At 50.2% G+C, this 124063-nt stretch overlaps 6 protein-coding genes across 17 annotated transcripts in view; 4 read left to right on the forward strand and 2 right to left on the reverse strand.

Moving 5' to 3' along the window:
* The first annotated feature begins 2477 nt into the window (after window positions 1–2477).
* Window positions 2478–4907, forward strand: PHETA1 (PH domain containing endocytic trafficking adaptor 1). 2 transcript variants are annotated; one of them, XM_079323080.1, is made up of 2 exons: window positions 2478–2681; window positions 3172–4907. In XM_079323080.1, exon 2 carries the CDS (start codon window positions 3183–3185, stop codon window positions 3936–3938), a length of 756 nt encoding a protein of 251 aa, XP_079179206.1. In that variant the 5' UTR covers window positions 2478–2681; window positions 3172–3182; the 3' UTR covers window positions 3939–4907. The 2 variants fall into 2 exon arrangements, with proteins under 2 accessions (XP_079179206.1, XP_079179205.1); XM_079323079.1 differs by lacking the exon at window positions 2478–2681 and adding an exon at window positions 2702–2881.
* A 1222-nt stretch (window positions 4908–6129) lies between these two features.
* CUX2 (cut like homeobox 2) lies at window positions 6130–65152 on the reverse strand. 9 transcript variants are annotated; one of them, XM_079323073.1, is made up of 20 exons: window positions 65107–65152; window positions 22922–23000; window positions 22560–22653; window positions 18283–18423; window positions 18035–18143; window positions 17228–17304; window positions 17079–17145; window positions 16310–16358; window positions 15504–15608; window positions 14783–14977; window positions 14638–14696; window positions 14307–14554; window positions 13491–14126; window positions 12525–12626; window positions 11110–11882; window positions 10557–10716; window positions 9840–10109; window positions 9422–9610; window positions 9045–9318; window positions 6130–8645 (listed from the first exon to the last, which is right to left on the reverse strand). In XM_079323073.1, exons 3-20 carry the CDS (start codon window positions 22639–22641, stop codon window positions 7979–7981), a joined length of 4203 nt encoding a protein of 1400 aa, XP_079179199.1. In that variant the 5' UTR covers window positions 22642–22653; window positions 22922–23000; window positions 65107–65152; the 3' UTR covers window positions 6130–7978. The 9 variants fall into 9 exon arrangements, with proteins under 9 accessions (XP_079179199.1, XP_079179198.1, XP_079179201.1 ...); XM_079323072.1 differs by lacking the exon at window positions 65107–65152 and adding an exon at window positions 64610–64868; XM_079323075.1 differs by lacking the exon at window positions 65107–65152 and adding an exon at window positions 64610–64868 and having other exon boundaries at window positions 14307–14406; window positions 14506–14554; window positions 14783–14974; window positions 22560–23000.
* A 9038-nt stretch (window positions 65153–74190) lies between these two features.
* On the forward strand, window positions 74191–77969 carry MYL2 (myosin light chain 2). The gene is made up of 7 exons (XM_079322157.1): window positions 74191–74264; window positions 75081–75170; window positions 75749–75824; window positions 76618–76722; window positions 77397–77472; window positions 77560–77608; window positions 77718–77969. Exons 1-7 carry the CDS (start codon window positions 74262–74264, stop codon window positions 77814–77816), a joined length of 498 nt encoding a protein of 165 aa, XP_079178283.1. The 5' UTR covers window positions 74191–74261; the 3' UTR covers window positions 77817–77969.
* A 551-nt stretch (window positions 77970–78520) lies between these two features.
* Window positions 78521–84947, reverse strand: CCDC63 (coiled-coil domain containing 63; the record flags this gene model as incomplete). The annotated part of the gene is made up of 11 exons (XM_079322744.1): window positions 78521–78680; window positions 78839–79030; window positions 79577–79748; window positions 80025–80099; window positions 80429–80637; window positions 81316–81497; window positions 82100–82281; window positions 82740–82859; window positions 83926–84115; window positions 84507–84661; window positions 84942–84947. The coding sequence occupies 11 exons, from the start codon at window positions 84945–84947 to the stop codon at window positions 78541–78543; spliced, it is 1623 nt and encodes a 540-aa protein (XP_079178870.1). The 3' UTR covers window positions 78521–78540.
* A 17174-nt stretch (window positions 84948–102121) lies between these two features.
* On the forward strand, window positions 102122–117198 carry PPP1CC (protein phosphatase 1 catalytic subunit gamma). The gene is made up of 7 exons (XM_079322452.1): window positions 102122–102520; window positions 111259–111390; window positions 112417–112647; window positions 113757–113861; window positions 114744–114967; window positions 115378–115512; window positions 115950–117198. The coding sequence occupies exons 1-7, from the start codon at window positions 102466–102468 to the stop codon at window positions 116037–116039; spliced, it is 972 nt and encodes a 323-aa protein (XP_079178578.1). The 5' UTR covers window positions 102122–102465; the 3' UTR covers window positions 116040–117198.
* A 2774-nt stretch (window positions 117199–119972) lies between these two features.
* Window positions 119973–124063, forward strand: part of HVCN1 (hydrogen voltage gated channel 1) — a 5303-nt gene continuing 1212 nt past the window's right edge. Inside the window, exons 1-4 of one of the 3 annotated variants that reach the window (XM_079322724.1) lie at window positions 119973–120055; window positions 121442–121671; window positions 122120–122224; window positions 122457–122688. In XM_079322724.1, the coding sequence (XP_079178850.1) occupies window positions 121477–121671; window positions 122120–122224; window positions 122457–122688 (532 nt within the window). In that variant the 5' untranslated portion in view covers window positions 119973–120055; window positions 121442–121476. Of the gene's footprint in view, window positions 120121–121441; window positions 121672–122119; window positions 122225–122456; window positions 122689–124063 lie in introns of all 3 variants that reach the window. The other 2 variants (XM_079322723.1, XM_079322725.1) reach the window with 2 other exon arrangements.

Consider the following 124063-nt stretch of genomic DNA (forward strand, 5'->3'; position numbering starts at 1 on the left):
TATCTACGGGTCGATTTGGAGACCCGCAGTCCTTCTCCTCCCTGTAATATATGTTATGATGTAATTCGTGCTAGTTTGTAAATTAATGTGAAATAAATAATGTTTGTATGAGTAAAATAATAAAGAAACTTGAAAACCCAAAGCTTCTGAGGGAGGAAAAGGAATTGCTTCTGCCAACAAAAGCTGAAGAGCTTGGATTAGCAAATTAATAGTCTACAGAGGAGAAAGCCCTTTCAGAAACTGTCCAGGAAACACCCGAGCGATGAACACCCGACAAGTATCGATGATTAAGATAACCAAAGCCATCAGGAAAGTTACATCTGAATACCAGCTTCCCATAAACCAAGATCTGCGTTCATCAAAATTCATCGTTTCCCGGATATGGTTTATTCCAGCACAACGCAGAGAAAGAAAACTACATGAATATGCGAAACAACGAAAAGAAAGAAAGACCTCTGCTCCAGGCTAAGAAAAACTGTACAAAACCGGGACTGACCAGGACGGCATTTGTGAACACAGGGGGATCAGAAGAGATAGAGGTCAGATCAGAGCGTGTTCACCCGATACCGATCCCGGCCTCGACTCTGTCTCTTTTTGATTGTGGCTATCATATCGTATTTCGGTCGCAAAATAAATATGGCTTATTTCCATCATATTTAATTCGGCCTGATCTCTTTGTTATCTATAACACCCCTGTGCCTGCCAGGGTCCCGCACAGCGCCGGGTATCCGAGATCCCCCCGGTACCCAGCACCCGAAATTGCCGGCACCGGGGTGACTCAGAGCTCCCGCTCACCTCGCTGAGCCGGCCAGCACCCGCTGCTGTGTAATCGCACCAAGTCACCGGTCATGGGAGCAGCAGGAAGTGGAGGCCAAGGGCATCCCACGTCCAGAAATGTTCCTGACACCCCCTCGCCTCCTTTCAGACCCTTTTTCTCTCCTTTTCCCCTGCTGTCCGGCAAGTTCAACATGGGAGTTCATTTTCCCATCTTTCCCATCCAAGCTTGTCAGGGGAAACTGAGGTCCTTGCTGGGGGGATGCTGGGGGACTACAGGGAAAATCTGGAGCTGCTCAGAAGGGGAAGTCCTGGACCTTGTGCAGCAACACACGACTGGACTGTCCCAAGAGAGACCGAATGGGAAGCAAAAATCCACAGGGGAATTTTTTTTTAGGAATTGGAATGGTTTTTTTAGGAATTGGAATGATTTTCCAGAGCAGCTGTGGAGGAGGAACAACTTCTGCAAGATGGAAACGTGGCTTTGGAATCCCAGGAAATGAAAACAGAGCTGGGACTGCTGCTGCCTTTTTCCAATTACCCTAGCTGCTCTAATAAAGATATTGCTTATCCCCATAGTCCTTCCTGTTCTAATCTTGCCTTGTAAAAAGGCATCTCTCAGCAAGGCAGGGAGATAAGTGGTGCAGAGACCTGAGACTTCCCAGCAGCGACCTTGAACAAGCTGCTCTGCTCAGGAGGGAAGATAAAGCCCAGATGGTTTTATTGCTGGTTTGAATCCCTTTTTATAGCCTGAAAGTGAAAGTCTGCAGGTGACAAGGAAAACCCTCAGTGAACTGAAAATCCCTGACGCAAGCAGAAAATTGCAAAGTCCTGAGCATCTGTGCAGGGAAATGGGGTCATCTATGGGTGGGGAGTGGACTACAACCTGTGATAGAGGTCAGGGACAGCAGGATTTCTGGGATGGGGAACTGTGAAGTTGTTGCCAATGCCTTGATTGCTAAAACGCACACATGGCTGTGGAAGAGAGCAGAAGGATGAAGAAACTGGAGGAAAGGGGCAGTGATAAGGAGCACAAATCCTTGACACTGGTATTTACTGGGACATGGTGGGGACAGCAACACTGCCAAGGTGGTTCTGTGAGCCTGGAAGGCCAACCAAGAGCAGAAGTCAGACTGGAGACTTGTCCCCACTGAGCTTCTTCTGTCTCTCTGCACTGAGACCACCCCACACTTGGCTGTGGCCCAAGGATTTGGCTGGAAGGTCAGAAGAGCAGCCAGGACTTGCAGCCCGGTCCCCTGCAGCATCCCTCACCCACAAAGGACCCCAGTCCATGTCCTGCCATGAACCCTCCTTTTGGGCCTTCTGTCATCCACCTCATGCACCAACCTCTGCCGTTCCCTGCCAGATGCTACCAGACTCCCGATTCTTTGCCTCCAAAATGTGATCAAAAATGCAACGTTGTGTAGAAACTCCTGAGTTTCCCCCACACGTGCACATCCCTGTGTACATCCATACACTCATCCCGGGACGTTCATATCCTCTGCATCCTCCAATGAGTGCTCCCCACTCTCTCCCCCACTCCCCCCTCGCTCTCCACGCTGCTGCCTGGTGTTCATTCCCGGTGTCCGGATCCGTGACCTGCAGCAGGTTTCGGGCCAAGCCAGGAGCTCCCAGCCCCGGGGCCGAGCTCCGGAGCGCTTTTCCAGCTCCTCCCTCCCGGCTGCGGCCGTGGGGATGGGCGGTGGCGGAGGCGGGCGGGAGCAGCGCTCCGCCCGCGGGGCCGGCCGGGCCGGGGCGGTGGGAGCCGAGGACAAAGGTGACCGTGCGGGAGCGGTGTCTCCAAGCCCCCTCGCACCATCCGACCCCGCATCCGGCTCACACGGCCACCGCGGCCACGCCCGCGTCCTTGATGCTGGTGACCGCCGCAGACGGGAGGTAGAGTCCAGGTGGGTGGAAAGCCTGGCACGGCGAGGCCACCAGCGATTAAGGGACAAGAGGAGAGGTGGCCTTGTGACAGGGTTCATGCCCACGGCTCTCTGGAGCGGCAGCCAGATCCACGGTGCCGGCCAAAACCCTGCCTGCGTGTCGCGGGGAGGAGCGGCGCGACACGGAAAACGCGGCGCCGGGGAAAGGTCACCTGTACCAGGTGACGTGAGGCACCGGGACAATCCCTGCCTGGGGCGGCTCCTTGGGAAAACCCTCTGCTGGGGGGGAGGGGGAACCTCGTCCCCAGTGAACCCTGGGGAGCCTTATCCCACCCGGCATCCACCGGGCTCATCACCTTATCTGGGAGCGGGCTTATCCCAACTATCCCGGAGCTGTTTATTCACCAGCTCCATTTCCTGGGCGCCAGCGTTGCTGCCAGCAAGAACAAAAAGGCGATGGTTCGTTTCCATGCAATTAAGGCGCAGCGCTGAGCACCCTCTGTCCCCGCAGGGCGCGGAGCCATGAAGCTGAACGAGCGGAGCTTGGCCTTCTACGCCACCTGCGACTCGCCGGCCGACAACGCCGGGTTCCTGTACAAGCGCGGCGAGCGGCACACGGCCTATCACCGCCGCTGGTTCGTGCTCAAGGGCAACATGCTCTTCTACTTCGAGGAAAGGGACAGCCGGGAGCCCGTGGGCGTCATCGTGCTGGAGGGATGCAATGTGGAGCTGTGCGACGCGGCCGAGAATTACACCTTCGCCATCCGCTTTGGCGGCACCAAGTCCCGCACCTACGTGCTGGCGGCGGAGAACCAGGCGGCCATGGAGTCCTGGGTGAAGTCGCTGTCCCGAGCCAGCTTTGACTACATGCGGCTGGTGGTGCGGGAGCTGGAGAAGCAGCTGCAGGAGATGAGCCGGGGGCTGGCCGGAGGATGTGCGGGCTCCCGGGAGCATCCCGCCCTTTGGAAGCCGGAATCTCGACTGCCGGCTCTGCCCGCCGTCCCGCCGAAGGAGAACGGCTGTGCGGTGTGGAACAACGTGCTGGGGGCGGACCGGCTGCCCGACACCTCTGGATGTGCCGGGGACGATGGGGAGGGGAGCCCGCGGCCGCCGCCGCTGCCGCCGCGCAGGCGGGCGTCGAGCGGCGAGGCAGCGAGCGCCGGGCCGGCCGTGGCACAGAGCCCGTCCACCTTCTACCGGCTCCACGAGCAGTACAGGCTCGAGGTGACCCGGCTGCGGCAGGACTGGGAGCAGAAGCGGCGTGGCCCCCGGCCCTAAGCGGTGGCTGAGCCCTGGGAACCTGCCAGGAGCTGGGGCAGGGTGGAGGTGGTCATGCTTGGTGCTGGCCCTCTCCCCTCCTCACCCCGGGGGGTGCAGAGCTGGCTGTGGTGGTGATGGACACCACTAAGGGACACCAGTGCTGCTCTGTGATGCTGAAATGGGCAGCACAGGGGTGCCCTCCAGCCATGTGGGTGTGGGGTGCTCCACAAACTACAAACAAGTCACTAACTGGAAATCGACCACAGCTCGGCCTCTGCTGAGGCATCTTGATGCTCTTGCAGTGGGATCACACCTTGACAACTTTGGGAGGAGGATTTTGGTGGGGTCTCACCCGCCTGAGTGCCCGTGTGGGTGTTCCAAAGTGGAGAGCCTGCTACCGACTTCCCCTCCTGGCCCAGCACAAGGCTGAGGTCGGCTGAGCTCTGCCAGATCCCTCTGCTCCAGCAGGATGTGGTTTGAAATGAAAATATCAGTGAGTGCAGCCCTTCCTTAACAACAGCAGCAGCTCCGCACGCTCCGGGGAGCTGGTGACACCCAGCCCCGGGCATTACACAGGAGCAATTGCTGCCTGCAGCCTGGGTGGGGGATATGGGGGGGGCAGACCCTGGGGGAATTCAGCAGCTGCAGGCACTGGTGGATATTTTGGGACAGCACATCATCCCCATGCCAGCTCACTAAGGGGAAGCATTGCTCGTGGTGGCAAGTGGGAACGAGTGTGTCAGCAGCAGAGCGTGAGGAATGATTCATGTGCCAAACCAGAGCAAAGCTGGAGTCCCATGCCTGTATTTCTCTTATTTCTACAACAGACACTCAAGTTGCTGGCCCAGAGGTGGGGTAACCACTGCTAGAGCAGATGGGAGCAGTCAGGGTGCCCTGGCTTAGGGCTGGGTGGCTCCAGCTCCCTTTGCTCTCTTGGGACAGGCACAAAATTTTTCTACAATAAAAGTTGTTTTAGAACTTCCCTCCTATCCATAGTTCTCATTTGTGCCTCTAAGCCCCTCGGGAGCAAGGTCCAAGTGGGAATTGATTTTAGTCCTCCTCCTGTCCTATGTCTGTGGGGCTGGTCAGGGACTGTGTCACCTGAAGGGGACATGGCCAATGCCAGGGAGCCCTGGAGCCCCATATCTGCCTGCAGGGATGGGGTGAGATGAGATGGGAACATCAGGACACCCAGTGCCAGGGTGGTCCTGTGGCAGAGATGGATCTTAATCAGGACAAAATATCTGTCCCTGACAAGGGTGTTGGTGCTTCACAGGGACCAGGGACTCTGCCCTTGGGAAAGTGGCCAGCACATCCCCATGTCCCTGCCCACACATCCCACCTTCATGAACATCTCCAGCTTCTCTTTAGCACAGGGCTGGCAGAGGTTGGGCAATCGCTTCTTGGGGAAACCGAGGCACAAAGCCAGCCAGGATCACCTGCTCACTGAGAGCCCTGCAGAGCGTGGAGCCTGCTCCTGGCCAGACACAGCATCCCCCTGTGGGATTTGGCATTTGGAGCAGTGCCAAGGGCAGCCAGGGTGCAGCTGCACCCGGAGCACCCAGATGGTTCCGTCCTTCGCCGCAGGGGAAGGTCCTGGTTTCCATGGCAGCTGGCCCAGCTTCTCCAGACTTATATTTGATATCCATCAAATATAAGTCCTTCTTAACATGTTAGCTGACAAACAAGCTGAAACAGATATGCAACATATGGATTTATTAATTCATCAGACACAAACAGCCCTGCCTTGTGTCAGGAGCTGCAGACTCGCTCTGAACAAGAGCCGTGCTGGGGCGTGGTGTCATTGGCACTGCCAGGTTGGACAGGGCTTTGGGCAACCTGGTCTAGTGGAAGGTGTCTCTGCCCATGGCAGTTGGAATAAGATGATCCTTAAGGTCTCTTCTAACCCAAACCATTCCAGGAAAAGGCAGTTTTATGATAAACCAAGCTGAAACTCATGCTGGAGGATGCTGAGCTACTCCAGGTGCAGGAGCAAACCTGGAATTTAATGGGGCAGATCACACCCTGAGCTGGATAACCCCATTTACCACCCTCTTTTTTAATCCCCAGTCACTGGGATAATGAGAGCTCTTGCCACAATCCCAAAGCAAAGCTGTGACTTCCAAAAGTGCCAACACCAGGCACCAGGCAAGTGTGAGAGGAGTTCCCATTCCATCACCTCCAAACAAAACACACCCCAAGGCCAAAGTCGTATCCAACTTCTGTATTTAGTGGCTCTTTACAGAACTTGTTCCTTTCAAAATTGTTAAACAAAGTTCATCGATCTCATAGAAACTTTTGAAGTACAGAACATGAGCCTAACAAAAACATGACCGGTGTGTCCCGCTGGCTTTCATACAACAGGATTGCCGTGCTCAGGGCTAAGTGCTTCCTCAAATCCCATTCCACTAAAGCTCCCTCTAGCACACAATGGAGCAGGCAGGCAGTGGTCACACCTCCACCTTCCACAGCACGGTGGCAGAGCAGCCAAGGGCAGGGGAGGCAGGCAAGGAGAGCCGTGCCCTCGCTCAGCATTGCTCATCCACTACCACCCGAGTATAAAAATACCTTCTATTCTGATAAAAACGTCTACAGTGGAAAATCAGTCAATGCATTGCCTGGGAGCCTGGCAGGGCCTTGGTGGGTGATGGCTGGTGCCCTGTGGGCAGGGGACAGGGCCTGTGTGGGGCACTCCACAGCGTTTAAAGGCATTTTGTTAGCAAAGGCCAGCTGGAGGTGCTGAGGTCAGGGAGGTGACAGGGACAACACTGGGATGGTGCCACCACTGAGCTCCTGCATCTGCACAGGATCAGCCCTGGAAAGCCAAAGCTCAGTGGTGCTTTGCTCAACTCAGAGCTGAGCTTGCCCAATTCAGGCAGGAGCCTGATGTGACATCCCAGAGCTCATCCTGGCATCACTGGCATCCACCACCTGGGGACATGGCTGTGGGAAGGGGATGCTCCTCCTGCCCAGGTGCTCTCCCTAAAAAAGTGCTTCAGCCCCAAGAGCTGGCTGTGATGCTGGAGCAGCCCTGAGCAGGCTCAGCCTGTGAGTGTCTTCCTCACAATTTTTGGGTGCTCACCTCAAGCACTGTTGCCCCAGAGCTAAATCTTGGGGGCTTCATCTTCTTCTTCCCCAAATGGAACCTGGTTGCCATGGATGTTTGCAATAGCATCCTCAAGCATCACACCCAGGCACATTTTCCCATCCTACTCCCAAAATCCCAAGCTCAGGTCGCTTTCTTTGCTTTTGCCTCATTTTCTCTCCCCCTTTGGGAGCTGGCACGAGGCGCAGGAAGCGCGAGGGACGGTGTTGGGACCATGCTACATCTTGTTCCAGAAGGCTATTGCAGACATTTCTACAACATATACAACCACACGGGACATTCTGTGTTACAAAGGCTTCCAAAAACATAAACCACCAGAACTAAATACATACTCGATGGCATCAGGGGCTTTAGAGTCTTCAGGGACTAGGATGCAGTCTCTGGCTGGGGCAGAAGCGATGCAGTGTCTTACAGACAGGGGTGGAAACTGCAAAAGTTTCTTAAATTTGGTCAGTCTCATAGTGCTTCTTGATGGCTTTGCTCAAAAAGTCTTTTCTGTGGGTTGGTTTGTTTTTGTTTGGTTATTGTTTTTTTGTTCTTTATTTGTTTTTAATCTCATCCAGTGGCAAACTACAAGACTTCAGTGTACATTTAATGACACGACTGCTACATCATCTTGATTTTATAGCTATCTTTAATATCAAAGCAGCTTAAGCTGTTAATAAATTCCAAAGTATCCTTTTATTAAAATATCTAAAAGAGGTCTATAAATATTTTTTTGCTTTTTTTTTTTTTGTTTTGTTTTGTTTTGCTTTTCTTTTCTAAAATTGTTCCCAGTTTTACACATTTAAAACAAAGCCAGAGGGGTGGGGCAGCTCCATAGAGGGGCGGTTCCCTCTTTTCCACGGGCGTTCCTCTTCCGTGGCGCCGGCCACTCATCACCTCTCGGTGCACACTGCATTTATCAAAATATATATATATGTAGGGGGTGTATATATAGATATGGGGGGGCTCAGAACTCCCACTCCAGGGCCTCCTCGCGGTTGGCAGCCCGCTCCAGGCGGTGGATGATGTTGTTGAGGTTGGCCATCTTCTCGTGGCGCCGCTGGACGCTGGTGCTGAGCCGGGGGCCGGGAGCCGGTGGAAGAGCCGGCGAGACCGGCCCGGCAGAGGATGGTCCCGGTGAGGCAGAGCCGGTGAGGCCGGGCGAGGAAGCTGCCGAGGGTGATGTTGGGGACACCACTAAGCTGCAGCGGGATGAGCCCGCGGAGGACTGGGAGCTGTCGGGGTGCGGCGGCGGTGGCGGTGGCGGAGGTCCCCCGGCGGTGGCACCGGCGCGGCCTCCCCGCCGCGGGATGCTGCCGGCGCTGGGGGCGGCGGCGTGGGGGGCTGCCCCCCGCTCCTCCTGGGGAGGGCCGGTCCCTTGGGCCACTCCCACCGGGCTGCGCGAGTCCCGCCGGCGGCTCCAGCCGCCAGCATCCCCCTGCTCCTCCTTCACCTTCAGGGGCGCGGCGGCGCAGGGGGGAGAGCCCCCCAGCAGCACGGGTTTGTGATCCTCGCTGTCCGAGTCGGGGCTGGGGAGGGGCCGGCGCCCGGGCAGGGCTGTGCCACCGCTCTGCTCGGGGTCTGTGTCGTTGTCCTGCGCCCCCTCCACCAGCATCTCTCGGCGCATCCGTGACCTGCAGACACAACCGCATGCCATGGCCACTGCACATCTAGTGGATAAACTATCCACTGCAATACCATCTAGGGATGAAACCTGTGCTGCTCCCCAGGGCTGGGCTGCTTTGGGATGGATCCTGTGCTCCAGCAGCCTCCATAAAGCATTCATCCCCCCCTCTGCAGAGCTCCCACCCTGGGTCAGCAGGTGAATGAGAGCATGGAAACATCTTTAGATGCTCAACATGACTTGGTCAAGGTCGCCAACACCACCCACCAGTCTGGGCTGCACCTGGGGACCTCCTGTGGGTCTGCACCTTCCATCTAAGGAAGAGTGATGGGGGAGGCTGGAATGGGAGCAGTGACACCCCCTCTGTGGCACAGCACCATCAGCCCCCAAAACCCAGGAGCGCCCATACCTGTAGTTGTGGAACCAATTGATGACAGTGTTGGTCTTGAGGTTGAGCTGGAAGGAGAGCAGCTCGATGGTCTGCTGGGAGGGGTATGGCTCCAGCTGGTAGGCTTTTTTTAGGGCTTCCTTCTCCTCTGGCGCCAGCACCACCCGTGGCTTCTTGATCTGGAGCAGGCTGAGCTCCTGCGGCGGCGCGCTGGGACTGGCGCACTCAGAGCGGGTGCTGGGGGACTCGCTGTCCGAGCCGGTGCTCATCAGCCCGTACCGGCGCTTCAGGTAGGCTGCAGGACAGGACACCCAGCTGGCACCACTCACCCCCCAGCCCAGGACCCCCCCTTGGCCAGCATCCCGCACCCAGCAGGGCCGTGTCACCCCGTCCCTCACCCTTCTTCTCCAGCTTCTTCATGTCGCGCAGCTTCTCCACGTTGTGGGGGTCGTTGAGCCAGAGCTGCATCCGGACGAAGGGCTCCCTCCCCTTCAGGCTCAGCTTGTGCCACGGCTTGGGCCTGGAGAGGAGATCGGACACCGAGCCCTGCGTCAGGCCCAGGATGCTCTCCCCAAACAGCCGCTGGCCTGGCGGAGGAGAAGCAGAGGTGTTAGAGGGGTTAGAGCAGAGGGACAGGCACTGCAGTCCCCCTGCAGAGCAGCTGCACCCCATTTCCCAGCCAGCATCCTCCTGGAATTCCCATGAGCACCCACAGAAGAACATCCAGGAGGGAGGTGCATCTACAGAATTGGGGTGCTAGATCCGTGCAGTTTTACCAGCAGTTCCCAAAAACCTGGGCAGAGAGAGGGTCCACACCTAAATTGTTGTCCGTCAAGACCTCCTTGACCTTCTTGGTGATGGAGTAGGTGTCCAGCTCGGGGGACATGGCCACAATCTCCTGGATGCCCACAGGCCCTTGGCTGTTGGGATACATCTTCCCGCCCAGGGCAGGTGTCGAGCGGCTCTCGGGCTGCTGGTTCTCCTTGCTGCTCTCCAAGGCCAGGGTGAGGGGCTCCTGGCAGCCCTTCTCGTGCTCTGCAGGGCTGGGGGGCGGCGAGGGGGACGGCTGGGGTTCCACTGGGCTGGCTGTGTGACACACAGAGGGATCAGTGGGGACAGTGCAGGGACACGGCAGGAGCAGCAGAGGCATTTGGGGGATGCCTGTGGCTTTGCCCTCTGGAGAAGAGGGATGCCAGCCAAGCTTCTGCAGTAGCTACAGCAAATCAGGAGATGGGAGTGGTGGAATAATAAAGATACAAAATGCCACTAATATAACACAACAAATCCAGTTACTGGCTTATGTCAGGCACAAAGCACAAGATTTTTGATGTGGCTTTCCTTTTATTTTTGTTTTAAATGAAGGGGGTTGGGGATAAAAGGGGCTTCCCAGGGTCTGGGTGTTGGTGTTGGAGTTGGCAGGGACAGTTCTTCCCAGTGCTGGGGTGGAAGGAGGACAAACCCACTGGGATGCAGGGGATGGACGCAGAAGTGGTGGGGACACTGATGGCAGATGGGGACAGTGGTGTCACTTACCCTGGGAGGGTGTGGGCTGCTGGCTGATCCCTTGGCCCAGCTGGTCTGTCAGCCAGAGCTGCATGCGGATGAAAGGCTCCCGACCCTTCTGTGTCAGCTTGCTCCACGGTTTGGGCCGCGACAGCATGTCACTCACACTGCCCTGGGACAGTCCCAGCACCTGGGCACCATGCAGGTGTCACCCACCAAAGGTGGGGTGCACTCCCCTGGTGCTGGGAAGCTGCCTGTCCTCCACCCCTGTGTCAGGGGAGGGGGAGCAGGATGCCCCCCACTGCCACCCACTGCCCCACAGACTGTCTGGGTCCTCTGTCCCCTGCTGATTGTGGGTCCTCCTGGATACCCAGTGGTATGGGAGGCTGGTCCCCAAAGGGCTCTGCTCAGGGGACTGGGCATTCTGGTGGGAAGTGCCACTGTCCAATTAGTGGCCACTGGGAGACTGGGGATGGGTGAGACCTCCAAGGGGAAACAGACCAGGGAAAAGGACATCAATGAGTCCCAGACTCTGGGTCATGGAGCGGAGGAGATACCAGACCCCCCTTCTCCAGGCTGGTACCTTCTCTCCGAAAATCCTCTGGCAGATGCCGTTCTTGGCCAGCTTCTCCTTGACCTGCCGGGTCAGCTCCAGCGTGTCCACCTCCCTGTACATGTACATCTCGTACTGCTCGGGCGTCAGCGGCGGCACCGTCGGCTTCAGGGTCCGTGGCACGTAGGTGGGGTAGTAGGACAGACGGCCACCAGCGGGCTCGGCGCCCGCTCCCTCCGCCTTCATCTCCGACAGCCGCTGCGGCTCCTCCTCCGCCGGCTGCAGCTCGTCCTCGTTGGTGCCGCCCTCGCCGGGCTCGCCCCGCGGCCAGCCCCGGCCATTGGCCATGCTGGAGTAGCTCGAGGAGGAGGAGGAGAGCGACGGCGACACGGAGGTGTAGGGCCGGCTGAGCAGGCTCCGCTCGGACGCCCAGTGCTGGTCGAAGTAGGAGCCGGCATCGCCGATCTCCGACTTCACCTTGCGGATGATACTCTGCACGAAGGCGGCGGGGGACAGCACGGCCAGGGGCGGCTGCGGCGGGCCGGGGCTGGCCCCGCTGCCCTCCTCCTGCTTCACGTAGGCAGGGGCGATGTTCTGGCTGACGGTGGCCAGCGTGGAGCGCTCGGCAGGTGCCGCGTCCCCGCCGCGCCCGCCGGCCCCCGACTCCATGTCCAGCAGCGCCTGCTGCTGCGCCTGCATCTCCCGCCGCGCCTGCTCCAGGATGCTCTTGATGGCATCCTCCGAGCTGCCGCCGCCCGCCCCGTTGGACACTGCCTGCGATGCCGACGGCGTTTTGGGCTCCCCTGCACAGAAACAGGGTGAGGGCAGCCCCGAGGAGCGGCACGCGGCGTTTATTGTGCGGCCGCAATTCAAAGTGTGGGAGAAAAGTGGTTTATCCCGGTCTGGAGCAAAAGCTTCAACAGCTCAACTCAAAGCCAACTTCTTTTTTGATGATTGCAAAATAAATCCCATTACCAACAATGCGATAGACAAACATGTTTGTTTTCCCTGCCTGTTTTTCCACTGTTCCCGTCTAATTTAATTCTCTGGGATTCTGCTTTCTCAGCAGACTACCTGTTTTAATGTATTTCATTTCTTGTAATTGACTGCGAGAGCAGCTGCTTTAATGATTCCTCGTGCCAGATGGATCCTGAATACTCATTTAATCATCTGGTTTGGGCCAGGGGGGAGGATAAGAGTGCATCCAAAGTTTCTGAAAGCCCAGATCTGAACTCTGCTGCACAGGGACACTTCCATCCCATTCTTTCCAACATGCCCTGAAATTCTCCATGGATTTCAATGGGTGAAACACCCCCCAAAAAAGCCCATTTTTGGGATGGGATCCACAACCACAGAGCACCCAGCCACTGGTACTTGGGTGCTGCTGCCATGGGGCAGAGCAGGGACTCAGCCACCCCTGGATCGACCCCCATGGCAGCACCTACCTCCCTTCTGAGACTCAATCTCCTTTTTTGCCTGCTCCAGGATGCTTTTGATGGCGTCGTCAGAGCCGGTCTCCGGTGTCCTGATCCGCGGCGTGATGCTACCTGATCAAAGAGGCAGGATAACAGCTTTGTCACCAGCCCTGGTTTTACAAGCTCCACTTGTATGTCAGGAAGTGTTTACTGCTCCTCATGTTCGGTTATTTTTAGGGATGCTGGTTTGAAGACAAATGTCACTCCTGATTAGTTACTACCAGAGCACAGGGAGCCCTGGTAGCCCTGGCTGCCAGCTCCAGCCTCGGGCACAGCATCTCCCACCACCCTGCTCATCCCAACCAAGGGCATCAGCAGCAGAAATACGGGCACAGGGAGCATGTCCCCATCCCTGGCACTGTGCCCTCCTGGCTGTGCACAAGTGTTAATGATGAATCAGACCCAGGAGATAAATCAGAGCCCTCCAGGCTGAAACCAGCAGGTGCATGGACTGTGGGTGTGTATTGTCCACTCCTGGTGCCACCAAAGGGACTTGAGTGACCAGATGCCACTGCTGAGATGTCAGCAGCAGCCACTGTCCCCAGAGATGGGAGTCACCATCCCATGGCAGTGCCAACACCACACTAAGGTTCTGCAGCACTAAAACTTCATTATTTTAATGAAATATTCCCGAGAACATTGATTCATACGGCAGAGAACAGTCTAATGAATAATTAAATGGCACTTGTCAGAATAAATGAGTAAAGCACGTCCTGGGATGCAGCTTCCACAGCCATGGGTTGTGTTAATTGCTGCTGTTTGCCAGGGCTCATCCCAACTGGCAGCCAGAGAAAATCCCGGGGTGCCACTGATGGGAATAGTGCCACAGTCTGGTGAGCCCCCCTGCCATGGCAGGGTGAACTGGGGTGCACTGAGAGGAGATGCTGCAGCACCCCAGGACAGGACTGGCTGGCCAGGGCCACCCCAACCACTCACCTCTCTGGCGCACCTGGATTGTCCTCAGGGCCAGCACGTTCTGCTCGTCGGAGAGGAACTGCTTCATCTTGATGAACGGCTCCTTGCCCTTCACCGTCAGCTTGTGCCAGGGCTTGGGCCGCGCCAGGATCTCGCTGACAGAGCCCTGTGACAGCCCCAGCACGTAGTGCCCGAACACCCTCTGCCCGATGTTGTGCTTCAGCAGCTGCTCCTTCACCTGGAAGGCGATTTCGGCCGTGTCCAGCTGCTCCTCCTCGGCGGCGCTGCCGGCGCTGCCCTCGGCGGGCTCGCCGGGCGGGCTGGTGGCACTGGTGGCTGGCGCGGGGACGGGGTGCACGGTGCTGCTTTTGGCCCCGAAGAAGGAGGAGGGGAAGGGAGGTCCCCCGCTGCTGCTCTCGCTCTTGTAGCTGGGCAGCGAGAGGTGGGAGGGCTTGGGGTCCCCTGAAAGCCGCTCGCCCCCCGGGAAGGGGGACAGAGAGAATGTCCGGGGACCATCGGGGGCCAGGACGGGGCCAGGCAGTGCAGGGAGGGGAGTGGGGGAGGCGGGGTCGTCAGCAGGGGCGTGGTGAGGGGATGGGTACGGCTGCTCCATGCTCAGTGAATCCTTCCCCGACTCGTCTTCGGAGTGATCCTCCTCTAGAGATGAAGGAGAGAGAGGGAGACACACACTAGAGTCCTCCTGGCCACGGCTCTGGCACAGCCCTGCAACCAAACAGCTCCTGCCTCAGTTTCCCCAGGTGACATCCCACCCTACCACAGCCAGGACACGATCTATCCCTGCCACCCACATCCCCATGGATATTCCAGGATCCCTACCAGTGCTGGCCAGCAGGCTGGGCTTCTCCAGCAGGTACTTCTGGGAGGGGTAGAAAGCCTCCTTCCCCAGCAGCAGGGCCTCCTCCGCCTTGGAGATGCTCTGCAAGGAGCCAAGGCGAGATGGGGACAGGCGGCGGCGGCACCGGCGGCAGGGCTGGCACAGCCCGGCCAGCGCCTCGGGACGTGCCACAGCACTTGCCTGGGGGAGGCTGCAGCCAGCAGAGGCCACCTTCATCGCCTTCAGGATGCTGGGAGGGAGACAAGGGGGTGACACGGTGGCCGTGGCCACGTCACGGCTGTGGGAGCGCCGTGGGTGCCGCTCAAGCCCTACCTCAGCTCTGTTTTGATCTCCTCATAGTCTGCCTGTGCCTGCAGCTTCTCCTCCAGCTTCTGTGGAGCAGAGGAGGGGGGTCCTTGCAGCCAGACCCTGGTGGGGTCGCACACGAGTCCCCCACCCCGCACGCCCCCCGTCGCACCTCGATGGCCTCGTTCTTGGCAGCCAGCTGCCCCTCCAGCTCGGCGATCTGGTTGGCAGAGGATTCCTCCAGCTCCTGCAGGGAGCTCTGGAGGTGCTGGACGTCCTTCAGGAGCCGCAGGATCTCCCGGTCCTTGGCAGCCAGAGCTGCCTCCAACCTCGACCCTGAGCACATGGAATAGTTCACTTTGTCCTGCTGGGAGAGGGGACACTGTCAGCTCCCGGCCGCCCAACTGGGGGACAAGGGCCACCCTCCCCCACTAAACTGTCCCCACAGCAAGCAGATGAGCCAGAGCTCAGCCTGGTGCACTGGGGATTGTGGTGACAGAGCCCTGGGGAGGGACAGACCTTCCTTCTGCCCTTAAAAGTCTCCCAGCTGCATTTTAGTGCTCTGGGGGTCCATGTCCCTTTCTCCATGAAGGACACAGCCAGTGCCACCACCTCAGGGTGGAAACACTGCTTGGGAATTTTGAGCTTGGAGTTTTTGGGGCAACCTGCATCAATGTGGTGCTCCCAAGTGCAATGGGATGCTGTGGCTGTGACAGATGTGATGCTCCTGGCCCAGGGCTGCTCCTGGCCCCAAAGGATGCTCCTGGCCCCAAAGGATGCTCCTGGCCCAGGGCTGTTTCTGGCCCCAGGGATGCTCCTGGTCCAGGGCTGTTGTGTCCCCAAAGGATGCTCCTTGCTCTGAGAGGTGCTCCTGGCCCTGGGGATGCCCTCACCCCTGTGCTGCCTGTTGGGGAGCAGCATGCCAGGCGCAGGGAGCTGTTGACAGCCGCCAGCTGCTCCCGCAAACTCTCCACTTCCCTCTGCGCCGCCTCCGCCCGCTGCAAGAGAACAGCAGCAATCAGACCAGGCACTGCAGCTCATCCCACCCCACACAGGCTCCAGCACCTGCCCCAGCCTGTGCCTCTCCTGGGCATCCCATTCCCACCTCCAGCATCACAAGCCCAGCCCAGGTATTTAAGCTCCCCCCATGTATTTAATGTCCTTGTGTCCTAAAACAGTTCCTGATCCAAATCCTTGGGCACTGGCTGCAGACCATCTCCAAGACATTGGGGTTTTTTTCCACCCAAAATGATGGTTTTGTTTATACAGATTGTTCTTTAGCCCTCTTTTATTATCCACATGCATTTATTCGTATCTACATTTTCAGAATTAAATAAAACTAATTAAGGGGAATAGACAGGACCAAGAAGGATTACACTGGAATCTAATACAGGAACAGTGTGGGTTGTTCCCTAAAACACCCCTGAGAGGCTGGAGGTGACAGGTGCCAGCTCCAGCAGCCAAATGGAGCCTGGCAGAATCCCAAACACACCCTTGACCCCACGCATGGGCATGGGGTCCCAGCAGGGGGAGGAAACTCGAACTCTCCTTTGTAGGAATTCCCAATCCTGGTGCCTGTCAACCCCTTATCAGTTTTGGGAGAGACATCCAGGTCACACAGATACTCAGGGTGCATGCAGCATCCCAGGCTCTGCAGGGCCAACCCCACCAGCTCCTTCAAAGTCAGCTCCTGGCTCACCTGGTTGGCTTTTTCAAGGTTGGTCATGATCATGGCGACTTCATCTGCCCTGTGACAGAAAACAAGAGGTGTGGAGGCACAGACACAGCCCAGAACACGGGCAGGAGGCTTAGGGATAAGGATCCTGCTGTTGGAAATGGTGTAACTTTCAAAATATTTTTGTAACTTTAGTCAGAGTCTTGTTTGTCTTTGCCCAGGGGGAGGGGATTTGAAGTTTCCCTTCAAAAGATTCTGTTCACCGGGGAAGAATTGGGAGTAGCCAGGAGATAAACAGAAGATAAGCAAACATTAACAAACATTTCCCTCCTGGTGGGTGGAGACAACTGGTCTGGGAAAAGGTCGGTAAGAGAACCAAAGGATGATGACCTAATTAGTATCAAAGTTAAAGGGATTAATAGATCGAGTAATAGGAATTGTGTCATTTGGATGTGAATTTCTGTGGGGTTTTTATGTAAAAATATGTGAAAGGTCTGGTAAAGAACCATGTGTGATTGAATTTTTCACTGCACAACCCAGGCATGCATGAACGACATAATTTCTATAGGCACATCCTGGCCAGAAAAAAGTAATCCCTTGGTTCTCCAGCACTTAAAAGATGTTGGAGAATTTCTGTTTTTCCCACAGTTTTGGTGATAGCAGGACTCAGGATGTTCCTGCACTGACTTGAAGGATCTCAGCTCCTCAAGGAGCACCACAGAGATGTCCCAGTGCTGCCAAAAGTGGCTCCAAGCTCAGTTTTGAGCACAACCCAGCCCTGCTGGGAGCTTACTTGGACGCTGCCTCCTCATCGTATTTGCAGCGCAGCTCCAGCAGCTCCGTCTGGGTGGCCTTCAGCGCTGGCAAGATGAAGAGGAGGGTGAGCTGTGGGGTGGGGGCTTGGCCCTCCAGGGTCAGCAGCCCCTGTCCCAGCCCCACTACCTGCGTGGAGCACTTTGATCTTCTCCTCTGCCTCCCCCAGCCGAGCGGCCAAGGTGACCTGAGCTTCCTGCAGGCCCCTGTGAGAGATGGGGATGTACCCAAAATCACACAGAGACCCCTCACAGCATCCCCTCCTCCACTCCATCACTCACTGAAGCCAGGAAAGACCCACCAGTGGATACCAGTGTGTGTTCAGGCCATGTTGCCCCCCAGTGTTAAGAGGTTTATTACCTCAAGTGTAAAAAAATTCACTTTGGGTAGAAAATGGTCCCTGATCCCAGAGGCTGAAACCCTAATGAGGAGGGGGATGGCAGCCCACCCCCACCTGTAATTAAATGGAGGAGGGGGAAGCAATCAGGGAAAAGTTATTCTGCATTATTTATAGCCCGCACTTGCCAGGAACTTACTCGCAGAGATCTGCAATTTAGGGTTTAAAGATTCTTCATTTGTTTCCCGGCGCAGCGTGTTAAGGAATAACAATGAAGGCAACGAGAAGGCCGGGAGCCTCCAAATTAAAAGGTCATCTAATGAGGTTCATCAGCACCCTGGATTCAATCATTAGTCTGAGCAAAGCCAGGGATACTGCACAAGGGGACAAGAGGAGGGACCTGGTCTGGCTGTGCCCCAAAACCACCTGGGACTGGGGATGGACAGACAGACGGACACTGGGAGAGTCTGAGACGGTGTCAGGTTTCTGAACAGGATGTGACAGCTCCTAACTGGACAGCAAAGGGAATGAGAACGGGGATGGACAGCCAGGAGTGGGGACAGACCCCTAAAACACCCCAAATCCCGGCACTCACGTACTTCTGCTTGTCTGCCTCATTTCTGAGCAGCGAGCTCTCTGCGCCCGGCGCTTTGCCGTCGGTGCCGGGGAGCGGGGGCTCTGCTGCCGGCGATTTCCCCTCCCTGCGCTCTGCGGGGGGACACAGTCACACGGCTGCGGAGGGGACAGCAGCGGTGTGGCCAGGGGGCAGCTCCTGGGACACACCCTGCATCCCAGGGATGCTCAGCGGCGGCACGGCTGCTGCCACCCTTGGCCAGCGGGTCGGTACCTTTGGCGCTGGCGAGCTCCGGGTGCTTCTTCCAGGGCCGGCTGAGATCCTTCAGCGGCGGCGGCGGCTCGGGCTCCAGGCGCTGGAGCTGCTGCAGCCGATCCTCCAGGCTCCGGGCAGCCTCCAGCACAGGAGCGGGGTCTGCGGGAGGCGGGGTGGGCGGTGAGCAGCGGGGATGGCGCTGTACGGACCCCCTGCCACCTCCACGAGCCGTGGGGACACTCCGGGACACGCCTTTCCAAAGCCATGGGGACACGCCAGATCCTGCCCTGGGGACATCCTGAGTCCTGCTTTTCTAGGAGCCATGAGGACATTCCCACATCCTGCCTTTCTAGGAATTGTGAAGATATCCTGAATCCTGCCATTCCAGGAGCCATGGGGACATCCTGAATCCTACTTTTCTAGGAACCATGGGAATATCTTGCCTTTCTAGGAGCCATAAGGATATCCTGAATCTTGCCATTCCAGGAGCCATGGGGACATCCTGAGTCCTGCTTTTCTAGGAACCATGGGGACATCCTCAAGCCCTGCCTTTCTAGGAGCCACGGGGATATCCTGAACCCTGCCATTCCAGGTACCACGGGAACACCCCCGGCATCCTGCCTTTCCCTGCCAGCCCCCAGGCACGGAGGGACGGGCAGGGAGCACGGGGGTATCACCCCCGGGGGCACCCACGGCAGCGGTGGCTCGGGCAGGGCTCGGGCACAGACAATGGAGGTTTGTGCCGAGGTAAGCAGGTGCAAACGGAGCCGTCCGTCTTCCCTCTGTCAGCATTACACCATCATTAGCTAGTGTCTGCTCAGCGGGGTGTGCCATTATGTCTCCCAGGGCTGATGTAATTATACATTGACATAATTAACCCAGCAAGCCCATTAAGCAGGCCAGCTAAAAATTCATCTATAATTATTTGTTGTGTGCATGCTAATGAGTCCATCTGCACTGCCATTGTACAACATGAACAAATTAATTTACAAGTCTGGATTTTTTAATAAGTTCAAGAAAATGCCTCCTATTGAGCCAGGTTAATATAGGTTTGGGGTTTTTTTGGGTTTTTTTTTATTTTGGTTGGGGTTTTTTTTTTGTTGTTTTTTTTTTTTTTTTTTGTGGAAAAGAAGAGGAAAGGAAATAGATTTGAATTCTCCAGGGTCAAAAAGTTAGACAAACAGGGAAGTGGGATGGAGTTGGGCATGCTACTATACAGCACAGACACGTGGCAGGCATCCAAGGGTAAAAGATAATAATAGTGATAGAAGAAAATTCCAACAACTGCCTGCCTCCACCCAGAACGGGACACAGAGCTCTGCTGATAAGTCCCTGGCTGAGATGGAAGTGGTGTGGGATAAAGGAGGCCATGCCATGGGATTTGAGGGCAAACACAGCATTAGATGATTTTGGGGTGAACCTGCCCAAAAGATGTAAGATTTGGTCCATGCCCACATGGATGCTCCTTGCAAACAAGAAATGCCAAGGCATATGCTCCTCCAAATTGGATTTGCAGTGTCCTACTGGTGCCCACAGTATCACACCCTACTGCATCCCCCAGGATTAGTGAGTGCCAGGCCAAAAGCCCCTGGAGCATCCTGCTCCACAGGGAACCTTATCCCTTTTTTCTGCTGGACATCACAAAGACCCCATGAATGGATGGAACAAGAGCTTTGTGCTGGGATTCTGGCCATGAGGATCTGAATGCTGCTGGCTTTGGCACTGAAACAGGAACTTGGCTCCAGCTGGGACCCCCCTGGGATGCTCAAGGCATCCTTCAGCTCCTGGAATGCCTCAGCTCAGCATCCCACATCCCACAGGATGGTTCCCCACCCAAAGGTGGGGATTGCAGCCATGCAGCACAGCCACAATTAATAACCCCTGTGAGTACATGAGTGGAGATAAGGATATGGATAATTAAACCCTGCACTCCAGGGGCTGCTGGGGGCCCCCCTGTGCTACCCAGCCCTGGGGGTGTTGGCAGGAGGCTCTGTGCCAGCCTGTGAGCTGCCTCCATGCAGATAAACGCTGGGACAGCCCTGTTCCATCCACACCAGCAACTCCTCCTGCCTCCAAGATGAGAAATAATATGGGAAAAATGGGTCTGAGTGATAAAGTACCAGGGATTTTCCTCAGATCAGCATTTTTCTTCCCATGAGCTGCAGCCCTGCTGGTGAGATACAGTTGGGGTGCTGTTCCCTGTTGGGAGCTGCCAGCCTGGGATGAAATGGTGGGAGCAGAGATTTGGGAAGGGGACAGCAAACCTTTGCAACAGCCAGGACAGCACAGATGCCAAGTTCCCAGCTGGAATAACTACACTTAGTTAATGCCACACTGCCCATCCACTGGGAAACGCCACCCCAGGCTCTGGGGCTGGCTCTGTCACCACAGGTGATATATTGGGGTGTAATCCCTGGCTCCATGATCACTGGGACAGGTTAGACCTGACAGTGGCCAGCAGCACAGGTGAGTGACAGGTGACACGAGGGACACGTGTGCCTGAACAGGACCTGAGGGTATCACAGGCTCTGGTGCAGCATCACCCATCAGTGGCACAGTGAGCCCTGCCCTGGCACGCTGATCTATCCCTCCGTACTCACTCTATGCAGTTTATTCATGTTAATTAATTAAATAAGTGTATGTGTAAGTGCCACCACTAGCCGGCGTCATTGGCCATCCTTTGGTGGCGCCGGCAGCGCTGCAGCAGGAACAGAGCCACGAAATGTCCTGAGCTGGAAGGCAGCACAAGGATCCAGGAGTCCAACCCCTGCACAGACACCCCAACAATCCCACCCTGTGCATCTCTGGGAGCAGTGTCCAAATGTTTCTGGAGCTCTGGCAGCCTTGACCATTCCCTGGGGAGCCTGGGCAATGCCCAGCACCCTGTGGAGAGGAATCTTCCCCTGATATCCAACCTAAACCTCTCTGACACAACTCCAGCTATTCCCTGGGTCCTATCCCTGCCCACATTGGAGCTGCACCTGCCCTGCCCCGTGTGAGGATGCTCTGGATTGAGATGAAGGCTCCTCTCAGTCTCCTCCAGGTTGAATAAACCAAGTGCTCCCAGCTGCTCCTCACATGGCACCTCCTCCTCCAGATCCTTCACCATCTCCATGCCCTCCTTTGGATGCCCACTAACAGGGACAGTTTGAGTGCTCCTCACCTTCTCCTGAGCACAAGCACAGACACAGCTCCAGGGAGCACCTGTATCCCTGGGGATCACCAGCTAATCCTGGTGCCAGGGCCATTTTACCCATCCCACATTCCATGCTGCTGCTGCCTGGCTCCAGGAGGAGCACAGGGCACCCTGGTGCACCCATGGGACACCCACAGCATCTCCATAGTGTTGTCACCTCTCCACCACGATGGTCTCTCCTCTGCCATCCCAACCTGCTCTAACACACCCACCAGCACCCTAAGAATCCCTCTACGAGTCAAAGTCAGCCTTAAATCAAATCATCCCCAACAACAATGACATTAATTATGCTTTTAACACATTTTACTGCTTCCCCCCCTTCCCTTCACGCCACATCTGTGTGAACAATATCCAAAAGATTTACGGTTTTCTCCCGTAATTACAGACACACAGCCAGCTCACTTATCAAAATACTTGCTGAGCAATCAGGCTCTGTTACAGTCTCTGCCAGAGATTTGTGTTGACAGCAGCCATTCAAAGCAAAAAATGTCGAATCAGGACTTATGTGGAGCTTGGAAAGTATTCCACAAAGAGTTCGCCTGTCGAGAGACATGTGGACATGGAACAGACGGGGATGAACCATGAGAGGGAGGATTTGGGGAGCAGGAGAGGAGCAAGGGATGATGCTGAGAAAAGCAGAGAGAGGAGGAGTGCAGAGAGAACAGGGAAGCAGTTTTGGGGTGTGCATCCACGTGCAGACGGGAGGAGCTGGTGGGGAGGTGGGGAGGGAAGATAACTGAGTTCTGGAAACCAAGCTGACATTTGGTTCTCGTAGCACAGGAGAAAATTTAATGAGGACAAAAATATGTCTCTCTAATTCCCCTAAGAAATCATTAAAACATTTTGTTATTCCTAAATGTCTGGAAAATGAATTAGTGGCCCTGCAGGAGCCTTTCCGTGCATCTTCAGCCACTTGCAGCTCTCTGTCCCCGACGTGCCTGGTGCACATGAACCCCCCCAAAGTGGGGAGCAGCAGGAGGGGGATCCCAGCCCCTCACCTCTCCAACACAAACCTCAGGGCTCAGTTTCCCCCTCCCAGTATGGCACGGGGTGACAGAGGAAGGATGTGCCCGTGGCTCAGCCGTTTCGGTCAACTTACCGTCAAACAGACAAGTGGGAATAGCCGCGGTGTTACTACACGGGCTGAGCAAATGTATTCCTTTCCTAATGTCAAGATGCATTTGGCTCAGGGGCTGAAACACAGCGATGGCAAAAGCTGCTTCCTCTCCTCTCTTCGGCTGGGATCTCCAGAGCACCATGCGCCGGCCGCGCTCGGCGACGCCAGCCGTGCCGGGGACGGTGCCAGCTGTGCCAGGGGTGGTGCCAGCAGTGCCAGGGGTGGTGCCAGCTGTGCCAGGGACGGTGCCAGCAGTGCCAGGGGTGGTGCTGCAGTCCTCGCTGGCTCCTCTGGGCACTGGCACACCACTCGTTAGGCAGCCAGGTCGCCACCGCGCTGCTCACCTGGAGCTTGGAGCAATCGCCTGTAAACGCTCAGGAAAACCTTCTCAGCCCCCTTGCTTCTCTTGCTAAGTGCAGTCACCTGCAGGGAGAGGGATAAAGGGGTCAGGGGTGGGCTGGGAGGGAGGAAATGGGCAGTGGGATTGGTGTCCCCTCGCTGCCCGTGGCGAAACTCCTCGTGCCGCTGCCGTGTCACGTCGCTCTGAATCATTGATGTGCTCTGAGTAAATGAAAATTATAATTTAATGTCGTGCTTAAATAAGAAATAAAGAAGCCTGCCCGTTGTTTTGCCTGCTGGGCTTTCCCCAGCCATCAGTGCTGAGGGTGGAGGTGATGCCACACCAGGACTGGGACATGTCCTCCTGTCCCTGTCCCCCTTGGCCATTGGGGTACCGGGGTGCTGGTGACACTCACACCAGCCACATCCCAATAACCCAACAACATTAATCTGCTGCGTGTTCCCATCCAACATTTATGAGCATGAATCATTTATTCTGTTTAATTTTTCAAGGCAATGACACCTCGGGGCAGGGGCTGCTGGCCATCAGGTCCCCTTGGTTACCTCTCTCAGATCCAGCCCCACCCAGAGTGGATGGGATGAGGCACCAGAGGGACACGAGGGCACAGGCATCAGGGATGGAAGTGACCCATTCCCAGCTGGAAAACATCCAGCTGCAGCCAAATTAGGCACTCACACCAGCAGGCAATGGAGGAAGAGGTGCCCACCCAGCAGACACACTGTTGTGACAGGGAAACAATCAATTAAATTGCTCTTAAGCCACGGATGGGCTAATTATGAAACAAAACCTGAACTTTGGGCCTCAGTCCAGTGGCAGCTCCCACACCAGAGCATTTTTCCCTGCTCTGTGCCAGCAGAGCTCCTGGCTCACCCCACCAGCCTGGATTGCCATTGCTTGTCATTCCAACCTGAAGCAAAGGGCTCATTTGTAATCCAGCAGCCACCTGAGCAAGCTGCCTTCTCCTCCAGAGCTCGCAGGCACTGGAGCACAAAGATCATTTTTCTATTGTTAAAATTGTATAAGCTGGGCTTTTTATAGCAGCTCGTACACAAACCTACTTTCTCAGCACCACGGTTCCAGCAGAGGAGGAATTTGGGGGCTTTTCTTCAGCGTTCTGCAAAAATGCTTGGCTTCAGGGTGCTTTAAAATAATAATAGTGAAGAGGGGAAAGGAGGGAGGAGGCAGCCAGGAGCCAGCAGTGCCCGTGTGATGGAGCAGGACAGGCTGTGCCTGCTGGATCTAGCAGTGGGGTGAGTCCTGGTGGGAGATTTATGGGGATGTGGGGTCACAGTGGTGCTGGGCTGCTCGTGGCATCAGCCCTGTGTGACCTCCCCATTCCCAAACCCTTTGGAATGCACAGGAAGGGGGCAGGAGCAGACATGGGGCTGTGGGGATGCCTGGACCTGCCCCAGCTGCTCTGAAGAGCTTCACCAGTGTGGGCAACTGGCAGGATGGTGAGCCAGGCACCCCTTGGCTCTTCCAGAGTCCCACTAAACTTCTAGGAAATGTCAGTAGAAAAAAAGATATTTAATATTTTCAGTGATCTCTTCTGGATGGGGGATAATTTACTCAAATGTCAGGGGAGATTCCTGCTGGAGCAACTCTGAGTCCCACACAGGGATGGCTCACCCAGTATTGAAACTGCTGTAATTCCACACACTGAGGAAAATTCCACGCACAGAGGGAAAAACCCACAACAGCCTTAAAACCAAGATCTTATAACTAAAACACCTAAATTCTCACTTTCTTGAAACAGACCCAAACCCTTCATCCACGTCCAAGAAGGATGTTAAAAAGAGGAGAAAATGGCTAAAAATGGGGGAGCTGAGTGTCCCTGGCTCAGGATGGCACCACTCTCATTCTCCCCATCACCACGATGCCCAACCAGCAACACAAAACCTGAGCGAGCTCTGCCTCTGCATTAAACACCCAGGTACTCCTAAATCCCATTTTTTCCCCCTCCCATCTCCCTCAGCAGCATCCGTGGGCTCAAGGTGGGACGGGATCGCCGCCGTCTGATAAATTACATTTACGCGCCGGGTCCTTTTCATGGCTGGTGACTTTCCAGCAAAGCAATTATCACTGCAGAATGCGTAATAGCCTAATTAATTACTATTGTCAGGCTGGCCTCTGTGCCGTGATTATACCTTCGGAAGCCAACTTTTTAAACATTTGGAAGCAGAAATATTATTATAATTGACTGACAAAATGGTAAAAACTCCCCCGGCGCAGCCGGTGCTCCTCCCGGAGCGTCGGAGCGTCCCCGCTGCAGAGGAGCGGGATTTGCATCACACCGGCGCGGAGTTTATTCTTACATCCACCAGATCAAGTGCAGGATAAGTACTGGGTTATTTCCATCTAAATACTGGTGGCTGTAAACCACAAATGAGCTCTTTTTCAGCGTCGAGGAACAGCTGTTGGGGGGTGGGGTGGGGTGGGGAAGAAGCAGCAGAGACCCCAAATGTTGGAGGAAAGTGATGGAAAAAAATTAATTCAAGCCTTCGCTGTTTTCCTTGGGTGGGTTTTTTTTTTTGCTGATGTGTAAAGAAATTGGGGAGAGAGAGAGGGTGGCAAGGAGGGGGAGATTGAGAAGGAGTTACTGTCCTGGGAGAGCTCTGGGTGATGGGGCAGGACCACCAGGAGGAACCAGACCTGTTGGGGTCCAACCAACTCCTTAAATCCACCACAGAGCCATTGTGCACCCACAGCTCCATCCCACATCCCCACAGATCCATCACAAACCCCTCACACACATCCACAGACCCATCAAACACACACAGACCCATCACACCCCCCCTTAAACCCACTGCACCCCCACCCAAACCCATCACACCCACCCAGAACCCACAGCCCACCCCCATTCCTCCAAAGGCAGGAGCAGCTCCCAAGATTTTCACAAGGCCAAAAAGCAATTCGTGTCAAAAAGATCAATAATATAAAAATAAAGCCTGAGAATTCTAGTTAAAGGGAACATCACAGAAATATGTTGTTCACGTCCATGATTTAGAGATTAAAAAAAAAAAGGGGTGGGGGGGAGAAGAATCAATATAAGTTCTTTAGATGATGTTATTTCTAATGAGAAATACACCAAGACTGCTGCAAATAACTGCTTAACAGAGAAAAAAAGAGCATTAATAATTTACTTTATAAAGCACGGGATCCCGAATGAGAGAAAATTGCTGCTGGTTCTTAATTTTGTTGTAATATTGCCTGACAAGTTCAACGATGTTTTGGCAAAGTTCTTGAGAGCAGAGACAGAGAACACTCAGTTCATTGGGTTATTTTTCCCCCCTCCTTTTTTTTCCACATCATCCCAAACCTGCTGGCTCAGGAGAAGGTGCCCAAGCTCTTTCCTTCCTGTGCCCCTCAGCATTTCTTGGGCTGAGCCCCCACATCAGCCACAGGGAAAATATTTCAAGCTTATCCACCCTCCCCACCATAATTTAATCCATGTTTTTTCACTGACTGCTTGAGCTGGTTCTTTCCTTCTTTTTTTTTTTCCTCCATTCTTTTTCCCCGAATTTATTTTTTTAGTGCATTTGCTGACAGTTGGCAGCTCCAAACCATCTGCCACCAGCACAAATCCCAAAATCAAAGTTTTCAGCATCCAACCCAATGAGGAACAGGCTGATTTCTGACCATCACCAGGAGAAGGTGCCACCTGGGCAGGTTAATTCCCAGAAAGACTGGATAATTATTTTCCACAAAAAAAAAAATATTTTCATGGAAAGTTATGTTTGTGGGAAAATATTTTCCTGCAAAAATAGGAAAAATTCCCTGTGTGGATGACAGCAGTGGTCCAGCTTGGTGTGGGATACAGGCAGGGATGTTCAGGCTCTACATCCCTGACAGGGATTTTGGGGGGGTTCCCACTGGTCCCCAGATTTGGGATGGAGCTGGGATGGAGCCAGGCTGGCCCTGCACCCCGAGCATCACAAAGTTTCACCTCCCACTTAGCAGAACAAAACTTTTAATTTAGATGTTTTCATCTATCTATCAGAGTAAAGAAAAAAAAAGTTTAAAATAATGACTGTAATAAATGAAGGTAATTAATTGTAGTTTGTTCCTTTACTGTCTAGTCAGCTTAATTTTACCTTTTCATCTAATAATGAGAAAATAATTTTTGTGCTCTGAGGGTTAATGATATGTAACTGCAAGAGCTGCTAATTGCATGTTGCAAACTATTCATCAAAATCCCCATCTGCGCTACTTGATTATGTTTGCTAAATTATTGCTTTGAATTATCTTTCATAAAGCAACTTTTGTAATTAGCAGGGCTTTCGCTCTGCTCTTTTCTCCAGCACAAGGATATTCAAACTTTGTCCCTCTCAAGCTGTTGCCATTAAACTGCTTTTGGGGAGAGAAAGGAGTTGCCCTTTAGTTGAAGAGGGGGAAAAATAAAAGCTGGGTTTATCCTCTGTGTTTGTAATTTCTTCTTCTGGTCCTGCTACTCCTTCCTCGAGGAAAAAAATTATGAAAGAGCCAAAATATTGCAGAAGGAATAGGAGAGAGAAAGGGCTCAACAAGCCCATCCACACCTCTCCAGGGTAATATTTGTAAATTATCTTTTTTTTTTTCCTTTTTTTCCTTCCCATTTAGGGGAAGGAGCAGAGGGGGAATGTTTGCCATCCATCACCCCGAGTTTATGGGTTCCCTTCCTGTGGTGCAGGTGATGGAGCTCTCCCTGGTTAATATTCATGGGGAGAGAGAAAATGTGGGATTGGAGGGGGAAATATATAGGATGGGAGTAGTGCAGGTTTTGAAAAAATTGAAAAATAGGAAAAAAGAGGGAAAAGGAAAGGAAAAATGAGAGGGAAAAGAGAAAAATTAGGGGGAAAGAAGGGGGAAAAGAAAAAGAGTGAAGGAACAGAAAAGAAAAAGCAGAGAGACAAAAGAGAGAAGATAGGAAAATTATGAAAAGGAGGAAAATAGAGAAGGATTGAAGGGAAGGGGGAAAGGAAAGGGAAAAAGGAAAGGAAAAGGAAAAAGGGAAGGAATAGGAAAAAGGGAAGGGAAAAAAGGGAGAAAAGGGGAAGAACAGCCCTTAAGCCTGACTCCAGCAGCAGCAGCACCTCAGTAGTGTCCACCCTACATCACCTGGCACCAAAGCAGCCCAGAAACCTAATTTCAAAGGAGCAGAATCCACCTTTTAGGATAAAATCCCCCAAAACCTCTTGTGGAAAAACTGCCAGGAGGGAGGAAGGTGGCAGAGCTGGGGCAGCAGCTGCTGCTGCTGTGCTGGGAATCACATCCTGTTCTCCCTGACACCCCCATAAATCCAGAGCCACTTGGGCTGAGGGGCTGCCCAGGCTTCCCAAAGGACATTGCTCATGTTCCTGGAGCGGATCTAATGAAGGCTATTGGAAAAAATGCAGTATTTAAAAGACTGAAAATGTATTCCTATTGTTATCACTCTCTTTTATGTGTTTATGCACAGTGCATCGGAATGAATCAATACTGGATTGCCCTATAAATAAATGAGCATATCCGTAAACCTGGTAATAAAATGAAGTGATGAAAAATATGGAAATCAGTCACATTTGTGTAAATCCACTTATTGTTTACTTTAATATTTTCCTATGCAGTTCTGTAGCTCCAAAGAGACAGATTTAAACCCAGGTAATGCTCAGCAGATGACAGATCCTAATGTGTCGCTGCTGGCGAGCTCAGAACACCAGCAGCTCTCCAGGGGTTTCCATCCAAGCACATTAGAGGAGCAGGGGAAGCAGCCCCTGAAGAAAACACCAAATTTTCAGGGAGAAAAGAGGTGTTCTGAAGTGCCATGAGACTTTCACCAGCATCAGGCACCAAAGCCAAGGCTCACGTGGGTGTGGAGCACCTGGGGCAGGATGGAGAAATCTTCCCTGAGACCATGATGGGCTGGGACCATGTTGTCCCACTCCAGGTTCTTGGCTTCTCCTCAATTTCCCCACTGCAACCTCATCCAGGGGATCTGGGTGTCCATGGCATCTCCTGGATGTGCCACAGCCCCTCCTGGTCACCCCACTGCACTTCCCAATGACATTGAGGCATTTCCTGGCCATGGCACCTCCTGGCTGTGTCCCTGTGCCTCCTGGTCATGCTATGGCAACTCCTGAAAACGTTCTGGCCCCTTCTGGCACCCATTTCAACCCCCCAAGAGCCAACAGGGTGGGAAAGGCCTGGGATCATCCCCAGGACTGTGGGTGGCCAGGGCAGGTCCTGTCCCTGTCACCCAGCTCTCCTTTGAACATTCCCTCTAACGCTGCCAGTTTTCCCTCCCACCCAGCCAGCCTGGTAGAAACACCCCTCCCCACACAGCCTCCAAGAAAAGCTATTTTCGAGTTGCTCTTTTTTTCCTTTTCTCCCCCCCTTTTCTCGTCTTTTTTTAATTCATTTTTTTCTAACAAACAAGCCATCTCCCCCCATCTGGGCTGCGAGCTGGGTGCCAGCAGCTCCGAGCCCAACGCTCAACGTTTGCTTTTTATAAACCCAAAATTCCCTCCCACCCTGCTGGGATGCATCCAGGTGGAGACTGCATCCAGCAGGATGCTGCACCCCACAAAAAGCCCCTTTCCCCCAGCTCTGCTCACCCAAAAAGAGATGGTGAGAGCCAGAATCTCCAAACCTCAAATTTAGAGGCTAAAATTTGCCTTTGTGGCCAATTAACTTCCCTTTTGTTAGTCACTCATATCTACAGCTCCCAAAAATTCCTGTTGCTGGGGAGGGAAATCCACCATCCTGCCGAGTTAATTCCCTAACAGCAAATCTCCTGAACCTCAGGTACATTTTTTCCTAAATTCCCAACTGAGTTCAATTAAATGTTTATGAGACTCTGCTCTTTCCCCCCACCACCCTGCCAGCACCAAAGCCAAGAAGCTCCTTCTGGAACAAAACAAAAGCAAAAGGTGGACAAAAACAACAAGAAAAATAAGGGGGGGAATAAAATAAAGGGGGCTAAGGAGGGGTGGAATTTTAATTTGAAGAATACAATTCCCCTGGACCAGTTTTGCTCGGTGTCACACTGGCGGTATGGACAAGGGGGTTCACATGAATAATTGAAAGAATTCTGCATTCCCCACAAAAGAAAAGGCAGAGAGGGTTGTTGAGATAATCAGGAGCTGGCTGATCAATATTCTCAGCCCCAGCCTCCTCCTCGCTTCTCCAAAAGGAGCAGTGCCATAAGCTCATCAGTAACTGTAAAAAAAACATCGCACTCCGAGTGTCAAAATAGTCAAGCACAGCATATTGTATTGCCAGATTTCCCTCCCGGTCCACCCCAGTGCCAGATTCCATCCATCAGCAGGGAGGGAAGCCATCCAAGGATGACTTACTTACGCTTAAGTGTTCATAAATAAGGTTTTTAAGATATAGATGGCTTTTTAATTTCGGTGGAATGCAGGAAAAAAAAAATAAAATCGAATCGAAATGACGGGGTGGATGCGGTGGGAAGAGACCTCTTGGGTGCTGCCTGGTAAATTCCACAGCCCAGGGGATGTCCTGGTCCTTATCCAGTTTGTACCACGGTGAAAATAGCTGGGAAAAAATTAAGGTTGGCACCAGGAATTGTGGCAAAGGTTTTGTCTGGTGGGGAGATATGGTGAGAGGATATATTCCCGCTATGGAAACCTCATTAGACAGACTCTAATTACTGCCCTGCCGCCGGTGGGAAGAGACAGACACGGTAAAACCTGGGCAGGGGGTGGTCATTAATTGCTTTTTGATAAATTGGGGGCTGAGGTGCTGCTGGCTGAGGTCAGGAGGTGTCTGCCAGGGCTCAGCTGTGCCCCAAGCTCCAGCGGCTGGCGATTCAATCCCGTCCCCAACCCAGCCAAAATGGGCATTTTTGGGGCAAATTTTGTTTGCAATGGAAGGAGCCGCCTCCCCCAGTATCAGCAGCCAGTCCTGGCCTGCAAGACCTGCAGTTTGCTCCATTTTCATGTCCCAGAAAACCTCAAGACTCCCATGAAACCAGCCTTGCACCCCACACCATGAGGATTTAAGCTGTGGCTGCCTGAATCATGAGGGATTTGGCTCTTTCCTGCCTGGCATCACCAAAACCCACCTGGCTGTGCCACGATAGGATGTGGGGCAGGAGATGCAGCACAGGGAGGCAGCAGCCAAGGCCACAGGGCAGGGGGTGACCCTGGCCATCCATCACCCCCTTCCCTGTATGTAAATCCCTGATGCCAAAGATGTATGGAGCCAATTACCAGGGGTCACCGCCGGGTGGAAAATTCAGACAACGAAGCTCCCGGTCTCCGATGAATTTGTGCGAGATTGCAAGTTACTGCCTTTTATTGGACAATATAAATATTTCACTGTTATATAAAAAAATATTGGCGAGAAAGCAGATAAAGCTGGGCCCTGTGTGTATACAGAGAAGCAGGGAGTGAAAAATGGCCGTCAGCATCTTTTTAACAGCCTCTGGTGCGGCGCAGGAACGGCTGCGGAGGGGATGGATGACCACGGTGGCACCACAGGACTGGGGGATCTCAGGGACCCCCAAAGCTACAGTGGGAATGGGAATGGTGCTGGAATGACCCCAGACACACAGACAGGGGTTGTGTCCTGAGCAAGCCATGACAGAGAGCACAGGGGATGCAGAAGCTGACACAGAAATCTTGGAGGCTCAGAGCCATTCCCAAGAAATGGATGTTGTCCCCAAACCACAGAGGATGCCCAACCAGCCTCACCATAAGGATCAGTCCTAAATGCATTTCCCTAAGTCTTTCCCAATTTCATATCTGTCCCCATCTGCAGACCCCCTGTGCCAGCACAGGACACCCTGATTTCATTCTCACCAACACATCAACACATTCCCTGTGACAATGAAGCCAGAGGAAAGAAAAAATAAAAAGCCTGTAGGAATCGATACCTCTTTCTCTCTTTCCCTATATTTTATTAAAAACTTTAGCATCAATATTAATGTTTAAATCCTCACCAAGCTGAGTTTAATTACCTGTAAACTGCATCCACAGCTACGTGGACTTTGCTCCTGCCACAGTAAATACAGCTGAGGAGGAGCAGTGCCAACACCTCCGAGCATCCCCTTCCCATTCCCACAGGAGGAGATGCATCCAGCACCCCCCACCCTCAGCAGCACGTGGGGAGGGGATGGTGGGTGATGGAGCCAGAGCCACGACCCCATCAGAGCATAGATGGAGCTGAAAGAAGAAAGGGGGAGATGAGAGAAGGGGAAAATTGAGATCCTGGGAAGAAAACGATGCATAAATATAAAATATCTGGGGCTCTCGCTGCCAAAAGGAATCTGCTTCCAGCCACTACATGAATCACGCGGGGGGGGGGGGATGAGGGAGAAGCAGTTGAATGGAGTCCATTAGTGGCTGAGGAGGATGAATAACTCGCAGGCAGCAGGAGCCTCTCCAGAACACAGCGAGGTCATGGGCAGCTGGCATGGAGGGCTGGGAGCTGCCAGGGAAACCAAGAGGGACTGGGACCACATCCCACTGAGCCCCCACCAGCAGCCACCTCCTGCCTTTGCCTGCTGTACCAGAAAAAAGGAATACAAGCTTGTTGTGCTTTCCCAACTGCTCCAGCCACATCTTTAACCCCTGGCACCCGTGGGCACACAGCAGATGTCACAGCAGCAGAGGGAGCAGGGATGGTCACCCCAGGACCCATCCCAGGGCTACCAATGGTCCAGGGCACAGATGCTGAGAGTGAGGTTTCAGCATCTAAAATGGAATCGGGGTTTACAGAGCATTATCAGAGGAGCTGTAATGGGATCTCGCTGAGGGCAGAGATTTGAGACCTGCATCAGATTCCCATTCCCAGGGAGGCAGGAACAGGCTGTGTGTTTAAAAAACCCATCTATCAAAGGATGCTATCACATGCTGTGGTGTTCTGCTGGTGCTCACAGGCAGCTCCAGAGTTTTGCCATCCTGCTCCTTCCAGAGGCCAAAGAGAGGTCCTGGTCCTGTCCCTCCAGACCCCACATCCTGCCAAATCCCTCACCAGGCTTCTCCTGCATCCCACAGCCTCAGCTCCTCCCAGCCAGCTTCTTTAAGGCTCCTTCCCTGTTAGATCCATCCCAGGCAGCTTCCCAAGGCCAGGGCTGGGACAGCAGCAGCAGCAGCGTTCGAGGGCTACGCTCCCACAATAATATTCATTTCCATATTCATTCCGTGTTTATCTCGCAGATGTACGGATCCGTTACAATGGAGAAAAAAGAGAACTCAGAATTTGTTCTCAAAAGATATTCAAATTAGTTAATCAAGAGTCCTTTTATCACGTGTCTGCCGTACCAGCAGCAACTATCCATCGAGATAAATGATCAGCTGCTAATAACTGATTACACTGCAGCAAGTGTTTTCTTATCCCCATTACCACCATGTTTAAAGACATTTTATAAATTTCTAATTATCGTAAATTGTTTCTCCTTTGGAAAACATCTTCCCATAGTCATCAGCTGTCAATTTGCCCTGAAAATCTCTCTTTGAAATGAGCTCCTTGCAAGATGCTGGGGAAGCAGAGAAAACCTTTCCAGGCTCCTGGATGGGGGGATGCAGCCTGGACACCTCCACCGTGGGGCAGTGGGGGACCAGGATGTTCCTCCATCCCTTCACAAGTGAATTAGACTTTAATATAAAATAAAAGCATCCATAAGTGGGATCAATCCTGGATGAAGGTGCTGCCTTTACCAGGCACATGATGCCAAGGAATTGTGGGGTGGAACGGGCCGTGGCTGCAGAAGGATTCGCTCTCCAGCGAACCATGGAACAATAAATAAACCAACAGTCTATAAAACAGCTCTTGGCAAGCACCAACTCCTTCCAGCACTGCATCCCAAGGCAGACCTGAGCTTGGGAGGGTCCTAAATAAGATCCTGCTGGTTTTCTGTGTATTTTACCAATGAAAGCTAAAATATTGGAGAGGGTTTAAAACCAGCGGTGGCCCTGAGCCGCCGCTCTGGCTGATTTCTGGGCCCCATTCATTATTGCAATCAATCAGCTTAAAGAAAAACAACCGCAAAAAACAACAATAAACCAACCTCTAAACTCTCTCAGGCACTTTAATGGGTCCTTCCATCTTCCCCAGCCATGACCACAGGGCTGGAGCCACCATCCATGGGCCAGGATACAGATGGGAAGAGCACCACGATAATAATGACCAGTGAGCTGCCCTGACACCCAATATTCCCCAAAACCAGCAGTCACACAACCCCCCTCGGGTGATGGTGGCTCCAGTGATTACATTCACTGCCTGGGAACGACCAGGACAGGCACACCCCAACCATCCCCCATGGTCTACCCAGACCCTGGAGTTATTTGCCAGGGTTTGGCAAGTGCCTCCATGCTGGAGCTGATTGAGCCAAAGCTGCCGGAGGCAGAGGCAACACAGAGACACAGGATGGAAGGAGGTGGAGGTGGAGGAAGGCTGCTCCCTGCAGAGGATCAGGGGGTCCAGCCAAGCACATTCTCCAGGCAGAGCAGGGCCCGTGGATGCCAGGAAAGGGAGGAGCAGCCGCCAGGACGCGGAGCCTGGCACGGAGCAGCCAAGGTCCCTCCCGGCTCCAGGGGGGCTCAGACCAGGGGAGGAGACGCCGCAGGCACCAGCCATGCCATTATACACTTTATTGATGCTGTTCTGAAGAAAGCTAATCAATATATTAGATTTCCCAAAGAAAGAAAACACCAGCTGCCAGCAGCACATAACTCCTCCGCCTGCAGCCGCGCTGCGTTTTTCCATCAAGCCCCGGAGCCGCGCGTGGCTGCCCGAGATGAGGTCACGTTCAAGAGGAGACCTTCTGCTCCTCTGGCCACCAGGTCAGAGCCAGGGCCACGGCCACTGAGCAGCCACCTGGCAAAGCCCACTGCTCCTGCATGGGGTTGAAGTCAAAATGTGAAATTGTCCAAATATCTTGCACCAGCATTGAGTGGGATGCAGGGAGAGAGCACGGCACCCAGCAGGACAAACCCAGCCTGGTCCAACAGGGAACTCCCAATCCTGATGCCTGTATGGACTCACAGCCCCCCATTTGCTGTTCACAAGGGTTCCCCAAAAGCTTTCCCCATCAGGAAGAGCTGTTTGGAAACCTTCCTTTCCCAGCCACACTTCTCTGTAGAGACATTCCCACAAAATTGATCAGTCCCAAATGTGGCCACTCAGCCACACACCAGGACTGGAGGGGAACTGGAAAGCACCAAACCAATGGATGTTCCTGGGATCCTGGCACACAGAACCCTGGAACACCAAACTGTGACACGTGATGTGCCCTGCTGCCATTGCCCACTCCCATCACCCCTGCTGGCAGTGACCATTCCTCAAACCATTAAAGCCAGTGCTGTGGAAGCTCCAAAAACCATTTTAAAAGGACAGGATAAATCCACGTTGGACCAGCAGGAAAGCAGATTGACGTCACAGGGAATTGATTAGTGCTTTAATAGAATTGGATCATTGGGAGGGCTGCAGACCCTATTTCAGAAACCCAAATGTTATGCAGATTCACACTGAAAACCCTAAACCAGGGCACATTTATTTAACCAAGGCAGAGTAAATGTCCCACATTTCCCCAGGATTATCTGAACCATATCAGATATAATCCAATGATCTGTAAAGTGATTATACCCAACTGAATATACGAGATCTCTTCTGGTAATGCAATATTTCATCCAGCTGCAGACATTAGGAGGAGGCAAACAAAGGAGGAGATTTAATAAGTGGAAATAAAACTATAGGCAGAGATAGTTTTAAATTTTTCTCTTTTTTTTTGTATCGCATCTAATTGCAATCAACAACAGACATCTGACACAGTGACAGCATCAGCAAAATTGCTGCTGAGAGCACAGAATCTTTGTCTAAAAATAATCAGACATTCAGCGCACCACTGTTTGTTATAATGGTAATCGATGCTGGAGGCTTTGAATTCCATCAATTTATAGATCTGCTCTGTTCTGCCTGGTGATTGTGTTCTGCACACATCCCCTCCCGCTCGGCGCAGGCAGCGCCGGGGCACTGTGTGATTAAGATAAGCTCAGATTCCTTTCATACATTCCTTATCAGCTCTAATTCTCCAGCAGGCAGAGATGTTCACAGCAGTTAAAGATTAGTTCAGCTTCTCAGACGCCAAATTTGAGGGTATTGATCAATAAATCAAATCACGGCAATCAATCGCCCGATCCAAGTCTAGCCGATGCATTATTACTGGCGCCTTCCAAGCCCAGGCTTTTTCATGGGTTTCATCAAAACGCTGCTTCCCTGGCTCCCCGCCAGCTCCTGGGCTGCCTAATAGACTCCACAGCAGAGGAGCTCCAGCCCAGCAGAAGAGCAATAAATCTCTCATCAAACAGCCGATAGAGAAACAAGATGAACATCTGTTTTGCTGCAATGAAACTCCTGTGTTCTTCAGAAGCTGCAAACCAGGTCTGACAGACCACCCCAAAGGCAGCTTTGCCTTCAACAAAGCAGCAGAGCAGAATATTTGCCGGTTATTTCAATCAGGTAATTTAAGAAGACTTTGCATTCTCCTCTCTGCAGCTGCCGGAGCTTTACAGACAGGATTCCTGCTCAGTCGATAATAAAAGCCATCCTGGGACCCTGTGCTATGAAGGCAATTTTATGATACCCATTATGTGGCAATGTAACTTCATTAAAAGCTGTTTATTCCCTCTAAGCATTTTAAGCACTTTCCCTCACCCATAAAGAAGAGCCTCTCGGTGCACTGGGAAGGTTATTTGTGCTGGGAGCTGCTTTTTGGGGATTTCTGAGGGGGGTGAGGGTCGTGCCAGCAGCAGGATCCTGGCAAAGGGGCTTCTCCTCCCATCCAGCAGCAAGAAGAGGCAGCTGAATATTATTTTTATGATACACTCCAGATGAACTATGTTTACTGGAGCTCCATTCAGGTGACATTTATTATTTATTTCTTTTATAAACTAATATGGACAAGTGCCCCAAAAATCTGCCTTCACTGCAAGGAATTGGACTGAGAGGTCTGTTTAGACAGGATCATCACACACTGCTCCCACAGTCACAGCTGCCTCTTCACCAATTAATAATTAGAACAACCATTGGCATGAATATCCATGCTTCAAGGAAAATTCCCTCCTTACTGCCTTTGAAAAACCTGCACCTTTCCACAAATAAATTGATTCAGAGACCTTGCCTGGCTTGTGGGAACAGCACAGGACAGGACAGGATCCTGAGCTCATCACTGAGCACCAAACTCAACAGCAACAGCTCAATATTCTCCCATAAACACATAAACAAGCGTGGAAAAATACTGTTAATGGCTCAGTATTTCTTTAAACAGGGTCGCCAAGGAAAAATAGAATTACTAGAATACATTTTAATTGATTTACAACAGCACTTAGTAACAGTGATAAAAGAAAAACTTGTTTTATTGGACCTCCTGCTAATTAGCTGGACTAACTCTGGGTTGGAAAAGTGTATTCCTGAAACCTGGCACGACCCAGCACCTAACACCAAACACTTTGAGCACAGAAATTCCTTTAGGAGAATCAGAGCAAATACAGAGCCAAGTGGTTACTGCCAAGAGACAGTGGAGAAAAAAGGGGCTGCTCCAAGGATGGAGCCACTGAACAGGATACACCAGCAGATTCCAGCATCCTCTTCCCATCCATAAATATGCCTTTATAATGACTTTGATATATCCTTCCCTTAACGACTTTTAAGGGCACCAGATAAAGTCGAAAGAAGTGCACAGGCAACAGGCAAATGTTTAATATTCAATAAATGTGTCAATTTTACATACGGACGCAAATGGGGCTTTATTGAAGAATTGGTAAACTTCCTTGGAGGAAAGTAAGTGCGTTTTAGCCTTCAAGGGGTCCCCAAAGAATAGAAATGGAATGTGATTTGTGATAAAACTCAGCTGCTCTATAAAAGACGTTAAATAAATGTTGCTGTTTCACTGGGGATATACGGAATTGATTGCATTATAGACCGATCAGAAGGCGCGCGCTCCCCGTCAGCCACCCGCTCGCTCCACGCAGCCCCTTTCCATCCTCTCACCTTGGCTTCTCTACTTCCAACACAGAATTTTCTGGAAATGCTTTAAAACAGCCTTTCCCTGTGGTTTTGCCTGTTGTGGCACCCCCAAGCATCAGCTGGGCTGGATTTGGCATGATTTCAGGAAAACGGGGAGAGCCACCACGGGTTGGGAATGGTTTGGCTTGGAAGGGACCCTAAAGATCATTTTGTTCCAACCCCACTGCCATGGGCAGGGACACCTTCCACTAGAGCTGCTGTTCTGGATCCATCCCAGGCCATTCAATTCCTACAAAACCCCAACATTCCCCTATTTTCACGTCACCGCGGTCAACAGAGCGCAGAAACGGGAATTACCGTTAAACACAGAAACAATGAAAACCATTTTCACCACCGAGACAACACCAAATCCCTGAGCTCCCTGAGCCTCCTCCACCTTCACCAGGGGACCCATCAGAGCGAGGAGCAACACCAGGAAGGGCAAGATGAACAAACCAATCTCCGACAGACAAATGAGAGGCCGACGGTACCACCGCGGCGAGCACAAACTGTGATATAATTGTGCTGCTGCTACATCATCTTTAATCAATAACATGATTGTGCACAGCCCAAACCCCAGCCTCAGCCAAGAAACAGCATGTTGTTAAAAAGCCCAATAGCTTTTTTTTCCCTGCTAATAGGTGGCTCGTTCCCTCAACCCCGCTGATTTTTTAAATAAAGCTAAATTCCAATAATTGTTTAATGTTTATTTTTATTTAGCTCTGGTTCACCTACCCTGGGCTCTCTGTGTCAGAAATTGATGTTTTGCTCCGGTGACTGGGGAAAAAATAAAATAAAATTAGGAAACTGGTGATTATGTTTTGTCAGAGTTACACTGTAGTGGAAATGCAGCTTGGGGTGTCCTCCTGGGTTGTCAGAGGCTCTGTGCTCCCTAAATTCGAATTTGCTGTGTTTCCCAGGGATCAGCTTAACCAGCAGACCCATAAACACATGGCTATTTTTTTTTTCTGCCTAATGAAAGCCTGGATTTAAGCCCAAAGGAGGTTCTCCTGCTTTCCAGGTGGATTCACCCCTTTAAAACCCACCAGTGCCACACAGCAGTGCTGCTGCCTCCCCGTCCCCCATCCTGAGCAGGGTTGAAGGTGATCCTGGAAAAGTACAGGAAAGCTACAACCAATTCCTTTAGGAGATCCATCACGTCAGATTAGCAACTTAGTTTCTTATTAGCTATTTTCCATCCTATCATATTAATATTTGTTTTCACTATACAATGCAGGAGTCTTATCATATTAGCAACTTTCACATCACATTAGCGAAAACAAATACTAATACAATACAATACTAATATGACATGATCTGATGGGAAATTGCTAATACAATAAGACTCTCCTACCATATTAGTACAGAGACATTGTGTGTCCCACTTACAGCTCTCTCTGAACTGGGTAAATACCTGGAATTTCCAGAATCAGCCACGCTCGTGTCCAGAAGTGCCTGTGCAGGATGGGAGGATGTAAAGGGTTGGGCACTGAGGACCCTGCTCTGTCCCCATGGTGCACAGGACACACATGAGATGCATTAAATTGCAATGAAATTCCTGATTTAGAAGTAAATCAGAGACATTTGGGTGCCCTCCCCATAGCACTGAGTGTCCTGGCCAGGGGTGGAGATCCAAGGCAGATGCTACAACCTGGGAATGCTACAGGGCTCTGGGAAACATGGTGGCCTGAAAACTTGTACAAGCACTAATAATCTGGTGGAAAAGCCAATTAAACCAAGAGCCTGATATGTAATTCCTGCAGAAATGTCATGAGGTGGAGGTGGGAATACAAAGCTGACACTGGGGGAAAAGCTGGACCGTGGGAAGCCCCAGTCAGTGTCCCCAAGACAGGGGTGTTCCCCTGGAGCCTGGGGAGCTCATGCTCAGCACCAGGCCAGGAATAAGACATGATCCATGCATTAGGAAAAGCAAACAACATAAAACACCAGCTCCATCAGGAATTCACCCTTCCACACCAGTTTTACACCACCAGCACCTGGAGCCATTTTCCTGCTCTCCTGCTTCACTTCTCACACAGGTCTCAGCTAACACCTCCCAGTCCCTGCCACAAGTTCCAGATTGAAAGCAAAGTTTCTCTCCACAGCTCCATGGCAAAGCCACCTCCAGAGCCACTCCCCAGCTCAGCTTTGGCACTGACACATCCTGGGATGCTCTGTGTCACCCTGGCCAACTGTGTCACAGCCACTGCAGAAGAGCTCTCCAGCACAGTGAGCTCCTCTCCTCCCAGCCATGCCCAGCTTCAGCATGATCAGCAGTTTTCTATTCTCTCAGCAATTTTCTGTTCTACTGAATTAGTAGTTTGTATTGAATTAGTATTCATTTTCCCTAATATGATATATAAGCATAATCATGTTAGTGACTTTGATATCACATTAGGCTGCAAAGCAGGAACACATCCCAGTCCCTGCAGCACTGTGGGGAGCACCATGGCCAAGGAGGGGCTTTCTGTGGGAATACTCCAAATGTGGGGCTGGATCCTGCTCTCACCAACCTCCCCCAGCCCCCTGGGGCCAAGCTGAGCTGTCTGCTGAGGGCAGGGATTCCCTGCTCCTGATGGCAAACCAAACTAAAGGATGCTGCACCCCTAACGAGTAACTCCATCTAAAATACAAGATTGCCAAAGGGAAAAGCAGCAGGACAGCCCCAGGGACACTTCCCTGGTAGCACTGGGTGTTCCTTGAATCACAGAGCCATGGAAATTTGGGAATTAAAACTGAGCAGGATGCAGGTAGGTAGATCAGGGTTATGGCAGGGATGGGGGATGCTCACCCTGCTGGAGCCCAGAGCTGGCATTGTCCCATGGGAAAATTGTCAAATTGTCTTCACATCAACATTAAATTGTGGATTATTTTAATCCACTGCCCACAAGGCTCTGACAGCACCACACCTGTGCCTCTGACAGGGATTCCACCTCCCTGGAAAAACCAAAACAGTGCCAGGGCTGGAGCTGAGCTGCCCAAGGAGCACCAGCCAACATCAGAGCAGCCAGGCTGCAAGAGCTGAACTTTCAACATGCATCTTCTACATTTCTAGATTTATTTTTAGATGAGGTCAATATATTTAAATCTGGAAATCCCTACCTGCTGATGGCCACACAGCTGGCAGCTCTCAGCACTGAGCACCCAACCAAGAGCCCTGAGGTTTCCAAGGCACGCACAGATGTGCACACACGCGTGCAAACACACACTGAGGCATCTTCTAAAACCCCTAAGAAAACCCTGAGTCTTCACTGTCAGTGCTGTATATCACTTTGAGATATATACCATATTAGCAAAAAGAACTGAATTATATTGCATTCATGATGCAATTAAACACTTCACTAGGAATCAATGTAAAACTGATGAGGCCTGAAAGTAGTGCATATGGCTTAGAACATTATAAAACATTACCTTCACTCAAATCCTTTTCAGTAGCAATTTAAATCTTCTTACAGTTACTGCTGCCAATGGTAAACCATCTACTGATTCATAACAGTGCATGGGAACGAATGAATTTTTTTAAAAATTTATTCAACTACTAAATTACCCATGAAACCGGAATAGCTGACAGAAGTAATCTGAATTATTATTAGCTCTGCAAGTATTCTGCATTAGCCAATTTAAAACCACGGCTCACAGGCAGAAACCAGTTAGTACAGGCAGGGTGTTAAATGACTGCCATAGTTCTTCATTTTACTGCTGCTTACGTTTAAAGGTCAAGAGATAAAAATTACATATGACTGCAAACACAGAAAGGGTGTTTATCTTTTTTTTTTTTTTTTTTTTCCTATAAATCAGGTCAACCAGAAACTTCCAAAACATTTGGAGAGATGAGTGTGTAAAGCACAATGCTTCTGAACTACCTCAGGATTTAGAAGAGGGTTGTGGAGCTGCAACAAAGGGGGTTATTCTTCCTCCTCATTGCTTTTCATGGCAGAAAAATGGAAGAAGATGGGGGAGATGGTCCTGAACTCCAAAACATGGGCACAGAGTCATGACCTGAGTGCCAGCAGAGCTGTGAGTGCAGGGATGATGATGCTCACACTGATGAGGGTCCTGGGTGAGGAGCAGAGGTGGCTGGAGGGGCTTTCCAGCCCCTCTCCATCGGCTCCAGCACCAGGAACTGCTCACAGGAGGATGAGAAATTCATCTCCAGCTGATAGCCCTGCTGGGCTCCTAATCCAGGGGCTGATTAATCAGAAAGCAAAATTACCTGGGGTTTTGGGCTCTGGCTGCTCCTGGCAGTGTCAGTGTCAGTGCCCCCGGTGCTCCTGCAAGGGCAGGGGGTGGCATTTGGGGACAGGTGCCCACTGTGCCATAAACTCTCCATTTATAAATCCCCTCAAGGTGAAAGCAGCCCCTCAGATACCAAAACTGAGCTCCACTTACCTCTCACCTGGGGAGGGATGAGCTCAGCACCCTTCAGCATCTGGGGGTGAAGAACATATCTGACCCCCAAAACAAAGCAGTGATGGGAAAAACAATACCAAACCCCCATCCCACGAGGATCTCCCAGTCACTTTGCCCATTTTCCATGGATGGAGAGGCCAGGCTGGGGCAGGTGTCCAGCAGAAGCCCCCAGTGCTGGCAAGGAGCAGAAGCAGTGTCTCTTTGCCTGCCCATAACACTGCATCATCCTTTCTCTTCCTATTTTCAGTTTTATTAGCAAAGCAGCACAATGTTTATACGAGTGGGTATTACATTTGCCAGAACAATTACGCTATGACAAATGGCACATCAATGCAATCCATCAACTCGGCCCAGACAGGAATCCTTTATCCCAGGCTGCCATTAATTCCCAGCCAGGTCCCTGGGGTCCCATGTGTCAGTAACCATGACAACCCTGGGGACGCCTGGTGCTGATGGCATCTCGCTGGGAGGGACTGGGAGAGACTGGGAGAGACTGGGAGGGACTGGGAGAGACTGGGAGGGACTGGCAGCTCAGCAGGGCACTGGGATTTCACCTTTGGGACTGGCACAGCAGCTTTGGCATGGGACATGGGGGAGGTGTTCCTCTCTGTGGAGGGAGCCAGGACCAGGCAGGAGCCCAAAATCAGTGTGGGGACACTGGGAGAAGCTGATGGTGGCACAGCCCAGGGTGTGGCAAACAGCTCCATTGGGATTCTCCAGTGTCTCATCTAATGATTGTGCTCACATCCCCTCTCTCCCCATCAAGGATAATCATTTAAGGTGCTTTTCTCCCACCCATTTCCATTAAAATTTTTGAAGAGTCTCTTAAAACACATCACCAGCTACTGAGTTAAAATTAACCAAAGGAATCCAATGTTGGATCCATCCAATGGATATGGAGCACAAGCTTCAGCCCTGCAGGGCTCCCCCCCATCTGTGAACACACAGCTCGGCCCCTTCACCACCAAAAAATGAAGACAAATTCCACCAGGCAAAAATTTCCAACTGCTGCCACACAGGAGCCAAAACCAAGAGGGAAAATCAAACCCTCCCCATGGCCCTGAAGCACCAAAGGGTTTCTCCTCCTCTGCCAAATCCACCTGGCCCTGACCCAAAGGTGCATGCAGACATCCTCACCCATCTCCCCTGCTTCATTAAGCCGTTCCCAGAATCATCTCATCCCCATTTATAATGTTCAATACATGGTCTGAAGACTTCTCTAATCCAGTAATTAAATGCAACGCTCCGAGGAATGAAATTGGGAGGGAATTTCACTCAATTATGCTGCATTTTCCAAGGGTCTGCCCTGATTTCAACCTCCCAGTTCCCTCCATCCATGTCTAGAAATGGTTCCGCTCATTTTTGGGAAAGCAGGTGGATTTGGGGGGTAATGTCACCATCCCAAACTCTTCATCTCTCTTCCAATCCATCCCCAAGCAGTGCTGAGCAGAGAGGAAAACTGAGATTTTCCCAATTTTTCTGTAGGTAACACCCTGGATGCTGCAGCTGCCACAATAAAAGCATTTTCCCTCCAGCCTCTCCCACATGCAGGGACAGGAGATGGCTTTATCCCCCCTGAATCCTGTAAATCATCTCAAAGCCATACTGGCAATTTATAGGGAGGACATTAAACATTATGGCCACTGACGGCATCAAATTACGCTTGAAAAATTGAGTTCTGCCGGAAAATGAATTTAAAAATGAAATTAAATTAAAATCTAACTAAATTAAAATTAGGTTTCTAAACTAAAATGACTTTTTAATATTTTCAGGAGGGAAAAAAAAAAAAAACCCACCACCCTTCTGTCAACTAATAAAATTTGCCAGTGTCTTTTATAGCTGACAAGTCTTGTCTGAGAGCAATCCTGGTGATGCTGCATAATAAATAACTGGGATAGGAAAGGTGGAGGAGGATGGAATGATCAGCTGTGCCATCTCAGCTCCTTCAAAAGGGGCTGGGAAAGAGCAAAAAGACCCTCAAAGCAATTAAAAAATCATCATAATTAACACAATCTTAAGCAAACACCTGGATGGGGCAAATCCAGCTGTGACCACAGTGTTGTAATGATGTTGATGCAGCCCTGGTGCATTTGAGATATTTGGGGATCAAGGCCCATGGATGCATCATTCCATGAGGACACTTGGAGGAAGGGTGCAGATGGAGATTCAGGGATTCCATTCATTAGGAATGAGGGAATTTTGATATGTTTTCCCCAGGTTCATTCCTGGCAGATCTGTGGGGACCCTTCACATCCTACAGATTCTGGCTGCACTCGTGAAGATGAGGAACACATGGGTTCACCATCCCATGAGGATACTCAATCAGGGATGTTGGAGGGAGGTCTGGGGATGCAGGACCAAAGGATCAGGGAAAAATATCTCTAAATGTCCTCATTGTTAGGAATTTCCTCTGCCAGATCTGCAGGGACTCATCCAATGCTATAAACCTGTGTTGGTTTCCCATGGGTGGAGATCATGGACCACATCACCCTGGACTTAGAGCAGAAACCCCAACACTGAAGCACCATAAGGTGCCACCTACTCAGCTTGTCTCCCTGCTCAAACCTCCAGAACCACCAGCTGAAGCTCCCTAAAGTCTCTCCCTGGTCATTAATGGCAGTAATTAATTCATCCTGCTTTTCAAAGAGCACTTGATGTACGAGCTGCTCCCATCTGGATCTGGAGCTGTCAGGACAGTGACAGAGGAGCTGCTCACTCAGCCTGGGTCACCATTCAGCTATTGATCCTGGGGCAGGCACACCCAACACCAGCCTGTAACAGGACACGGGGATCCAGCCCTGCAGGAGCTTCCAGAGGAGTCACAGCACCAGGATGCTGTTGTTGGATGCTGCTGGGGACCAGGGAAAAAGCAGCTTTGCTGCTTTGCCTTTCTCAGCCCATAAGAAATTATAACAATGATTGTGCACCTGCAGGGTGTGTGAGAGCCATGTGAACATCTTGTGATATTTTGCAGAAAGTGTCTTTCAAAAAAAATGCTGCCTTCTTGGACCAAGGAATCTTTTCTATTCTGTTTTGCACATACTGCCCTATATAATGTTCTGTTGCTTTAAATAAAACTCCTTTTTTTTGCTTCTCCATTGCAGGAGGAACTATGTTGCATTATCCTATAGCCTGAAATGCACCAGGACACTCCGGATCTACCACCCTGTCAGACAGGGAAGAGGCTCCACAGCAACAACCCCTTTTAAACGTTCTTTTTAATCTCTCGATATTATTTATTGCTCTGTTAAATTGGCAGCTCCCTCAGTGGGGGACATCTCCCCCTCCCTGGCTCGCTGCTGCTTCCCGAGATGCCAGACTGGGGGCCAGCCTGCGAGACGCCAACCCAACGGTCCTCTTTCAACAACATTAATTATCTTGAGCTTTCCATAACAAAAAAAAAAAAAAAAAATCTTGATCCCACTGGCTGCCAATAGTGGAGGAGCTGGCGGAGGAAAAGGCTTTTATCTCCACATCTCAGAGAAGAGCCTCGTGTTTGATCAGTCGGGGTGTTTTTTTTTTTGTTGTTTTTTTTTTTCTTCCCTCTTTGTACATTTTGAACTTTTTAGACTGATTAATTCCTCCTATCGTGGTAAACTGCTGTGTATACTCTTGAGTGTTGACTTGATTTTTCTTTCTATTAAAAAATAAATATCTTCATAAGAAATTAAAGGAGCTGAGCACATCTTTGCTCCGTTAAGCAAACTGGGAAGAACCTGAGCCTGGAAGAGCGGGATGGAGGAGGGGAGAGAGGCCAGTTGAAAAGATTTCTTTATTTTAAATTAAAGTTTAGGATTAAAGGCATCAGGCTTTCAAGAGTTATTGTGAAAGCCTTTTTAAAAGTCCCAAGTGCATAGTCCATAATCTTCTTTTAAATGGCTAAATTTAGAACCAGAAACCCTCCAGCCCTCCGAACTCCAGCCCTCTACGTCTGGCACACGGCTCCAGTGAGGGCTCAGAGGCTTTTTTAATATGATCCTGTTTCACAAACACCAAACAAGATTTACACTATTTCTGTAAGCCCTGGCTTCACAAAGCCCAGCTTTGCTGGCCTCAGTATCAATTGGATGACAAGCAAGTGCCTGTCCCTGCTGCCCATCAGCACAAGGGATGGAGTCAGGAGGAAAAGATTGGAGCCTCTCAGTTCAAAAGTTAATTTCTCTGGCCAGGCAGGGAAGGCAGAGCCAGGCACCATCCCATATATCGACAGGCCACATCAGAAATCCCATTTATTGCTATTTATTCCCTACTTTTTCATTTTGCCAAGTTATCTTAACCCTTACCTCTTATCAGGGATCAATGGGCCAGCTGGCAGAAATTCCAGTTTGGTCACGGAAAAATAAAGTTTATGTTTTGCTCTTTAACTTTGCAGTTTCAGCTCTGTAATTGTGTCCAACACACACAGGATTTGACTGAGTTTGCAGCTATTTGGGTTAATAAATGCTTCCAGATTTATGGTAGTTATTCATGCAAGGACCACATTACACGTAAATCAATACCAGAATGAACTATTTGCTAAAAATACAAATACCATGTTTAGGCTTCAATGATATCAACAAAGTGGGATTGTTTGGGGCTGTATGTAAAATAACTGCACCTGTTGGAGTGATCAAGAGGATCAGAATAGTGCTGGATGTTAGTCTACCCTAAAAATAAGAAATACCAGCAACAACTGCAATTCCAGAGCAGCTCCCAAAGCCCCAAGGGGCTGGGAGACTTTACTCTCCATCCACATGAATGCTCAGTTACAGAAATCAGAAATAATTGCAAGTAAATAAAAATAATGTGCAATTAAATGGCAATTAATGCATGAATAAATGTGAAAGCTGCTGCAAACCCACTTGCAAGGAGACATCAGCCTTTTTTGGAGAGCTGACCTCTCCTGCCCATCCATCCCTCCATCATCTCCCAGAGCTGGACTCACAGGTGGCTGCTGGTGGCTTTTCCACTCCAGCCTGACCATCAGCATCCATATTTTCATTTGGCTGATTACAAGGGAGGGAAGCAGAGAACTGGGGTTTATTTTGATTTTTTGGGGTTTATTTTGGTTTTTTTGGGGTTTATTTTGGTTTTCCCTCCCCGAGGATGTGCCAACCACACTGTGCCAGGATGGCTGTTGGGATAAGGAGCCTTTCCTGTGGGATGCAGGGCTGTGCTGAAGAGAGACATCTCTCCCTGTAACTCCATAACTCAGAATAAAAAGCTGAAGCTGGAACACAGGGCAATTAATGCAGGAAGCATCGATTCCTGCACGGCACCAAGCTGCCTCATTAATCCCAGGTGCTCCCACAAGCCAATTCCAGCTCTGGCCTCCCCACAACAGGAGCCAAACAGGAGGACATGGAAAGCTGAGATTCCTTCATGCAGTGACCTTTTATCAGCACAGAGCTCCAAACACCTCACACTCCCCAAAACCCCCTCAGTTCCTGTGAAAGGCCAGCCCATGGCTCTGATTCCCACCTGCCTCTGCCAGGGATTAGCAGCACACCAGGATGCATTTTTGGATGTGTGCAAGTCACCTCCACTGCCTGAGCTCAGCTCCTGCCACAGAATCCTCAAAAAATGCCCCTTAACCCCTTGGTCTGCCCAGCAACAGTTTATTCCCCCCAGCATGGATGGACACAGTGGGTGGGGAATTCCCAGAGATTTTGGGAAGATGCTGGAAGTCACTTAACCCCTACAAAGCATCAGAGACCGAGGTCACTGCTCCAGTGCCACCTGGCCAGGAGAACATCTCCCCACACTGAGCTCCAACAGCCCTGGGACAGGGTGTCCTGGATGTAAAAAATGGCTCAGGCAGACAAAATATAACCCTGAGGCAGGGTTCAGCTGCTTCCTTAACCCAAACATCCCCAAGCTGGGGAAGCTGAAGGCAGGAATATATCCCAGGCAGCAAAACAATAACTCAGAGGAGGGAACAAGCTGCCTTTACACCCCAAACACACCAGGATCTGTGTGGGTGGAGGCTGAAAACCATGTGGGAGCTGCAGAGAGAGAGAAAGAGGGGAGCAACCTGGCTGGATCTAAAGCTTCCAGCACCCAGAGCATCCCCAGGCAGCAGAGGGGACCAGGTCCCTCCCTGTGCAGGGCGGGATGCAGCAGCCAGCAGGAAAGGCAGCAGCATCCTCCCCAGAACAAATGCCAAATCTGGTTTGCACTTGACAGAGCCTGACAAGAGCAACAATCACAGATTAGTAGGAAAACTTCTTGCTTTTCAACAAAGGTTAATAAATAGTGACAGCATTAAGTCTCTTCTGATTAACTATGCTGAAAGATATTATTGCCGTTCGGAACACGGAATCATTATTGGATTAACCACAGTGTATAAAAATGAAATGTGAGTTTTAATCTCTGGCACAGGCTGGGCAATGCAGAACAGCTCCTTCCTTTTAAATTCCCCAACTCTGGCTGTGGAGAGATTCCATCTAAACCACGTCTCCTTTCCAGTTTTGGGGTTGGTTTTTTTTTTTTCCTTTCCTCGAGTACAACAAAGTCACCGCGACTTGACTTGAGAGGCATCTCAAAATGAGCCACATGTTCTGGCTAAAATTAAGCCCCAAATCCTCTGTCAGTTCCCAATCCAGCATCTCCTGCAGAGGATTTCATTGCACTCCAGCCCCCTTGGTGTGGAGCAGCCAGGGAGGGCAAGGAGCAGGAATTGCTGGTTTAATTAAGGAGGCACTAAATTAAGCACTGCTGCCCACATGTGATTGTCCCAATGTTTCCTCACCCCCTGGATTTGGGCTGAGACATCTCAGGGACAGGGACAACTCCTCTCTGGGGTCACCAGTTCCAGGCATTCCTTCCATGGAAGGAATTCCACAGTGACAGTCAATGGAGACAGGACAGATCCAAGCCAGGCATGGGGTGGGATGACACTGTCCCCAGAGCCCTGATCCCAGGATGAGCTTCCCAGTCCCTTTAGGAGAGGGGACATAGACCCATGGGGTCATAAGGGACATCCCACAGTGCCAGGCTGTGCCTGGAGTGGGGCAACAAAGGGCATGGGAGAAAGGAATGGCTCAGCTGGAATTGACCTACAACAATCATCTAATCCAAGGTGTTCAAAGGGAAAAGATTCCTAAGAGAACAGTTAAAAGGAGAACTCCCAAATCCAGGGGGCTGAAGGCAGTTCCCAGCTCGTGTCCATACAGGAGAGAAGGAAGGCAAAATCCACACATAAACCTCAGGATTTGCTGTAACTCAACAATTTCCATACATCACATCAATTCTCTTCAGCTGCTCACAGGGCATTTGTGCCCAAGCTCAAGGCCCAAAATAGAGAGAAGGTGCTGCTGCATTTAATGAGACAAACTTGGGCCAAATCCAGGCATGGTCCAGCCTAATGCCAGCAGAGCCATGCCAGGAAGGAATTTTACCCATTTCTACTTCAAGTTATCTACTGAAAAAGAAAAGCTCATGACTGAGAATTTTGGCAGCCTGTGGGTGTGTTTGGGATTCCTCCCTCCAGGCCTCCCACCAGGGATTAAAATACCTCCAGGCTTGGCCAAGGGATAAAATAATAAATATCAACCTATAATGAATTAGGGGTGAAAATTGGAGGAAAGTGGGGAAACACTGCAGATCCCACCACAGTCCCACTGGAGCTGTCCTGGATGAGCCCATGGGACAGGACCCCCCATCCCAGTGAAGACACCAAACCCCAGAGCACCCAAAAGGGCTGCCTGCCTCCCTCTTCCTTAAAAAAAACCCCAAACCAGTGGCAGAAGTGGTTCTTTTTCACAAAACCCCATTGCTTTTATGAACAGCAGAATGAATTTTCTCCAGAAAAGGCATTTCTGAAGATAGAAATACTGGGGGGAAAAAAAATCCAAACATCTCCCAAAAAAAGAAATTACTGTGGTTTTATTTTAGGAGGATTCTCTCCATTTATCATTCCCACTGTTGGCTTTACACCCACTTTACTTCACTGCACAGCACCAGGACTAGTTTATAACATGACATAACAGCTCCACTATTCCATTATTATATTTTTTTCCCCTTGTTTTTATTTTTAAAACCCTTAAGAGCAGCTGCTACTTAGCACCAATTGAAACTCCTTATCTCCTTTTCTGGATGAAAGGGGGGATCTGTTTGTTGTAATAAAACCAGTTTGCACCTAGATCAAAGCCTGCACTGTTTGCATCTTCAGGAAAGTGTTTGACACTCGTGTCAAAGTGTCAAACTCTTTCATTACCACGCAAAGAGGAGACACTTTGACTAGAGGAGATAAGATGTTTCCGTCAATCAGCATCCAGAAACAGCCTCCCCGTGATGATTAAAAAAAAAGATAAAATAACAAGGTGGTTTCAGCCACAGCATCCGAGGTGGCTGTGCTGCAGGGAAGAGATGGAGTGATAAATAATGGGCTGAAAGCAAAGCTCAGCTGCAAGGCATGAGCATCCCACTATGCTCCTTCTGGGGGAATTCCACCTGATAAATGGGGAAAAGCAGGGAAAATAAAGAATTGCTGCCCAAAGGGAGAGGTGATGCTGGTGCTGGCTCATTCTGCCACCAGCCACAGTGTCCAAGGTTTGAGGTTGGAGTTTGGGGGATATTCCTGGTTTTACAGGTGGGAAAAGATGAGTCAAGCCTGATAAATGGCAGAAAGCCTAAAAACAATCCAATATCTGCCCACAGAAAATCCACATAGGAGCTGCTGGTGGTTGGAAACACTTTGGTGAAACATCCCAAAGATCTGTTCCTCCCTATTTCTGCTCATCCCTCCCTAATCCACCTCTTACAGTAACACAGAGTTGAGGTGTCAGGAGCTTGGTGCCAGGAGGTGGCACAGTCCCAGCAGTGTCACCAAGCTGGTGACAAAAGCAAAAAGCACCCTGAAAATGGGATCTTAAGAGTGGGTGCAATTAATGAGCCTGTTCAATGGAAAATAGAGCTGGAAGCAGCATCCAGCCATGGTGGAGATCAGAAAAAAGCCAGCCTAGCCACATTGAAGGAGCTCTACAGGAGCACTTCATCCATATGTAAATACTGCCACCAGAATTCCAGCACAGCTCCTGCTCCCAGACCAGGAGAAGTTATCAGCTGAGCAAACTCTGCTTGTTTAATTTTCTGTTGCCTTCAGGCACATTCACCTCCCCCAGATGCTGTGCCTGGAGGAAGGAGACACTGCTCAGGCTCACCCTGCTCATGGATTCACAGAGCCAGAGGAGAGCAGCACTCAGGTTTGTTCCCAGGTTAATTCAGGTCGAGCTCTGGGCTGCAGCCAGTGCAGATGCAGATCCTCTCTGCTGACCTCTTTGCAAACTCCTCTTGCAAAATTGGTTTTTAGCAAAGCCACTTATCACCTTAACCATCTATTGATTCCCTCACTCCTGGCCAGAGCTCCCAGGATCCAGCAGCATGGGCAGGAGGAGCTGAGGAACACAGGAGGGCACCACAACTAAAAAGGGCCAAAAAAGGAGCCTCAGGAGGGACCTTGTGGCTTTTCCCAACTCCCTGACAGGAGGGTGCAGCTGGGGGGGGTCAGGCTTTGCTCCCAGAGAACAAGGGACAAGAGGGAACAGCCTCCAGCTGTGCCAGGGGAGGCTCAGATTGGATATTCAGGAAAATTCTTTCATTGGAAGAGTGGTCAGATTTTGGAATAGGTTGCCCAGGGCAGGGGTGGAATCAGCACCCTTGGAACCACTCTAAAGGTGTGTCCCCTGGGGACATGGCAGTGCTGGGTTAATGCTGGACTCAATGATTTTAGAGATCTTTCCCATTTCATGATCCCACAGCTCAATTCCATCACTGAGCTGCCCAAAGCAACCACCCCACACAACAATTGTGAAGAAAACAAACAAACAACACCCTCCCCACCAGCATCCCTCCCCAGGGAATCTTCCACATGCCACATGTGCCACCTAAACCCCACGGAGACAGCCAGGAGTGGCTGGGAACAGCAGCTCCAGCTGCAGGAACTCACTGCCTCCCTCCTTTCCCAGCTCTATTGATCTCCCAGCAGTTACAGCTGGTATAATTTTTGCTTAGCTTCAAATACCTGGTGATCATGAATTCTTTGGCCACAAGGTTATAAAGCATTCTCTAAAACATGAGGAAAAGATTAAGCCTGCTTATAGTTAATAATATACTGTACACTGTCTATCAAGCTGGCTGTTTGCTATTGAGAGCCTACTATTAGACACTTATTTAAAAGGCCTTTCAAGGCTTCCCAAGAAAGTGCAGTTATGCATTTTTTTTTCTGGCAAGAACTACTATAGATAAACATCAATTCGCTCCTGCGGATCACAGTCGCAGTAAATAAATTTTTCAGGAAGCTAAGTTCCATACAAAGCCTCCTCAAAGCTCCCATTTCACACAACATCAATGTTTTGGCCTCTAAGAAAGAAAAAGCTGGAAGGTTGCTTTATCCAGAGCTAAATTATCAATTGTGGCTGTTTAGGAAAAAAAATTTAAAAATTAAAAAAGAGAGTGTTTCAATGAGAAGTCGGGGTGGGAGGTACACACACCATGGCTGGATGGAGATGCTGGGTGGACACAAAATGGGGAAAGACTGGGATTTGCTGGGGACCCTCTAGGATGGCTCTGAAACCATCCCATGGTGAGGAGGGAACAAGGGGCTCTGGGCAGCTCAGCAGCCAAAGCCTGCACTCTGCTCTTTTCCAGCTTTTGGAAGTGGCAGCCTGGGATTATCCCTGAAAATGTGTCACCAAAAAAAGCCCCACTCTGGCTGTAACCACAGCAGCCTTGGATTGCTTTTGGGGTGGGATGGAGGCAGATCTCAGCCCATGATGTGCCAGCTGTGCCAGCTCAACAGCCCAAAATTGCTTTTTGAAGCAGCTTCTGGGATCCAGCCATGGAATAGGAGAGAGAGACAGGAAAAACATCTCAGCTCAGCCCTCCCTATTGATGTCCTTTGCAATTTTGGCATCCCAGGGCACTGCCACCCACTGCCCACCCAATAATTCAGTCCTTGGGGGGCTCAGCCCAACCCTGAGCTCCAGGAGCTGCTGGCACTGTGGGAGCCAGGGCCATGCTAGTATCCAGAACACTCCATCTGCTCCTTAAATAAAGAGATGCTGGGCTCTGTCATTATGGTTTAATTATTAGCCTAAAAAAAGACTGAAATGCAGAAACCCTTCCAGGCTCAGGTTATGCATCCTAGTGGGAAGGTGATTCTTCAATAAGGGAAGGGATGGGCAGAGAAGACCACTGCTGTCAAAAGTGAAATTTGTATGGTCCCCACAGTGAGACCTAATGAACCCAAATACCCTGTGGTGGCCAAAATTATTGCAGCATCATGCTTGGCTAAATGGCTTTAAAAAATCAAGGAGGAAAGAGGAGAAGATGGTTTGCAGGTCTTGGTAACTCTGGAACAAATCCATGCAGCTTTGGAGTGACACATGGGGTTGGACATGGGACTGGCTGGGGTACAAATTCATACACCCAAAATGAATCATAGAATTAAAAACTGGGTTTTAGGGACCTTGAGCATTTTGTCCTCCTGCCATGAGCACGGGAACCTTCCACTACCCCAGGTTGCTCCAAGCCCTGCATTATCTGGTCTTGAAAACTTCCAGGGATGGAAAAAACTTCCCTGGGAAAACCCTGCAAAGGAGCATCCCCCTTGCACCCTCAAGGTGCAAAGGAAGCAGCAGAGCAGCATTTCCAGCCCCTCCTGTGTCTTTTGCTCCCACCCAGACCCAGCTCTGGAGCTCTTTTGGGTCACTCCTGTCCCGAGCAATGACATCAAAAACCAGGCACCCATCAGCAATACATTTACTCAGCTGCTATACACAAGGACAATTTTTGGAGTTAATAAGTTACCAGAGGAGCCAAGAACTGAGCAAATCCCCAGAGCAACTCCCACTGCCCAAATCAGGCACTAAACCCCATCAGTGCTTTCATTATTTAATAAAAACCAGCCCAGGAGTCCCTCTACTCTTTGCAAAGCTGTTTTTCTTCCAACTCTTGTCAGAAAATAACCAGCAGATGATCAAGAGAAGAAGCACATTTTCCATCACTAAAATAAACTTAATTTGGAAGTCCTGAACTTGTGACACCCATCGCTCTCCTGCAAATAAACCTGCCAGGGATGATATAATCTGCATATTTAACCTTCTCACAGTGCTAATGATCTTAGGAGAGGCTGATACATCACCTGTGTCTGCTGAGAGCAAACACCCATTACCTGCAGAGTTATTTCCAGGTTCTGGGAATGAGCCCTTGGGATTATGGGGTTGTAATAACAGCAGAGAAAAGCTCCAGAGGAAACATCAGTTGTGATCAAAAGCACCCAAAGGGATCAGGAAATCCATCCCTACATCTCCAGCATCCCCAGCACCAGCCAGAGACCTCAGTGTGCTTCTCCCAATGCTTAAATCATCAAATCAACACAAAAACCTCTATCTGTAAATTCAGAAATTTTTAAGAAGAGGTCACACTTTCAAGAAAGAAATAGAGAAAACCAAAAAATCTACCAGGAGCAATTCCTCACCGCCAGCCATGATCTTAAGTGACTCAAGGGAGAATATTTATTCAGGTTAAGAAGGCTGCCAGAAGGAACAAGTTTTAAAAGTAAAATCCCAAAAGGGCCCGGGCAAACCCATGCAAATTATCATCCCAATAAGTTCTTTATCAATATTTGCCAGTGACAGAGAGTCCCCTGCCAGCCCCCACAGAAACATCATACACCACTGACCCCCTTCCCAAAGTTACATTTATGAGACTTTTACCTATTCTGGTATTAAAAACCAGAATCTGATTTTCAGAGAGTCCTGTGATAGTGGTTGTTAACCACTTGACTGGCTTCAAGCCAAAATTCTGACCCAGTGGATTCCATTAAAAACCCACTAATTTATTATTAAATAAATAATCTCACATCATGCATGTCCTCACAAAAAGAAATAAGTGCAGATTATCAACATGCAATGAAATACGTCAATTTTAGCTTTTTTTTTGTGCCCAAGAATCAAAACTAAACAATTTAAAAAGTGAATAAGTAAAGATTCTGCCCAGGTCTCCCACTCAGCATTTAACTTCCCATGGGGATCCAGCTGTTTTGAATGACAAAATCAAAAGTTATTCCCTTTGCTCACAGGCAGGAATTTCTCCAGGATATTCCTGCATCCCACCAGGGTTTGTTCCCTGCTCTCCCAGCACCCACAAACTCATCCTGGTAATCCTTGAGAAGGGGAGCTCCACACAGAATGCTCAGGAAGAGCTGAATAAAACACCCCCAAAATGTAAAATTCCCTAAGATTTTGTAAACAAACCTTTTCAATTGATAACAAGATAGTTAAATCAAAGCTTCATCATGCCCTGAGCAGCAGCATGGATTTCCCACCCAATCAGCAGATGGATCAAATACCTGGCACGAGGCTGCAGGATAATCCCAGAGATTTATTTTGGGGGAGCCAGGGTGAGGGAAGGGGGGGGGAGGCTCCATCCCCAGCGAGGATTTGCGTATCAGTAAAAACAAACAATCCTGTAAATAACCAGCCCCTCGTCCTGTCTGCACCACGCTCCTCTTATTGAGTGAGTCAGATGTTCTGCTGATTAAAAATTGATCCATTTCAAAATCTAATCAACAGAATAGGATTCTTTCATATGTTATCAAGGCAGATGCTGACAACAAAAACCAAACCTGTTATTAACCCATGAACCCCGATGACCTGAACCTGGCTGGGCTCTGCAACTGTAAATTATTCAGTAGTGCAAGAGCAATGCCCGTAAGGCTGATGAATTTATACCCTGACTGGGGCTGGTGGGGGTTAAAGCCAATATCACAGACCCAGGGGTCCCTGGGGACACAGTTCATGACACACTGCCACTCTGTGTCATGCCTGGGAATACATTACTGGCATCTGCTCTCCTTCTCCTTGCAAATGTCCAGGATTTTTTTTTTTTTTTGTCGTTTTTATTTTCTTTGTTTTTAAGTGACTTTCTGGCTTCAGCACAGCCCTGTGGGGAGTGGATCTCCTCAGTGCTGCTGGTGAATGTTCCAGTCCTGTCTCACCATCAGAGCAAATGGTTTGTGTCCCAGCTCAGTGCCTCACTCAGACATGAGGAACAGGAAATAACCAGGATTTATTTTGATTTAAATCCTTATTTTTAAGCCCCATTAGCATCCCTGTGCATGCCAATGCTCACCATGGGGTGATGCCACTGCTTGGTGGCATCTTGGATTTCTCTTTGTGGGCTGCTAAAGTTCCCACCTGGCCACACCAGGGCACTCATGTGCTGCTGACTTTTGCCTCCCCAAAAACACTCAAAAGATGATGATGCAGAGAAACCCCAGCTCTGATTCCAACCCAGAATCACTGCTGGCTTCATCACCACAGCATCACTCAGTTCCCCAAACCCCAAGCTAACATCTTCCACCAAGTTTTGGGGGAAAGCAGCAGTTTTAAGCACACATTCTAAAGCTTTTTGAGGCAAAGCCTCCCTGCCCAGCACTGCTGAATCCTTTATTTCCTCCCCCAAGCTTTCCAGGTGCTGCCCCAGCCTGGCTGATCCTCCTGGCTGGAATCAGAATGGGGAAAAACTGGCGCCACATCAACCAAGTTCAAAGATAATGACAGCTCTTCTCTTAAATTGTAATATATTTATAAGTGTAATGACTCTCTGACCTCTCCTTAAAGCCCAAATAAGCCCTGGGGAGCCCCCTCAGACTGGCCACAATCGATCCTGGCTGGGCTGCAGCTCCCAGGGATGCTCCAGGCAGGAGGCAGAACCCCTCCTGCTCCCCCCAAAATCCCACTGGGTGCCAGCACCACGCTGCTGCTGTTATTTAATAGTGAGGAACCAGCATCCCTCACCCCACAACACCAGGGTGCACCATATGGCTAAAAACACTAAATATTGTCTTTTTTTCTCTTTATATTAAATCCAAAAGGGCTTTAAAACCAAAACAGAGCAGCACTGGTAGTGCCCACAGGGATGCTCCTGGACACTCTGGAAGGGAAGCCCAGGCTCTTTCCCAGCAGGGATTTTGGAGCACTGTGCCCTTCCTGGCACACTGGGGTCCCTTCAGCCTCAATATCACTGCACAGACATCACCTCCATCAGTTCTGGATCTAAAGAGGACCAGAAACCAGCAGAAACTGAGTGGTTTTATCCTTTTTTTAAAGCTTGCCTGGATAAAGGCTCCTGGTGGACATTCCCACAGGCAGAGCAGGTGGGGTGCCCCTGTTTGGGGTACCTGGCAGCTGCATCCCCACATCCCTGCTCCTGCATGTCCAGCCTGCATGGATCCACAGCCACACCTGCATCCCTACAGGGCTGTGCCCAGGGATACCAGAGAGATTCAGGCACAGAGAGCACTGCAGGGTTTTGCCTCTTAATAAACCAACTATTCCATGAAATTCCATTATATTACAAGGTAAAACAGGCAGCGACTCTTGGAGGAGGAGCTGAGTGATGGATCCAGCCTGGAGCAGCCCCATCCTGGCCCATCCAGAGATCCATTCCCACAATCTGCAGGGATCCACAGGAACAGCTGCAGGTTTTCCTCACCATCCTCCTCCTCCTCCTCCTGGCCAGGGCAGCCCAGCTCACCCAGCTCCGACCTCGGCTCCCTCCTCCCCATCTCATAATCACACTTGTGCAAAGCCTTTGCCATACATAAGGAAGAGAGGAAACATCCTTGGAGAGCTTCACAATCAGACAATTTTTAAGATCATGGAGCATTAAACCATTCCCAATAGGGTTTACTAATCAAACAGCCAAATCCTTCATAACCAACCAATCCCTACAGAGCAATTAAATCCTTCCCCTTTAAAACACTTGGCACGCTGTCTGGGGAGAAAAAGAAAAATTTGCAAAATTCATTTGATAAATTAACCAGGGAAAAGAAAGAAGTGAATCAAGCTTTGTTCTTTTCATTTTTTTTAATTATGGAATTCACAATGCCTGAATAATGTTTAATAAGAACTATGAAAATTCCTAACAGTATTACAACACAACACAAAAGAATTAACCTGGTTACCGTGAAAAATTGCATATTTAATTAAGAACAGAGAGTTCAAAACTATCCAGAGATTTCAAAAGTACTGTTGCCTAAGGGGCTAAATTACACGCTCGCAGTGCTGCTAACAGGGCTGGAGCTCACAGTCATTACCCAAGTGTCCCCATTAAGTGACAATGGGCAGATGACATCAAATTCATTTCAAAAGCAACAGGAATTGAAGCATTCGCTTGGGTAGTGGAAAGGAAAGCGACTATCCTGCTGGTATAAACCAGACCCCTTGTTGATAAAGGCAATAATTAAAGAATAATGTTAATTAGCTGCTTTTATTTGAAAGGGAAGCGCGGCGGCAGGAGACGCGTGCCGAGCGCAGCCCGGCCCGGGATGCTGGACACGTGCTGGAGCCATTCCCAGGGCACAGCCCGGGCACCTGCCAGCCTCAGCTCTGCCAGGAATGGGGCTGGCAGCACTTGGGGTGGTTGGCATCAACATACACAGCCCATCTCTGCTGCCAGAGGAAGGGAACCCGAGCAGCGCAGCCACAGCATCGCTCTCCATCCCATCCATCCCATCCCATCCCATCCCATCCCATCCCATCCCATCCCATCCCATCCCATCCCATCCCATCCCATCCCATCCCATCCCATCCCACCCTGGCACAGCAAATGTGGCAGCAGCAGCCACTCAGGGCCAGAGACCCCACAGACTCACAGAGTGTCCTGAGTTGGAAAGGACCCAAAATGATCATGGGACTGCACAGACCTGCACAGACACCTGCAATCCCACCCTGGGAGTGTTGTGCAAACACTCCTGGAACTCTGGCACTCTCCAGGGAACCTGCTCAGTGCCCCAGCACCCTCTGGGGATTTAACCCTTCCCTGATACCCAACCTAACCCTCCCCTGGATGGGGTTTAGCCCCACCATCCCAAGGGACAGCTACAGGGGGTCCCCACCAGCCTTTCTCCTGGAGGGCACCATCCTCCACTCACCCCATCCCAGGGGGCTTTTAGCCCAAACTGTGCCCCACAGAACCCACAGCTCCTCCCTCAACCAAGACAGTGAGGGGACAAGAGGATTGATGCTGACCCAGCTCCCAGGGATGCAGCAATGTTTGTGCAGCTCTCCCTGTCAGCGTGATTAATAAGGAATAAATGTCCTCTGCAGCCAGGCTGAGCAATAACACCCCAGCTTACAGCACACATTACAAGCTCTGCTGCCAGCACCAGGTAATACTTTATTATGTTATCCCAATGGAAGAAAACAAAGGATGCTGGAGGTCCTGACTTTGGTGTAAAACCACGGGAGCGTTACCAAAGGCAACAGCAGCGTGCTCGGAGCAGCTGACGCACAGCACAGCTCCCACCAGAGGAATATTTACCCAGGGTTCAAATTCGTTATTTACTTTTTTGGGAATCTGTGTTGCAGGAGGACTGGCTGGCAAAGGCACACGCCGAGAGTTAAATATTAAATCGGCCCCACGCTCGTTTAAAGCACAGCAAAGTCAGAGCTCAGGGGTGCTGGGGCAGCTTTGGGGAAATCACACAGTGCTGCAACGAAGTAGTCCAAAAAATAATTAAACAGCGAGGCTGTGTTAAAGAAGAAAAGGCAACAAATTCATTTTGGGAGGAGGTGTTGGTGCATCCAGGAAAGCTCAGCTTAAAAAGCCACTAATGGTGGGAATATTGAATATTACCCCCAAAATCTTCACCCAGCACCAGAGCCAAGCCAGGAGAGGCTTAAAAGGGATCTCCAGCAAAGCAGAGTCAGTACAGGGCTAAATCCTGCTTCCCAAATTGTGCTGTCTTGGAAAGACAGACCAAAAGCTGCAGGAAAATGTGCACCACCAAAAGAAAAAAAAAAAAGGTAATTAAAAAAACCTCAGTCACAGATCCTGTTGCAACACACAAGAAAAAGTGTTACAAAAGGGGAAAACTTTTTAATAAAGTCTGCAAGTATATATTCCTCCTTTATCAACCTCAAGATTTATTGACCCAAGGAGCCATATTGACTGAATAAATCTTGATAATGACCCCAGCAGAAGTCAATACCTGCTTATTATCTCCCAAGTTGGGGAATTACATCTTTCGGTAATAGGAGCAGGATGGTACAAAATGTTCTGAGAAACTTCACCCAGGTTTTTGGGGGGGAATGGATGTCTCTAATGTGCCTTTTCCAATCCCTGAGGGAATGTGCTACACCAGGAGCTGCACTGTGGGTTCTGTCTTGAGGTCAGGTGTGGAGGGACCTCACACTCCTGGCCTGCAAATCCTAAATAAATCCCATTTCATGGCATGCTGAGGAGCAGGATGCTGCTGCTCACCTTCCCTCCCTGTGAACAAGCACCCTGTAATTTCAATTTGCTGTGTTTTGTTGGCAGCTCCCAGGACAATTCCCTGAAATTCGGGATGTGGGAATTCCTGCAGCCAGGGATGTGACGCCAGCACCCAAGGGAGGAGGGGAGAAGCACCACTGCTGTCCCTTGGGACATGCAGCCACCTCTGGGAACCCAAAAGCAGCGATTTCCTCCAGCCAGCAAAACCAGAAATGGAAAATGGGGGAGCAGAGGGACCCCTGGAGCCCCTAAAACCCACAGGCAAGCAAAGCCTCCTGCATTTAAAGATGCTTCTTTTCCCAACAGCCAACTTCCCATTCAGCAGAGAACAGGAGCCCTGGGACCAGCACACACAACAATTTGCCTGTATTTTTATTCCAGGTCTCTGCAGACAGCAAGAAAAATTAACTGAAGGGAGCAGCTCCTGTGGCAGCATATGGAGGGAGATGCAGCATGAGTTCTGCAGGCTCTGCTGAGGGTTTGGAGTTCAGCAAGGACTGGCGGGCTGGGAGTGCACTGCTTCCTAATCTGGTCATAAATAATAATTCACATGGCCCAAGGCTTTAACATTCTGCTCCACCCGTGGCTCAGGAGCTGTGCCCATCCCACAAGGGGCACCCACGACCCCCACCCCTCACTGCTGCCCCCATTTCAGTGGGCACAGTACCCTGAGCCCTCCACTCAGCCCCCACACCCCTCTGCAAGCTGGAATCACCCAGGATGGGCTTGTGCCCATCCCTGCAGTACCACAAAAATCAAATTATATTTCCATCCCTTTCCCTTAGCTGCCTCATGGTCACAATCCCTTTTTTCCCCCCTGCTTCCAAGGCCACAGAGACAATCCACTAAACTGGATCAGGAGGCCAGCATGTACATCTCTAATGGGCTGCAGCACGCACACAATTAATTAATGGATTTATTAATTAGGGAAGAAGTCACTCTCCAGGCTGGAATTGGGGTCACCAGTTTCTAAAGTGAGAACTGTGGTGCTAAAGATAAACTCTCATTTTCCGCAGCTCTTCTTGTCTGGCAGCATCTCAATTATTCAGCCAGGGAAAAAAAAAAAAATTTGAAAAGAAAAAAATCAGATTTCACTTCAGGAACTTCACAGCCTGACTTTCCAGCGATGCTCAATACTGACCCCAGAGCAGGTGGGACCAGAAACACAGCCCATCCTCTCCTCCCTTCCTATATAAATTGGAAATAGTAGAAATATCAGGTACTAATGCAGTATTTGGTGGGGGTGGGATGGGTTGTCACCTCAGCTTGTCCCAAGGAAGGAGCTGCAGTGGAGTCACAGAGGAAGGGGACACCACCTGAATGACAGTGACATTCCAAGACACCTGAGTCCTCCCAAGAGCAAGATTTGAACTTGTTGATGCTGGAGCATCAGCTACATTCCACTGACCCATTCATCTGCCCCTCCCTGGGGCAGCTGCATTTCCATCCCTAAGGACACCGAGCTCCTGGGTGCAGGACAGAAGCACCACTTGTGTCCCCACCAACAGGGCACAGAGACAGCAGAGAATCCACCTGAAGAGTTCTGGTCTCTGGGAAGCTCCCAGGAGGAGCCCACAGCCATCAGACAAGAGCCAAGCCAAGCATGAGACAGACATCTGCCGGGCCCCGGCTCCGGCGCTGCCGCTGCGCCCAAATTCAGATTAATTGTTCAAACCAGATGATTCTGCAGCCAATGCTCCCCACGCCCCACTGCACCCAGAGCAGCTGGAGCCACTGGAAAGCACAAACTGCATTCCCAACCTCACAAGGTTTCTCAGCCAGCCCCGGGCACAGGCTGTGATTCCACAAACCTGGAGATTTCAGCTTGGAAAGACAAAAATCCGACTGAGATGGGGGCACCCAGAGCCTCCTTGGGTTCCCCCTGCTTTCCCTTGGGCACAGTCACCACAGCCACCATCCCACCCTCCAGCAGGAAGGTGTTGGGTCTTGGAGATGCTGGAGGAAACTGGAATGTCCCACCAGTCTCTCCATAAAAACCCAGAGCACCCAGAGCATTGCAGAGGTGAAACTCCCCCAATCACAGCCCCAAAAACACCCTGGCCTCCCCCCAGGTTTACCCTGCTGCTCCACAAGAATGCAGTTCAGTTTATCAGTCCAAGCTCCAGGAATTAAGCTCCAGCCAAGAGGACTGATAGCTTATTTACTGCTGTCGTCTATATAAAGCAGAATTTTGACACATTGTTAAATGATGCACATTTAGATAAGTCAAGCTGTCATATCATTTAATGGATGTCTAAACTCCCTCTGTAGCTGATATGTAAAATTTATGCACTTCAGAATATCATAAGGTTATAATATTTTAATCACATCCACAGTTGTGTGTATTTTTTTTTTTTCTCCTTCTCCCCTAAACTTTAAACAGCAGAAACATTTCATCAACCAGACCAGGCTCCCGGCTCTCCACCATCCAGCAGAGCCGCCGAAGTTTCTGCCCAACTCCGGCACGCGGAGAGAGCATTTGCATTCCGGGAAATAAACCCAAGAACATTTTATTTGACGAGAACCAAAGGCTTGGAGCCGTGTAGCCAGAGCTCATCTGCATAATGAGATGTGAAGACATTTATAAAAGATGGCTCTAATCGCTCTGGCTCGCCGTGGTATTTATTACCCCAAATCAGCAGCTCGCAACTCTTGCCCATTTTTTTTGCCGTTTTAGCGCGGAACGGGTTGGATTAGAGCAGCACGGAGCATCCCATAAATCCATTCAGTGCCAACCAGAACGCAATAAACCCCAACCAAATTAAACCCCCAAAACCCCACCAAGGTATGAATCCCGCTCTGACTACCACACACAAGAAAGCTGTAAAAAAATACTGCATTAGTAACGTACACAATAAAGCAATCTCATAACCGGGTGAAATACGTCTGGTATTATCTTTGATAGAATTTTATCTCTTCTCATTTCCGCGACTCCGCGCCGTAAAAGGGCTCAGCGCCGCTTCGATCCCAGCGCTGCCGAGTCGCACATTATCCCTGTGTTTTCCATATGCCCGCCATTCATCAGGGAGGCTCAAACTCTGCCATTCCCGGCCAGCCCCAGGCCACCAGAGCTGCTCAGACACATCCATTAAAAAGGAAGGAGAAAAAAAAAAAAAAAAAAAAAAAAAGGAGAAAGCTTTAGGAAGAATAATAAATGGATTGATTGCCTTCCCTTTTTTTTTTTTTTTCTTCTTCTTCTTCTTGTTTTCTTTTTTTTTTTTTTTTTTTTTTATAATGGAGGGCATTAGGCCAAGCTGGCACAAGGTCACCTTTCCCAACGTGATCCCGGCGAGGCGGCAGAACTGCTGCCTGGACAGAAGTCAATCCCCACTGCTCCCTCTCCAGCCACAGGCACCGGCCAGGCGGAACGGCGGGGAAGGGAGGAAGGAAGCAAGGAAGGAAGGAAGGAGAGCCGCCACCTCCCAGCCCACCTCTCCCTCCGGCAAAGTTCGCCCCCGACAGACCCACGGCGAAGTAGCCGCCAATATTTATCTTTAAATAAAGGTTCTGCGCGCACCCAGGAAAAGTCATTAGCGCGATTTAGCGAGGAACGCTTTTGTATCCGAAGCGCTTAGAGCCGTAATCCCTTCCCGGCCACAATGCCAGAACTGAGCAGTCATGGCAAACCCACCGGCCGCGGTACCTGCGGTACTTTTCGGGTCGCGTAGCGCAGATGCAGCACATAATCTGCTTAAAAGCCAAAATGTATTAAATGCTGGAACTGTTGATCCAGTACCGGAGCCCCATAAATCGCATTTCAATTTGTTTACTCCCATCCGAAGCACGCTGCATTTTAAACTCCGGAATATCCTACAGGGATAAACCCATTTAATATCCACGGAAATGCGCGTTTCGGTTGTTGTAGCGGCTCCAGGTTGGCTTTCATCCCATTATGTTGGGAGAGCCATTGTGTTAATTATCCACCTCTTATTTAAGGTGCGTATTTAGGGTCACAAACTGTCAGCAGCCCCTGGCAACCTTCCCCTGCACACGGTAACAAAGGACTTACCGGGAATTTCACAGACCGAGGGTACCACGATGGGATACGGCGGCCGTGACCTGCCCGGAGCCACAAAGGAGCCGCCGCTCCCCCGCCGCATCCATCCCCGGTCCGAGCAGCAGCGCCTGGCACCGACCGCCCTCCCGGCGCTCAGGGCTGGCCGAGCCCCCGCACCGGCCCCGCACACCGGATAACAATGGGAGGGCGGCGGGGCTCGGGGCAGCTCCGCTCCGCCATCCCCGCATCCATCACCGCAGCCCGAGCGCGCCGGGGGACGCGGGGACGGAGCCGCGGGCGGCGCCGGGGACTCTCGGCAGCCCGCGGGCACCTGCGGCTCCGCTGGGCGGGCGGGGAGCGCCAGAAACTTGGCGGGGCGGCGCGGGGGGGGCCGCGCTCCCCGCAACTTCATCCCGCGCAACTTCCCTCCCTCCTCTTCCTCCCTCCCTCCCTCCCTCGCTCCCTCCCGCCGGGGCGGAGCGGCGGCCGCCCCCCGGCCCTGCTGTCACCTCGGGGGCGGCGGGGCGGGGGCCGGGGCTCCATCGCGGCTCCATCGCCGCTAGCGCTGCTGCTCCATGCTCTGCTCCAGGCTCCCGGGCGGGCGGCGCCGAACAAAGAGCGGCGGCGGCGGCGGGGATCAATTTCTGATACCTATCGATGGGGAAGGGCGGGCGGAGGGAGGGGGGCGGGCGCGGGGGGAGAGGGAGGGACGGGGAGAAGGGGGGGGGAGTGATCCGGGCGGCCGCCCCCATCCCTCCCTCCTTCCCTCCATCCCTCCCGCCCGCCGCCAGCCCCGCGCCCGCCGCCGCCGCCACCGACCTGGAGCCGGCGGGCACCGAACCGTGTCCGGTATCGACACATCGATCGCACATCGGCGGCCATCTTGCGGGAGCCCGGTGCCGCGGAGGGGCGCGGAGCGGTGCGGAGGGAGCGGGGGCCGCCCCTGTGCCCGCCCGTCCCCACCGGGGGCGGCCCCGCCGGGAGGAGGGATGGGGCTCCCCCCCGGACCACCCCTGTCCCCCTCCGGGGCCACCTCCGAGCATCGCCCCCCGCACCTCCTGGACACCCCCCTCTCGCGGGTCTCAGTCCCGGGAGTCCCCCGAGGGATGGATTTTTTTTTTTTTTTCCCGGTCAAATTAAGGGGTTTTTTTAGCTGGAAAAATCACCAGCCGGAAGCCGCCGGTTAAACTTTTCCAGGTTTGTTTGGATTTTTTTCCGTCTAATCTGACCCTTCCAGCACCTCTGACCTGCTGGGAATGGCTACAGCAAACACAGTCTCAGCGCTGCACAGCCAGAAACATCCCAAATTCACAAATATCCCAAATTCACAAATACCCCGAATTCACGCTGTTTTAGGACTGTGTTTTTAGATTTCTCAACGGCTCTGAAGAATCCAACCAACTTCAGCAGAAGAACAGAGCCTACTCAACAGCGTCTGGGCACTGACAACACCAGTCCCAGAAATTCGCTCTCTGCTTCCACACCCCCCCCCCCCAAAAAAAAAAAAAACTTCACATTTTCTACATCAAGTCGCTCCATAGACTGTTGTACTGGCCACACCAGCATCTAAAGGGCTTGGAGAATTAATTCCCAATCCCCTCCCAGCAGAGCCGTACTGTGTTTGTGCTGGAGGGACCCCAGCCCCACCGGCCACGGCTCAGATTTGAGCAGAGAAGGACAGAGCTGCCCTCGGGTGCATTTTGCAGGCGGGGATTTGCAGACCAAGCAATGCAGAGGTTTAATATCCCTGCCAAGGAGCAGGGAACACCCCAGGCTGTCATGCAGGTTCATCTCTGCTCCTGGGGGCTCCTGCCTGGCTGTGACAACCCCACAGCCCAGCACGGGCAAACACTGCCCACCACCACCTCATGGAGGGAGTCCCAAAATGTTCTTCCCAGGGGTTATTTTGCCTCCAAAACAGAGATAATGAGGGAAGGATGTTCATTGCTATCCTGTTCCCTTTGGATCCCTGTGCTCAGAAGGGCTGGGGGGAGATGGGCACTGTGGACACCAGCAAACCCAGAAGTGCTGCTGCAGTGGTCACTTGTAGTCCTTTACTGCTCCTAAAACTCTCCTTGCTGCAGCAAATCTTGCAGTGCTGGAGCCTCTCTCTGCACGTGGCTGGGGAAGAAGCAGCCCCTCACTGCTGAGGTATCACCCTGCTGCTGGTCCCTGCATTTTGTAGGGTTCTTGGGATTCCACCAAAAAGCACATTTTGAGTTCAGAAGACGCCAAAGAAAAGGGACACCCTTCAAAGTGCAGCCCGCCTTGCAGGTGCTTTGATTGTCACAGGGACAGGTCTGCTCCTGGGCCAGGAAAATTGTCCTGAAGGGTGAGGCAGACACCCAAAGTGACCTTGGCCCCACACTGTAGCACAAACAGCCAGGAAATGATCTTGTTCTTCTCATCTCTTCCACTCAGAGAAACTCAGAGCCGCTCACAATCCCACAATTGCAAAACGCCTCAGGCAGAAGAACAAGTGAACAGAAAATCAAAGTTCAAAGAAAGATTTGCAGGAGTCGAGGCAGTTTGTGTCAGAGAGAGCCTGGATGCTTCTGTGAGCCCTGCACCAGCATCTTCCCAACTTTCAGAGCTGGCTGGAAAAGGGGCAAATCCTTCCCATGGCAAATCCTTCCTATGATCCTACCACAAACTCATTGTCTGGCGCTGGGGAACCCCAGATGAAAATCCTGAGCTGAAATTCCAACCCTGGTGGCATCAACAGTAAATTCCATGGATGCTCTGAGACCCCAGCCATGAGTGCCCAGGTGCTGCTCCTGCTTGGGGGCACACAGGTCAAAGCTCCAACGTTGCTCTGGAAATCCAAGTGCTATAAATATCCCCCAAATAATAAAAATCAGGGAGTGGAAACCACTGGGAGTGATTGAGATTTGTAATGAGATTGGGGCTGCTGGTGGTGCCAGGAAACTGCTTCACCTCTGGTTTAATGAGGCTGTAATTAGCCAGGAGTGGGAGCAGAGGCTGTGCAAGGGGAGATCCCATGTGGGAATTCCTTTCCATACCTCCCCCAGGGCCTTGGGGAGGTTTGCTCATAGATGGGTCAGTAAACCCAGGTGGGATGGGTGGTTTTGCTGGGGGAGAGCTGGTTCCTCTCCAGGCCAGCAACACGGATTGCCCAGTCTGTTTGTGACCAAGGTGCTCCTGGGATCTGCTGTGGGACACCACTGGGACAGGTCCCAGGCAGGGATCTTCTGATCTCACCCCCATAAATCACTGCCCTGCTCTGCAGCCTGGGGAGCACAGGAGCCTGCTCATAAATCAGGAATAAAACTAACTTGGCATCTTTGGTGAGCAAATTAAATTGTGGGCTTCGGAGGAATGTTCCTGTTTGGCCAAATCATTAAGAAATCAATGGGAACCGTAAGGAAGAGGAGAGGGGCTGTACCCTGTGCCACCCGGAGGGACAGAGAGCTGCGGGGTGGCACAGCCCAGCCGTGTCCCCTGTGTCCCCTCGGGTGTCCCCCGACCCTGGAGCACCCCGGGGAGAGCAGGGGGACCCCGGCGCTGCCACCCCCCTGCACAGAGGGTCCCCCGCCCCGGGGAGCGCCGCGAGGCGCAGGTTAATAAATCAGTTTGTCTGCAGCCCCGTTTGCTTTGTGCGCCTGACAATAGCCCGTTGTAAATGGCAGCCCCTTGCCTCCTCTCCTGAAAGGCTTTTAATTAAAATATGGAAGGGGCTTTTCTGTGTGTTTTAACGTAAAAAAAAAAAAAAAAAAAAAAAAAATCAGCACACTCCCGTTCCGGGCGTTAATTTATTCCTGCTTTCCTGCCTATCTGTGATCCATGGCACTCCTTTGTGCCGTGATCTGGCCCCATTAGGCAGCCGAGGGGCAATGTCCTAGAGCTGCTGATGGTGAGTCAGTGCTGGTGGTGTCCCAGAGAGGAACCAGCTCTTCCCCCAGCTAAACCACCCATCCCACCCGGGTTTACTGACCCGTCTGTGAGCAAACCTCCCCGTGGCCCTGAGGGAGGTATGGAAGTGAATTCCCCTTCTCCTGCAGGGGAAGGCAGTGCAGCCCTGTCAGCTGTCCCACAGCAGGTTTGGTCCTGCGGTTCCTGAAGTCCTGGTGAGGTCCTGCTGCCCTCCCTGTGTTCCCACTGCTGGGGTTTTGTCTCCAAATGGGAAAAGCCATCCCAGGGCACTGTCAGCTCTGGGATGCAGGATTATCCACAGCAGTGAGGTACAGGTGAGGTCCCTTCCCACCCCAAACCGTTCTCTGGTTCTGTGACAGCACAGAATCCCATTACCACAGGTGGATCTTCATGGCCATGTCGCCTCTCCCTGCAGCCCTTCTTCCCTCTCCCTCTGCTCCTCTGCCCTCTCCTTCTTTTCCTCCTGCTGTTCTCCCTGCCCTCTCCCTCCATCCCTTCTTTCCCAACCCATTCCATCCCTTTCCGCCATCCCTTTCCCCTATCCCTTTGTCCCATCCCGTTCCACCCCTTTCCCCATCCCTTTTCCCAGTCTTTTTCCCCATCCCTTTCCCCTATCTCTTTTCCCCATCGTATTCCATCCCTTTTCCCCATCCTTTTCCCCCATCCCATTCTATTCCTTTCCCACATCCCATTCCATCCCTTTCCCCCCATCCAATTCCACCCCTTTTCCCCTTTCCCCTATCTTTCCCCCATCCCTTTTCCCATGCCGTTCCATCCCTTCCCCCCAACCCTTTCCCCATCCCGTTTTCCATCCCTTTTCCCATTCTTTTCCCCCATCCCGTTCCATCCTTTTTCCCATCCCTTTCCTCTCTCCCTCCCGCCGGGACCGAACAGCGCCCGTTGCAACGTCGCCACCTGGCGGCCACCGCGGGAGCTGCAGCGCGGCCCCACGGGCCGGGTCGGGGACACGGGGGGGACACGGTGGGGACACGGGGAGACACAGGCGGGACACAACAAGTCAATGTGAGGGGACGCAAAGCGACAAGGAGGGCACAGGGGTGCAGGTGAGGCACCTCGCGGTGTGACATCTCCCCCGGTGCCCGCGGGACATCGCTGAGCTGTGCCCGCTCCCAGCCCTCGCTGCCCCTCAGGATGTGCGCGGAGAGTGCCCGAGCCCCCCTCACCGACCGCCTTTCTGCTTCAGCTACTTATTGCACTCACATTTCCCCTACAATTAGCACATGCTCTTTAATTAATTTCCCTCTTTCTTTGCTTCGCCCAAACAGTCTCGTCCCAGGCGCCGCTGGAGGATAACGCTGCTATTTCTGGCCTCCCCTGTCAATGCTGCGGCCACCTCCCCCCGGGGCCGCATCCTGTTCTCAGTGCAGGGCACAGACCCGGCACGCCAGAGCTCAGGAATTGTCTGTCCTCGTCCCCATCCTCGGGCCAGCCGCTCCCCGGCTCGGTTTGGCAGGTGGCAGCTCTTCCCCAAATTCCTGAGCTGGGCAAATCCTCCCAGGCATAACCACGGTGCTGCAACTTTGAAAGGGAAAGCAGAGCTGAATCAGGGAAAGCCGCGGCGTCAAATGTGTGGGGAATAAGCGGTGATACGTGGAAACCTTCTGAACACCAAGGAGAGAGGGATAAAACCCTCCAAAATCTGCTGAGAATGCTGCCAGCAGAAAGGAGCTGTGGGGGAGTGTGGTGGGCAAGGGAAGGATGTCCCCAAAACTTCTCGCAATGAGAACTGAGGTGCAGGGATGTGACAGAGGGCACAGAAACCAGCTGTGGCAGAGAAGATGAATTTCAGCCACCAGACAGCACCAGGGCACATGGGTCACCCCCAATTCGAGCATCAGGGGTGGGGTGACCAACCCTGGCACCTTCCAACTGCAGCTCCCAGCAGCACAGGAATCCATATTTCTACCATTAATATGCTTTTCCCCTTTAAAATAATCATTACCAATAAACAAATATAGCAGCCAGTGTATATAAGCATCAAATTAAGTAGCTACATGCATTTGTTATATTTGATATAGCCTTGTTAACTGGAAATTCCCAGGTTTGGAATATGTATTGATTTCAGCAAACATATATTACTTTACTGTAAGTACCCACAGCCATTGTAGTTAATATACAACAGTTTAATTTAAAATGCATTAGTTTAATAAAAATGCATAAAACAGAAGGGAATTGCATTAGCTTCAATAAAAAAAAATTCAATTTCATAAATATTATCCAGTGTTAAAATGCATTGATTTTCTGGGAAAATGTATTGGTCAGAGGTAATTTACATTGGTTTGGATGGAACGTCCCGGAGTGTATACATATGTATTAGTTTAGTCAAATGTGTCTGATCACAGAAAAAAAAAATAAATACCGGCTGGAGCAAAGGATATTCATAAAGAACAGGCACGGAGCGAGCTGGCTCTGGAGCATCCTGGCGCTCTGGGGTGGCTGTGGCACCCCCAGGGCAGTTCTGAAGGTGTTCAGGCTCGGGGTACCGGGATGCTGCCGGGATCCCGGGCACGGAGCACCGGGATGCTGCCGGGATCCCGGGCACGGAGCTGTTATCGGCCCCGGGCAGGGCTGCTCAGCAGAGCACACACCTCGCACGGAGCGGGGGTTAATCAAATCCTTTTGACTCCATTTTTTATCGAGCTCAAGAGGGGCTGGCCTATTAATTATAAAGGCTTTTTCATGTAAAACACAGGCTCTTTTGCAGATAAGAAAGGGCGATGCTTGATTTTGCCGTGGCGCGGATCCGTGTGTTATTCCTTGACATCCATTCACAGGCTGCAGCCACTTCCCACAGCTCTTTTGTTCACTGCGGGGCTCCAGAGGCAGGCTTGTGCATACAGACGTGTTTAAAGCACTCAGGTTTTCCTGGGGGGCCAACAAGCCCCCCAATATCCATCCGCAGGAGAAGGATGTGATGTGCCTGGAGGCGCTTCCATCTGCAGGCTGGACCAGGATGCTCAGGGGAGAACAGGATCTGGCCCGTGCAGTGCAGAGGATTTCAGCTGACAGCAAGAAGTGAGCAGTGGAGCAGATGAAACATCTTACAAACCACAGCAAAAACCCTGGCAATCATCTGTACCCCATGCCCATCCCGGATTTTTGTGCCACCCTCGGCCCCGCCGACTTTTCAAAGCCTCCAACCACAATCTCACCCCAAACACAACCGGGGAGAGACCCAGGTCTGGTTTATTCCAGGATGGACAAGCAAAGATGGTTGTTCCTGAAAAAAAAACATTCTGGGAGATGTCCCCAGCTCCAGGGTTTCCTCCTGCTCTGCCAGCCGTGCCCCAGCACGGGCACGGAGCCGGGGACAGGGACAGGGACAGGGACAGGGACAGGGACAGGGACAGGGACAGGCGGCGCCGGTGGCTCCATGGCCAGCCCGTCCTGGGAAACCACCACACATCGCTTCCCTGATGCTTATGGATTTTTCCTTAATGCCACAAATTAAAGTAATTGGGCTCGGCTGGCCGATGAATCCAGCTGAACTTGGCAGGACGAGGGACCGTCCGTGCCGAGATTGATCCCCCTCATCCCCGACTGTGCCCGGGGCTGGTCCCGGCCCCGACTCTGCCCCCGCGGCCCTTTTGCTCACTCAGACCCCAAAACACGTCCTGAAATCCCTTCCCTGAGCTGCAGCTCCATCCAGACGAGATGGTCATTCCCGGATCGGGAGTTTTTCTCCTCCACAGGCATTTTTCCCTACACAATTCCCTGCTGCCTGAAATCCTGCCCGTAATGCCATCCCCGCTGGCTCGGCCGTGGCAGCCGGGCGGCGAGTGCCAGGGATTAAACACGATATTTGTGACCTCCGGGAGAACAAGAGTAGTGTCTGGGCAGAGCTCGGAGTTCCAGGGATCTGGTTTCACAATCCCTTTTGTTCCCAGCCCTCCCCGCTCGTCCACCACCCTCCTCGCCATGAGGAGGGGACAATGCCCGGCAGCGAGGCCACCACGGCCACCGGGTAATGGCCATGCCAGAGCTTGGGGGCTGGTGGGCATCCTCGGGCTGGCAGCACCATTCCCACCCCAGCGTGTCCGTGAATCCTCCTCCAGTCTCATCCCTGGCAGGGCGGGGAGATAAAATGAGCAGGCTGATGACAAAAGGGAACCACCGAACAGCCCGGTCCCGGCAGCCGCAAATCCTGCTCCAGGAGCACAGCAGACATGGAAGAGGTTTTTTGGGATTGCTGCCCGTGGGTTCCTTGGCTCTTGCTGCAGGAATGCTGAGCCAGAGTCGGGGCAGTGCGAGCGTCACCACTGCAGGATGTGTCCCCGAGAATTGGGAGAGTTAAATGTGTGTGTCCCACCGGGACCAGGGCGAGCAAATGTTTGGCTTAACGGGGTGACAGGTGCCTCAGTGGGGGTGACACATGAGAGAGGAGCTGTTCGTGCCTGCCCAGCTCTGTGGGAGCTCAGCATCCGCCTCCAGCCCCTCCGCAGGGCTCAGGGGTGGGGCTGCTGCGGGATGTTCCCCCCCAGCCCAGCCTCAGTGTCCAGGCAGCTGCTCCTGCTCCTGGAGCATCCCAAGGGACGGGACCCAAGGGCGGGGGGCTCCTCTGCCTCCTGCAGCCGAGCAGCTCCGGTTTTGCCATGCCAACACTGCCAAAACGCCTGGAAGAACCGAGGAAAAACATCCATGTGTTAAAGTGTGAGGTTCTCAGACCTCCAGTGCTCTAAGGCACCAACTCTGGAGCTCTCAGGCTCCTACTTATCTTAAATAAGCAAAGCAGCTAATAGTTAAAAGGTTATTTATTACAAAGCACATCAGTCTCAAATGGCAATGGCAAAAAGCTATGGCAAATGCAGTGGCAATAAGCAAAGGGCTAGAAGCCCTGGCAAAAGCCAATGGATAAAAGCAACAACTCTCCCCAATACAAACTCTTATATAGGATTTTTCCAACAAGTTAAGATGCAAACTTGGACCACTAGTCTTTAACCTATTAGAATTCTATTTTTTTAGCACGCCAGGTTACGTATAGAACTATACTATCTATTTTGTTCTACCTAAAAAATGTCAGCAATATTCTTACTATAGCTCTGTTATGACTGAGTTCTGTCTACAACTGTGGGCCTGGAGCCTCTTGCTGAAAATACCAGTATGTTTCAACCTTCACTAGAACTCGCTCTGCTACTCTGGCATTTGACTTACTAAAAGCATTAGAACTCACCTTAAAACTTACTAACTTGCTTCTACTTAAACATCTACCTTATGTGTGAGTGGCTTAATATACTTCAATCCTTCCACAGGCTTTAATTCAATCCCTGCACTCTGATTTCTCTCTGAAGAGTTCAGAGAGACCTCTGATTCACTGACTCCAACACCAAAGTTTGGGGGGTGGGAGCGGGGGGTCCCCTGGGGCCAACCCCTCCCTGCGTGTCCCAGCAGAGGGGACAAGCCCGGCGCCAGCCCGAGTGACAAAGGCAGGTGGGATTGTTCCCAGGGTCGGCATCCCCGCGGTGGGAGCAGGGGCCACCCGGCACCCGGTTAACCTTGAAACCCTCCCGGGCTCACATGTCACGTCAGCCGCTGACAACAACAAGCTGCTATTCCAGATTAGAGAGAGAGAGAGGCACAGAGAAAGGCAGAGACAACAGGGTTGGGGGCGGCCAAATTACCTATTACAGCCAAAAGTGGGCATGGGGCTATTTTTAACCCCGAGGGGGGTGTATTTATTGTTCCAGCCTGGGGGGAGGGAGGGAGTGCCTCTGGGACACCCCTCACAGTGACATCGGCAGCGAGCACGGCCATGGTGAGTACTGAGAGCACAAAGCTCCAGCAGGAGGAGATAAATTCCATTCCATTTTTCACCAGAATAGCTTTAATGGGCAGGGAGCAAAGGAAGCAGCAAGGAGTTGAGGGTTGAAGGTCTTGTCTGCCTTGGAAAAGGGGTGAAGAATTTGGGGAGCATCTGGTGGGATCAGCAGCATCTCACAGGGAACACAGAGGTGTCTCCCACACCAGCAGAGATTTTGAATGAGGGCAGATGGTTTCAGGGTCTAAAAGCCTTTTTTTTTTTTCTTTTTCCTTCCTTCATGCAGTGCCCCCAAAATCCTTCTGCTGAAACAGCTGCAGGCACTGGAATGAGGGATAATGGGCTGGGTGGGACAGTGAGGGGCTCTTCAGTCCTCTTTAAAATACACACTGACCCATTTTTGGTTGTCTCAAGCCTCAGTGCAGGAGGAGGAGGCAGATTTTTAATTAAGCCACATTTTAATATCTGCACAGCAGGATAAAGAAGCACTGACTGACCCTCATGTGTAGCCTCAGCAGTGCTCCCAAATCCAGGGTTCCAGTGGGGTTATCTCACCCCAGTGCTGACCCTTTTACCTGCTAGTGGGAGAGGTGGTTTCACTCCTCATCTTTCCTTGGAGCTGAAATTTAAGCAGGAACCTTAATGCCCCTCAGTATCCCAGAGCTGCAGGGAGAAACTACCAAGTCCCCAGGGAAGAGAGTCCCAGCCCAGAGCTCCCCCAAAGGAGTAATGAGTAAGAATAGGGCACTTCCATGCTTTTATTCCATACAAAAAAAGCCAGTGAGCTAATGGTACAGACTTGGACTCCTGCAGGCACCCAAGAAAGCCAAGAAGAGGATTGAGGGTGCTAATTCCAATGTCTTCTCCATGTTCGAGCAGGCCCAGATCCAGGAATTTAAGGAGGTAGGTGGGTTTGGTGGGAAGGAGGGTCCTTGATGGGATGTGACCTTCAGCTCCTTCCTTGGTGCTCTCAAGTGACAGCTGGTTCACACCAGGAGGTAGCAGGGATGGTTTTGGGTCGTTTTATTTTAAAAGGGAGAATAACAGCTCAGAGATACAGTTAAATCTGACATCTCCTCCAAGCTTCTGAGGAGCCTGCATCCCACAGAGCATCCCAGGGAGCTGGAGCTCCTCTCCCAGCTCCTCCCTCCTGCTTTGCCAGCAGCTCTCATCCCCTGCACAGGGACAGGATCTTGGGCAGATCCCAGCTCCAGGGATAGCTGGATAGATGGGGGAGCTGAAAGGGTTTGTACAGCACTGGGGTTTGTGTTTCCATCAACCCAGGATTCAGGATTGTGAGGGATTAGGCTGAGTGAGGCCCCCAGAGCCCATCCTGGGAGGGTTCAAAATGCCTTTATCCCATCAAAGAAGAGAGGAGAAAAGTACTAAAGCTTTTGCAAAGGCTGATAATTGTCCCTTTCCCTGTGCTCCCTGTGCTCCCTGTGTTCCCTGTGCTCCCTGCCCTGCTCCTGTGCTTCCAGGCCTTCACCATCATGGACCAGAACAGGGATGGCTTCATTGACAAGGCAGATCTGAGAGACACCTTTGCTGCCCTTGGTGAGCCCAGCCTCAGCTGCCTCCCCTCCCCAGCAGCTTTGCCAACATCACTTTAACTGAGAAACAAGGCAGGGTGGGGCATTTAACCAAGCTCCTGCCATTCACTGCATTTTGCCAAAATCCTCCTGATCCAGACCCAAGCCTGTCAGCCTGGGAGATCCCTCGTGGGTGACCCAGAGCAGCAGCAGTGCTGGTTTATCCTGCTGGCACTGGAGCCAGCTCCTGGATTACACAGCCAAGCTCTCCCTGTCTTTTCTGTGCCTAGAAGCACCTGGCTGTGCCCATCCCATGGCATCCCAGGCTGTGTGGGCATTAAGGGGATTTAGGGGATTTGTGGGAGGCTGTGACACTGCAAGCCTGGCTCTGCCATCAGAGGTCAGCATGAATCAGCAGTGGAGTTCCAAGGACAGCCCAGCCCCGGGGAAAAGGATGTTGGAATTCAATCCCTTTTGCTTTTGGTGCTGGGGGACAGGGAGAACCCCAGTGCTGGTCTTGACCCAAAACACCTTCCAAGGAGGGCTAAAAGAGGCTGATCCATGGGGCAGTGAGGGAAGGAAGCAGCACAGCTCAGTCCTTTGCATCCTTCCTTTCTGTGATGCTGGAGGCTGAGAAGCCAGAGCTGAGAGGGAGATTCTCTCACCTCCATTCCTTGTTAGAGGTGGCTCCTCAGGGATGTGCTATTTCCCTTCAGAGGGAGAAAAAGCCCCAGGGAAGGGTTGTAGTGTCAATTTTTAGCCCCCAACATGCAGAGCAGGACAGGGACCCATGAGTGACCCCCAGCTGCTCTCCCCAGGGCGCCTGAATGTGAAGAATGAGGAGATTGATGAGATGATCAAGGAGGCACCCGGCCCCATCAACTTCACCGTGTTCCTCACCATGTTTGGGGAGAAGCTCAAGGGTGAGAGGGCACCTGGGGAGCTGGGAGTGGTCAGTGGTGGTCAGTGGCACTCCTCTGCCCCTAAACTGCTGCTGATTTGCAGCACCAACCATCCCTAGATCCAGGGACCCAGATCTTATCCCACATCTCTCCAAACTGGGGGATATGAGGTGGTCTCCATGCCTCAGTTTCCCCAGCCACTGACAAAACCCAAATGGCTGTGCTGCTGCTGTCCCACAGGAACAGGGGACAGTTCTTGCAGCACCTCTGAGCTGGGTGACACCAGCCATGCCAACAGTGGCCCCCTGGCTACAACCAGGCTTTGAGCCACTACCCCATCTGGCTGCAGCCTGAATCACACACTTAACCCGAGGAATGCAGCCTCCTGCAGATCTCCAGGAGGCTGCAGGGCCCCGAGGGCTGTGCCTGCAGCTCTATAAATACTCTCCAAAGATTAGATAAATGCCGGATGCCGGAGCGGTGGCGACACCGCCTGCTCCGTGCTCACACCCCGACCCTGGGGCTGCTCCTCTGCATGCCACCAACTCCAGCCTCCAGCTGCAAGGTCAGCATTCCTGCAGGGACCCCACTTCCCAGTCTGCCCCCAGGTTTACCCCCAAGGCTGGGAGAAGCAGGAGGTTGCAGTTGGGTTCCTGCTTCACCGTCTCCAATGGCTGTGGCTTTGTCACCCGCAGGTGCAGACCCAGAGGAGACAATCCTGAATGCATTCAAGGTGTTTGATCCAGAGGGGAAAGGCCTGAAATCTGCCTAGTGAGTGCAGGGGTAGCTGTGGCAGGGGCTGTTGGGGGTGTCCCCATAAGGAGCTCCCCAGTGCTCACCGTGCTCTCTCCATTGCAGCATCAAAGAAATGCTGATGACACAGGGGGAAAGGTTTTCCCAGGAAGAGGTATGATCTCCTTCCTACCCTCTGACAGTCTCCCTCCATCCCAACAGACCCCAGTCCTGGTCCCAGACTCCTCCCATACCACCTTTTCTCCCCATCTCCTCCCTGTCAGATTGATCAGATGTTTGCTGCCTTCCCTCCGGACATGTCTGGCAACCTGGATTACAAGAACCTGGTCCATGTCATCACTCATGGTGAAGAGAAGGACTAGCCCAAGCTCAGGGCTGGGGCTGGCACTGCAAGATCACCTCTCCCTAGGTCCCATGAGGGTTCCCTTTGCATTTCCCCTGGAGAGGCATGTGCCTGGGAATTTGGCAGGGGAATGGCATTCACATTAAATGGCATTTTGGCAAGAGGAAATCCAGCTGCTGGTGTGAGCAGTGCTTGTGTTTGTGTGGTGTGTCTGTGCCCTGTGGGAGCCCTCAGATCCTTCCAGACCCTGCTGGCCCTGGGACCCCAGACCTACAGCATGTCACCCTCCTGTTCCCTTGAGTCCCTCTGCCTCTCATTCCCACTCCCAGCCCCAAACCAGCCTGTTCCACACTGGGCTATGCCAATTCCACCCAGTCCCACAGCACAGGGCCAGCACTGAGCTCAGGTTTGCTTCAGGCAGCAGAGAGTTGTCAGCTTCTGCCAGCTCAGCAGGGAGCACCCCATGAGCACTCTCATTCTCTGCATCCCTCCTGCCAGGCCCTGCCCTCGGGCACAGTGCAGGATTTGGGACCGTGGTCCCCATCTCCAGCTGTGTTTGGGTTGTGTGACAGGGATGTCACCCTGGGCTAGAACAGCTGATCCCACCCTGGATGCAGTGGGTGAAGCCATGCCAAAATATCACCTGGTGAACTTCTGAAGGCTGTGGAAGGTGTTGGGCTCCTTCCAGAGAAGGAAGATGAATGATGTGCAGGATGCAGAAGCTCGAGAACAAAATTTCTTCTTTAATTTGTCCCAGTCTGTGGTGGGCTCTTTGATCCCGGTCTCCTCCTCCTCTTGCTGGCACCGGGGGGCCTTTCCTGCTCCTCCTGCTGCCTCTGGAGAACGAGCTGATGCAGCTGAGCCCGGTCCAGTGGCTCTTCCTCTGCCCAAGAGAATGACCATCCCATAATTCACAATTTTACAAGCCTCATACAGGGCAGGACAGGCTGGAGAGGATGGGCTGGGAAGGACATGCGGCAGCAGGGCTTGGCCAGTGGATTTGGGGATAACTCCTGGCCTCTCTCCCCAGTCCCTGCTCACCAGTGCTGGGGTCGGTGGTCTCCAGGTCCGGGGGGGGTGGGCAGAGCTTGGCCCTGTCCATGGCCCAGAGCAGGCTGGAGGTTCCCTGCAGGGGGCTGCTGAAGGCCTGGGAGCGCTGGGCGCGATCCACGGACGTGTAGCGCAGCACGGACTCCTTCAGCAGCAGCTCCTTCACCTTGTTCTCCACAGGACCTGGGGGGAAAGGAGCAGAGCCCTGCCCAAACCCAGCCCTGGATGGCTGCAGAGCAGGGCAGCCTCACTCCCCAGGGTCAGGGGGTCAAGGCTGGGCCATGGAATTGTGGAATCACAGAGTCATTCATGCTCCAAAATCACCAAATCCAACTTCCCACTGAATGAGTATCCCCTGCTGTTAAATCACACCACAAAGTGCCACATCCACTTTGGTTTTGGAACACTGTTCCAATGCTTGACCACTATTTCAGTGAAGAAATTTTTCCTAATATCCAACCTGAACCTCCCCTAGTGCCATTCCCCTTGTTCTCTTGCTGGCTGCCTGGGAGGAGAGGCCGACCCCCATCACACTTCAACACCCAGAGCCAAGATGAGGGTTTGGGGGTGTTTATACATCCAAATTAGCTCCCAAATTTGCTGGGAATTTGGGACTGCAAATCCACTTTGACTGATGGGACAGGGGAAAACAAAAGCACAATTAAATCATGGTATAAGAGAGTGGTGGACAGGGCACGTGGCACAGGAAGATGGGCAGCCCTGACCTACCAAAAAGTGGCATCAAGCTCTCCCCAAGAGGCTTCACTATCACTGAGGTGTCACAGTCCATGTCCTTCAGGAGGGTCTCCACACGAGATTGGAGCTGTCCCAGGAGGTCGCTGCTCTCCTTGCATTTGTCCTCATACTTGTTGGCTTCCTCAGTGGTCTCTGTTATTTTTGCCTATCAGCAAAGGTTTTGCCAGGTGTCACATCTGCCCCTTGCTGATCCTAACCCCCCAGTGCTGCCCAGGTTCAGCCTGGAGACAGAATCACAGGATCCCATGATGGGTCAGGTTGGAGGGACCACAATGGGGGGTCTGGTCCAAGCTCTACTCAAGCAGGGTCGTCTCAGAGCACAGGATTGTGTGCAGCATTTACAGCACCAGAGCCCCTGGGATGAGAGCTGGGACAGACAGGGATGTGCTGCAATTCCAGAAGGAGCTCACAGCCACCACACCTCCAGCTGCTGCAGGACATCACTCCGGGTTGTCTCCACTTGTTCCCGCTCCGTGGTGATGGACATCATGTCATCCTGTGGAAACACAGGCACTGATGGAATCCTGCCTGAGCTGGGAGTGGGACACCCCCAGGCCAGGAGGGCAGGGCATGGATAACCCCATTTCCCACTCCAGGCAGAAGCTCCTGGCTCTCAGGGACACTGCAGTATTTTTGCTGGGTACACGGTGGCAGCATTGAGACATGTTTAGCTCTGAGAACACAATTTTGGCTGCTCCTTTGCAGCCCCCTAATCCCACCTGAGTGGCTGCAGCCAGACTCTGGTGTGGGCAGTGATGAGCACAAACCCACCCTGACCCAAAATCACCACCTGGAAAGGGGAGACATGAAGAGCCAGGAACAGACCTGGATCTCCTGGATCTTCTGCCTGAGTCCCTCATTCCTCACATTCAGCCTAATGGCATAGCTGAAGAGGATGAAGAATCTCCTGTCCTTCTCAAGAAAGTCCTCCAAGAAATTGTCTATGTCTCCATCTGATAGCTCCAGCAGACGCTTGTAGGCCACCTCATAGCTCTCCTTTTGGCTCCTTTTGGCCATCTCTTCTGCCTCCAAGGCTGAGAAAGAGACAGAGAGCCGTGGTTGCATTTTGCAGAGCCTTCCCTGCAGTGCTGAGGGGTTTGGGGCAGTGCTGGGGCAGGAGGGAGCAGTGCTGCAGGGGCAGAGGGTGCTCCTCTTTCACCAGGAAACTAAGCAGGGATGTCATGGGAATGGAGCAAACACCATGGGATCCCCTACCAGGAGGACAGAATGGTTAGATTAGATAAGATATTAAGAAGAAATCCTTTCCTGTGAGGGTGCTGAGGCCCTGGCACAGGGTGCCCGGGGAAGCTGTGGCTGCCCCTGGATCCCTGGAAGTGTCCAAAGTCAGGCTGGATGGGGCTTGGAGAAGCCTGGGATAGTGGAAGGTGTCCCTGCCCATGGAGTGGGTGGAACTGGGTGAGTTTTAAGACTCCTTTCCAACCAACCCTTTCTGTGGTTCTGTGGTAAAAGGAGCCATGGCTGCACACAGGAGCATCTCCCTATCCCAAGGGCACTCCAAAACACTCAGTCTCACTCAGTTACCACTGTTGAACCTTTTTGCTTGTAGGGTGAAGGTTGGGTGGGGGAGGTTGTGGTCAGGGCAGGTGTCCTGCCTTTGGGGTGCAATTCTAGAAACCACCATGAGCAGCCCCCCCATCAACTCTGCAGAATTCAGGTCTCTAGTCCCAGTCACACAAATCCTCCTCTGATACCTTCTCTCTTCCTGGCCTCTTCCTTCAATGCAGACAGATCTGTACATTTGGCCAGGAAGAAGTTTTTCAGCCTGGTCTGCTGCTGAAGGACACATTTCCTCTCCAGCAGCCTGATGTTGTACTGGATGGTTTCTCTGTAGCGCACACCCCGAATGTCTGAGATCCTCCCCAGATCCTCCATCCTGCACAGGGACAGCAACACCCACACTGTGTGTGTGTGTGTGTGTGTGTGTGTGTGTGTGTGTGTGTGTGTGTGTGTGTGTACAAGGCTCTGTATTCCTGGCCACTCCCAAAACTGCCAGAGCTGGCAAAGCCCCTCTGATGCTGTGCCCATTCCCAGATCTCATCTGGATGGAGCTGAGTAAATCCAGAGGGAATTCATGGCCACTAACACAATTTTTGGTGGGTTTTTTCTTGCACCTTGAACATCAATTAACAGAGTGCTCAGTGTGAGAGAAATGGCAAGTCAGAGTTATCACCCCTTGCCTTTGCTGACAGTTTTGTACTCAGGCATAATACCCAGCTTGGGTGGGACTCAGAAAAAAGAGATTCCTCCATGGGGCAGCTCATCCCATCCAAAAAAACATCTGGCATAGATGGAACAAAACACCCTGGAAGTACCAGTCTCCCCATACTGACCAGGCACCCAATTCTTAGCACTCAGATCTTGATGAAAATGGTGAATCCTCTCTCTGGAGTCTCAGGCAGTCTCTGTTTGAATACTCACTGCTGGCATCACCCACCAGCCCCAAGTTTTGCCCAGAGGTCTGTCAAGGTCACTTACCACTGCTCATAGTCTTCTGTGGCTAGCTCGATGGCAGCATTCAGCAGACTGTTCTGCTGGGCCAGCCTTTCTTCCAGCTTCCAGTAGGAGTTGTCATACATGGCTTTCTGCATTTGCATGCTCACAGTCTCTTCTCTGAGCTGGTTGTTCCGGGTCATGATGGTGTTGTACCGAACAGTAACCTGGGGAGGGCAAAGCCAAAGGGGAGGAACAGCTGGGGGACTAGGGGGTTCAGGTTGCTGCTTAAAAACCTCAACCAGGGCAGGGTTAAACACAGCCCAAGAGATTTGAAGCTGGCCCTGCACTGTCCTCCTCCCCAGGAGAGGAAAGGCAGCAGAAGGCCAGGTTGATCGCAACACAGACCTGGAGCTGGCTTTGTCCAAGGCAAGGTGGCTTCAGGCAGCCCAGTTTGATCACAAAGCAGGTGCAGACCTTCAGGCCTCTTGGCACAGCACAAGTGCTGCATTTGGGTCACCAAGCCTGAAGGAGCCTTTGAAATATTCTGGGAATGATCAGGCCAAGGGAACAAGCCAGGTACTTCATGCAGCTTGTGTCAACCAAATACATTTGCACCTCTGTGCTCTGTCCAGAAAGACCCACACATGTGACCCCACACATCTTCTCCAAAATGTTTCCTTACATGATTTAGATGCATCTCCAGTAATTCAATCTTCTTCTGCAGGTGTTTGTGACTCTTTGCTTCCCACACTCTCCAGGTTGTGTCTCTTTGCTTCACTATCTTTTTTTCCAGCTCTTCAACCTGCACACACACAAGGAAAAAACCCAGGATGTAAAATCTCCACCCCTGCATTCTGGATTCTTGTCAGGACATGGAGCCAAAGAAAATCCCCTCTGCTGATCTGAACTACAGCAACTGTGTCATTAACGAGCTCACAGTTATAGGAGCAGCTTTAATCCCAAAGGATCCCATTCTGCACATCCAGAAACTGAAACTGTAAATGGGAATGGGGTTTTTTTTTGTGTCATGAAGGAAATGCAGCTGTTTTTGGAGAGAGCTCCGGCTGATGCTGAGCATGGCACAGCAGCAGTTTGCAGAGTGGAAGAGGCAAAGAGGATGAGGCTCTGGCCAGGCAGGGATCTGTGCAGTCCTGCCTGGGAATGGGCAGAGGAAACTTCTGCCAGAAGTGGGAAACTTCCAGAGGAGACAAATCCATGCAAGAGTGAAGCACTTGGAGAACAGCAAAGTGGGGGGCAGGTGGGGAGGGATGACTCAGGCAAGTCAGAGTTACCATCCCTGACAGAAAGATAACCTTGTTGGGAAAGCTCTGCAGCAGCTCCAGCAACAGCAAACTATCCAAGTGTGTTCCCTGGCATCCAGCTTGGGCAGCTGGCTCTGAGAGCAAGGCTGAAGGCAACTGTCACTTCCAAAACCCACGTTTCCCTTGGCTTCCTACCCCACTCCTGCCCAAATCCCACCAGGATGTCCTCAGGAGAAGGGATGGGACATCCCACAGGTGCTGCCACGTCTCAGACAGCACTGTTCGAGTTTTTGCTCTTTTTCAGGAGAATAAATAAAGTGAAGGGAGGAGAGGGATGTGTGGCCCCAGGATGGTGTGTGCCATCACTCAGGGGTGCAGGGATTGGTGGGACAAAGTTGAGACTCCAACTTCTCCTTTCCAGTCAGTGCTGCTGGCTTGAACAGGAGCCTGGGTCTATCCATTTGTCATTGTCATGTGTCACTTGCCAGGAGGAATATTCCAAGGCCTGAATTAAATGTGTTTTACATTGAGGAGTTTCAGCCACAGGTCTCACTCTGTGGCTCTGCCCTGCTGTGCTCAGGCAGGGAATATTCTGGATGCTCTCACCTGCTTGGACAGGTCAGCTAACACAGCTTTTCTTTCTTTGATCAGGGCATCATTGTACATTCTGATCTGCAAAAGGTTTTGGATCTTCATACGATTTCTGTTTTCCACAATCACATTGCTGGGAGAATAGATCTGGCTCAGCATTAATGTCACATGTCTGTGTTCTTGCTTCAGATCATTTATTGCTTTTCTGTAAAAATGGAACAACAAATGACATTTAGCACGTCCCATCTGCTGTGGCAGGTCCTTATCCCTCCCCATCTCTGCACTGTGGTCCCCAGATCTCTTAATAAAAATGAGGGAGCATCATTTTATATGGGCAGATGTGATAGGACAAGAGGGTTTTGAACTAAAAGAAGAGAGATTGAGATCAGATGTTGGGAAGAAATACTTTACTGAGAGAGTGGTGAATCTCTGGCTCAAGGTGCCCAGAGCAGCTGTGCCTGGAAGTGTCTAAAGCCAGGCTGGATAGGGCTTGGAGCAACTTGGGACAGTGGAATGTGTCCCTGTGGGATTTATAGAAGTGGTTTTGGTCTGGAGGAGCTTCCCAAGCTCCAGGCACTGAGCAGAGCTGCACTCACTCCTGAGCCTGCATCTGCCGCCAGATATCGTCATCGTAGAATTTCCTCTTGTGCACCTCATGATGGAAATGGGTCTGCAGGTGCCTGATCTCCACCTTGGCCCTTTCTTCCTTCTCCTTTTCAGTGAGCTCCAGGTCTGCTGAGACTTCTCTCTTCTGCCACAGACAAGGGAGGGTTTGGTCACTTGAGCAAACACAGCCAGCAGTGGCAGCAGGTGAGGGGCAGCACCAACTCCAGCTCTTCCCTGGTACCTGAGATATCCATCACCACCCAAAACACCCAGTGCTGGCTGAGCTGGGCCAGCACCTCAGTTCCAGGACAGGGAAGATGGCAGGTGAGGGCAGGTTTGCCTCCCACTGCTGTGTATTTCCACAGGTAAGATCTCACAGCAGATCCCCCACAGCCCCTGTGAAGTTTTGGTTTGTCCTTTTTTACCTTCATTTTCCCTGCCTAACTCTCTGCTCACTCTGCAGACGCCTCAGGAGGGGAACAAGTGAAACTCTGCAGGTTCAGGGTTGCTTTCCAAGGGAAGAAATGAAACAGGACTAGTGGAGTGGATGTGTCCTCCTGCCCATCCCTCAGCACCCGCTCGCGTGTTTGGCACATGAGGAAACCATCACAGATGGCTGCAAGAGGAATAAAAGGAGAGCATTTCTGGTGATGTCATCGTGAAATTATCGAGTTTTATAAGTAGGGGAAGAACAGATGGTTTGAGCTATTCCACCCCATTCAGTACCTGGGTTTCCATAGAAATTCCAGCGAGGCCAGGCCCCCCTACCCTGTGCCAGCAGAACACCTGAGCTCAGCCCACCCATCCCAGTGATGCCAGGAGGGCACTAGAGGGGAGCCTGCACCCCTTACCCCCAGAGCTGGTCCCCAGCAGCCACACTGCAGTCCCTTGAGTCCCCCTGTGTGCCCTCAGCCCCACACAGGGCACTGTGGCTCCTCTCCAGGAGGCAGCACCACGGTGGCAGTAGGGTATTCCCAAAGATCCACCCCTATTCCCAGCAGGAAGCTCAGGAGAGGGGAGAACCTCGAAGAGAACGGGTCCCAGTGCCACCCTGCACTGGCCCAGGTTCCATGGAACCATGGTCTGGTTGCCATGGCAGCATCACCACAATGGGGTGATGGGGGTGCTCCATGGACCACCAAGAGTGACCAAGCAAGGAGCTGCTGGGAGCCCACATTGCACAGGCCAGAGGAGTTTCCATGGCCCAAAATCAGCCCTGAAGCACATGCTCCAACACCTCCCTGGCTGTGTGTCCACAGCAGAGGAAAACCCTCATTAGGAACTGACCCTAACCTGGCCTTGGAAGCTTTTTATTCCAAACAGAAGCAGCCAGATAATCCCCAGCAGTGCTCTGGGATTAGGGCTGCCACTCCCTCCCCATCTTGATCCCAGCTCTACATCCAGACTTTTTGCCCTTCCGACATTTTATCTGTTTTATTCACAAAGAGACCATCACCACCTCACTGCCACCCACTGCTGGCATCCACAACACCAAATGGTTGGTGCTGCCAAACTGGGGACAGGCACCTGTGAGGTGGCTGATTAGGGGACAGATTGAAGTTTCATGCCCATGCTCTCCCTTCCATGCAGGAGCTGAGTCATAAGAGCCATGATAATCCTTCCCCTGTAAGCTGGAGCACGTGGCCAGCTCCTTCCCAGGGACTGCAAAAGCTGAGATCCCTGGAGGGCAGGAGCACAGGAACTGTGTTTTGTAGCCTTGGAGCTGCTTACTCAGCTGTGGGCTGAAGGAGAGCAGAGCAGTGCTGAAGGTGAGCAAAGGGCAGCCTGTCCCACTTTGCAGGGCTGTGGTGAGTTCAAAGCCAAGAGCCAAATCCCCAACCAGAGCATCAGCACCTCCCCGTTATCCCAGAGACTTTGATGAGCCAAGTTCCAGGCTAATTCCCAGCCACACAGGCTCTGAGGAGACATTTAACTGGAAATCATATTCATGGCAGAAAGCAGAATGTGGTGTTTGATAAGAAAAATCACATCTGAGGGCAGAGCCATGCTGGGAAGGCAGCAGAGCTTTTCATGGTGTTTCTGCATGATCAACAGCTCCATGGGATAACAACAGCCTCTCCAGGGGTGATTGTCACTCAGTCCCAGTAGCCCTGGATGTGTTATAGGGCACATCCCTCAGCAGAAACAGGGCCAGTTCCCAATAAAAGTAGAGGTGCAGGGGAGAACATTATTTGTCCAGAAACAATGCCACTCAAAGTCTTGTTTTTCCTTGGTTTGGACGAGTCCAGCCTTAAAATACAGCCCATATTGTCTGTCCTTTTTGTGCTCTTCTGCATGGACCAATTCTCAATTGTTTAGCATTGAACAAGTCAGTAAATTAAACTATTCAGGAGGGCTCTGATTTGGTAGAGTCTGTGTCTGTCTCTCTCATTGCAGAAGCAGTGATTTGAGTAAAGAGGATTCTTTTCACCCAAACAATGCCTGACTGTCACACTTAGTGATGGTGACTTCATTGTCTGGATGGACCTTCCAGCAGAACAGCATTTGGAGCAGGATGAGGTTGCCCATAACATCTGAATCCAAAAAGTCTCCAGTTTCTGGGAGAAACAGAAAAAAAAGTGACTTTCTATGCAATTTTCAACTTAACCAATCTTGCCTGATTTAACAAGTACATTTAGCACTGATTGACATGCAAAAATTATTCCTTCAGCAGCAGATCTGGGGGCTAATTAAAACTCATTGTACTATATTAAGGGATGAATTCTGATCTGTACGAGCAGGGTAAACTTTTCCTGATTCCAGCAATGATTTTTCCTGTTTCACTGGGTCCAGCTCCTGGGGGCTGCAGGGGATGGTCAGAGCTGGGCTGGCTCTGAGCTCAGCTCCCACCTGGGAGCAACCCATCAACATCAAACAAAATCTCTGGGGTAAGCTGGAGAATCAGGCCCATATTTTCATGCAAATGTAATACATTCATGTTACTTAATGCCTATTTATAATAAATCCAGAACTTAATTCTACTTAACCCGTCTTTAGTGTTTGACACATGAAATCGGTGAGTCAGAGGGCTATATATGGAACTGTCAAAACTTTCTTTTTTCCCTCCTCTAAAAGCCTGGATTAAATCATAATCAAACTCCCATCAGCTCCAGCAGCAGTGCTGGGATGAGCAGGAAGATGCTGACAACTGCTAAGGCAGCTGGTGGTGGGGAAAGATCTTCTCAGGCAACAAAGTGATGGCTAAAAGTTCAGAGAAAAGATTCTGAATTCAGACCACATTACATCCATTTGATGAAATCATAGAACCAGAATGGCTTTGGTTGAAAGGAATCCTAAACCTCATTCTGTTCCACCCCCTGCCATGGGCAGGGCACCTTCCCTCATCCCAGGTTGCCCCAAGCCCCATCCAGCCTGACCTTGGGCACTTCCAGGGATCCAGGGGCAGCCACAGCTTCTCTGGGCACCCTGTGGCAGAACTTCAACACCCTCTGAATAAATAATTTCTTCCTAACATCCAATCTAATCTCTCCTATTTTAATTTAATGCCATTCCCCCTTATCCTATCACCATCTCCCATATAAATGTTGTCCTGTGGACCTGGAGGGATCACTTGGTGTCACCTTACCAAGACCTGGCTGGCCAATGGTGTCCACATTTTCTAGCCAGGTTTTTATTTCTTTTCTCTGATGAGTGTTATCTTTACATGTGCATGAATCAGCTTTCAACAGGCAAGACCAGTTTTGGCCCCAAACCATCACAAACACCTTGAGAGTTGTAGACCTGCAGCTTTTTGCAAATGGCTTGAGTTTTGCTCTGTGTTTCTGAGAGGAAAGGTTTAATTTCAAATATATACCATCTACTCCTCAAATGCTGAGTTGTTCTCTCCCTGCATGATATCTTCCAGCCTGACCTTCCTGGGTGGAGTAGAGACATCTCTGTACAGACAAATTACTTAAAAAATTTCAGGGTAATTGGTAGAAGTAAGGGGAGAGGAGGTTGTTGGCTGCCTCCTCGATTACAGCTGTAATTTCTCCACACTCCAAGAGGAAATTGTCATCATAATTTCCTGCAGATGGTTTTCTCTTGAATTGCTGACACCAAGTGAAATGTGATTTCCAGCAGTGAACTGTCTCCTCTGTGGCTTTACTGGGTATTTATTTCAAGTGTCTCTTTAGGAGCAAGTTCCCCAAGCTTTGACTTTAGGGAAGTAAAACTCTTCCACAGCAGGTTCCACCACTCCAGCAGAGCCAAATAACGTGGATTTCATCCATCTGTGCTAACCTGTGGCTGCAGCAGGTACACTGTGCTGAATTACTGCTCAAAGGCTGCTTCCACAGGGGTGCAATGCTAGAGGAAAATAGTCAAGGATGTGCTGAAAGCACAGAAAGAGGAGACCTCCAAAAAATTTCACTGGCTTGAGGTCAAACCTGGCACGTAAAAAGCTCACAGACACTGCAGGATGATTTTAGCTAAAGCACAAGAGCAGGGACTCAAGGACAGAGCTGTCACAGATGCTGCTGTCACACGAGGCTGTGTCTGACCTGGAGCAGGATTCTCTGTGCCAGTGTGGGGTGTTGATGCTCTGGCACAGTTTGCCCAGAAAATCTGTGGCTGCTCCATCCCATGCTGGACAGGGCTTGGAGCAACTTGGATAGTGGGAGGTGTGGAACAGGATGAGCTTTAATCCCTTCCAACCAAAATCATTCTGGCATTCTGTGGTTCTATGATTTTTTTCTTTGCTGTGATTTAGGCAAAACTGCACAAAGTTACTCTCAGTGGTGCTGCTGATCCCTCAGCACTTTTGGAGGCATCACACCCAAGCAGGAGCAGGGGTTTGCTCCAGGCTGGGACATGCAGTGCACCAGCTCTCAAAGTCTGGCAGAGCACTTGGCCACGGCTGAACCAAGCTAATAAATCCCCACTGTGACCTCCCACATCCCATTCCTCCCCAGGGAAGTCTGCTGGCAAATCCAGGGGCTGTGCTGGAAACCCTCCATGGCAGGCTGAGCTGGGAACACTGGCAGGGTGGTTTGTGGCTGAGAAAGCAGCACATCACAGAGAGAGCTGGGAAGGAAATTACCTGTTCCATGTCAGCTCTGGGCAGAGCTGGGCAGCACAGGAGGCACAGCAGGTACAGCCTGGTTTAGAAAAGCTATTTCCAATTAATCATTCCTGATTACAGTCCTGTGCAAGGCTCCTGGTCAGGACTAAGAATGCCTTATTAGTTGAACACGCTCTGCAAGTGGCTTAAGGCAACTGAGGATTTGCCTATATAAGATCACTCAGGGAAACTGTTTTGAATTAACATTTAAAGGCAATTAATTAAACTGCTGTATGGGTCTTATGCACCATCTGCATCCCATTCTTTTCTTCTCCAAATCAAATGAAGGCCACTTGATCTCTGGGTTAATCACAGGAGGAAAGTATCCTAGAGAGCCCACAATACCCATGAAAAGAAGCACAACTGAAACAAATCTTCCTGGAGGAATCCCACCCCAAGCCCAGCCTGCTGTGGGAATATTGATATGGAACAGAACCAGAGCTTCCTGTGTCCTCAATTTTTGTCTTTATGGGAGAAGTTTGGGCACTTTTGCTCCCTTCCAACAGCAATGACAGTGATGGGAAGAAGCTGAGTGCACCAACTGCTCTGCTCCAGCTCAGTGACGTTAATGCCTGATTAAGTAGGGGATGATATCAGACAGAAAATGCTCGGCCAGGCACAGGCAGAGGACCCAGAGTGGATCAGATCCACCCTGCCCAAGATCAGCAGGAGCAGAGAGCCAAGGACAGGGCAGCCAGCAGGTCCATGGCATGAGGCAGAGCACAAAGCTCCCTGGAGAGGACTCAGCCCAGCCAAAGCACTCGGAGCCTTTGTGTTTGATTGAGGACACAACCAGCCCTGCTCGGCCCCGCCGCTGCTCAAGCAGAATTTCAGACCTGCTCCCGCCAGGAACAGCCTCTTTCCCAGGCTGCTGCACCACAGCCCTGCTCTGGAGCAGGAACAGATTGTTCTGAACAGTCTGGTCCATTTGCCATTCCTCCAAGCTGGCTGGGTTTGCTGTTTATTGCCACTCACTCAGCAACTGATCTTTTGCAAGATCCCAGCTATCAGAGCCTCCCCTCCCGTCTGCCTCTGCTCACGGCTCTTGAGGTTAGTCCAAGGCTTTACAAGAGACATCAGCTGATTTTTGTAATGGTTGTTACTCAAGAGTTCATTTAAATTAAAGCTTCAGCAAAGAAAATCCCAAGGGCTTGGGCTGCATGTTTCTCTTAGTGTGAATCTGAAGCAGCTTCCAAGGAAATGCAGAGGTGACATGAAGCAAAGCTGGGTTATAATGAATCCTCCTGGGTGTTTTCCCACATTTCTGGGACTAGTTCAAAAGGGAGCTGCACAGCTTGGAAATGGGCTGGAAAAGGGAGCCTGTTTCTAACCCTGCTGCTGAAGATTTGCCATGGGTGGGATGTGCAGGGAAGTCATTCCCAGCAGCCTGGAGCATCCTGTCCCTCCAGCCACCAGTGCTTTTCCTCCTTGTACCTTCCCAGGCAGGTGGGGGCAGGCTGGGAAAGCCCAGGAGAGCTGGGCTGGCCAGGGCAGAGGGATTCAGGGCTGCAGCATCACTGCTCAGTGCTCAGAGGGAGGAGAGGAGCAGGAGGCGGCAGAGCTGCGCCAGTTGCTTGGCAACTCCCTTGCAAATCTCCCTCCTGTCAGAAAACATTTTTTCCAGCGATTTGGATGGGCTTTCACAGGCACAGGTCTGGATGATCAGGTGGTTTGAAGAAACCACACATTGTACCTGGAGGGGCCATGTACACACTTTGAACAGAAGCTGGACTAGGCTGATCCCAGCTCAATCTTTGTGTCTCTCCATCGTTGTAGGAAAAAGGCTGTGGTGGCATCATCCCCCAGCCAGACTTTCCCCTGACATCCATGCCTCAGCTGTCCTTCAGTCCAGACCTGCCTTCCTTGAGCCCCCAAACTCAGTGGCCAAACCTGACCTAGAAATCCATCCAGCTTTTCTGGGTAATGACTGTGGTCTTCACTTTGTGTGCAGAGAGGAAGGAGAAGGAAGCTGGGCCAGGTTGTTCCCAACTTTTGATGGAGAGCAAGCAAAGCAAAACACTGACGACCATGCTGAGTTTGGTAGTGGAATAAAAAAAAATTAAAAAGGCAAAACAGCCCCAAATCACTGCCAAGGAGGATCCTGGCACAGACAGCATCTCTGTGCATCTCTACTTTGCTCTACTCCCACTTGCATTTCCCATGGGATGTGCTCCTGGTTTTGTCACCTTCAAGCTGAAGAGCCAGTGAGGTGGCAGCATGTCCTGCAGGATCCCACCATCATCCAAGGGAGGAAGGATGAGCCACCCAAAACTCCCATTAACCCCCTTTGCACTTTAGCACGAGGCCATTTGTGTGGGAGTTGATTCTTCCACTCAGAGCTAATGAAGGGGGAACTTCCTCAAGGGAAATAAAATGGTCTCAGCCTGAAAAGGCTTTTCTCTTCTGGATTTTTTGGTCGGGAACAGCGGCTGGAATTTTCCTCTTGGCTATGCTGACACAACCCCTTCTCCTCCAGTGTGGGAGGGGAACTTGGCCTGCTGATACTCAGTGCCAAGTTTAGATTGGGATAATGATATACTATTCGGGTTTCTATAGATTCTCAGGTCACTTTGAAAACATGAATTAATCCTGACAACGCAGCTGCGAGGAAATTGAGGTTTCATTGTCCCTGATTTGAAGAGAGGGAAACTGAGACCTGGGGAATACATGGTTTTTGTGAGGTTGCACAGAAAACAAGAGACAGAGCTGGGAGCAAACCAGGGTCCCAAAAGCCTTTCCACTCCTCACCATGCTGCAGAGCCTCCTTCCCACACAAACCCGTTCTGGAGCAGCGTTTTACACCAGCCCAAAATGTAACTCCCTTTTTATATTTAGCTCCCAGGTTCTGTAAAGGGACGTTATGTAACAGACCTCAAGTGTGGCATTTTATAATTTACCAGCTCAACTTGTGCTGCTTCTAGAAAGCTGCCTGTGCTCTGTATTCCCTGGCTGAGCCCTCGCCCATCTCCTCCTGGGCTGGTAAAATATCCCACTGGGCTCCCATCTGTGGTTTTAAAGCTCTGTGTGTGCTGTCCCCACGGCCCCAGCCAGCCATGCTGTCTCCCAAGTAATTAGTGCTTGCCAGCTCCATTCTTATTGTCAAATTCTTTGCCCCTGTGAAAGAAGGAGAGGAGGCAGCTGGATGTGCTGCTTTCAGAGGGCAGACACAGCCCTTGCTGGTGGAAAATCCTCTTTTGGGTTACAGGATGGTTCAACAGGCTCTGAAATCCCAGTGGAAGGTGGGAGGGCACACAGGCACCTCTGCCCAGCTGGTCCCATCCATCCATCCATCCATCCATCCATCCATCCATCCATCCATCCATCCATCCATCCATCCATCCAGTGAAAATGAGTATCCCCAAATCTGGGAGTGAGTGAAGGTGAGGTAGCTGGCAGCCAACACCACGTGCTGATGCTCTGCTGCCTCACAGTCCCTGTATCCCTGATGCTCTGGCAGCAGGAATCCTCCCTGGGCACAGCTGGTCCTGCCAGGGGACAGGAATCTACCAGAGAGCAGAGCAGATCAGGCAAACACCAAACCACATCTGCATTGGCAGCCCACAGACCCCTGCTCCATCTGCATGTTCAACCTTCTCAGTGCTCTGAACATCCCCTGACTGTTTGGAAATCCGGGGTGTAAGGAGGGAAACGCCAGGGAAGCGTTTTTTTTAGGACCCATGCAGCCAGGGAGGCTGCAGGGATGCACTGCAGGTAAAGCACCGTTGCAGGGCTGACACCTCCAAGGTGAGCTCTGCTGGCAGGACAAACACGACTGACAGCGTTCCTGGCTTCAATCCTTGCCTGCAGGCAGAGGCGAGGAGACACATTAAGGAGTATTTGCTGAAGTGGCAAAACCCCGTGGCTCACCCCATCTCACCCCTCTGCTGCTCCTGGGGCAAGCCAGCAGCCCTGGGTGGGCAGATGGATGGACAGACAGCCCTGCTGGGACCACCTCCAGCTCAGGGTGACAAAGCGATCCTTCATTTCTTTCAGCTGAGCTGAGCAAAAACGTGGAGTGGCCTTAAATCCTCCGTGTGCCTTTTCCAAGTCTTTATTTCTGTAATGATATATATAAGCTGGAGCTCCCTGGAAGCTTTGCCATAAGCTTGGGTGCCTGGTGCTGATGAGCAGCAAGAGCTCATCCAGCTGCTCACTTCCCTCTCCCTCCAAAAGCTGAGTGCTTGACTCCCAGATTATTTTAACCCTCAATATCTGCAATAAACAGCAGAAAGGGCTTGACACGTGGCTCAGAGAGGGATGAGGAAATGATGAGAAACTTCAAATCCTGAGCTGAGAAAAGAGTTTTACTAAAAATACACGTCCAGCCTGTTTCAGTCCATGAGGCCGTCCCCGCCCTGGAGTTTCAGTCACATCTCTGAGCATCAGCATCAAACAAGTGAAACAGAAGAGCATTAATTAATCAAGCAGCTAAAGGCTGTGCAAGAACCAGGAGCAGCGAGCAGAGGATCTAAAGCATCACTTTGTGCTCCTGCTGCAGACCAGCAGAGCCAGGGACAACCCTCAGCCTGACAGGCACTTCCAGAGCAGGACCAGCGGCAGCACAGGGATGTGTTCACCCAGCCTGGGCAGACAGAACAACTTCCATATAACCAGAGCACAATAAAAACCAAAATACAGGAACGAGCTCCCAGAGTGGCCAAGCTATCGAGTATCGAGTGCGTTCTCCTGATTCCTGGCCGATTGCATCCCTGGGATTTCCAATCTCTCCTTGAAGCCCCAGGGAATTCAGCAGCAGTACCGCAGTTTCACCGAGTGACTCACACCTATTCACCTTTAGATTTTATTTCCTCCCCGCTCCCTGCTTTCTCATGCAAATGTTCCTCTGCCAAGGTGCTGCGGCTCCCGGAGCAGTTCTGGCATCGCCTGCTGCTGCTGGAAGGAGTGAGTCTGGGTGAGACTGGGCAGGTCCCTTCACTGGCTGGGGCTGGGAAGAGAGGCACTGCAATCGGCACACTTGATAGTAAATAAATGTGTAATAAAAATAAGTGTAATCTTGAAAAAAAAAAAATTAAAATGTGTCTGTGGTCAAGCAGAAAAGAGCTACTGCCCTGCAGCACCTCCTCCTTCAGAGCTGGCAGCAGCCAGAGCATCCAGTCACAGCACAAGGGACACTGGGCAGTGTGGGAGGAAAAGGTCATTTGAGCAACCAAAACTTAAAAGGGAGAAGGAAGAAAAAGGGCAGAGGCCATGGTGGCTGCTTGCCTTGTTTTAACCTGTGGCAACACTGTTGTGGAAAGAGAGAGAGCAGTGATGACCAAGCAGAGAAGCTGTGGCTGCCCCATCCCAGGGAGTGTCCAAGGCTGGGCTGGACACAGCTTGGAGCAAACTGGGATAGTGGAAGATGTTCCTGTCCATGGCAGGGGTTGGAATGAGATGGATTTTAAGTTCCCTTGCAACTCAAACCATTCTGGGATCCCATGGCTGGCAGGAGCAGCATGTGCTGTGCCAGGACCATCCCTAGGGGTTCTCTGCAAAGGTCACAGCTGATGGCATCTCCTCATCAGGGCAGGTTCCACAGCATCCAGGACCTGCCTCTTCCAGGGTCCTCAAGCCATCCCAGAGCTCCTGCACAGCCCCAAAGATGAGCAGGTTTTGGAGGTCATTCATAGCACCCCAACTTTTTCCTCAGCAGTTGCCCCCTTATCCATGGCACATGCCATGGATTTTCTTCCTTGTCTGGGGAAGGGCAGTGACCTTGCCACAGCTTCTGTCTTCTGTGTGCCAAATCACAGCTATAAAAGGGAGAAAAGTTCAGCTGAAAAATACAGCTCACCTTTTTATAGAAGAATATGGGATCTGATACATTGCAGTTGAAACCCTTCCAAAAAGCCAGGTGGTACTTTTTCTCTCTCTCTATATATATATATCTAAACAAAACCTTTTATTTCAGTTAAGAAAAAAAAAAAAAAAAAAAAAAAAAAAAAAAAAAAAAAAAAAAAAAAAAAGAACTCTGGCAACTATCCCACGCTGAGAAAGACATTTAATTGCAGCCACACAAAAGGCAGTAAGACTCACCAGCAACTGCACTTCTATTGCCTCCAGACAGCCTGACACACGGATCCAGAGCTGAGGATGAGTGTCAGCTGTCAGGTCCCTAAGGCTCTGCTGTGACCTAGATGCCACTGAGGAAAAAAACCACCCCACACTTGTTTGAGGTTGTGCTGGGAGAAGTGACAGGGGGAGCATGGTTTGGCAGAGAGGGGGACACACACTGGGGGTTGGAGTGAGGCTCTCCTGAGGAGTTTTGGTGTGAATCCTTTGGTGCATGGAGTCACCCAGGAGTAGCTTTCAGCAGTTCCCTCCTCATCCTCTGATAGAAAAGTTAAATTCATGGCAGGAACTCTGCAGGGAAGTCAAAAGGTGTTGGAAAAGGACTGAAAGTGGAGCCTGAGGGTTGGAGACCACCAAGGTTTTGGCCCTCAGTGAAGGTTGCAGAGAATGGAGTGTGCAGGTGAAAGGGGATTCTCTGAGCTCCAGCAGAGAATGTTCCTTCACCTCCAGAGACTTGTGATTCAGGCTGAACAACCTGGGAAGAAATGTTTTTTCCCCCAGATTAATGTTTCTGACTCTCCTGCCTCACCTGCTCAGAGCTACGTGTGCAGGAAACATTGACGTAAAAAAGCTGATTTATTGCCTAAACCCCACCATTGTGGACTGTGTCATTGGCAGCACTTGGATTTATCACCACATCCAGAGCAAATCACTCATGATCCATCAGCAAAGGCACCTAGCTGGGGAGCAGTGTGGGACAGAGCCTGGCTCCATCACTTTGGATCTGTCTGTGCTGCAGCCCTGAGATGGGATTGCAGCTCCCAGGGCTGTGTTTGCTGTAAAGCAGCTCACAGCAGCACCCAAAGCACCGTGGGTGCCATCAAGAGCCTTGCCCACCTTCCCCTTGGGTCCAGCCCAAGTTTTCTCCCTCTGCTGCTGGGCTAAGCCCCAATGTCCATGGTGTTCCAGATGTTTGCTTGGATGAAGATGCCAATGGCCTGGAGGGAAGGCCCTCTCAGGAGAAAGAGGGTTTCCTCGAGTTGCTTAAGGCATCCTCTGGATGTGAGTGCAGGTTTTGAGCCAAGAACACAGCTCAGCCCAACTTGGACTGGGGATTTCAGTGTGTTTAATCCGTTTTATACACACTCCCTTGATTGGCTAATTACTGCTAATTACACAGGCTTGAACTCTGGCCATGTTTTCTTGGAGACCTGGGAGAAGCCACAAGGCAGCTGTGACCAAGGCAGCACTCATGGAATGGCCTGGACACCAAGACCTGAGTGATGCTGGTGGCAGAGGATGGTTCCCAAGGGATGCCAGGGCAGAGATGCTCCAGCAGCTCACACTGATGTGCCCAAAATGCATGGACAAAGCAGAAGGGAATCCAGGGATCAAAGGTGATTCCAGCCACAGATCCCTCCAAATCCTTTCTCACCAGTTTTGGCGCAGTGTTACGTAAGAGCAGCCCAGCTCCTGAAAATCTGCCAGGCTCGCGAGTGGGGAGCAGCAAGGAGGAGGTGAGAATAGAAACAAATAAATAAGAATACGTGGCAGCTACCTCCACAATGGACCACATTTCCAAATGATGCATATGAGTAGAAATCCCAGGTGCCAAGAGCTGCCAATGGGATAGTTCAGGCATTTCAGGAGTGCAAGGGAAGACAAAATTTGGAACAGTGAATCTATTGCCCTCTGGACATTTGTTACCTGTCCCTGGGAAGGCTTTGGTGCAGCAGCCTTCAGGCACCTGCAGGTGGGATTTGCCACATTTCACCTGCATTTCCATGGGAAAAGGTGGGAATTAATGAATGGCATGCATGGAAATTCTCATTCTTGCTCCTGCATCTCGTGTTCAGTGGTGTGTCTCCCACTGGCAGAGGCACAGCAGCCATTTCACCAATAGCAAATCACCAAACCTTCATCCCATTTCCACTTCCCCACTCCCTTGACAGCCCTCCTGATCCTGCTTTTTCATGGGTTTTAATTAGAGAAGCAGCTCAGCCATGAAGCTGGGCTGAGATCAGAGGTTGTGTCCCAGCTGCAAACGTGCATCTCTGGCCAGTGCAGAGAGGAACATCCACAGTGAGCTGCCTTCCAGCCACGTGAGGCTGCAGCTGCACACAAATGCCCCACTTTGAGAAGCAGTTGCTTCTCCTTGTTTTGCAAGGTCTGCTCACATCCCTCTGCACCACCACATCCAGGTGAGCCGTGCTGAGACTTGCTGACACTGCAAAGGGAAAGGAAATTGTGCTCACCCCACCACAAACCAGCTGGAAAAAGGGGCAAAAACCCTTTTGCTGGGCCTACAGCACTGGCTGGTGTCTGTATTTTTCCCTTTCCCCTCAGAGAATGGCTCAGCTGAGCCCTGCAGAAGCCCACAAGAGCTTTCCAGGCAGTTATGCAACTCCCTTTGGCGGGGCAAAGGGATTCCTGAGGAAAAGGGGAAGACAGGGCTCCACTCGGTGCCAAAGCAGAGTCAACTGATCCGCCACGGCTGCTCTCCACTTAAAGCAGGACTGAGCCTCCTTTGGAGCTGCTGCTCCTCTTTGTCCAAGCAGCAGAGCAGGTGATGGCCATGGCTTGCTCAGGGATGCTCAAACACAGACAGGATACATCAAAATGGCTCTTGTGCATCATCTCGGAGCTTTGAAATTTGGATTCGTCTTAGAAATTCACCAAGAATGTGGAATGTGCTGGGTTTTCCTAATCCAAAGGGTTGGAGCAGGAAAAATGTTATTGTGGTCACTGCTATATTAGGAAAAAAGGGACTTATGACATTTTTATATGAGAAGGATTTTACTGGTAGTATTTTTGCAAGTATGAACCTTCCAGAACTCACCAATAGAATATTTTTCCATTTGAAAATACCTTTCACCAGAAACCCATTAAGCACATCAATATTTAAGAAATAGTTTTTTAAAAACCCACTAGGAGGGGAATGGGAAAATCCTATTTTTCCCTTGTCAAAATCACCAGTCGCAAAATTTTCTGAGCTCAATTTTTTTACCTTTGGTATCAAAAATGTGATTTTAACAAGCTTGAGATGGACTTATTGTTGCTGACAGCTAGTTTTGGGGGGAGATTTCAGATGGACACCAGCTGTTGAGAATGGGAAACCATCAGCTTGGTGGAAATCAAGGCAAGGGTAGACCTGTGAGAAGAGTGTGAGGAAGCCTCCAGCAGGAATCCTGGCTGGGAATGAGGTTTCATTCACTTTCTGCACAAGTTTTGAGTCCTTGGAGAGCCCCAAGGCGAAGCTGGAGGCTCAGGAGCAGCCGCCAGCCCCGAGCTCCTCGCCAGGTTCCGCACAGGAACGCGCAGGATCCACAAGTTTTGTTGCTGGAGGGAGATCGTGGCACTGTGTGTTTTGTAAATAAAACATGACACTAAGAAAACTCCTGCCTGTGCGTCAGCAGCTCCCTGCAGAACGGGACACAGACCCTTCCATCTCCAGATCAGCCTCACAGCTTGTTGCAGCTGCTCCTCTTTTGTCTGAAAAATCAGAGCATTCCACCCCCCCCCAAAGCCCTGCTGAAATTTGGGGGTTAGCAAAGTATTTTAGGCATGAAAAGCAAGGCGTGTGCACGAGGCTTTATCTTGATTGTAACACCAGGCAAGCTGGGTGCAAACAGTAGGAGTTATGAAAACATTGGAATCCTGGCTGTGGAGAGAGGGAAAATAACACCTGACCCACAAGTCACCCATTCTTGTTTTGGCATTGTTTGTAGAGCGTGTAGATCCTTGTTTGAAATGTACACAAACACACTGAATTTCATGGGCTTAGCAAATATGTAATCTAAAAGTGTGGGTGCCTCACATTTCTCAGGATCCACCTACAAACAGGGGTAAATCAGGGAATATTTAATTATTTTTGCACATGTATACACACATATGTGTATATGTGTAAATATGTACTATATTGTACTCACTGGATATGCATGTGTATGCATATATATTTTTATATGTACAGAATAATACTGAAATCTTATTTTTCTTCTATATGTAGGTGGGTATAACATATATAATTTATATATTTCTAAACTGAATATCTGATGCTCCTGATAATGATGATAATAATAAAGCAACATGTGCAAAGGAGAGTGAGGATAAATCAGTGTGGAAAGGTGTTTTACACAGAGGCTTCCAAGGAATGAGACCAAAGTGGTGATTTGTGGAATTTCCAGTGGGAAAGGTGGAAAAGACCCAGAGGTCTCAGAACTGTGAGCTGTGAGTGATTTGTGCTGAGCAAATCATTCATCACTGTGTATTTAGCTAGTAGGAAAGTGGGAAAAAAATTGTAGACAAATTGAAAGAAGGGGTGGAGATGTTGGTAGATGAAGTGTGAACTTCAAAATTGCAGAGTGTTTCAAGCCCATGTGCAGAGTTTAAGGACAAAGGGATTTCCCTGATTGTTCCCCCTCTGGAAATAAATCTGTTCCTCCTCTAGAAATAAATCATTGTTGTGAGCACCACCGAAGAACAAAACAGTTTCCTGATATTTATAACACCTTGGCTGGGTCCCTTTTCTAATCAGGGTGTGGGGCAAAGCTGGTTATTTCCTGCAGAGAAAAGCTACCTTATTAAAAAGATAATTCTGTGGTGGCATTTTAATATAACTCTGGCTATCCACAGAGTTTACTGATAAGGAAGGATCCTTTATTTTTTTAATGACAATGAGAAACCCTGTGCAAAAATCCAGCCCACTCTGAACAGGACACCAAGCATTGGCAGCTGCTGTTGAGATTTGGAGCTGGAACAAGGTGAGTTGGTTATCAAGGTGATGATAAGGCCTCAATAGATTCACCTTTATCTGTAATTTCTCTTCTTTCCTCCTGGCTACGCCTCTTTTTACAAGAATTCTCAGTGCTTTGGACCTTGCCTCATATGGTTCAGTGAGACATACTCTTTGCCCTGACCTTATTTTGAAGGGCTGGTTCTGTCCTTTCAGAAGTACAGAGTTTCCAAGTGAATTTCCAAGTGAATTCCCAAGTACATCTCCTGTGTTGCACCCGGGTTGCAAAGCTCTTCCATTCCATTTCCCAGATCATTAACAGGAGTGAAAAGGATTCAACACCCCACTAAAGGTGCCCAGATCCCCAAAGGATTTGTGCCTGGAGAGGGGATAACAGCTGAAGGGTGAGATGAGATGAGATGGAGATATTTCCGGAAACAAAAACAAGGCCAGGAAGGTTCCTCTGGAAACACAGGACCAATTTTCCTTGTTAAATAATTCAGCTAAGTCCAAGAGAACAACTCGCCCTGCAGAATTAGGATGGATTTGAAAGAGAAAGAAAGCATTGGGCGCAAGAGCCGGAGGGGGGCCGTTCCCCGGGAAGGTGCAGCACAAAAAAATAGATGTAAATCTGCAAAGGCTGTCACGTTGAAGTAAATCTGAAGTAACTCCATTGTTTTCCATGGGCTTACTTTGGGTTTACACCAGCGTGACTAAGATTAGCATATCAGCTTGGGCGTGCTCGCTGCGATAAGCGCTCGCTCGGGGAAGCGGAGCGCTGAGGCTGAGCTGGCAAGGGGACAGAGCCTGTGTTTCAGGTAGACTCTGCATCTTCTTATCTCCTTCTTCCTGCAGACCTGAGGTGTGCTGAGGCTGCAAGTCCTTTGCTTTATCACCCGCACGAATGCGAACTCTGCTCCGGCCCCACGGCGGCAATGAGCTGTAATGAATATTGTATAACTGCTGGCTGGAGGAATCCGACGGGATAGTGAGAGCAATCCACGCAGGGAAGGGAGGGGAGGAGGAAAGAGCTTGACACAGCCAGCCCTGCAAATTAGAGTAGGAGTAAATAAAGCAATTAAATAATATTCAACCCGAGATGCAGACTGAATAGTGGGAATGGCTCGCACAGCCCGTCTCCTGGACAAATACCATCCAGTTTATGGGCACAAGCTCATTTAATTGCTTGTGGCTACATATAGAAAAAAAAAAAATGTGAAATAAAGTAGCAAGATGCTTTTGAACGGTTAATTCCTTCATCTGCAAGGACTTGAAAATGCTGTTTGTTTCTTGAAGGATTTGCAGGTGCAGAGCCACGTGTCTGGAGGTGCTCCGGAGCTGAGGGGCTGCTCAGGACACGTTTCCTCAGCCTGTAAGGCAGAAGTGGCTCAGTGCGAGGTGAAGGACATGAGGGCTGTGCTCCCCCAGCCCCAAAGTGGGTGAACAGCCCCAAAATCCCACTTGAAGCCACCATCTCCCTCACATGTGGGTGTGTGGCACCATGAGGGGACAATGTGAGGGCCATGGTGACCCCTTCCTGCTCCCTGCACACCCCAGTCTGCAGGAACCCTACAAAGCACAGACATCTCTCCACAGAAAGGGATTACACATCAGAATGGGAGATGTGGAGTCCCTGTCCCTAAAGTGCTCAAGGAATGACTGAATGTGGCCCTTGGTGGCACCGTATATGTGACATATGTTCGGTTATAGCCTATACTCGATCTCGGAGGTCTTTTCCAGCCTAATGGATTCTGCGATTCCGTGACCGCCACCACTGGCTCCGCCGCTCTGCGACTGTCGCGACACCGGGAGGCGGCACCGCCGCACTACTTCCCGTCCCGGAGCGGAAGGATCCCGCAATCGGGGTCGCATCACCCCGCCCGCTCTTCCCGCCCGGCCTATAAAGGGTTTCCGACGGGCCGCGTCGCGCTCGTAGTATCCGTGCGCCAGGCGAGCCCGCTGAGGGGACGGCGGCCATTTTGTTCAGTGCTGGCTCTGTGCTGAGGGGGCGGGGGGGGCAGAGAGAGCGAGGGAAGGCGCAGAGCAGGAAAGGGCAAAAACGAAACAGCACGAGGAGCGGAGTCGGGCCGGCCGAGCCGCGAGCGGAGCGGCGGGGAGGGCTCCGCCCGGCCGCTGAGAGGCGATGGCGGATATAGACAAGCTCAACATCGACAGCATCATCCAACGGCTGCTGGAGGGTGAGGGTCGGGCTCGGCGCGGGTGGGGGGAGCGGCGGGGCCGAAGCGCCGCGTCCCGCCCGCCCTGCGGGGTCTGAGGGGGCACCAAAATGGAGGGGCGAGAGGCGCTTTGTCTGCCTGGGGTCGCCGCCGCCGCCTCCCCGCCTGGCTCGGCCCCGCAGCCACAACTTTCCCCTCAGCCCGGCTCTTCCCGAGGCATTTCTGCCTTTTGATCGCCCGGTGCGATGCTGGGACCGGCCGGCTGCCCCTTTCTCCTCCCTTGCAGTTCTGAGGGGATGCTTAACCTAGTCGGATGTTCGAATTGAGGGGACGCTTAAATCAGTAGTATTTTGTAGGAAGGTCTTTTAAAAAGCCTTTCACGCGTCCACATGGGATCAGTGCATGGCTGGGTAGTCGTGGGGCTCTGGAAATAAGACTCAGCGTGTTTAAAGAGTGTTGAGGCAGCTTTTCAGCAAGTCGAGAGGAGACTGTCGTGGCTTTCAGTGTGTGCTGGGTTTAGCTTTGATTAGCTGCTTGCATTAAGGCTGCCACAGGATTTTTGGCTCTTAATTCGTAACATATGGTGGGTTTTTAGGTGTGAATAGAGGGTTGGGGCTTGGTGTTTCAGACAGTCTGAAAAAGGGCTTATTGTCTGCTATTGTTGGTGCTTAGGGGTGAAAAGAGTTGCCTGGCAGTTTGCAAATCAAAGGAAAACCTGGAAGTTGCAAGAGGTGTCTCCAGCATCATCCCTTCACTTGCAGGGATCAGCACTCACTGGGATTGATTGATTTTAGGGCAAAAGACTGAGAAGTTGCCAGTGATAAATTCTTTTCTAGGCATCAAGGAAAACCATAATTATTCAGAGAAGGAAGATGTCCTGATCCAGCCTCACTTCACGTGTGTCAGGGCAGGCATCTCATCTGGACTTTTACTCTTGAAAAGCTTGGTCAGGAATTTAACTTTTTTCCATTTGGCACAAAGTCAGCTGGGATGTTGCTGAGAAAAATGATGGAGAAATGTCTTTTCTTACACACTTTCCTTCTTACAGGATTTTGCTTGTGTAATGCTTGCATAGCTAAAGGTCAGGCAGAGGAACAGAAATTCTACTCTAGAAATCAATTGAAGTTTAAAAATCCTGTAGATGAATTATGGGATTATTGAATAAGTAAAAGTAAATGGGGTTTTTCCTCTGATCCCGTTTGGGTTATGCCTGTTACCAATTTAAACCACCCTGGTTTCAATTATTTAAAGACTTCCCTTCATAAAGTTAGACCAGGATTTTCCTGAAAATCCAGTAGTACGACTTGTAAATGTCAGGTCTTGTATGTCATATGTTTGGTGACATATTAATACATGCTCACTTGAACTGCATGTATTAGTTACAGTTCTTCCTGATTCCCCACAGTGTAACTAATACAATACTTTCAAAGTGTAAATTTCAGTTTTTAAAAGCATGAATTAGACCTTTCCTAGAAAGAAATACGAGTGATTTCTCTGTTTAAAGTTTCAAAAAGTAGTATGTCAATATGTTCTGCTCTTGCTCAGTTTATATCAGCATTAGATGGTTGGAGTAGATAAGAGCTCATAAATCAGATTTCAGAAGGTTTACTGGCATCTTTTAAGAGGTGCTTCATGCAAATACAGATGTTACCTGAGGTTGCATCAGCTGCCAGAACTGAAATGAATTTTTTTCCCTTTATTAATACTGCAGCTGGGATTTTGGATTCCTTGAAGCAATGATTGAAATATTGAAAGGCATTTCAATATTTAAAACAATGGTATTAGTAACCTATGCTAGTGCTTTATTTGTTGATTATTAAATGTCTGTTCCAAATGTCTTTGCCAGACAGAGAGTAATGACTGACCTTTGTGTCATTTTTCTACTTTTTTTTTTTTTTCCTAAAACACTGCTGCATTTCAGCACACACTGCATTTTAGATTTAGACCAAACAAATTATTGTTTTTCAGTGCAGTTCTGGTAGAAGAAGTGCATAATGTTAGTTACACAAATTTTGGTCTGCCCATGAGCTCTGTGTCAGTGCCCCTTCAGACAAGGCTGCACACATATTAAAATCATACTCAGACATGAAAACACTGCAAAATCTGGTTTAATAATCAGCTCACAAACTGAATTGCCCAAATCCTTGTGCAAGCTGTAATTTTAGAGCAATTTGGTATTTCATTATAGCTCTCTTTAAACTTTGAATACTTACACATTTTTAGAGCAGTTAACTTCAGGTGATTTTGCTACTAAAATTTAAAGAGTATGAGCAGGGGGCTTAGCCCTTTCTAAAGGTAATAAACCTGAGTATTAAGGAGATTTTTGATGAAATACTGGAAATCAGTGAGCAGATAGAGTTAAGTCTTTGGTTCATCATGTGCTTTAGCATTGCCCTGTTGGAAGGAGCAGTGAATCGAGTCTAATGGTTGAGGTAAAGTGAAAGGTGAATAATAAATTACTCTTGCTTTTGTCCTTAATACAGGATATTAATAATGTATTTGTGAGGGATTTTAGTTGCTTTCTATCCTGACTCCTCTGCTCAACTGACATTATTCCTACTTTTTCCCCAAATAGTGATGTTCTCCCACCCACATTAGGCTATTTAGATGAAATTATTAGCTTGTTCTTTAAAAAGCCTGGAAATATATACTTCAGCTTCTCATTCTAAGGTAAATATTTGAAGAGTCTTCCTTGCTCCAGATGTTTATAGTACAGAGCCATTTGGCATTGAAATGTCACAAAAAAACATTCTTCAGTAGCATTGTTCTCCACCTTGGAAAGCCATTGAGAGAAAACATTGAAAATACTGACTCTTTTTGCTGTATAATTCATTTTTTCTGCCTTCTTTACTGATGAGGGTTGTGTCCTGCTAGGAGCAATTTCCTGAGCACAATTTGTCTGACTTTGTGACTTTTGGTAACTGTAGTATCCACAAGGATAAGGCTTGTTAAGTGTAGTAAGTAACAGTATCCTGCACTGAGTATTGAAATGTTTTAAAGTATCCTTGTTATTGGATAAAGGTTCAAATATTGATGGAAGGAATTCACCTTCCTGAGGAGTCAGAGGGGTCAAACATGAGAGCAAATTATTTCCCTTCTAGCAAGGATACTGAAGGCAGCAGCTGCAGCTGTGCTGAGTCAAAAATGCCAGAAGATGCTAAAAAAAACTCCTTGTAAGATAAAAAAAATCAGTGGCACCTGTATGGTCTTGGGAAGGGCTGCAGGAAATGGCAGAATTCCTGCTTGCCTCAGTAAAGAATGAGTGACAAATCCCTGAGTGTGAGCTTGCCTTCCTTTCTGTGTCATGTCAGATGGGATTCCTATAACTTGAGCCCCTTATCCATTTCCTTCATCTCCTGTGCTGGCAGCTTCTGCAGATAAGTAGGGTCTGGTTTGGAGCTCACAGTCACCTATTTAGAAAACAGGATTGGAGTGTATTAGTCTTACCATGGTAACAATAAATAATGGGTAAAATAATAATTTCAGCAGACCTAAGTGACCCAAATTGAAATGTGTTTCTGCAAATCTCTGCTGTGCTGCATCCTCTGCAGTTAAGGGAAAATTGGATAATGAATGGAGGCTACTTTGGATAAAGCCATGTGAGGCTACAGTAGTGGTAGCCATTCTGAAAGCTGAAATCTTGGCTAGTGCACTAAAATCAGCAAAAAGACTCTTAAATCTTTAAACATTTCTGTTTATACACCCACAGATTTCTATTCCCAGTAAAGCCTGTTGTAGAGATGTCAAGGAGATATTCTCTTTTAATTTGCTTTAAATGGGGAAAGATTATCATCTACTTATTAAAAATAGTTGAGCTAAAGTGCACAGATAAGAATTTGTTCACCACAGAGAAGATGTTTTCTCACAAATGCAGTCCTCTAAATTTTTTTTTCACCTTTCTGCTAAATACAGCATTAATTTGGTCTGCAGGGTTGCTTGCCCTTTAGCTTCATATACTGGGCTAAGAGTGATTCTCAGAGATGTTAATCTGAAATGTCACATTTACTCATGGTTGAGTTGGGATACTGTGGTGAAGTTTCTCATGAGCAAACAACACTTCTTGACCTCAAACCATATCATTTTCCCTGGTTTATGTAGCTTGATGTTAATTGTTTCCTGCTGTGGTGCAGCAGTTTCTGTGAGGGGGAAATAGAAACTCTTTTAATTCCAAAGACCAGCATTAGATTCTTATCAATGCTATGGATTCAAATCAGTCTGTTCAGTTTTGTGCCTGTTGCCCAGTCAGTGAAGGGGAGGAATTTATCCCCTGTGTTTGTGAACAGTGTGAGTTCCTATTGCTCCTCACCTGTCTGCAGTGTGGAAATACCTTACAAGATGAAAAACTTGTAGTCATGCAGAATTTTCTGTTTTGATAATGCTGCTGTGAACTTTTGACATACTAGAAAGCAGATGAGAACTTTTTAGAGCCTTGTGCACTGAGGAGATGCTTTTCCATTTCAGGTTTGAATTTGAAGTGATCTGATCAAAGCTGGTAGTTCCTGCAGTAAAGTAAAACCTTTTTTACATCAACCACTTTCAAGTTATTTATTCCCTTTGTGCCTGTGGTGCAAAACTGACTGTGAAACTGTCATCAGGAACTGCTAAAAACTAGATTAAAACCAACCTGCAGTATTTTTGGAAATGTCACTATGATTGCAGACATCTTAACGTAAAATATGGTGAAACTGAGAGACTTGTTTAATAAGCCAGGAAAATGAACTGACCTGTAGATAGACTATTTTTCTTGAAACATTTTCTGTAGGAGAACTTGATTCTCACACTTCACTTGACAGTATTTCAGCTGCTTCTTTTAAATGCAATACTGAATGGAAATGAGATGTTTGGATCGCTGCAATTTCTGGCATTTTTGAACTTGCTGCTATTTTTGAATACTCCTCTAAGTATCTGTCCCTCTCATAATAACCTTGACTGACGTAAAGGACTGTGTGGCACCAGAGAAGGATTGGAAAACGCTGGGGCTGGATGGGATGTGGGAGTCTGTTGTACTCTGCATGCATATGGGCTCAGACTGTTGGGCATTCTGCATCCCCCAGCTCCTGACCCATTTATCCCTCCCAGGGAAATGTGGAATAGTTCTCAATGTCAGGCAGTGCTCTGACTCCTGGCAGCTGCAGCTACACTTTGTTCTCGCTGTTGGCTTGCTCCAGAGTGATGGGAGTGCCTCAAGTTCTTGCTGTTCCCCCTCTGCTGGGCACCTGTCACACTGCACTGTTTATAATACACTCATTTTAGAGTTGGCATCTTGTTGTTTCCATCATTTTCTCCCTGTCTTTAATAGTGGACCCTGTGTTCAAAGCAGTACCTCTGCAGAGATCATCCAGGCTCCAGGGAAGGATTTTTTCCTGTAGTCATTTCCATCTAGTGGAGAGTTTATTTTTTTCACAACTTCTTATATTTTTACAGTAAAAAAGATTTTACATGTTAGAAGACTGCCCAGACTGGACACTGAAATTCAGGTTCTAGAGAAATTATTTCTAAGAACAGGAGGAGCATCTCTGCCTAAAGAGGCTGGGAACATTTTGCTGTCTGGAAATGCTGCAGCAGTGTGTTCAGACACAAATAAAATACCACTTGAAACAGGCTGACTTTTTTCCCCAAACCATTAATCTTCAGCTTGTTCCACTGTCAGTTGCAGGCTGTCATTTCTGAGAGGTTATTTTTTATGCATTGAAAGGGCAAATATGCCTGCACAGGACTATTGAGCTGCTCTTTTGACTTCATGACCAATCTGTCAATTAGTATTATTCTATATGATCTTCACAAGCTGTGTTGTTTTGTCCAAAGCAGAGAAACAAACTGTAAACACAACATATTTTTCATAGTGTACATTTTTGCCTTTCTTAGAAGGACCCAGAGAAACCTTTTAGAAGTCATTAAGACTGAATATCCTGAATTTCTGTGCCAGCTCTTTCATTGTGGATGAGAAAATCTCTGCACTAAAAATATGAATTTCTCAAACCAAGATGTGCTTCTGCATTTTTGATTCTTCTGAAGTCAAACCCACTTTTGTTTTCCCAAACAAAACAAACATTCAGGACATACATTCAGGACATGTAGGTTAATGTCACAAGAAATTGAACATACTGGTCTCCTCTGTGCCAGTTCCATGTTGGACAAAGTGGTGAAAATGTCACTGGCAGGCAGAGCTGAACCAAATTTTCCTGTTCTTTCATCCATGGCATCTGTCCTAGTGAGTTTGGGAAGTGCAGCCCAAAGAATCATTTCATTTTGTCAAGGTTTTCTACAGGCAGGTGACTAAAACCGTGTGAGGATTATGCCAGTTCAATAAAAATGTATTGGAAAAACCTAGAAAACCTTTGTCTGAAACAGTGTTCAGATCTTCATTTAATCTTTAGCCAAAATGAATTCATATGCTTTATTCATGAGCTTTAGTGACTCAGTGCATTGCATAGTCTTTATAATATTTTGTACTTTTTAATTTATGGATGAAAAGTACAGGGTTTAGTTTTAGTAATTTCTAAGAAGACCAAATCATGGCAGATTAAATTTTTGGCTTCACAGAAAACTCAATACAAGTATTTTGTATTATCTCAAAAAAAAAAGTGAATTGCAAAATCTACGAGTAAGTGACTGTCAATTTTATATTTACAATTCAGCCAGTTTATGACTTAATTCTAAAAATTTCAGTTCTTTATTGCTTCTGGATATTTGGCATTTTGAATAACTTGCTTATTGCTCAGGAGTCTTTGGAAAATTACTGTATGGATGAAAAAATTACTGTGTGGATGAAAAGCCTCATTCGTGATAAACTGCTGTGACAAAGATTTAACTTCCATTTACATGCTTCATTACTTCTGAGATTTTAATGAAAGACATGAAGTGCAGTGGTAATTCCAGTGTTGGCATGTAATGTCACTGGTGAGTGATAACACGTGGGCAGTGAGGAGCAGAGGAACAGGTAGAGCTTGAAAGAGAACACTTAAGTCCTTTTGACCTGCAGTGATGTCACTGTGAGCACAGACTGATCTGAACTGGAGTTTCATTTTGAGGGTTGTTTGAGGAAGGATGCTGTGGTTTAGGGCACTGGTTCTGCAGGGCCACCCTGGCAGGGCAGGATTGCAGTGCTGTGGCAGGGATCACATCCCATGGCACTGATTCCATGGCTGCTACACACTCAGCATTTTATTCATGCACTCTCACCGAGCAGTGTTTTCTGTGGAAAAGTCAGAAGCTTCTGTGCTAGTGAGAAATTGGAACACAACTGGTTTTTGTTCTTGCTGTTCCTGAAACTTGCCTCGAGCACCCCCAGCCTTTCCCACTGCAGTTCTCACTTGGCTTTGTGCAGCACAAGGCCCACAGTGGTGGCAGAGATTTGAGTCATCTGGAGCTTTCACATTTCTCACTTGGAGGTTAAACAGTAGCAAAATAAATAGATTGAAGTGGTAGCTAGCTACTAAGTTACTCAGGACTTCAGAAGATAATACTACATAGGTTCTTGTGTTTGTAAGAATTCAGGCTGGTTGCTTGTTTATTTTGCAATTAAAGACCAGATCTTTTTGGTAAGGGCGTAGATTCTTTGGTCTCTTTGCCATAGCGTTACTCACAGTAAGTCACCTAGCCTGGCAGCCTTAGCAGTGGAGGGATTTTGTTTCTGGAGGTGTTGGCAGAGTGTTTCCAACCTTTTGAGACTGTAGCTCTTGATGATTTGGCTTTGATGGAGCTGAAGCAATGGGTTACATTGTAGAAGATGACGACTGCCCTTACCCCTCTTTCGTTTGTTTTTTTTTTTTTTTTTTTCTTTTTCAGCCTTGTCACTGTTACATGTTGTCACTGGTTTTGACACCCAATACAAATACAGGCTTCACCAGTAATGGCATACTCATCATTTTTTAAATCCAGTTTTAAACCTGATAACAGCTGTTGTGTGGAATTTGGGCTGTAGTTACAGCACTGCTGCTGTAGAAATATCCTTTGTATTTCTGGGCAACAGAAGCAGGAGTGTGAGGCTTGTTCAGGTCAGGCTGATGTCCTTGTCCAGGGCAGGGAGGAAAGCTTTAATGGATGTTAAAGGAATAAACTGCCATGAATTGTTGCAGTGGGGAGATGGAAGCAGTGATGGAAGCTGAGAGAGGGAAGTGCTTTGGGGTTGGGAGATTGGTCTCCTTCTGCTTGTCTTTTACCCTGCTCAAAGGCAGTGATGATGGCAGCTGCTTTGTCATCATGATCCAAAACTATTTCCTTTCTGATGGTCCTGACCTTCCAGTCATGTGTGTGTTTTTCTTCCCTGTTCTCCAGCTGCAGTGTAGAACAGGGCAGTACAGGATTTACTGGTGCTCTGATCTTGTTTAGGCACTGTCTTGGGTGAGGTGATTTGCTGGTTTAGGGAAATTTGCACATTTGTTGGTGATTGAGTTGCAGACTCCCTTTGCTCAAGTTCAGACAGCTTTCCAGAGAACAAGCTCATAACTGCTTCACTAAAAAATAACATGTGAATAGTGCCATTGTCCAAGATGGGGTTTATAACTAAATAGAACTAAACTGGTGCTGTTTAAAATGTGACATTTTTAACAGGGGAAGTGTTGAGCCATGAATTCTGTTAAATGAAGGTAACATGACTGGAACAGAACACAGTCCCCTTTCCCTGGCACTGCCATTTCACCCCAGCACATTGATCCTACTCTGGTACCTTCTCATTCAGTGCTGCTCTGGCCTCAGGCTCTTAAAATAACACCAGGTCTTGCTGGTTTTGATAACTGAGTTCTGACTCCTCCCAACAGTGCGAGGATCAAAACCAGGGAAAAACGTCCAGCTTCAAGAGAATGAAATTAGAGGACTGTGCTTGAAATCCAGAGAAATCTTCCTGAGTCAGCCTATTCTACTAGAACTTGAAGCTCCACTGAAAATCTGTGGTGAGTGCTGTGAATTTTGGTTTGTTCTTGGGGGAGGTGTCAGGTAAATGCAGACCATAAGCAGAGAACAAGTGCCACATGCTACTTTCACTTACTAACAGTGAAACTAATAAATAATTGTAACAAAACAAAATAAAACCCTGCTGGATATGTAGGGCAGAGGAGTGGAGAGGGGGTAATGTGGGAATTGTATTTGGGACCAAAATAATCCAAACCCAAAAAGCAGCTGGTCCAGTTTCACCAGGTTGGGGGAGAGATTCTGGTGAAGTTTTGGAAAGAAGTTACCAAATAAATAATGTCTGGCCCTATTGTGCCTGAACAAGGGGAAACTGAGGAACCCAAGTATTCAATGTGCTGCCATGCAAAGCTGAACAGTGGTTTGACAGTATATTAAAATCTTGCTGGAAACTTAAATTTCTGTTTCTTGGAATTACTTTCTAGTTTGGTTTCACCATATTGCATACAGCAGTGCTCATTTTGCACTCATGTACATGTCTACTTATGCTAAAAGAATGAAGAATATCAACATAAAAGCCTCAATAAATGCAATTTTGAAAGCTTCCAGCAATTAGTTTTTTATTCTACTCTAAAACAGAGGACTTACTTCAATTTGAAGCAGCTCATTACATATTTATAATATTGGTAGTCTAAAATCATGATTTAATGTTCTGCTTGTTGGAAGGAGGTCCATGATTTAAACCAAAGGCAGAAATAATACCAAATTCATTTTTGATGCAGTTTCTCTTCTAGAATTTGAGTTACTGGGTGTTTCCAGAAAACACAGTTGGCTTCTAGAAATCTTGATTTGGTTTTATACACACAAATATTTTTGTGTAGCTAGTATTGCACAAATGTCAAAATGTGATAATTTTATATACATTAACTGCCATTTTAAGTATGTTATGGGCAGTATCTAACTGCCAGCTTTTTTTCTTTCTGAAGCATCTTTGATTTGTTCTTTCTCTAGAATTAATCAAAGAATGTAGCAAAGGGTCACTGAAGTGTCATATCTGAATCTTCTTGCAGGGGACATCCATGGACAATACTATGACTTGCTCCGACTCTTTGAATATGGGGGTTTTCCACCAGAAAGCAACTACCTGTTCCTTGGTGATTATGTTGACAGAGGAAAACAGTCTTTAGAAACAATTTGTCTTCTATTGGCCTACAAAATTAAATACCCAGAGAATTTTTTCCTCCTCCGAGGGAACCACGAATGTGCCAGCATCAATAGAATTTATGGGTTTTATGATGAATGTAAGTACCAGGCATGTGCTCTGCTGGGGACAGCAGGGTTAGATGGTTCCTTCCTGACTGGAAATGCCCTCTGTGCTCTTAGAGGGGCCTTTGGCCTGTTTCAGAGAGGGGAGTCTGTCCTTCCCCTCCTCCTCTTGGAGTTTGATCCTCACAGTAAAAAGCAGCAACTGTTTGGGTTGGGGTAATTTTATTTGTTGGCTTCTGTGTTAACTAGCAATTCTCCCTGGTAAAACTCATAAGGGCATCTAATGAGAGATGGGGGAATTTAATTTGATGTGCATTGCAGGGGTTCACCTCTGTTTCATTCATCTGGTGATATGTACAGACTGTGTGATGGGGGCTGTATGCAGACCTTACCCAAACACAACAAGTAATTTTGCTGTGAAGTAGAAGCCAATGTTCCTGCTTCAAAGGATGTGATTTAATCCAGATAATGTAGAGATGATGCTGTTAAATTAATTGTGCACTGAAGCATGTCAGAACTTGTGTGGTGGGACACACTTGGCTTGCAGATGACAAGATGTGCACTCCATGTCTTGTTCTCCTCCTGTGAGGAAACAAAGATGTGTGGTATTTCAGAGTTGTCTCCTCAGAGATTAATCACAGGCTTAGTCATATATCACAAATATGTTCAGGGTTCATATCTGAGAGAGGCCCTTTGAAATTCATAAAACTGTGGCTGTTTCAGTTTTCAGTCCCGTTTCATTTTTCAACCCTGTTTATTTGCTGAAAGTGAGTTTATGTGGTAAAGCAGAATTTTAAAGCAAATCTGCTTTTCACGAATTGCTGTCTTCCTCTGAAAGAAATGGCAAATGGTGAGATTTTCTGCAATAGATCAAATTCTCCAAGGGATAATTTGCCAAAGCAGAGTTGGGACTGGACAGCCTGGTTGCCAACTGATGAACAGACTGATGCTGTCCTTGAAGCTGTGCCACACTGAGAGACCTTTGCCACTGTCCTTAAACAATTATATCAGAAAAGATAATTATGTATAGGCTCTAATGCTGACTTTTTGGAAGTCTCAGTAAAGTTCAGGCATCTTTGTTAGGTTGGTTGTGTCTGTGTTAGAAAAGCACATTGACTGGCTTTTTCTCCCCAATGTCTTCTAGGTAAGAGAAGATACAATATTAAGCTGTGGAAAACCTTCACAGACTGTTTTAACTGTTTACCAATTGCAGCTATTGTGGATGAGAAAATATTCTGCTGTCATGGGGGTGAGTAGAGTTCCTTAGGTGATGTTTGAGAAACTGGGAAGCTCAGTCATGGCAGTTTCATGTTTACATTGCAGAAGCTTGAACACTTAGGGATTTTTCTCTGCCTTGGCTCTTGTATGAGGAAGGGTTGGGCTCAATGAGTGTCAGTTTTGTGAATCATGGAGCTGGTTCAGACATGATGATCTGCTCTTCCTTTTCCACCAAAAGGCACCTTTAGTTGCCTCTCCTTTAGAGTAGAGAGTCCTTGTAAGGTTTTTTTAGACTTAGATAATCAGGAGTTTGATGTCTGTCCTGAAAACATCTGTTTTCACAGAACCACAGTGGTTTGGGTTGGGTCCCTTTATGACCTGATGGGTTTAATTTGTAGAAACTGATTTATGCCACACGATGCAACCTTTTCTGGTCATAAGATACAGATTGCACCTTAAATATTTTATCATTTGCAAGTCATTACAGTTACCCAGGGACTCACATCAGTGGAAAATGTTACCAGATTGGTTTGATATTTTATTTCATCTTCTGGGGCCTGATCATCACAGTGAACATTCCATGTGATTCCTGGTGTCGATGCCTCTTTTATTTAACAGCTCTTTCATCAGACACTTGCAAAATATTAGTGAGATTATTGTAATCCTGTAAAACATGGAAATGGCCTTGCTTTATCTTGCTTCCAGTAAATCTCCCAGAAAGTGACTTCAGTGTTCCAAACGCTTTAGAACAAATGCTGGATTTAAAAAACGTCAGTGAATGTCGCCATTGAGCTACGTCAAATGGCAGCAGTGAATCACTTTGAATCCAAGTTATTTTTGTCCTGGATGAATGTCAGTGTTGCAAAGCAAAGCTGGACTAAGCTGGGCCCTGCCTGTGTCTCCCTGTGAACAGGTTTGTCACCTGACCTGCAGTCCATGGAGCAGATCAGACGAATCATGCGCCCCACCGACGTACCCGACCAAGGTCTCCTGTGTGATCTGCTGTGGTCTGACCCTGACAAGGATGTCTTGGGCTGGGGTGAAAATGACAGAGGAGTGTCCTTCACTTTTGGTGCTGAAGTGGTTGCTAAGTTTCTCCATAAACATGATTTGGATCTCATATGTAGAGCTCATCAGGTATTTTCATTTTATCCATTAAACCATAGAATAATTTAGGTTTGAGGGGATCTGAGGTGATCACCTGATCCAGCCCAGGCTGGGACAGAGCTGTGTCAGCCCAAGGTGCTGAGGGGTCTTGTCCAGCCAAGTTGCAAATATCTGTGAGGTTCTCTGAATATGTCCCAGTGTTTAACAGTCATCACAATGAACATTTTTGTATAAACTCTGACTCTTGAACAAGGATTTTCTCAATGTTAATGGACTCTGTTGCTGAGCTGGTTCTTGTGATGCTCCTGTTTTGGTATAAAAGTTTGAAACTCATACTCCTTAAACATAGCCAGGTTTCCAGCTATTGCTTCTTCAGAGTTTCTTTGCACCTTGTCAGGAGGAAGCTGCCCAGACTAACACCTCTGCTTTTGTTTCTAAAGGTGGTTGAAGATGGATATGAGTTTTTTGCAAAAAGACAGTTGGTAACTCTCTTTTCTGCCCCAAATTACTGTGGAGAATTTGATAACGCGGGTGCCATGATGAGCGTGGATGAAACACTAATGTGCTCTTTCCAGGTACAGTATCTAAAGATTTTCTCTCCTATTTAATGAGGTTACACATTAAATTTGTGCTATTTTGAATAACTGGTTTACTTTTAAATAATAGTAAGGCTTGTTTCAAATAAATCTTTACAGCTGTCACATGTAGACAGGGCAGTGTTTGCACTCACATCTTCAAAAAGGTGATAACCCTGTGCTGGTGTGAGTAGGGGAACTGTTTAATCCTGGAATTAAATCACCCAGGCAGAGCAGTTGGCTGTCAGCTGCTCCCACTGCTGTGGCTCTGGAGCAGCTGATCCCAAGGCCCAGCCTAGCTGGGAGCAGGAAGCACATTGATTTCCTGGCACATTGAGACTTGTTCAGAAGAACCATGTAGTGCCTTTACCAGTGAATTACTGTTGAACTGGAAGACAGCTAAAACTTTTTACTAAATGACCCTTCTGTCTTTTCAGATTTTGAAACCTGCAGAGAAGAAGAAGCCCAATTCCAGCAGACCTGTAACACCTCCCAGGGGTATGATCACAAAACAAGCCAAGAAATAGTCACTTTGGCACTGCCTTGTTGGGACTTGTATCATAGTCTATAACCTCCATTTTTAAACCTATCATGTGTGCTGTTCAGCTTGCTCAAAATAGCTAATGTGTTTGTGGTTTTCCTTTCCATTTGATGAATGGCATTTGCTGGTTGTAACAGCGAATGAGAGACTTTGCTCCCTCCCAGGAAAAGAGTTGGAAAGTCCCCCTGTGTCGGTGTTGCAGCTGCACACTCCACAGCATCTCCCCTCCAGCCGGGTAAGCGCGGGGCTGGCGGGACCTGAACCATGAGTAGTGTAAATCTTGTTCTTTAGGATCTGAAGAGGGCACTCGTGTGCTGTGAGAGTAGAGATTGTCCTGTCAGCGATTACATACTGTTTATACAAACCACTGTGAACTTTTTTTTACGTTCAACTTTGTTTTAAAGGGATTGCTTTTCTTTTAATGTCTTGTCATGTACACCTTGGTTTTATTGCTGTCGACGTTAGGAACAACCTTCAACCTTGCCAGCACCCACTGGTAGGATGTATATTTAATTCAGACACACATCCCTCTCTGTATACTTCAAATGACAAAGCCATTCTTTTAAGTGTTTGTGTCTCTTTCCTGAAGCCAAAGTTCGCTTAGAAAGCCGTTTGTACACAGCCCCCCTGCCGAGCTGGCCGGGCTTCCCATCCACGCCTTCCTCTCGGAGAGAAAAGGAAGTGCTGGCTGCAAATAGCAAACAGAGAGGCTTGTCCGTGCTCACAGTGAACACGTTTTTGTACAGTTGGTGTGTTCAGCTGAGCAGATCCCAGTGCTGAGGCAGCAGGCCCGGGGCAGTGACACAAATGGCTCTGGGAGTACGGAAATGGCTCTGGATCTGCTGCAAGGGGTTTGTGCATTTCAGCATAAAGACTTTGTTCTACAAAGAAACCTAGAAACTCGCTTGATAAGCCAACCAGAGGTGTTGATCTTGATCACCGGTTTATATAAATCTCTCACAGAATCTTGTTTTTTAAAAACTGTTGATCTTTTTTGAACAGATGACAGTGTACAATATCATGTAGTGAAAATCACTTATTAAATGAAGAAATTGTTAAATCTTCTCAGTGTCGGTTTATCACAACATATACACTACTGCTCTCCCAGGGCCTGACTTAGAGAAATAAATTGTTCTGGAAACCCACGGATTCTTGGTTTGGATTTGTCTGAGCTGCAAGAGGTGATTTTAAACAGCACTTTTGGGGTTAGCTCTGGGTCTGGAGCCTCAGGCAGAGGGGTGCAGCTCCTGCAGCACCACACGTGGGGCCACTGGTCCTGAGCTGGTGTTTGCCACAGCCCCGCTTGGGGCTTGTGGCTCAGCAGCAGCACACGGGCATGGGAGGACAACTCAGCTCGGCTCCTGTTCATTGTTCTGTGCATTGGGGGTTGGCCTTGAGTGCAAGTACTGCTCTGAGAGGGTTGGAGCTGGAACCAGACCCATTTCCTCTGGTTTTTAATTAGAGAACTAAATTTCTGGTGAAATGGGGAACGTGAGTCCTTTCTATCACTGCTGGGCAGGAGGCTCGGTGGGGACAGGTGAGCTGGGTGTGCCCAGCTCCAGGCACTTGGCTCTCAGCCTCCACAGGACCAGCCTGGGGTCCCTCACTGCTGCAGGGGGTGTGCTGTGGGGTGCTCAGCCCTCAGAGCAGGCAGTTCCTACCCTGTCCCTGCAGTGCTGCTATGTCCACTGAGGAACAAGTTTGTCACTGGAATGCCCAGCTCTGTCCTGCTCTCCCACTGAATTCCCTTCTACTTCTGCAGTGAGTGGGGCTCACCTGTCACAAATCCAGTCTGCAGCCACTGATTTGATTTTTTCAATGTATTAGTTTGAATCAAAGAACAGTTTTCCTACTCTGAAGACATTTTTCCCTTCCCTCTACAGCTGATTAATCAAAAACTTCTAACTACCTCAGCTGAGCTTGCTAGATCAGATGTCACAGATTATCTGGTAAGGCTCTCTCACAAACTTTCACCCTTTGACTCACACTTGTGGTTTCCTTTATAGCTCTATAATTATTCTCCCTCCTCATCCAACACTGCACATCTGTTACTGCTGTTGTGGGTGACAGCACATGTGGAACCAGTTGGGATGTGCCTGCTCTGGAAGGGACACGGTCACCCCTCCTTGCTGGCTGTGCTGCCTCTGGCATTGCCACACCTTTGTCCTCCATGGCTTGTTTTTTTCTCTCCCCAAACACAGTTTCGGTGACACAGGTGCCTATTCTGGGCTGTTCTCTGCCTGGCTGCATTCCCTGAGCTTGGGTCATTCCTCAGGCTCCCAGGGCTGGAGGTGGATGGGTCCTGTCCCACCATGGCAGAGGGAAGGGAAGGGGCTGCTGTGGGTTGTGATCAACAGCTCAGGCACATTTCATGGCCATTTGTTGGGGTCGGGTTGTTCTGATAGTGGTGGAGGAGGTGCTGATTGTTTTTCCATAGTGATATTTGTAGGAATATCTAGCTGGAACACGGAATGACCACAGCAGCTTCCCAGGGCTGTGTCCCCACAGCCCAACACCAATTCCTGCTGGCCCAGAGCTCTGTGGATGCTGCAAAAATGGATTGGGATGGGGAAAGGCACTGGGCTGTGCCAGAGGTCTCCACAACAGGGAGCAGGAAATCGTGGTAAATCCAAATTCTCTTCAATCCCAGTTGTGTGCCCTGGAAGGAGCGGTGAGATCTGAGGGACTCTCATGCTGGGTGTCCCTCGAGGCACTGGGGTGTTTCTCTGGTTTCTCCAAGGTGAAGTGTCCTTGTTATCCAGCTGTGGAAACGCTGGTTTTCCACAGGTCATTCTTGCCTGTTCCTGCTTTGCTTTACTTTGGATGTGTCAGGACTGTTGTTGTGTTCAGCTCCGAGTCAGGCTGATTTCAACAACAACAACAACATATCGATTTTCCTTGGAACATCAGTCCCCAGCAGAGCTCAGGCCACAGGGGAGCACAGGGATTTTATCCACACCCACCCCTCATGGTGGGGATCTTCTCCTTAAACCCCACAGTCCTCATCAAAAGGGGCTGGAGCTTTCAGATGCAGATCTTCCCCCAATACCTGATTGCTGTTTATTGGATTCAGCTGAAACCAAAATACCCAAATTAACTGGACACCCCAGGCTAAACCTCCCGGGTCTGGGGCTGTGCCTTTGCTGTCCCACTCCAGAGCTCTGGAAGTTGCAGTTTTGGGGTCATGGTTGAAGGATGGGGAATTTGGAGCTCCAGAAGTGTCACCTGTGCTCATTGCCCATCACCCTGGGAAGGAGAACAGGGATGTGTGCTTTAGGATGAGGTTCTAGAAAATATTCAGGCTGCAGTCTAGGAGAAAATCCTTTCAAACAAAGAAATATCTTTGGGTTTTAAAAGTGCAGAACTGGAGAGGTGTTTATTCCTTGGAGAAAATTAGGAATATTTCCAGTTTGCCCAGCAGAGGTGGGTCCCAGATGCTTTTTGCAGCTGAATTTTTCTGAGGACTTCCCAAACCAGCTCGTGTTTGAGAGATAGAGGGGAATCCTAAACAAGAAGAGGCCTCTGACAAAACACGAGCCTGTAAATGGAGGCAGATTAATCCAGGCCCAATTCCTGGATTTTACAGCCCACATTGATCCTGCACCTCCACCGACTTCATGGACCAATCTGTGTCCGAGCTCAGCAGCTCTCTGGGGTCGGCTGAGTCACAAGTTCGCGACTCTCCTGGATCTCTGCTCATTGTTTCGGGTGATGGGGAAAAAAGTTTAAAAACAATGAAAAAAAAAAAAGTTTAAACTCCATCCGGCGTGCCCTGTCCCAGCAGCTCCCGTGGAGGGACGAACCGCGGGCAGCCTGGAGAAGAAAGGCTGCGGAAACGGGAAATGTCGGGGATGGAAGGGGCCTGGCTCGGGGACCCGCTGAAGTTTCCCGGGGCGCGGTGGGGAGGAGCGGCGGGGCCGCCCCCGGCCGGGGGAGGCGGAGCCGGGCCGGGGGAGGCTCCCGCGGCGGCGGGAGGCGGCGGGCGCAGCCGGGACGCGCACGGTACCGGGGAGCGGGGAGAGCGGGGGCGGCCGGGGGGATCCCGGGGCTCGGTTCGGTTCAGTTCGGTGGGTGCGGGCCGGGCTGGGGGAATTACAGCGGGACCCTCCCGGGGCTGCCACGTTCTTCCCCTCGGGGTCCCGCCGCGGGCCCGGGCTCCGTCCTGCTCTGGGCGTCGCCGTGGCCGCTCCGCTCGATGCTGGGGACGGGGGAGGTTGGAGAGCCCGGGGGGTCTGGGTGCTCCATCCCCCGGCAGCTCCGGGCCCCGAGGCGTCCTGCACCGGGCACGGGGCTCTGTGCCCGCGGCTGCTCCCGCGGGCTCCGCTCGGTGCCCGTGGCGGAGAACGAAGGTGCTGCCCAGTGCCGGCACCGTGGGAGCAGCTCCCTCCTCCCGGCAGGTGACGGAGCTGCGAGCGGAGCCCACCGGGGTGAGCGGGCCAAGGGACCCCGAGAGGGATGCTGAGCTCCCCGGGGGGTTCAGGGCAAGAACGGGTGCGCACAGAGCAGGTCGGGGATGTGCTGGCGGCAGGAGCGGATCTCGGGGGGTTTGTGGGCCAGACAGCCACGCAGGGCTGCCCAAAGAGGAAGGGATGCTGGCGGGGCTGTGGTAAGAACACGAGAGTCCCTCCTGCGGGCAGTCACGCAGCCCATTTGAAGGCCTCCGGGTCTTGCTCCTCCAGCGAACTCGGAGTTTTTAACTCATGTGGGTTTTTTTCATTTCATGACCTTAATCAAGAGTTTGGTTTGGTGGTCCTGCCCCTCGCTGGGTACCTGCAGGGATGGGCTGAAGCCGGGACGCCCGAGGGTGAGGTCAGCTCTGGCCAGGAGGAGATGGGGAGGACAATGTCACCCACCTGCCGGCTTGGAATGTGGGCATCACCTGCTTAATTTGCCTGCCAAGGCTGAGATAACAGGGTGTCATTGGTGTTAATGGAGGGAAATTATGGCTGCTCCTCATCTTGGCAGTGTGGATGGGTGAGGATGCTTGGGGTCAGCTTGACCAACAGCATCCCTGGATGAGTGTTAGAAACACAAGGGCAGCTGCCCCCACCTCCATCACGAGGTGCCAGATAAGGGCTGGAGTTTTTGCTCCTGTAATCAATGCTTTGTTTGGAGAAGTTTGGAAATACCTTGTGAGGAAGTTCAGTGCTGTAGAGCAGCACAGCAGGGTGCAAACAGAACGGGGAAGGCAGCAGGGGCTCCGTGTGGTGCCGGGGGAGGTGATGCAAAACCAGTGGTATCACCATGAAGCAATTTCCCGTCAGCAGGGCCCAGCCAGCTGTGTCGGAATGTCACGCTCTTGTCACCATTACTGGGTGGAAAAAGGAAAATTTTGGCGTCCTAGGTCAGCCCCAAAGGAGGAGGTGACACTCTGCTCTTGTCCCTCAGTTGTTGGCAGGGTGATGCCAGCTTGATCCAGAGCCATGTCCAGGTACCTGAAGCACTTCACGGTGGTGGGCGATGACCCCGTGCAATGGAACAACGACTATCGGAAATGGGAGGAGGAGGACGAGGCTGGGGAGAAGCAACCAGATGGAGAGATCAAGCTGGAGCCCCCCAGGAGACACATCTCCTTCCAGTACATGATGAAAAAGCTCTTCAGCTCTCACAGGTTTCAGGTGAGGCAGAACAAACCCAGGCCCAGGGAATCTGTGACACAGAGTCGCTGTGGGAGGGAGCTCAGGGGGAGCACTGAGGTTCTGGGCTCCCACGGTGCAAAGAGCAGCAGCTGCTTCTGAGCTGAGCTGTCCTGCTGGAACAGAACAACCCCACTGCAGGTGCAGATGTCTCCTGAGGAGACAAGCCCCAGTGCACAATCACCATGGCAATGGCACGTGCTGTCCTCCAGCTCCCCGAGCCCCCCACACCAAGTGGGGTCTGGTGGGGAGCCAGGTGGTTCATGTGGAATAACCCAACGTTCAGGGCAGCAGCAATGGGAGCAATGGAAAGCTCCATAAAACACAACCAGCCAAATCAGGGTGTGTTTAGCTGAAGGGCTACATTGGCTCCTCTTGCTCCTCTGTCTGTGCTGGGACGGGATTCATGTTGGTTCTTCTTCTCCAACAGATTGGGGTTGTCTGCTTGGTGATCCTGGATGCCTTGTTGGTTCTTGGGGAATTGCTTATGGATTTGAAAATCATCATTCCGGACAAATATAATATTACCCCAAAGGTAAAAAGTGGGGAAGTGTCAACACAAACAGCAGTTCCCTCCCTTTGGTGGCTCAAACACCCCTGGACAGGCTGGGCAAGGCAGGACCTGGACTGGTGGTCATGGAAGGAAGCCCTCAGCCCTTCTCCTTGTAGAGCCAAACCAGAGGTGTCCTCGAGCAGCAGAGCTTTCCAGCCTGCCCCTGTGTGCACTCTCTGGGGCTTCCTGCCTTAAACTTGTGCTCTTTCCCCAGGTTTTCCACTACCTCTCCCTGTCCATTTTAACCATCTTCCTGGTTGAGGTGGGGTTTAAAGTCTTTGTCTACCGCCGGGAGTTCTTCCAGCACAAGTTCGAGGTGCTGGACGGGATCGTTGTCATCGTGTCCTTCATCCTCGACATCGTCCTCATCTTCCGGGAGCACGAGTTTGAGGCCGTGGGGCTCCTGATCCTCCTGCGCCTCTGGAGGGTGGCCCGGATCATCAACGGTGGGTGCAGGGCAGGCCTGCATTTGCCAAACTTCCCTGAGTTACCTGGGCTTTGTTCCTTTCTCAAACCCAACCCCAGGGGTCTGTTGTCTCAGCAAACTCAGAGTTCCACCTGTGTGGTTTTAATCAGGCTGCAATTTCTTTTGGAGTAGCAACAATCTGCTGCTTGTGTTGGTGTGATGCCTCAGGTGCAGGGCAACCTGGCACATTCTCCCCAAAAAGCCCATAATCTGTTCCTGCACCCTTCCCCTGGAGAGGGCTGGCTCATGTTCTGAATTTCCATTGTAGGATCCTTTTGGCAGGGGAGCCCTGTCTTCCTGAATTTGCTGCTAAGGCAGAGTAGGTTTTAATGCTCTGTTCTGCTGTGACTCCATCATCCCCTCCAGGGATGCTGCAGGGAATGTCCTGGTCTTACTACAGGTCTTTCTTGCTTGAATTCAAAGGGTTTACCATAAAAAGAAAAATAGAAAATGTCCCCAATTCAGGCTTTAGTGATTTCACTGTTGTAACTGTAAATTGTTGAAAATAGATGTAAATTCAGACATATCTGAAACAACCGTAGCTGCAAACATTTTCTTCCTTCCTCAAGAAGGAATTTTGGGATTCAAAAAAATATAGCAATGAGATGACCTCAAATTCCTGCATGAAACCTCAGCTCAAGCTCTGTCCTGTGCCTATGTTCTCACTTTTGTGGGTGCTCTGTATTTGACACAGCTGGGATCAGAGGGAGGGAGTGCTGGGGCTGTGCCCATTGCCCTCAGCCCCTTTCAATGGGGAGAAGGTGCAGCCAGAAAGAAGAGAGATGTGAGAGCAGCTTGTGGCTTTCCTTAGTTCACAGTGAAAGTCAGAGAGAAACTGGATTTGTATGTGGCTGTGAGAGCCACGGGTGCTTCACTTTACAGCAGAAATCCAGGGCTGCATTTACAAGTAAATCCCCTCATCCTTGGGTGCTCCAGGCTCCCTGCCAAGCTTTATGCAATGTCCACCTGCTAGCAGCAAAAAGGGATGAAGGAATCTGCCCCAGCTGGGGTGTTGGGTGTCAGTGCCTGGGCACGGTTCCTGTCGATGTTATCAATGCAAATGAGCAGCAGCTCTGCCTTGTCCTGGAGAGCTGAACCCCCAGAGCCCAAACTGGTGCCTGGAGCACTGGAATCAGCCATGATCCAGAGCAGCTGTGTCAGGAGGGAGAACATGATGTTCTTCACGCTCTCATCAAAGCTGCTTTGTTTTATTTTTGTGGGAACAAAATTCCTTCAGTGTGGGGGCCGAGTTGATATGGAACCACCTAACAGTGCTTATAGAGAAGTGTCACCTCTGCCATGTGGAGACACTGCCTGCTCCCTCTGCAGCTGTGCAAGGTGAAGCCAAAGCCCTG

This window comes from Erithacus rubecula (genome assembly GCF_903797595.1).
Source record: "Erithacus rubecula genome assembly, chromosome: 19".
Taxonomy (NCBI): Eukaryota; Metazoa; Chordata; class Aves; order Passeriformes; family Muscicapidae; genus Erithacus; species Erithacus rubecula.

What these genes read in the sequence shown, in the direction of transcription:
- MYL2 (XM_079322157.1), top strand. An exon ending in AGATCCAGGAATTTAAGGAG is followed by an intron (nt 75,171 to 75,748) that starts GTAGGTGGGTTT and finishes CTGTGCTTCCAG; the next exon opens with GCCTTCACCATCATGGACCA. An exon ending in AGACACCTTTGCTGCCCTTG is followed by an intron (nt 75,825 to 76,617) that starts GTGAGCCCAGCC and finishes TGCTCTCCCCAG; the next exon opens with GGCGCCTGAATGTGAAGAAT.
- CUX2 (XM_079323070.1), bottom strand. Translation starts at nt 22,719, where the DNA reads ATGGTGCTCTGGAGATCCCAGCCGAAGAGAGGAGAGGAAGCAGCTTTT. An exon ending in AATGAGGCAGACAAGCAGAA is followed by an intron (nt 17,305 to 18,034) that starts GTACGTGAGTGC and finishes CATCTCTCACAG; the next exon opens with GGGCCTGCAGGAAGCTCAGG. An exon ending in CCAAGAACGAGGCCATCGAG is followed by an intron (nt 14,697 to 14,782) that starts GTGCGACGGGGG and finishes TCTGCTCCACAG; the next exon opens with AAGCTGGAGGAGAAGCTGCA.
- PHETA1 (XM_079323079.1), top strand. Translation starts at nt 2,758, where the DNA reads ATGCCCACGGCTCTCTGGAGCGGCAGCCAGATCCACGGTGCCGGCCAA. An exon ending in GGAAAGGTCACCTGTACCAG is followed by an intron (nt 2,882 to 3,171) that starts GTGACGTGAGGC and finishes CTGTCCCCGCAG; the next exon opens with GGCGCGGAGCCATGAAGCTG.
- PPP1CC (XM_079322452.1), top strand. Translation starts at nt 102,466, where the DNA reads ATGGCGGATATAGACAAGCTCAACATCGACAGCATCATCCAACGGCTG. An exon ending in AATATTCTGCTGTCATGGGG is followed by an intron (nt 113,862 to 114,743) that starts GTGAGTAGAGTT and finishes CCCTGTGAACAG; the next exon opens with GTTTGTCACCTGACCTGCAG. An exon ending in CACTAATGTGCTCTTTCCAG is followed by an intron (nt 115,513 to 115,949) that starts GTACAGTATCTA and finishes CTGTCTTTTCAG; the next exon opens with ATTTTGAAACCTGCAGAGAA.